This window comes from Myxocyprinus asiaticus, chromosome 26 (assembly GCF_019703515.2).
Source record: "Myxocyprinus asiaticus isolate MX2 ecotype Aquarium Trade chromosome 26, UBuf_Myxa_2, whole genome shotgun sequence".
Classification (NCBI taxonomy): Eukaryota; Metazoa; Chordata; class Actinopteri; order Cypriniformes; family Catostomidae; genus Myxocyprinus; species Myxocyprinus asiaticus.
This window is the reverse complement of record NC_059369.1, coordinates 23,160,032-23,271,695: the sequence shown is the minus strand read 5'-3', so window position 1 is coordinate 23,271,695 and position 111,664 is coordinate 23,160,032. Positions and strand designations below refer to the sequence as shown.

Below are 111,664 nucleotides of genomic sequence, written 5' to 3'. Positions count from 1 at the left end.
GCTGTACTTAGTCTCCCTCAGCAAGAGCTTGCGGCTAATGTACAGCACCGGGCGCTCCTCCCCCTCCACCACCTGTGAGAGTACAGCCCCCAGCCCTCTGTCTGAAGTGTCCTTCTGCAAGACAAAAGGGAGAGAGAAACTGAGTGAATGTAAAAGTGGCCCCCTGCAAAGCGTGGCTTTAACCTGTGTAAACGCCTGTTGACACTGCTCCGTCCACTGGATCGGGTCTGGAGCTCCCTTTTCAGTGGGCTGGTGACATCCGAATAATTAGGCACGAATCTCCTATAATAGCCTGCCAGCCAGCCCCAGGAACTGTCTCACCCCCTTTTTGGTCTTGGGCCTCTGGCAGGTCACAATCACCGCAGTCTTGTCAATTTGGGGACGCACCTGCTCGTGGCCCAAGTGGAACCCCAGATATCTCCACCCACCAATCGCGCACCTTCTTGGGGTTTGCTGTGAGTCCCGCTCAAATCAGCATTCTCAGAACCACCCTCAGATGCTGCATGTGCCGCTGCCAATCATTGCTGTAAATGATGATGTCATCTAAATAGGCAGCGGCGTAAGTTGAATGCAGTCTGAGGATTCGGTCCATGAGATGCTGAAACGTAGCAGGGGCCCCAAACAAACCGAACGGAAGTGTCACAAATTGGTGTAATCCAAACGGTGTGGAGAAGGCTGTTTTTTCACGGGAAATTGGTGTCAAGGGGATCTGCCAGTAACCCTTTGTCAAATCCAGTGTCGAATAAAATCGAGCAGTGCCCAACCAATCGAGCAACTCTTCAACACGAGGCATTGGGTACACATCAAATTTAGACACTGCATTGACTTTTCTATAATCCACACAGAACCGTACAGACCTGTTGCTCTTCGGAACTAGAACAACCAGGCTGGACCAATCGCTGTGGGATTACTCTATTACCCCCATAGTGAGCATTGCATCCAATTCTTCCCAGACAATTTTCTTTTTGTGCTCGGGCAATCGGTAGGGACGGCTACGTACCACCACCATTGGCTCGGTCTTGATGTGGTGCTGGATGAGGTTTGTACAACCCGGTAGAAGGGAAAACACGTCTGCAAATGCTTGTTGCAACTTGGCAACCTCTGCGAGTTGATACGGTGAGAGGTGGTCTCCGCAAGTGACCGGGGTGATATGATTGTGTTTTGTATTCACCTCAGGCCCGAGCTCCGCCCTCTCCGGAACTACTGTAGCCAACATCACAGGGACCGCCTCACTCCATAATTTCAGGAGGTTGAGGTGATATATTTGACGTGCGCCCCCTCTATCGGTTCGCTTTACCTCATAATCGAGATCCCTCAATCGTCGTGTGACCTCAAAGGGTCCTTGCCACTTGGCGAGTAATTTGGAGCTCGATGTGGGGAGTAAAACGAGTACCTTATCTCCCGGTGCAAATTCCCGGAGCCGAGTTCCCCTGTTATACAGTCGGATCTGTCGTTCTTGAGCTTGGATCAAATTCTCCTGTGTTAGTTGCCCCAAGGTGTGGAGATTTGCTCTAAGATCAAGAACGTATTGAATTTCATTCTTACTGTTTGATGGTCCCTCCTCCCAAGCTTCGTGTATGACATCAAGCACACCACACGGGCACCGCCCATACAGCAGCTCGAATTGGGAAAACCCAATGGAGGCTTGTGGGACCTCTCGTACTGCGAATAACAGGGGATCGAGCCATTTGTCCCAATTTCTAGCATCCTCGTGTACGAACTTACGAATCATGTTCTTAAGGATTTTATTAAATTGTTCCACCAGGCCATCTGTTTGTGGATGGTAAACGCTGTTGTGAATTGACTTAATGCCCAATAATTCGTAAAGCTTGCATAGTGCCCTGATCGGTGAGGATCTCTTTCGGAATCCCCACCCGGGAGATTATTTTGAAGAGTGCCTCCGCAACACTACGAGCTGAGATGCTGCGTAGAGGCACTGCTTCCGGATATCGCGTTGCATAGTCCACTAGGACAAATACAAAGCGATGTCCGTGTGCTGACCGCTCTAATGGCCCGACGAGGTCCATGCCAATTCTCCCAAAGGGGACCTCGATCAGCGGAAGGGGGCGCAATGGCACTTTTGGGGTGGCCGCCGGGTTCACCAGCTGACATTCACGGCAAGCCACACACCACCTGCGGACATCGCCGCCAATGCCTGGCCAATAAAAACAAGCTATTAGATAGTTCAGTGTTTTTCTTTCCCCTAGATGACCCGCCACGGGATTATAATGAGCCGCCTGGAACACCATTTCCCGACGGCTCCGTGGTATTAAGAGCTGGGTTGTATCTTCCTTTGTTTGAGCGTCCTGCGTCACTCTATACAACCGCTCGTTTATAATTGCAAAATAGGGATATGAAAGTGCGACATTCGGCCGGAGTTGTTGACTTTTGATCACTCTCACTTGGTCAAAGGCATGCTTGAGGGTTTCATCTTGCGACTGCTCCAAAGGGAAATCCCCTGAGGATGGGCGGGGCTGCAGCCTCACCCCCTCACGTCATCCTGACATAAAGCTGACGAAGATGGCCCCATCTCCGCCTTCCCTGCCAGGGCATCGCACATTTCACATCTCATCGCTTTTATGCAGGACCCATCCGCGCATATTCCCTTTAACACATTTCTGAATTCAGGCCAATTAGTCCCCAAAATCAGTGGATGGGTGAGGCGGGAACTAACCGCGGCCTCCACTCTAAGTATTGTTCCCCGAAATCTTATTACAAGGGTCACCACGGAGTAATTGTGAATATCCCCATGCACATACTTCACCCTCACCCTTTTGGTTGTGCCCAAAGCCTCACATTGAACCAAGCATTGGTGGATAGTGGTTTGATTAAAACCCGTGTCCACCAATGCTTGGTGAGTACCCCCCTTGACTCTTACCGGTATCCGGTACGCTCTGGCCCGATCGGGGGCAGCCTGCGGAGTGTTGGGGATCCGGACCACTGTCCCCAGCTCTATCACAGGGCATTGATCCCGGATGTGTCCTGGATCCCCGTAACTCCAGCAGGCCGGCCCAGGCGCCACGCCCGCACCTGTGTTGGTGGACACTTCCACCTGAGGGGGAGAGCGGCGGGGCACTGTCGATGCTGTGGGCAGTGCAAACCCCTGCACATGGGGAACTGGCTTCGGTGGCGGGACTCTTCACCTCCGTGGGGCAGGAACGGGCTCTGGGAGAGAGCAGAGTGAGAGAGAAGAGGGGAAGGGGAAGAGAATGGGGAAAACATAGGTGAAGGGGGGAGAGAGAGAGAGGGAGGGCTCTTCCGCCCTTGGGTATGCCGCCGCGGGGCAGGAACGGGCTCTGGGGAGAGAGCAGAGTGAGAGAGAAGAGGGGAGGGGGAAGAGAACGGGGAAAACATAGGGGAAGGGAAGAGAGAGAGGAAAGGCTCTTCCACCCTCGGGTATGCCGCCATATGGTCCTCCGCCAATCGGACAGCCTCCTCCAGCATGCCAGGCGGTGGCACTGGACCCATTCCTTTATTCCTCGCGGTAGCCGATGATCTGCTCCAGTACCACCTGATCGATCACTCCATCGACGTCGTGATTCCCCGCCAGCAGCCATCTCCAGCAGGCGTCTCAGAGCCATTGGGTGAAGGCAAACAGTCGGCCGGTTGACTCCAACTTCATCGATCGGAAGAGCTGGCAATGCTGCTCCAGACTGCGGCCAACCCACTGCAGGTTGGTCTTCTTCAAATCTTCATAAGCCAGGAGGTTAGCCGTCGGCAGTTCCCCAGACAGCAACGGGACGAGCCTGGCCACCCATTGATAACGCGGCCAGCCCCAGATCTCAGCGGTGCGCTCAAAGAGATCGAGGAATGCTTCTGGGTTACCTTCCGCCCCCATCTTCAAGAGCGTGGGCAGGGGCATGGGGTTGTGGTTGTCTGGGGACACATCCGGGGCTCTCTCCTGGCTGAGAAGGCTCCGAATCGCATGCCGGTCCTCTGCTTGAGCTCGAAGGATCTCGAAAAACCAGCGATCTTGATCTTTCTGGAGCTCAAGCAGGGATTGTTGGTGGGACTGGTGTAGGCCAGCGAGGGACTTGAGGATCTCTGCCAACTGGGAGGACTCCATGGGGCATACTTCCTCCAACTTCAATTCCCGGATTGCGGCACCAGTGTGGAAGGAATTTTGGGAAGATATGGAGTGCACATGTTTTCTTTAGTGCTAGCTCAAGTAAGAGCAGGGGAGTGATTACACTGATAAGTAAGCATCTACAATTCAAATGTCTCAAACAGATTAAAGATAAATTAGGAAGAGTCATTATTGTTTTAGCAGAAATTCAGGGGCAAAGTTTGATTTTGACTAATATTTACGCACAACACTGATGAACAGGGCTGTTTTATAGATCTTGAAGGGATGTTGCAAGCCGCTGGCACCCCTCATGATATAATATTGGGAGGAGACTTTAATCTATTGATGGACTCAGTCCTTGATCATAGTGAAGCAAATGTGTGTAGGCCCCCTAGAGCAACATTGATGCTTCACAGGATGTGTAAAAATCTTTTGAACTCATCTGTTAGGGACTATACATTTTTTCATTAGTCCATAAGATTTATTCTAGAATAGATTTTTTTTATCTATTTATATCTACATCTAAGTCCCTCATTTCATCTGTTGTTGATTGCTCAATTGGAAACATCTTAGTCTCATACCATGCCCTGGTGAGTTTAGAGGTGTTGCCACATACGGAGAAAAATAAATCATATAGTTGGTGCTTTAATGTATCCCTTTTGCAAAACCCTGAATTCCAACAAATGTTAAAGGTTGAAATCAATGTTTATATGAAAACCAACTGGTCCTCAGTATCCTCTGTGGGCGTGGCTTGGGAGGCACTTAAGGTGGTTCTTAGGGGTCAGATAATGCAGTATGCCTCATTCATCAAAAAATCCAAAGCACGAGAACTCATGAAGTTGGAAGGGAATATTAAAAGTGCCGAGGCAGAGCTGAAGCACTGAATGTTGTCTGATGGCCTCAGAGAATTGACCCGATTGAAATACAGATATAATACTATTTTGTCGTGGAAGGTGGAGTTTTGGCTATTCAGGGTAAGTCATACTTTGAGTCGGGGGACAAAGCAGGGAAGCTTTTGGCTAGATATATAAAGCAGAGAGAGTCTTTTTCTACCATTCCCTCAGTGAAATCTGCTGGTGGTGAAATATTTACCTTGGCCATTGATATTAATAATGCTTTTAAAGAATTCTATCTTGATCTCTACAGTTCAATGTCTTCGTCTTCTGATGAAGATATTAGAAACTTTGTGGAACCATTAGAACTCCCTAAGCTGACGACTGAGCAAAAAAATTCTCTTGATTCTGAGATAATCTTGGAGGAGCTTGGTGAGGTAATTAAGGCCTTGCCTACAGGCAAGGCTCTGGGGCCAGACGGAAATTTTTATATGTTATCCTACAGAACTTGCTCCACTTTTGTTAGAAGTTTATACTGAATCATTAAAAAATGGAAAGCTTCCGCCAACCATGACACAAGCCCGGATCAGTCTGATTCTTAAAAAGGACAAAGATCCAAGCAAGTGGAAGAGTTACTGTCCAATTTCCCTGATCCAGCTAGATGTAAAAATATTGTCAAAGATTTTGGCTAACCGATTAATTAAGGTTATGACATCTCTTATACATATAGATCAGGTGGGGTTTATTCGGGGCGCAGCTCTTCTGATAACATTAGGCGTTTCAACAATATCATGTGGTCAGTGGCGAATGATCTGACTCTGGTCACTGCCATCTCACTTGATGCCGAAAAGGCGTTTGATATGGTAGAATGGGATTATCTTTTTAAGATTTTTGAAATATATGGGTTTGGGAATTAAGTTGATAGACATCGGTAGCGGCGGCACAAACAATTGGATTAATTTCAGATTATTTTATTCTGGATAGGGGCACCCGGCAGGGTTGCCCTCTTTCCCCATTATTGTTCTGTCTTGCCCTGGAACCATTAGCAGCCACGATAAGAAAGGAAGATGATTTTCAAGGGGTGATGGCGGGAGGTATGGTGCATAAGCTTTTGCTTTACGTTGATGATATTTTATTATTCGTCTCCGACCCCACTAGATCTATGCCTTGTCTCCACAGAATTATTACTTCTTTTCTAAGTTCTCAGGATACAGAGTCAATTGGTCTAAATCCAAAGCTTTGGCTCTGACAGCGTACTGCCCAGTAACGGCTTTTCAGCCGTGTAACTTCCAGTGGCCCAAGCAGGGCATTAAGTATTTGGGCATTTTATTCCCAGCAAATTTGTGTGATTTATTTAATTAATTTTGACCCCTTAATAAAAAAGGTTTTCGAGTGATGTGGGCTTCATTACATTTATCTATGATATGGGTAGGTTAATGTTATTAAAATGAATTGTATTCCAAAATTCAACTACCTGCTACAATCTCTTCCTGTAGATGTACCCCTCCCTTATTTCAAGCAATTTGATAGCATAGCGAAGTCCTTCATTTGGAATGGTAGTCAACCCAGATTACATTTCAATAAATTACATAGGCCGTTTGACATAGGTGGGCTAGGCCTACCCAAGATTTTGTCAAGTCTACAAACATCAAGTCTACATTTAGAGATGCAAGGGTGTGTCTGATGCAATTTAAGGTTTTACATCGAGTCTATTGGACACCCTCTAGATTGTATAGGCTTGGTCTTAAAGACACACCCACCTGCTGGCGATGCCAATCAGTAGACGGGGACACAACCCATGTTTTTTGGGGATGTGTTAAGGTCCAAGAATTTTGGTTGTGTGTTCAGAGCGTTATATGTGTGACATACTGGACACTCAATTTTCATTTTGCCCCAGACTCTGTATCTTAGGCGATGGGGCGGTCATTAATATTGGGGATAGACATTTAAAAAGTTGTGTCTTAGCCAGAGTTATGATCGGCAAACGAATCATCCTCAGGGGATGGAAGTTGGCTGGGGCACCCTCATTTTGGGAGTGGTGCGGGGAGATGGGCAGGGTGGCAGCATTCGAGAAGGTGATTTATAGAAGGCTGGGAAAATGGGATTTGTTTGACAGGAAGTGGGGTGGATATTTGGCTTTTCTGGAGGGTTCTTATGGAGAGGGATTTGTAGTTTAGATGTGTATGTGCATTCTTGTTGTTTTTTTGAAAGTATGCTTTTTAAAAGTAGTTTCCTCCACCACAAGATCACCATAGGCCAAAATAATGCTTACACTCATATTAACATCTGGCTATGTAACACCAGTAATTAACAAGATATACTAACTATTATTCCCTACACTGTAAAAAATGTCTGTAATTTTAATGGTAAAAGACTGTAAAAATGCTACAAAAATAAAACATTAACGAATATTAACTGTAAAATATAGAGTAACATTTTTTTTATATATTTTAAAAGACAATAGAGTAGTTTTCACAATAAAATGTAAAAAACAATAATTGGGACGTTCCCACAATTCCCTGCATGACTCATCATACTTAATTATATTTTATGGGAATAGTTATTTTTCTTCTTATTTTAAATATCAGTTACGTACATTGGGGTGTTCCGTTTTATATTTAATGTATTTTAGTTAATGTTTACTGCATTATTTTAATTTCACATGTGTTACCCCGATGGTGTTTAGTGTTTGTGTGAGTGACACTGAGCGCTGTCTCTACATGTTTATTGGTCATTGCTCCAGGAAGAGACACAATTGGTGAACTTCATGTCATTATGTGCTCTTCTGTCATTTTTTACAGTGATTAACAATACATTATAAAGTAAAAAGCAGATTTTTACAGTTTCAGAAGGTTAATATAAAGTTTATGACTTTTTTACTGTAAATGTAACAGATTTGTTTTTTGTTTTACAGTGCCATCGTCATGTAAATTACAACAGTTTTAAACTAAAATGTACAGGTTATTCTGTAAAGTTGTTTACATTTTTACTGTATTTTTTTAATGTATTTTTTTTTTGGCAACCACTGCTGTCAGTTTTTTCCTTCGTAAAAACAGGATTTTTTTTTATTTTTACAGTGTATCAATCATTGATGCAGGAGTCTGTCACGGGTTGTGGGGTTCACATCCTTGTGATGTCCATGAGGTTCCCTTTCTGTCACAGTTGATGTGGATGTCTCCCACTAACTATATGCCAATCACTTGTCTCTATCACTATTAGCAATCACTATAGAAAAAAAAAATTAGAATCTTAATCAGATTCAGAATACACAAGTATACAAGGCCCTTACAAGGGCCTCACTGGAATGCTGAGCATCTGCAAGAGACTTGCATAACATGGAGCGAAAACAATATGTACAAAAAAGAAGAGAGAATAAATACAAGACTCTTTTAGGACTTTTTATAGCAATTTAATGTAGAGCACATAATGATGGATAGAAAAAAGACCTACAAATATGTATAGGCTATTAGTCATTAAAATTCTGAGTCAGACCTTTAGGCTTAGACAACACACACGCTATGGTTGTTTTTCAAACATTATGCAAAAATCAAAGAACGAGCACAGCACTTTAAAAGTTTTTGTAGATTAAAATGTTTATTTGTGTAATCACAGATTATGAATTTTTGTAATCATAAAAGAGAAAACCGTAAAGCAATTATAATATAAATAAATAACAAATTGTAGTAATAAATAACTTTACAAATTACCTCAAACTCCGACATTTTCCAGATACAAATGATATTCCAGCGCTGGCGGGGGGGGCAGCAGAGACGATCATGCTAATTCACGTCAACAGATGGCAGTACAGCGTCTAACATCACTGTCACATCATTGGTACTTAAAGTGCACGAAGAAGAGTAATGCTAACGCTAGATAGAGCAGTGTTTGCCAACCTTTTTCTGCCCACTTTTTACGAATAAAAAAATATCACGGCACACCACTATCCCACATAACCATCGTCAATAGTTTTCCTTTTCCAGAACTTGTCCATGTTTTCTGTCCATTTTACTAGCATGTTTACTTGTTATGTTTGAAATTCGGCTATGCAAAAAACACAAGTCACATAGGTACGCTATATGAGGTCACAAGTGTCAAGAGCGCTAATTGGGTAATGAAAAAACAACAAATTTGCTTATTTTCTAATTTGTAGATTTGTTCTTGCAAATTAGTTCTTGCAATGCCAAGCAAATTACAGGGATGCAAACTCATGAGGGGTGAAAAAAGTGAGACAATCACTGGTCCACAAACATTTTTTCCGGGGCTATTTAACAAAAAAAAAAAAAAAAAACATTATCCCCTTTTCTCCCCAATTTGGCATGCCCAATTCCCCACTACTTACTAGGTCCTCATGGTGGCACGGTTACTCACCTCAATCCGGGTGGCAGAGGACAAGTCTCAATTGCCTCCGCTTCTTAGACATTCAATCCGCATATCTTATCATGTGGCTCGCTGTGCATGTCACAGCAGAGACTCGCAGCATGTGAAGGCTCAAGCTATTCTCCACAATCCACACACAACTTACCACGCGCCACATTGAGAGCGAGAACCTCATTATAGTGACCACGAGGAGGTTACCACATGTGACTCTACCCTCCCTAGCAACCGGGCCAGTTTGGTTGTTTAGGAGACCTGGCTGGAGTCACTCAGCACACCCTGGATTCGAACTCGCGACTCCAGGGGTGGTAGTCAGTGTCTTTACTCGCTAAGCTACCCAGGCCCTGGGGATATCTTCTTTTAAAGAATAAGATAAAAGCACCAATTCCAGCGATTTTAGTGATTCAAGTATATCAAATTAACTCCACAATTGTACAGAATTAGATGCAAAAATGTTAAGTATTTTGGTGAGGCTTGCTTCTGTTTCTCAAATTTGTTCAATTTTATTAACTGATTAGTTCCGTGACTCCTTTTGGAGATATCAGTAGGTGGCGACATATGACCGTCTTGTGTGCTATGAGCGAGTCATTGAATCATTTTGAGTCGTTCGTGACCGAAATCTACCAAGAGACTTTATAGTGTTTAAGCATTAAAAGAACAAAGAAGATCTATAGTTTTCCTTCAGTTTGAGCATAAACAACAATAATAGTCTAATAATATTAATGAGTATCAGTTACGTCCTTAGCTTTTCCTTCATTAAAACTTGCATGGCTACAAATCTACTGACTTCAGTATAAGAATTATAAACACAAAGCAGATCTACGGTATCATTTTCTTACAGTATTTAAACTGCTGAGCATGACTTTTATCAGAAAAGACCACGCTAATAGCCAAATAATAATAATTTTGAGTTTCAGTAATGTTCTTTCGTCATTGTAAAGCGCATTTTACATGAGTTGAGACGCGGCGTCATCCGTGCCGCATTGCTCTCCACCACATGACAAGCGTTGCAGAAAGCGTCACGGAGGGGCGATTTTACGAGTTGCCACGCAAGAAAGTGGGAGATGTGCACAATAAACATTGAAAACATGTATTTGGAAGAGAGAGAGAAAAAACGGGCAGTTTCTTTTGTAGCAGAAAGTAATAAAAGGACTCGTTTATGTTTTCTAGGTGAATTTTAATTAGTTCAATAACTGAGGTCTCTGATATTCGGAAACGATAAGGTAATATTTAATTAAAATAAATTATGAAACATTCAGTATCTCCACAAATTTGGACAGTTTTTAAATATTTCTTGTTGCTTAGTAGCTTACTCTCAAAGACATTATTTGTGAAGCCAAAACGTGTGTGTGAAAAACACTTTGGTGTAAAGTGGCGTCACTTCATAGACTTGAATATCTGCAGCATTGACATAGTCATGAGAAAGCCCCTAAACATGTATAAATATCAGTCACTTTTGCACATTAATCGTAGCTCTTCACAGTCACAACAGTGTCTGATTATAGTTTTAAACCGGCGAATTTCGTCGAAAGGTGAGGAGTTTGTATCCCTGAAATTATTATTATTATTTTCATACATTTATTTATTTATTTTTTTTGTGGAATTTGAAAATTTTCCACGGCACACCTGACAGTCTTTCATGGCACAGTGGTTGGGAAACACTTGAGCTAGAGAACTACTGAATGCCCCTTTAACAGTGACCCTTTCATTTAAAGGAATGGCTACACCTGAAGGTTAATGTTGTTACATTTCTGACAACATTAACCTGATGTGAACTGCAGAGAACATTCTACTTTAAATTTAAATGGTTACACTTTACATTTAGGTTCTACTCGTTAAAGGTGCACTCAGTCATTTATAATGTATGTCGTCTTGGACTTACACTGACACCGTAGGGACATTGATGCACTATCATTCAAATGCAAAAGTTTTGACTTACCAATGCCATTATAGAATTTCACTCTTCACAGTCAGCCATGATTCAGTTAATCCATGAGTGAAAGTGTCCAATAACAGGGCGGTTACTGAGAATAAGCCAGTAGTATTCCGCTGGTCATGTGATCCCAACATGGCAGCCCCCATGAGAGAACCCCATGAGCTTTTAGTAGGTTACTGATTTGACTGGAGTTTTCATCTCGTGTGAGTGCACTTGTTTTTTTTTTTTTTTTTTTTTTTTTTATATGTTTCAAAATTACAATACATTTTTTAAGGAGTACAACTTTTTAATGTGGAAAAAATTACTGAGTGCGATTTAACACGAGTTAATCCATCATGTATCATGAACTAGCAATTTTTTCAAAATAATATTGTTCATGCTTATTTATGACACATTAACTAATGTTAATGTATACTTTTAACTTTTAATGTAAAAAATATTAGTGTATGTAGAAAGTAACATTAACCAAGATTATTAAATGCTATAAAGTCTTGTTCGTTGTTATTTCATGTTAACTATTGCTTTAACTAATGTTAATGAGTAGGCCTACAACCTTACTGTAAAGTGTTCTTAAGTTAATGTTTTGCCATTATTGTTTGTTTTATTCAAATGGTTAAACAAATACCTGATTAAAATGTGTACATTTAGAAGTGTATTATTTACATCAAATAATAATTCATAAATGTCTGCCTTTCAGAACAGCAATGTAATAATCAAAATCATTATCATAGCCTACTAATGCTATATTATTCACAACTGTGCATGTTTTAATATTTGGAAAGGATTGCCGTCCGTTGTTGTTTCAATAATGTTTTGATACATGCAATATTTGTAAAGAACAAACTTCTCAATTTAACAAAATATTACATTATTTTAATATGGATTGCCTCCCAGATTTCTGAGAAGACCTCATCAACAACCAAGGGCAGGGCCATAGCAAAGGGATTCTGAGCCCCTTGACTGTATATTGGTCTTGGCACCTTTCACATAAAAAAAAAAAAAAAAAAAAAAAAAAAAAAAAAACAGTTTAAAATTCATTATGTGCCCCCCTGGATCAGTGGGCCCTAGAGTCTTTACCACCTTTCACCCCATCAGCTACGGCCCTGACCAAGGGGCAACATTTGACACAATTTTTTCAATTTCTTTCTCAATGCCCTTCTCGTAAGACAATATATGAAAGGATTGAAGCAGCTATTAGTATGCACTAAGCAAGCGGACACTGGGAATACATAAGTATGGGCAATGTAAGACGCATCGTCCCATTGAATGACGTTCAATTTGACCAACACACCCCAAAATGTAATCACGTGGTTCGGCATCCAGCAGAGGAAGAATGAAAGAACCACAACTGTCACAGATTTGGTGACATGAATCTTTGGACTTGAATGGCATCTATTCAGACTTTCTCACAAATCTCAGAAGCGACAAATAGGACACGGAAAGGATCAACATGGGCAGAACAAAAGCAACCAGGATTTTGTGCAGATGATAAAAGGCCAGCCAATAGTGTTCTAAGGGAAACTCGCTTCAGTAAACAGAGCTTCTCCCCAACCATGCTGGTCACGGTGGAGAAAATAGACGTCGGAGCGTGGCGACCGTGGCAAGGACCCATTAAAGCACGTAAACCCATTTGACAGAGCATGCTGCTGGTGGACGGACCCGGTTCTTGGTGGCCGAAGCTACGGAGCAGTAAGAAGTGATGCTCATACAGTGAGGAAAAAAACAATGGCGTACATGTTCATCACAGTGGCACATGGTGTCTCCAAACGGCCAGCTCAAGTCCATAGCTGTGTCCACCGCCCAAAAGGGCAATGTCATGACGAACTGGAGGTCTGTGATAGCTAAATTAATGATGAAAAAATTAATGGTGGCACTCTGTTTGCAGTGATTCACTGATTTCACTCTCGTGATGAGGAGCACGAGCGAATTCACAACCAAACCTGTTGCGCACACGAGAACGTACACCACCGAGATCATGATCCTCAAAGCCGGGCTCCTGTCCGCGGTCACGTCAACGTCCTCCAGGTTTCCATATGTGACAAGACCGAGAAGAGGGGTTCGGTTGAACACCCCGGTGCTGTTGAGAGTGTCACCCATAGTTCAGCATCCAACACGCGCCTATTCACTGTGTCCTGCGCGCGGTCTGCTCACAGCCAATTTCTAGTTCCATTGATGACGGGTTTTGTGCGCTTATTCTGAAATGTTCAGAGGGTCAATGATTTCATACACACGCCTTGGTATAACCCGCCCATGCAATGCAAAGATTGGCTAGACTTTTGACGAGACAGCAGCGGGTCAATTGCTCTACACGCACTGATGCATTCCAAACAGTGGGCATCAGAAGGGAGAAAGAACACAGCAAGGTGGCTATTATTAATACAGGTCACCAGTGGCACCTAATCAGAGATAACAGAATGTCTCTCATTGTTATTGCAGGTTTAAATACACTGAACATTTAAAATAACTTGCATTCTACAACCAGGTCAAGCGAAAAGCCCAAAAGACAGAAAAAGATAAGGTTTAATGTATTTGTTTTATTACAGCTAAATCGCTCTCTACATAAACAAGTAACATTCATTAGGTAAATAATGTATCCCAATTCAAATAATAAATAATTCATATAATTTTTTTATACAAACTGGTATTGGTTTCCTGTACATAAAGGTTTCTCTCATAGCGTACCATACAGTAAGAGAAGAACTTAAGGCAGCAAGTTCATGCTTGCCAGTTATTGGTACAGCTATGGACTGACTGTCTAGTGGTATACTTCAAGGGAAGGTAGATGTGGTGATTCAGGGGGCACATGAAATGTATAATTTCAGTACTAAAGAATGCCAAAATGGAGATTTGTAGAGATGTGGCTGTCTGAAGTTTGTGTGCCAAGTAACTGGGTGTAAATGTAAAATATAATTAAACAAGCATGGGATCTTTAATCCAATTGATCATTTGACATTTTGTTGAACATTTGCTCTAAATCACTTGGAAACATTCAGTAAGGAAACTTAGTGGACTGTTCTGTGTACTGGCTGTAATAAGTCACTGTGATTTAAAGTATGTGCCAACTCATCAAAACCTAACATTGTGCCACAACCTCTTTAACGGAGGAAGATCAATGGTTAACCATTACTATTCAATGCCTAGGTCATTAAAAACAACTGAGCTAGAGGATATGCACACTCAGCTGGCTTTTATCCTTTAAATTGTTTAATTTCAACAAAAGCTGAAACTGACACAGCAAGTAAGATTGTGGAATTAATGCCTCAGGTGTCTCATATAGTACAAATATGAGAGAATGAGAGACAAGGACACATAATTAGATACTTGTACAATGCAAAGCAAGTGTTAAGAGCTTGTGAAATAATTAAGAAATAAATGCAAGACAGTAATGCATGATCAAACAAATAGTAAAAATATAATATATATATATAGATAAAATAAATAAATTACATTTTATACAGACAAAAACAGCACAGATGTCTAGGTTGCACTAAGGTCACCTTCCAAACACACTTTGAAAACCTGTAAAGCTAAATAAAGGGGCTCAATGATAATGGTTGTATGATGGTTCCAATTACAGTTGATTCCAATCTTAGTTGTAGCCTATTTCGGCTTTTGACAGGGAGGATACACAGACCTTGAGAAAATGACATTTCAAGGAAACATGATGTTCTCGAAATTTAAGATGGGCCATTTGAGAAGGCAGAAGACACCAGACACCAAATTGAAAAAGGATGCAACTGAGTTCGATCATCATAGTTGACGGAGTCAGAATGCAGTTGTTCCAATTATATCCTTTTAAGGAAGCTACACAACTTAGATTCAACCGGAGTAAAATCGAAATTGTTAAATCCACTGAGTGCATATTTGAATTGCCAAACGAAATGAGTGTGTAATAGTTGGAAATTAGGGACCAGCTTATAAAAATGAGGCTAACATGTATCAAATTTAGATACAGTTTCAAAATATCTGAAGGTCTGCTGACATGTGCCATTACACCTCTGTAAGGTTTCTGTGTTAATGAGGTATGCAATAGTGCTTGAAATTTTCGGCACTAATTGTGTGAACCTCACCTCATCTTCTGAGGGCTAGTACAAACAAACAACATCAAAGGACATAAGATTGTGAGAACCAGAGTTCACCTCAGGTAATAACCAATGAATCTGGGCACTGCTTTCTTTAAACCTATCTCCACTTCTGCATACTTCATGTGGTAATGGATGAGAGAGAATGTGCAAAAGGAATAAGACATGACCTCCGCTGACTCTTCAAGCATGTCGTGGCTAGACTCTATCTTGGCGTAAGGGAATGCTTCTGTACAGCATACATCCTACATAACTTAAAAGCAATAATAAATTACCTGCACAGGATAATGGCATTAAATAATATCATGTTCCCTCATCGTTCAAACAATGGCTGAGGGCAATTCTTAATGGCTGAGGGCAAAGAGTCTTATGACCAGACAGGAAAAAAATTATACAGATGACTGCCTTTCCATTATTGTGACTAAAATAATTATTTGAGGTGAAATAAAATAGCAAAAAAGTATAAAAGGTATAGAATAAGATAATCACAGAACAGAAATCAGTGAAAAACATCTTCAGTATCCATGGAGAAAATACCGACTGAAGTCACTCACTGGGTAGGCAGCGTTCTATTGTTTATATACAAAAGTAAAACTGAAAATAGATTTTTCTTCTCTGTACACAGCTCTCTTTACAAAAGTCTTTGTTCTCTTTTTTTTTTCCAGCGTTCCACCTCATTCATGTCTAAATCCTGTCAATGAGTGCACAAAGCTGCTGCTTCACCCTCCTGCTGTTTGTGATAAAGGCTAGTCTGTTTGTAGGGCGCCCCAGTTTGGTCAGTCCAGTGAAATTACATCAGGGATGGTGCCGTATATAACGGAGGCGGCGGTATCAGAGCGCGAGCGGGAGCCGTTGCTATGTGGGTGGCTGTCTCTCAGGCTGCTGGAGGACACCAGACTACTGCTGCTTCCACTGCTGCTGCCTCCGCTGCCATTGGCAGGCACTAGTGAGCTGCTTGCAGGTGTCCCCGACTGCTCCAGGAAAAGCTGTGAGGAACCATAGGGCATGAAGCGGTTTAGCAGTAGCTCATGGTCGTCTGATGCTGATGCTGATGCAGAGGCTGAGGCAGCGGCCGCAGCAGCCATGACCATGTTATAATGCTGCAGAGGGGGATGAAGAACAACTTTAGACTATTGCTGTTAAATGTTGATGTTTATTAGGAATGTTTTTACTTGAATTCTTTGAAATCTGGCTCTTGGTGCATCCATTTAATGTAACAAGACACCTAATGTGTTAAGATATAGACACTTGTTTATGCAGAATGCTGCCCTCTAGCAGTGATTTGCTGCCCACCTGGTGATTGTCCCCTTGTAAAAATGAGAAGAAATTCAGATCTGTAGAAAGAAAGGAGGAGCTGTTTTTATCACCTGCAGATCATCTCCGCTCAACAATAAAAATGTTAAATGTCATAGCCATCAGTGGGAAAGTGAGAAACACAACATGCAAAAGTGTTATAGACAGTACATGGAGAGATGATGACATAAACCATGTCATCACAATGTAAAGGGGTGCTACTACCGAACTGGTAATGATTACACAATACAAGTCAAAATAAACACATTCAATACATTGAGCAACATAGATAAATTGAGTCATGTGAAAGGGTCTTAACAGTGCAGTTTGAGCCTGATAAGTAAAAAGTAAAAATGTACAGTGTTATATAAGTGTAATGATGCTGATACCTGACAGATCACTGGGTGTGTGGTAATAGTGACGGTAGTCCTGGATGAGAGGAGGGGGGGGAGGGATGTAGTTTGTTTCCACTGCAGGCATGCTGGGAGCTTGTACCAGTGGAGATGCCTGATGATGCAGATTTAATACTCTGCAGAGAAAAACATAATTAGGAATAGTGGTCGACCGATAAATCGCAGAGGCTGATCAATCAGGCGTCTGAGCTCATAGGGTACTTCTCAAACGAAAGGCTGCAGCCTAGTGAGGCTGTGTCATTATGAATGAGATGGTCTAGTAAGTCCGCATGGCTACGTCAAAAAGGTTTCTGCCTCCGAGGTCATGGCGTGAAAATTTCGAAAATAAATTATTTGTGAACCACTACAACTGCTTTGTAAAAATGGAGGAAGCCACCAGGAGGTCGCACATCCATTTGTTTTCTGATATTTTCTTTAAAAAAAAATCTGAATTGTGCAAAGGATTGTGGGTGATTGAAGGCCACGAAGGATGCACCTGATGCATCCTCCAAAATGTGGTGAACGAAGGCTGCGAAACGAGGCTGCCTTCCAAGTGTCCTCACAATTGAGACGGCCTTCGACGGTGCTTGATGATGTGGCAGCCGTGATATCCAGCCTAAATAGGCTGCAGCCTTCTGACTGAGAAGCACTGATAATGTTAAAGTTCTTACATGTTTCATTCTCCCTCTCTCACCTCAACAGTTCCCTGTTTCTTTTAACTGTCTTGTCTAATGATAAAAAAGCCGATATCAATAAAACTTCTATCATATACCATCTGCAAATATGCTGATACCTTATTTAAACAGATGTAATTCACAAAACTCAAAACTTGAGCAAATCCAGAACTCATATATCCAGGCTGTGTAAACTGTCAGGAGACTGTTGCTTACTGGAGAGCAACTTCAAAGTAAAAGCGCTTTACATGTGCTATGAGTAAATGTCATATTCACTGTGCACTGTATGTACAATAGATAAAGGCTACAGTATGTACAATGTCTTTTTGTGAGAAAATGTGATTGCTAATGCGCACACACAATCCACTGTGTGGACTGTTATTTCCTTCTTCCTAACATATTAACAGTTTCTTTGTGCAAATAAATTACTAAAATTGGATGACTAAACAGAAATCAGAAGAAATGGATATCTACCATTTAAAACACAATCTTATTTTTTTTTTACAAAGTAAAAGTTTGTTTGAAATTGTGTAAATATAGTGCCAAAGTTTATAATTTTATGTATATGTTATTTACTATATTAAATTGTGATAACTATCTGCATTATATCGTCCTATTGGCCACCGTGCTCTCTAGATATCAGCATCAGCCATTAAAAAAAACATATCGGTCGACCACTACTTAGGAATGCTGGTGAGACATTTCAAACCACTTAAACTGCAATTAACACACAAACGCTCAAGTCATTGTATCAATCACCTAGCCGTTTCTTGTACTACTGCACACTGTATTTCATTCATTTGTTCAAATAACACTTCATTATCATGTTCAAAATAGATCTACTAGTACCAAAACAACAACAACAACAACATCATATGGAGAATATAAATCCTTACCCTTTGCTGACAGGTGGGGAGGTGGGTGATAGGGATGGACAGGCTCTTTTAGGTGGAGGCTCGTCATTGTAATCATCATCATCATCATCTGAGGAGCTGTCCAGCGTCAGGTCAATCACCTCCACCTTATTACTGCTGCTGTGGGACGAACTGTTTCTGTGGTCTGACACAACCGAACGACAAGAGTCTGAAAGACAGAAGCAGCATAATAAAAAAACAAAACAAAAAACAATACTCCAGATCTAAAGCAAGTGGACTACTTCAAGGTTCTACAACATTAAAGTTGTACCATGCAATGTCTAGACTTTTCACTAAAGGACTGTTTATGGTCTCCCTGACTCAGCTACTTAAGGCTATGCAATTATACCTTCAATACCGTTTGACGAGGCTGACACTTCCTGTACCACCTTCTTGGATCTCATAGGGGCCCAATTGCCGTCCTCTTTAAACTGGATCTCATCACAGTCCATACAACTGTTCAGAATCTCCATGAATAATCTGTCCACAAAACAAACACCTTTCAAAAAAACTCAAACCTTTGCAGGTCTTCAATATGAAAGCATGTTGGTAGTTGACATGAAAAAGTTCTGGAAAGTAAATTTTTTTATTTTTCTTTAAAGTAATATTTTTAAGCAACATTTCACTAATTCTTTTGTAATTTTTATGCATGCAGCCTTTATTACCTCATCTTGTATGAGGAACATTTGGATATGGAATATTTTTTACTAGAACTAAAAATTCTTTGTCCACCACAGAACCACTAAACTAGTAGAAAGCAAAAAGGTCATTAAAATGGTGAAAACTAAAAAAGGTGAAGAAATGGTGACCACATGAGTGAAAGGTAATAGCAGCACTGACCCATCAATAATAAGATGCTCATATGGGGCTTTCTTGTCGCAGACCGGGCACACCCATGTGGGTTTCTTCTCATTCATTTGGATATAGAGTGTAGCATCAAAGCACTGTAGATGTGAGCAGGTAAGTGCTCGGCAGGGAATCGTCAGCCGCATCTTTCCGAGCTGTGCATTTACATACATATGCACACACACTATATTAGTATACATTAGAAGCACACATATTGCTTTTTAACATGATCAGGGAAGAACACTCATGAGAGGTGAAAAAGTCATAGCAGGTGTTCCAGAAGTATATTTTCAGTAGATTTGTTTGTTGTATTTAAAGCTTTAAGTGTTTTAAAGCTTAAAGTACCTGTTTCAAGTGATTTTAATAAAACATGAAAATATTTATCAGACAATTTGGGAAAATTAGCTTAGAAAAAAAGGTGACTTTAGCCAAAAGGTGAGTAGTTTGCATCCCTGCTTGATAAACCTTACAACTGAATAATACTTGATTATACTATAGTATAGTATTCCTGAATTGCTGGTTTGTGATCTATTCTCCATCACTGAAATTAACTGAATTATAATGAACACAATACAGAAAGTCAGAATCTCATATCCAAGGCTCAGTGAAAAGCAGAATTTCATTAATATGAAAAAATTATCAATGTTATCTTTTCTAAAGAAAGGTTACAAGGTTGAACAGAAACCCTTTGCAAAGAAAAAATTTCTTTATTCAGGACTGAAGGTCCATTTCATACCGGACAGAGCAAGGACACTCGCAGGCTAGTGGTGGCAATCTCACTGTCAGGGTCGGCAGTAAGCTTTTCTTTGACTGAAGAAGAAGCACAGGACACACAACCCATCAAAGCTTTCAAACACCAATTATAATGTCATTTTCACAGGTTACCATTCACTTCACTTGAATGGCTCTAAGGCCACTTTATACGTTTTGCTTGAAAATGCATTAATTTGCTACGATTATGTCTCACATCCATGCTGGAATGGTGTTTTCTTCCACCAAAAAGACTTTGGAAAACACTATTTACAACCACATACTTTGGAAAACGATGAATTTAGAAAACTGAAAACATTGTTTTCAAACGAAAACAGATTTGTGTGGACGTTGCCTTAAACCCCCCCATGTTCAAACCCAGTGCAAAAAAAGTTGTAAAAGTTATTTACAATATTCACTGACATTCAATACCTCCACACATGGGTAAAAAGCAGCAAAATTTACAAGAATAGTTGCAGGTGCTAAATGGGAGCAAACATGTTTTAGAATAATGTTGAAGAATAAAATGCATACATTTCTCTTTTTTTAAATAAATAACTAAGGATGCAGAATCTCACACTTGTTTGGGTAATATTCAGCCTTGTAAGGGCCCAAAAAAACAATTCACCTGTTATAGCTCAGAGTAAACTTACTGAGTGCTCTAGAGTGGTCTGGGTTTCTAATGCCTTTCGACCGTAGTCTCTGTAGCAAAACAGTGGAGGACTGCTGTCGGACCAGGTAAACTGCCATAGAGTAACTCTGAATGGACAACACAGTGCTTATTAGAAACCCATTCTGAGCACCATGATGATGGTATTTCAGTTTTAGACGTCAAATCAAGAAGCCCTCTATCATTTTAAATACAGATTCAAAGGCAGAAGCATTTATTACCCTCCCAATTTCTGACGTCCATGACACAACGATGGTGTTGGGGACTGTTGTAGACAATCTAACCAAGGAGGTAATGTTGATGGGTCTGCTCGGTCGCTTTGGCTCCACTCCATTTTTAGTTGGAGGAAGGTATCCCTAAAACAACAACAAAAAAGCAACAAGTTACACAGCCATCATATGAACCAACAGAACTTTTAAATTATAAAAAGAACGGTTTGTAAACACTCTTCTACAAAAACCCATGTCAAATTACCTGTTTTCAAATTAGGTTTGTTTTAGTTGCACACTTAATAGGCGGTTGGCAGTGACAACTAGAATATTCTGCAAACTCTATCATACTTTTTAAATACAAAAAAATATAGTTATATGCTATTCTTTGCCTCTAACTACAGAATTTATCATAAATTAGAAAATAGCCTGCTGATTTGTGACTGAAAACAAAGCCAGACTCACAGGGAGGTTACAGGGTTTTCCATTCACTTTCACACAAAGGTTGGGTGGGAAATGGTCTTCCTGAGGACAACTTGTCTCTGATAAGCAAAACCTGAAGAACATGCATTGAGATTCCTTTAGGAATATGTGGGAAAGATTTCAAAGACTCTCAGAAACCAAAACAAAAGAAAGATGGAGGTATGTTATCTTCAGCACAGACAATCAGAAACTAGACACAACACATTAAAATATGTAATTGACCTGTTTTTCAGTGACATCACTTTTTCCTCGCAGCCGCCATATTTGTGACAATCAGAAGAAGGAAACAATGGCGGTGAATGGGTAACAACCGTGAATCTATATCAAGAAAAACCTGGCTTTTTATCCATGCCAAGTCTCAGAAAATGTGTATACAGGACTGAAGACAGCACAAATATTGTCAAATGTGACATTAATATATGATATAAACTATACATTTCATATGCTAGTGAGTCTGATGAGTGACCGGCGAGTACACACGCCTACTGGTACGTCATCATAAACATCTCTCATTGAGAAGTTACAAATGTTTGTGTTGTTTTCTTGTCTGATTTGGTCACAATATTACGAAACGTCAGTGATGCTCCTATCTGTATGAATGTAAGAGTTGCTTTTAACTCCTGAAGAATACACAGAAAGCAACCGAGGCATGTATATTAGTGTATATTACTAATATGTTTACATTGTAGCCTGTTGGTGCATATAAAGTCTGTGCTTTATAATCCTATGATGTGTCGTTTGACTTGCATTAGTAAATAACATATTAAACATTTACTATATATTGATATTATAGTGCTTTTTTGTTTATTTTTTGTTACATGACATACCTTTATATAGTCTGGATGTTATGAATGAAACATCATCCTATGTGCATATCCTGTTTAATTGTATCCAACCCGAATATTTTATACATATTACTGACACATGTACAGATAACTGACATGTCTGAATAAATGAGCAAAAATCCAACTATTTTTTTATCCATGCTCTCCTCCATCGTCACTGCTTGTCTTGAACGAAATGAAGTCGTGTCACTAGAAAGATATAACAAAAATGTTGTTGCTTTTGTTGCATCCCACAGCGCAGCACACTGAGGGTATTTGGAATTTTGGCCACAAACATGGTAGCGCGGTCAAAGTGACATCACATGAAACAGGTCAATATTCAACGGCATGCATATTACTTCCAAAAAAAAGATTGCTCTTTGGAAATGTTAAATAGAACATAATACATTATAACAAGATATTGTAATAACACAAAACAATAACAAATAAATGCAGCCAAAAAAAGAAAGTACACTCTTGTGATTAAGTATTTATTTAGCTTTTCTCTTCCAGACATTGTTTTGTAGATGTTCAGGTTGAATAATAATTTTATGATTATTATACCTTAGCTGTACTTGAACAGTGAAGTCACATTTGGTCCCAGAGATGTCCCTGTCGAGACAAGAGGGTGGGAGAGAGAAGGAATGTGTGATAGAGAGTGTAGGACAGAAAAGCATACCAAACATTCTGCAGGACTGCTTAGGCACGTTTGAAGCACCAAAACCCTTTGATAAGCACTAGTATAGCACTATGGCCTTCTATGTTGATTCAAGAGGAAGGTTTATAACATTACATGATCAATTGTTTGACAGTCATTTTAAATTCAGCAGCTTTTCAGTTCCGATGATGAAACTGGCTAAAGTAACTTATTTATTCCAAGATCAAAATTAGTTGGGACATTACAGTGTCAAACTATGTCATACAATATCCCTCCCCACACTTACATTGAACTGCTGATCTGTTGAACTTGCTGAGGCGTTAGTGCAAACGCAAAACACGTTTCCTGAAATCTTTGACTGTTGTCGGAGGCTGTAAAACAAAACAAGTGAGGAGACGATTGGGAAAGACAGGGAATTAGAGCACCACTAACATAACACTATAAAATCCAGCCATAAGTGATAAAACTTGAAGGACAACAGCTCTTGGAAGGAAAGGTTTCCCCAGACTGAGTTGGAGCTGGTGACAGACTGAGAAATGTAAATGCCGCTAGTGTTACACAATGGCTACATTTGTGCATTTTCATAACATATACTTGAAATAAATTAAAATTCATTAAAATGCTAAAGCTCAGAATGTCTCTCTTTTTCAAGATTTTAATCTTTGTGAGGGTACACTGTCTTCTATATTTCATGGCAGCATCCTTGACCGAGCAATGAATGAGATAATGTTTGAAATTAAACTTTACTTAGCAGCTTCATGAAAAATCCAGCAGGAAGTTAATTATCTCAAATCGATAGCAATGCAACGTCTCAGATACAGGGCTGCTGGCACTTTTCTTTGGATCAACCTGAAATGCTTGTAGTCAAGTATAAAGCCAAACTGTATAACAGAGCCAAAAATAACCCTGGCTTACATAATCCAATCCCCTCAAATGAAGCAAGGGGTTTAGGAGTGAGAGAGAGATAAGAGGGCGCTCTATCTGCACCTCTAACTCAATGACAGAGACCTTTGACTGAAATGAGAGGTGCGATTTTCTCTGACTACTTGAGTAACCATGTGGAGAGGCAAATCTATTCCACTTGAAGGGGATAGTTTAACAGTGAGAAGCTGGAAGATGATTAATCTTTACTCTTCAGGAAGGAGGCAGTGAGCCAATTCTCTGGTGCACAAAAGACTCATCAACACCTGGAAACACTGGTTGCTCGCTCAACTCACAATTCAATTCAAATTCAGCAATTATTGTTATTACAGTGCAAGATATTTCAATAAGAGGGGGCTTGAACTAGATATGTAAGGACCATTGTGTTTCCTGGAAGTCATATGCAATGAAGAGTTGCTTCAGAAGCAATTTAATTTTAGAGGGTCATAGAAACTGCATAGAAAAATGCAGTTATTACTTCGCAATTTGCACTCAAACTGAACTCTGCAAGAGTGCTTATAGAAAAAGGAAACCTGAAATAAGGTAACTTGGCTCGACATTCCAAAATTAGCTAAGCCGTGGATAAAAACTAGTCTTGATTCAAACTGCAACATGGTCCCCAGCAACACATGGAAACATTGCATAATTTTTTTAAAGACTCAAACAGCGTGTTCAGCCTAACTGGTTCCTTGATTTTGGGTTCCAACTTTTGCAGTCATGCCTCTTGAAAGGATAATGAAAGAATGAGTGACTTGCACTTAAAAAATGAAAATAATTTAAAAAATGTTCCAAAGAGAGAGGACTAAGTTATGTTATCCAAACATCTGAAAATCAAGACCAAAACCAGCGAAAAGCAAGACACCTGTTAACAAAACTAAAAAATACACTGTTAAAAAGAGAACTTTAACACAGGAAAAATGGAAACGCTATTGATTGATTGATATATATAGATATATATATATATATATATATATATATATATATATATATATACACACACACTATATTGCCAAAAGTATTCACTCATCTGCCTTTAGACGCATATGAACTTAAGTGACATCCCATTCTTAATCCATAGGGTTTAATATGATGTCGGCCCACCCTTTGCAGCTATAACAGCTTCAACTCTTCTGGGAAGGATTTCCACAAGGTTTAGGAGTGTGTTTATGGGAATTTTTGACCATTCTTCCAGAAGCGCATTTGTGAGGTCAGACACTGATGTTGGACGAGAAGGCCTGGCTCGCAGTCTTCGCTCTAATTCATCCCAAAGGTGCTCTATCGGGTTGAGGTCAGGACTCTGTGCAGGCCAGTCAAGTTCTTCCACACCAAACTCGCTCATCCATGTCTTTATGGACCTTGCTTTGTGCACTGGTGCGCAGTCATGTTGGAACAGGAAGGGGCCATCCCCAAACTGTTCCCACAAAGTTGGGAGCATGGAATTGCCCAAAATCTCTTGGTATCCTGAAGCATTCAGAGTTCCTTTCACTGGAACTAAGGGGCCAAGCCCAGCTCCTGAAAAACAACCCCACACCATAAACCCCCCTCCACCAAACTTCACAGTTGGCACAATGAAGTCAGACAAGTACCGTTCTCCTGGCAACCGCCAAACCCAGACTCGTCCATCAGATTGCCAGATGGAGAAGCGTGATTCATCACTCCAGAGAACGCGTCTCCACTGCTCTAGAGTCCAGTGGCGGCGTGCTTTACACCACTGCATCCGACGCTTTGCATTGCACTTGGTGATGTATGGCTTGGATGCAGCTGCTCGGCCATGGAAACCCATTTCATGAAGCTCTCTACGCACTGTTCTTGAGCTAATCTGAAGGCCACATGAACTTTGGAGGTCTGTTGCGATTGACTCTGCAGAAAGTTGGCGACCTCTGCGCACTATGCGCCTCAGCATCCGCTGACCCCGCTCTGTCATTTTACGTGGCCTACCACTTCGTGGCTGAGTTGCTGTCATTCCCAATCGCTTCCACTTTGTTATAATACCACTGACAGTTGACTGTGGAATATTTAGTAGCGAGGAAATTTCACGACTGGACTTGTTGCACAGGTGGCATTCTATCACAGTACCACGCTGGAATTCACTGAGCTCCTGAGAGCGGCCCATTCTTTCACAAATGTTTGTAGAAGCAGTCTGCATGCCTAGGTGCTTCATTTTATACACCTGTGGCCATGGAAGTGATTGGAACACCTGAATTCAATTATTTGGATGGGTGAGCGAATACCTTTGGCAATATAGTGTATATACACACAGTAATATATAGGGCTGGGTATTGATAAAGATTTCCTGATTCAATTCCTATTCACAAGCTCTTGATTCGATTTTGATTCGATTCATATGGATTTATTTCAGTTATAATGTCCCTTTTGTTTACATATAAAATAAATTCTCTCCCAGCTAATGCTGTTAATTATACAGGGGACCTTTTAATTAGGTACATTTGGAAAATATTAATTTGACTAATTATATTTTATTTTTCATCATTTGTCACATTTTTGCTTTTTAAAAATGAACAAATAAAAGTATTTAATCAATAAATAACATATTTCATATATTATTTTTGTTACATATTTACTGTTAAATTGCATAATTTGTACTATTTACAAGTATTTACATTGATTGGTTGAAAACGTGGTAAAACCTGCACTGTCTCTTTAACAAAAAAAAAAAAAGCATTTCTGTAAACAGCGCCTTTAAATAAGCGCATGTTAACTAGAGAGGACTCGAATGGCTTTACCTCATCTGTGCAATGCATGATTAGAATTAAATGTTTTTTTGTAGTTGTTTTTGATCAACAACTTACTGTAAAGAACAGAAAGGGTATTAAAAGAGAGAGTATTCAATGACAAATGGGTTGCGTGGATCTCGTCTTGGACACACATTACACAAAACAGCTTCACTCTCAACACACTGTGAAAGAATCTCGCTGCTGAACAATTCACAGCTAAACTACACAATTACTGATGAGTGAAATGTAAACATTTACCAGCCAGTTGCCAAATATATTCACTTTAGTTGCATAGCGCGAAATTTGGTTGCAAATGCGAGTGATTTCCTCTCATTGTAGTGGAGGGTTGCTCATTGATTGAAAGATCGATCTTGGTATTTAAGAATCGATATCAAGATTGTTATCGCGATTAATCGAAAAACAATATTTTTACCCACCCCTAGTAATAAAGTGGAAAAATACAGTTGCGTGGACTCTTTTATGATGCTTTAATGGTGCTTTTTTGGGGGCATTTTTGAGCTTGATATCTCTTCACCATTTACTCTCATTATAAGTGGCTAGGATGAATAATGACAAAATATTCATTTCTGAGTGAACTATCCCTTTAACACAGCCTCTCAGGAACACTCTGTGCTAAATGACACATCCTTTCCATTGATATGCTCTTTTATTATTAGCATGAGCAGGACGACTAAATATAGAATGGATGGCCCTTGTCCAATCTGATAAGCCATAAATCACTTGGAAGAGCACCTTTATGTTCATATTGTTGGGGGAAGGGGAAGGCTTCAAGAGAGGCCCATGTTACTCACCTAAACTTGTGGGCTTGATCAGCTCATCAAGCACATCGTAGAAGGGCAGCCTCTGGAGCTTAACGTCTGGATGTACTGGGTGAAGGGCAGAAGGCAGGTGGGGTAGGCCCAGCTCGTGTTTTGGCCCAAGCAGTGCAACAGGTAGTAGAGAGGGTGAGCCATGCCTATTGAATCCCAGCTGGGTTAGGCCAGCGGGCAGGCCTGCAGAAGCCCCTCCAGAACTGGAGTGAATGCCAGTAAGTGAGAGGTCTGTCGGGGACACCATCTTTGTGGGGAAGCGCCGACGGTAGAGCTCCTTGATCTTCATTTGCACGGCAGGGCTGCAGCCGACTTTCAACAAGTGTAGCGCTTTGGTCAAGAGTTCATGTTTTCGTCCATGCTTGTTGCGGCCTGCATATCCCAGAAGAACCTGAAGCTCTGAGACACGGAGGCTCATCACCATTTGCTGTTTTTACAAAAGACAAGAAACAGAGTATTTATGTGACTGCCAAAAGCAATATTTAAGACAGCACAGCATCTAATTATCTTATAAAGCACATTATTATGGCAACTTCTACATTTATAACCGAACACAACTGTTTACTCTCTAATTCGCACATTAGACTATGTATTGGATTTTGTGTAGTTTGTGGGTAGTCTGTATATTGTACTATTTTTATCCTGTAGGCCTTTGCATTTAGATATTGTTAATTCTGTACATTGTGTATATTAGGTTCTCCTGTCTGTATACTATTGCATTGTGTGGACCACCCACCCAAGTTTTACATTACACTCCCCGTGACGACACGTATATATGGTGGAGTGACAAAATGGTTTGATTTGATCTGGGGGGGTATTTACACCTGGTCACTTCATGCGTTTTTGCTGATTGGATAGCTATCCGATCATGAAAAACCAAGTGTAAATGCCCTCAAACACGGATTTGAGACGGATATAAATGCGATCACTTAAACCACTTCTGGAGGTGGTTTGAGATGCATTCCAAACAGAACTCGGTCAAGTGTAAATGCATCTGGCTGTTCAAGCTACATATGTAAATTTTACTATGCCCGAACAGTGCTATGTCAGCATAGGGAAAACGTGAATCAAGCTGCAACAGACTATTTACATAGGGATTGAGTCACGAAATAAATATTAACAAATTATGAAACGGATGCATGTTGTAGGAGAGACAGAACTTTTTTTCTTCATTTATTTGATGCTGACGAAAACTGAAATTAAACACTGACAATGAGCACAGCTGATTCACAAAGACAGATCTTTGACAGTCCCGAGAGCAAAAATACACAGTGTGCAAACACATACAGTTGAAGTCAGTAGTTTACATACACCTTAGCCAAATACATTTAAACTCAGTTTTTCACAATTCCTGACATTTAATCATAGAAAACTTTCCCTGTCTTAGGTCAGTTAGGATCACTACTTTATTTTAAGAATGAGAAATGTCCCAATAATAGGAGAGAGATGATTTATTTCAGCTTTTATTTCTTTCATCACATTCCTAGTGGGTCAGAAGTTTACAGTTGTTAGTATTTGGAAGCATTGCCTTTAAATTGTTTAACTTCGGTCAAATGTTTTGGGTAGCCTTCCACAAGCTTCTCACAGTAAGTTGCTAGAATTTTGGCCCATTCCTCCAGACAGAACTGGTGTAACTGAGTCAGGTTTGTAGGCCTCCTTGCTCGCACACGCTTTTTCAGTTCTGCCCACAAATTTTCTATCGGACTGAGGTCAGGGCTTTGTGATGGCCACTCCAGTACCTTGACTTTGTTGTCCTTAAATAATTTTGCCCCAACTTTGGAAGTATGCTTGGGGTCATTGTCCATTTGGAAGACCCATTTGCGACCAAGCTTTAACTTCCTGGCTGATGTCTTCAGATGTTGCTTCAATATATCCACATAATTTTCCTTCCTCATGATGCTATATATTTTGTGAAGTGCACCAGTCCTTCCTGCAGCAAAGCACCCCCACAACATGATGCTGCCACCCACATGCCTCACGGTTGGGATGGTGTTCTTCGGCTTGCAAGCCTCACCCTTTTTTCTTCAAACATAACCATGGTCATTATGGCCAAACAGTTCAATTTTTGTTTCATTAGACCAGAAGACATTTCTCCAAAAAGTAAGATCTTTGTCCCCATGTGCACTTGTAAACTGTGGTCTGGCTTTTTTATGGCGGTTCTGGTTCTTCCTTGCTGAGCAGCCTTTCAGGTTATGTCGATATAGGACTGTTTTACTATGGATATAGATACCTGTCTACCTGTTTCCTCCAGCATCTTCACAAGGTCCTTTGCTGTTGTTCTGGGATTAATGAACGTGGTACCTTTGGGCGTTTGGAAATTGCTCCTAAGGATGAATCAGACTTGTGGAGGTCCACAATTGTTTTATGAGGTCTTGGCTGATTTCTTTCTCCTCAATTTGGAATGCCCAATTCCCAATGCACTCCAAGTCCTCGTGGTGGCGTAGTGACTCGCCTCAATGCGGGTGACGGAGGACGAATCTCAGATGCCTCAGCATCTGAGACCATCAACCCATGCATCTTATCACGTGGCTTGTTGAGCGCGTTACCGCGGAGACATAGCATGCGTGGAGGTTTCACGGCATCCACTGCGGCATCCACGCACAACTCACCATGCGCCCCACCGAGAGCGAAACACATTATAGTAACCACAAGGAGGTTACCCCATGTGACTCTACCCTCCCTAGCAACCAGGCCAATTTGGTTGCTTAGAAGACCTGGCTGGAGTCACTCAGCATGCCCTGGAGAGGCCCCTCTTAGCTGATTTCTTTTGTTTTTCCCATGATGTCAAGCAAAGAGGCATTGAGTTTGAAGGTAGGCCATAAAATACATCCACAGGTACACCTCCAATTCAGTCCACCTCCTATTAGAAGCTAATTGGCTAATTGTCTAAAAGCTTGACATAATTTTCTGGAATTTTCCAAGCTGCTTAATGGCACAGTTAACTTAGGATATAGTCAATTAAAAGTGAAACAATCTGTCTGTAAACAATTGTTGGAAAAATTACTCATGTCATGCACAAAGTAGTTGTCCTAAACGACTTGCCAAAACTATACTTTGCTAGTATTAAATCTGTGGAGTGGTTAAAAAATTGTATGTAAATTTCTGACTTCAACTGTAGATATGCACGCGGTTCAAAGTAACTTGGAACCAAATAATAAATCACATCTTTTAAATTTGCTGCCTGGCATTAAAGCAGTCATGGAAGTGAACTCTGTTTTATTTGCATATTGCATGGGAATTGAAGATCAGATTTTTTTCCGTTTGGTGGAGACACATTAATGTGGCAAAATGTAAATGGAATGAGCTTATTCAATCGGATAGTAATTCGATCAGTAAAAACACATGAAGTGACCAAGTGTAACTACCACCTAGGGTTAAATTTCAAACATTGCTCTTAAAAAGCTAAATTATTAAGCCTCAGATTTAGGAAATGACTAAAGACTAAAGCGTTCATCACACGTTTTTATTGAAAAAAAAAAAAACAAGCAGATTTTGCAACCTATTTCTAGACATTATAACAACTGGCAGACAAAGATCACAGTAACATTTACTTTTTTCTTAAACGTCAGTAAACCTTAGTCAAATTATTGTAGTGTGAATGTGCTTGTCTTTTAATGTAGTTCATTTCTATGATTCACACGCCGTATACACAATATAGGCTGGCTAGGACTAAATTAGCCTCAGGCTTAGTCTTAGACAAGCATTCATTATAAGCCAGATATATTATAAGCTGAGGATTGTTAGGCAATGTTATCATGCTGGCCACAAGGCATTAGTCAGTGAAAATACAATTAGGTTATTGCCAAATAAAGATCATATCAAATTTTGGAGGGAGAAATTTATTTTCTTTAGATTGTTTGAGCTTGGAAATTTGTATTATGTTGGAGACTGCCTAATTGTGTTGTTTACAATGCAAAACTATAATTTAAGATGGCCCTCATAAACACTAAGTTTGTTTTGGACTTGAGTTTGAACGTGTGTGCGGACATTCACACCTAGATGTGGGGATCAAAGCCACTTCTCATAGTGAGCAGAATTGCAGACTTTACCTCGCCTGGGATGTCGTTCTTGGATATTCTGAGACTAAAAAGGCATATGCTGATGGTAGCCAGCATTTGGATTCTATTAAAATCTATGGGCAGGCAGAGAGGTGAACCGGGTGAGATAGTGGGGGAGGGGTAATATAAAGCCTGAGCCTGGGCCAGTGAGCTTTCATAACAAAAGCAGTGAAGCACAGCTCCAGGGAAAACAAGAGAACCGCAGCACAGAGAGGCTCATATTTCTCAAACTCTGAGGGACCAGAGTCCCTTCCTCAGTTTACTGCCAAGTGCCAACTGGAATGTTCATACAAATACAGACACAAACACTCCTTATTAATTCTCCCTCAACACAAATAAACAGATTCACTGCTGTTGCAGACAAATAATGAGATCTTCACTCACATCCCATCATAGTGAGAAATAGCCTCCAATGTAAACCAAGAGGAGACATGTGGAGGCCCAGAAATTTGGTGGTTTAAGAAGAACCCATAACCAGGCCCACACAGAATCTGTGCAGATTTCTGCAGAATTGGATCAACCACCAAGTTTTACAAACCCTTGCATATCTCTTGTGTGTTTGCTTATTATGCTAACTAATTTAATTATGCTTTCAGCTATAAATAAACAAATATTCCTTAGTAGGACAGGACTGAGTAAAAATATCGATTTTCCTATGCAACGCAATCTTAATTTTAACAATCTCAATAGTTATTCTTAAATCCCAACTAAGATCGATCTTTTACTCTTTGTACAACCCTCTACTACAATGAGAGGAAATCGCTCGCATTTGCAACTACATTTCAAGCTATACAACTAAGAATGTACAGACTATCATTTGAAAGCAGTGGCAGCATTTGTTCGACACTTGAGGGGATTTTCCACTACACGGTATAACTCGACTCGACTCTTTTTAGGGGTTTTCCACTGTGGATAGTACCTGGTACTTTTTTTAGTACCACCTCGGTCGAGGTTCCAAGCGAGCCGAACCGATACTAAATGTGACGTCAAAACCCTGCAGATCACTGACTGGTCAGAGAGAATCGTCACTACCAGCGTCACTGGATTTGCGACACAGGACATCAACCCGCTAGTTTTAAAGTTAGCAACAGCAATAGCAGTATCATTTGTTCAAGCGACTTTCAAATTGTAAAAAGAAATGGCTGTGTGCAAAACCATGCCGTGGTCAATAAACGAGGTGCAGTCTCGTTAGCGACGAACGAAACGACGCGAAACGAAAAAGTATTTCAGGAAGTGTCTCAGCTGTTGGCCGCACACGGCTACAACCAGACCTACCAACAGTGTAGGAAAAAGTTAAAAAAAAAAATAAATAAATTTAAAAGTGACTACAGAACCATCAAGGACCACAACAGCCGGAGTGGTTCAAACAGAAGAAAGTGGAAGTGGTTCGACCAAATGGACGCTATCTATGGCAATAGACCGGCGAGCAATGGGAGGGAGAGTGCCCTGGACTCGGCGTTGTTGGAGTCCACAATGGAGGATGGTACGTTTTGTTACGTTAACTATATTCTACTTGAGAGCTTCACTTTATTTAGTTGACCAGCTACTGGAAAGCTTGCTTCTAAAACAACCAGGCCAATTTAACTGTTACACTTGTGTAAAATCACCATGCAACAACTGCTTTATGCAGCATAATGAGCTAATAGCTAACAGCTAGTGGTCATGTTATTGTTTATGGTCAGTAATGTTTGTGTCACATTTAAGATGATGTCACGGCAGTAGAGGTGGCGCAACTATGACGATCAGCCTATAATCCCACCCACGTTGAGGCTGCACTAAACTGCAGTGGAAAAGCAAGCTCAGAAATGTAAAGCAAGCAGAGTCGAGTCGAACCGTAACGTGCAGTGGAAAAGTGCCATTGGTGGCACCAGCACCTCAATTGGTAGCACCGGTGGGGGGAGGGGGTCTGTGGCCCACAAAATGAAAAAGGTAATTACAGAAACTAATAATAAAAGTGATATATTTATTATATTACAAAAATAAGTGTAATCACCAAAAATATTGCATATTTTACCCCACTGAAATGCTCATTCATTTTTAAGGCATTCATTTTGTGTTGGTATGCAGATGTAAATTTACTGGTGTCAACAACAGGAAGGTTTTCTATAACATCTAAAAGAGGTAAAAAAAGTTAACACCTAATTTATTTAGGGTTAAATAATTCTGTCAGTACAACTCAATTTGGACTCCTTTCATCAGGCTCGTTAATTCAAGTTCAGTAATCTCTTAGAAATATGACGGCAAACAAAACCAGTCATATTTTCCTAAGTTTTTATTAAAAACGTATATCTTTTGAATGCATTGTCAGCTTTATAAGAAAACTGGTGTGCATAATTGATATCACGTCCTGAAGGTACCTAAGCAGTTTGGAGACAGCGTCACCTATAGTTAAAAAGATAACTAACTGTTCTGTGTGCTGAATCTGATCTTGGCATGTCTCTTTGCAATCAGTCAGCAAAGTCAACTGAGTGACACAGTGTATAGTTCAGAAGGCCATGTGTTCGATTTCCACCTAGGCAAGTCATCTGGATTGATTTCTGTTGTACTGGAGCTCTTTGTATTGTGCTTACTGAATGGCTGCAGGGCTAATCAAATTTTGACTTTCCTCTTTGTTGAAAAGTTAAATCAATATGAAACTGATCATGGTAACCATTGTGTTTGGCTGTGCTTACTGTCAGCTTGGTATGTCCCTTCGGTGGCTGTCAACCAGGTGGCAGCATGATGCAGTGGATTGTGCACAAAGATATAATATGTAAAGGTATAGGTTCGAACCCTGCTTAGGATGACTGGCAAACCAGTTTGCACTAAGAAACCAAAAATCAAAAACTTAATAACTACAGACCTGTCGCCCTGACCTCTGTGGTCATGAAATCATTTGAGAGACTGGTTTTGGCCCACCTGAAGAACATCACTGGACCCTTTCTAGATCCCCTTCAATTTGCTTATCGACAAACAGGTCTGTGGATGATGCAGTCAACATAGGATTGCATCATATCCTGCAACATCTGAACAGATCAGGGACATATGCAAGGATCCTTTTTGTGGACTTCAGTTCAGCTTTCAACACCATCCCAGGTATTCTCCGGACTAATTTACACCAACTCTCTGTTCCCACATCTATCTGTCAGTGGATTACCAGCTTTTTGACGGACAGGCAGCAGCTTGTGAGACAGGGGAAACTCACTTCTAGCACCTGTACAATCAGCACTGGTGCCCCCAGGGATGTGTGCTCTCCCCACTGCTCTTCTCCCTCTACACCAACGACTGCATTGCCAAGGACCCCTCTGTCAAGCTCCTGCAGATGACACCACTGTCATCGGCCTCATCCGAGATGATGATGAGTCTGCATACAGTAGGGAGGTTAAACAGCTGGCTGTCTGGTGCAGTCAAAACAACCTTGAGCTGAACACACTCAAAATGGTGGAGATCATTGTGGACTTTAGGAGAAACACCCCAACACTGACCCCCCTCACCATTCTAAACAGCACTGTGGCAGCAGTGGAGTCATTCAGGTTCCTGGGCACTACCATCTCACAGGACCTGAAGTGGGAGACCCACATTGACTCCATTGTGAAAAAGGCTCAGCAGAGGTTGTACTTTCCTTCGCCAGCTGAGGAAATTCAACTTGCCACAGGTGCTGCTAATACAGTTTTACTCAGCAGTCATTAAGTCTGTCCTCTGCACTTCAATAACTGTCTGGTTTGGTTCAGCTACGAAATCAGACATCAGAAGACAACAAAGGACAGTTCAGAATGCTGAGAGGATTATTGGTTGCCCCCTTCCCCCCCCTTCAAGAACTATACACTTCCAGAGTGAGGAAAAAGGCTGGAAAAATCAATCTGGACCCCACTCACTCTGCCCACTATCTTTTGGAACTGTTGCCTTCTGGCCGACGCTTCAGAGCTCTGAGCACCACAACTGTCAGGCACAGGAACAGTTTTTTCCCTCAGGCTATCCATCTCATGAACAGTTAAATTGAGCAATAGCTATGTGCAATACACAGTTTAGTCTTATATTTATCCAACACATCCAACCTCTTCTGCCATTACATTCCTCTGGAGAAAAAAAAAAAAAAACATTTGCAGTGTACATAACAGATTTGTATTTGCACTGTACATAACAGATTGTATTAGATTTGCACTACCCATGTGTATGTGTGTGTGTGTCTGTACGTATGTGTATAATTCGTTTTATTATTATTATCTATGTTATAGGTTATTATTATTATTATTATATATTAGTTTTTTATTATTATCTATGTCTTGCTGCTGTTTTTGTATTGTTGTACGCTGGAAGCTCCTATCACCAAGACAAATTCCTTGTATGTGTAAGCATACATGGCAATAAAGCTGATTCTGATTTGCAATACAATACATAGCCACTTTGTGGGACCTATGGGTCCTGTAGGCCATTTAGGTGCTTGGCCCCGTAATTGGTGCTCACAGCTATTTTACTATTTTGCATTTGCCCTTTTGAAAATGTATATATATATATATATATATATATATATATATATATATATATATATATATATATACACACACATACATACACACATACACCAATCAACCACAACATTAAAACCACCTGCCTAATATTGTGTAGGTCCACCTCGTGCCGCCAATGCAGTGCCAACCTGCATCACAGAATAGCATTCTGAGATGCTATTCTTCTCACCACAATTGAACAGAGCTGTTATCCGAGTTACCATAGACTTTGTCATCTCGAACCAGTCTGGCCATTCTCTGTTGACCTCTCTCATCAACAAGGCGTTTCTGGCCAAATTTCCGAGATCATCCGAATAAGACCTTGCGTTACACGAGGTGAGGAGTAAAGGAAGATTTTCTTGGAAAAACCACAGCATTTTCTTGTTCCCAGACTTCGCGAATTTGACAAGAGAGAAACGTGATCGATTCAAGGAATGCAAGAAACTTTTACATCAATGGAAGGTCGCTTTTGCATTGATATTTCCGGCCAAATTGAGAATAGATGCTAAGGATAGCCGTAAAACATTCACATGCCCACAGCAAGCGATGTCCTTCATAAAGTCAATGGAGTAAGTCATCTTGTGGTATTCACGTTGCAGCCGAGTGGACCGGCTCACTGAATATTCACTTGACTGTCTGAGGAATCTAAGCGCTTTTTTTTGTGCTGGTTCCGCCTAGCGGCCGGAGTTTATTTTGTAGAGTAACACATCCTCAGGACAGTTTTATGGATGAGTCTACAAGCTCTTTTTACTTATTCCTCCTATTGGCTGGAGTTTGGTTTGTGGAGTATTTCTTGCAAGACATTGGAGTGATTAAGTCATTTGTTGCACTCATGTTGCAGCTGAGTGGACCGGTTCAATGAACATCCGCTTGACTGTTTGGGGAATCTGCGGGCTCTTCTTGTGTTGGTTCTGCCTAGCGGCTGGAGTTTATTTTGTAAAGTAACACAACTTCAGGACAGTTTTATGGATGAATCTACACACTCTTTGTGTTTATTCTGCCTACTGGCTGGAATTTGTTTTATAGATTATCTTTTGCTATGTAATTCTGCCTAGAATGCAATTTGTATAGAAACACTGGACTTGAGCAATCCGATGGCAAAGTTGTCGCGGGGGTTCTCGTAGGTGTACATGGACTGTTTGAGTATGGAGGGATGGACGCCAGTTTGCGCTGTCATGTGCGGGGTTAATGCGCACATTTTTCTTTTTTCTGTTTGTTTTGTTCCGGGGGAAGTTCGGGTTTTGATTGTCGCACTAATGTTGGAATGTGGTCTGTATAATCTTATTTTTGACACACAATCTATTTTTCTTATATGTCAAAATGTCAAATGTTAATATGAGTGGATTGTCTCTCTCCACATGGAATGTGAATGGGTTGGGGCGCCCCATAAAAAGGAAGGAAGGTTATTTCTCTTCTTAAGCGCAAGAAATATGATATAGTGTTTCTCTAAGAAACGCACCTTTCTCGGCAAGAAGCTGAAACATTTGGCAATATATGGGGTCGGCATTTTTTTTTATAGTGCCGGCTCGTGTAAGAGCAGGGGAGTCATTACGCTGATTAGTAAACATCTACAATTCAAACAGATTAAAGATAAATTAGGAAGAGTCATTATTGTTTTAGCTGAAATTCAGGGATAAAGTCTTATTTTGGCTAATATTTATGCACCTATATTTTGATGGACTCAGTCCTTGATCATAGTGAAGCAAAAGTGTGCAAGCCCCCTAGAACAACATTGATGCTTCACAGGATGTGTAAAAATCTTGGTCTTACAGATATTTGGAGACTTTTGAACCCATCTGGTAGGGACTATACATTTTTTTCATCAGTCCATAAGATTAACTCTAGAATAGATTTTTTTTAATATATATATATATATATATATATATCATCTAAGTCTCTCATTTCATCTGTTCATTTCATTTTCTCAATTGGAAACATTTTAGTCTCAGATCACACCCTGGTGTGTTCTGAAGTGTTGCCTCATGAAGAAAAGAAAATCATATAGTTGCCGCTTTAATGTATCCCGTTTGCAAGATCCTGAATTCCAACAAATGCTAAAGGCTGAAATCAATGTCTATATGGAGACCAACTGGTCCTCATTATCCTCTGTGGGTGTGGTTTGGGAGGCCCTTAAGGCAGTTGTTAGGGGTGGATCATACAGTATGCCGCATTCACCAAAAAATCCAAAGCACAAGAACTCGTGGAATTGGAAGGGAATATTTTTTTTTATGATTAACATTTTTATTGATTCCTGCATCGAACACAGAAAAACAAAACATAAATACACGGAATCAACATTTAACTCCCACTACCACCCCTCCCCAACTCCACCCCGACCCTCAACAAACAACCCTATGGTCACACATGAGCATATACAAGAGAAAAAGCAAACAAAAACAAAACAAACACATAAAAATCACACACATTAACAACTACCCCTCTCTCTCCACTGTTCCATCCCGTGAACCCTCCAAGAATGACAAATATCTGCCCCATTTCCCAACAAACATATCCAAATTCCCCAGTCTTCTATATGACCCTTCTTCGAAAGCCACCATCCTCCCCATCTCCGAGCACCACTTCTGAAATGGGGGCACTCCAGCCGACTTCCAACCCCTTAAAATCACTTGTCTGGCGATCATAACACTGGTTAGGACCCAATTTTTTATATGTTTATTCCCTATATTAATGACCGTCCCATCACCTAAAATAAAGAGTCTGGGGAAAAATGAAATTTGAGTGCCCAAAACGTCACATATAAAACTCTGAATCTTCAACCAAAATTCTTGGATTTTAACACACCCCCAAAAAAATGGGTTGTGTCTCCATCTTCTGATTGGCATTGCCAGGAGCTGGGTGCGTCTTTAAGACCAAGCCTATACAATCTAAAGGGGGTCCAACAGAATATTGGAAGGGAATATTAAAAGTGCCGAGGCAGAGTTGAAGCAGCAAATGTCATCTAATGGCCTCAGAGAATTGACCCGAATGTTAATATGAATATTTTAGAGAATTGACCCGAATGTTGAAATACAGATATAATACTATTTTGTTGACAGTCATACTTTGAGTCAGGGGAGTCTTTTTCTACCATTCCCTCAGTGAAATCTGCTGGTGGTGAAATATTTACCTTGGCCACTGATATTAATAATGCTTTTAAAGAATTCTATCTTGATCTTTATAGTTCCACATCTTCGTCTAATGAAGCGGATACTAGAAACTTTGTGGAACCATTAGAATTTCCTAAACTGTTGGCTGAGCAAAAAAATTATCGATTCGGAGATAACCTTGGAGGAGCTTGGCGAGGTAATTATGGCCTTGCCTCTAGGCAAGGCTCCGGGGCCAGATGGCTGAATTTTTTTAGATCTTATGCTACAGAACTGGCTCCACTTTTGCTAGAAGTTTATACAGAATCATTAAAGAATGGAAAGCGTCCACCAACCATGACACAATTTACGTCCAATTTCCCTGAACCAGCTAGACGTTAAAATATTGTCAAAAATTTTGGCTAACCGATAACATAAAGTTATGACTTCTCTTATACATATAGATCAGGTGGGGTTTATTCGGGGCTGTAGCTCTTCTCATAACATTAGTCGTTTCATCAATATCATGTGGTCAGTGCCGAAAAGGCGTTTGATATGGTAGAATGGGATTATCCTTTTAAGATTTTGGAAATGGATGGGTTCGGGAATCCTTTTATTGGATGGACTGAGTTACTTTATAGACACCCTGTAGCAGCGGTACAAACAAATGGATTAATTTCAGATTATTTTACTCTGGATAGGGGCACTCGGCAGGGCTGCCCTCTTTCCCCTTTATTGTTCTGTCTTGCCCTGGAACCATTAGCAGCCGCGATAAGAAAGGAGGATGATTTTCCAGGGGTGATGGCGGGAGGTGTGGCACATAAGCTTTTGCTTTGCGCAGTTGATATTTTATTATTCATCTCCGACCCCTCTAGATCTATGCCTTGCCTCCACAGAATTATTAATTACTTTTCTTTCTTTTTTTTTTATTTTCTCCCCTTTTCTCCCCAATTTGGTATGCCCAATTCCCAATGTGCTTTTAAGTCCTCGTGGTGGCGTAGTGACTCACCTCAATCGGGATGGCGGAGGACGAATCTCAGTTGCCTCCACATCTGAGACCGTCAATCCGCGCATCTTATCACGTGGCTTGTTCAGCGTGTTACCGCGGAGACGTAGCACATGTGGAGGCTTCACGCTATTCTCCGCGGCATCCGCGCACAACTTAGCACACGCCCCACCTATAGCGAGAACCACATAGCAACCACGAGGAGGTTACCCCATGTGACTCTACCCTCTCTAGCAACCGGGCCAATTTGGTTCCTTAGGAGACCTGGCTGGAGTCACTCAGCACACCTGTTTTGCTTAAGATAGGAGAGGATTTTTCTTATGCTTAATTACATGGTTACATCCCGATGTGTTCCAAGAAATAATTTTTGTGAATCCCATAATATATCTCTTGGTTATAAATTATTGTTCATATAAAGAGTAGTCTATATACATTTTAAACAGTGTGTTGTCTCCATCAATATAGCTATGCTTGTTGTATACAGTTGTAAAGTCTAAACCAAAACCATCAATATGCACCCAGTAAGTAAGGTGAGATAACACAAACGGAATATAAAAAAAAAAGAAAAAGAAACAAATCCCAACCCCCCCACAACCCAACCTACACGAGAAGGCTGTATCCCTGTACCATTATGCTCCCGATATGATGACCCTCTCATTATTACCCGGTAATCTATTACCCTGTGGAAACCTCCCGATTATCAAACATATAACAGTGAACCTAAAACACCTTAACTAAAATAAGTAACGAATATTGAAAAGGTATATCTAATTCAGAGCATTTAAACAGTTGGTATTAAGACCCATTAACAGTCTAGTGGCAGATAGAGAAGAGAGAGAGAAAATGAAAAAAAAAATATTTGACAAGGTAGTACCTCTGAGATATATTCTGTCCAAAATTCCTGTACACAGTTTTTGTCATGAACATTCCCCTAGTTAGTAACAGTAAAAATTACGTGTCTCCTTTATGTAGAAATCTCTGAGACTGACAGGTCTGGTCATTTTAGTACTAATGCAGTCTCACTTTTCCTTCTGAGCAAGCACCTGTTTCTCATAAAAGACATTTGCTTCGTCCGGGGTCTTGAAGATGAGGTTCTCTCCCTTAAACATAACTTTGAGGCGTGCGGGGTACAGCAGACGAAACCGAATGCCCTCCTGATACAGAGCTCGTTTCACTGGGTTAAACGTGGCGCGTTTTTTAGCAAGGGCGGTGCTCAGATCGGGATAGACCCTCAGCGTATTCCCCTTGAACTTCACCTCATGCTGTCTGGCCCATCTCAAGGCAAGCTCCCGGTCACGATAACGGTGAAAACACAGCACAAAGGCTCACGCAGGCTTACTCGCTATAGGTTTGGGTCCAAGAGAGCGGTGCGCTCTGTCCAGCGGTGGTAGGCTTGTGAATACCTCAGCCATTGCTTCAGCCATCAGCTCTGAAACGAATACGGTGGGGTCTTTGCCATCCGCGCTCCCCTCAGGTACATTCAGTATGTGCAGATTAGATCTGTGCAATCTATTCTCCAGATCATCTAGACGTTCCAATAACAAACTGTTTTGAGCTTTAAGGGAGCTGATTTTAGATTCATCCGCAATGAGACGCTCAAAGTTTTCACCTGCTATGGTTTCTGATGATGTCAGTCGACTCTGAAAAGAGTTTACCATGTCACATACAGCATCCACCGAGGTTTGAAGTGGTTTTGCAGAATTTAATATCAGGGCAGCCATGTCCACCTTGAGAATTTCACGTTGTTTAAATAGTTCAGAAATAAGTTGCATCATAGACAGAGAATCGTCCAAGTTTCCCTCCACATCTTGATTTTCATCTTGAGAAGCAGCAGCTGCCATGCTCGCTAGTTTGCTAGCTATGCTAGCCTTTTTCGACTGCGAGGCAGCACTTTTCTGTTTAGGGTTACTCATTGTGCACAGAATAGTTGTTTAATTGAGTTTAAAATGTCTGTTAAAGTGAAATTCACTGCAAAAGGTGTATATATACAGGTGCATCTCAATAAATTAGAATGCCCTGGAAAAGTTCATTTATTTCAGTAATTCAACTCAAATTGTGAAACTCGTTTATTAAATAAATTCAATGCACACAGACTGAAGTAGTTTAAGTCTTTGGTTCTTTTAATTTGGATGATTTTGGCTCACATTTAACAAAAACCCACCAATTCACTATCTCAAAAAATTAGAATATGGTGACATGCCAATCAGCTAATCAACTCAAAACACCTGCAAAGGTTTCCTGAGCCTTCAAAATGGTCTCTCAGTTTGGTTCACTAGGCTACACAATCATGGGGAAGACTGCTGATCTGACAGTTGTCCAGAAGACAATCATTGACACTCTTCACAAGGAGGGTAAGCCACAAACATTCATTGCCAAAGAAGCTGGCTGTTCACAGAGTGCTGTATCCAAGCATGTTAACAGAAAGTTGATTGGAAGGAAAAAGTGTGGAAGAAAAAGATGCACAACCAACCGAGAGAACCACAGCCTTATGAGGATTGTCAAGCAAAATCGATTCAAGAATTTGGGTGAACTTCACAAGGAATGGACTGAGGCTGGGGTCAAGGCATCAAGAGCCACCACACACAGACGTGTCAAGGAATTTGGCTACAGTTGTCGTATTCCTCTTGTTAAGCCACTCCTGAACCACAGACAACGTCAGAGGCGTCTTACCTGGGCTAAGGAGAAGAAGAACTGGACTGTTGCCCAGTATTCCAAAGTCCTCTTTTCAGATGAGAGCAAGTTTTGTATTTCATTTGGAAACCAAGGTCCTAGAGTCTGGAGGAAGGGTGGAGAAGCTCATAGCCCAAGTTGCTTGAAGTCCAGTGTTAAGTTTCCACAGTCTGTGATGATTTGGGGTGCAATGTCATCTGCTGGTGTTGGTCCATTGTGTTTTTTGAAAACCAAAGTCACTGCACCTGTTTACCAAGAAATTTTGGAGCACGTCATGCTTCCTTCTGCTGACCAGCTTTTTAAAGATGCTGATTTCATTTTCCAGCAGGATTTGGCACCTGCCCACACTGCCAAAAGCACCAAAAGTTGGTTAAATACCATGGTGTTGGTGTGCTTGACTGGCCAGCAAACTCACCAGACCTGAACCCCATAGAGAGTCTATGGGGTATTGTCAAGAGGAAAATGAGAAACAAGAGACCAAAAAATGCAGATGAGCTGAAGGCCACTGTCAAAGAAACCTGGGCTTCCATACCACCTCAGCAGTGCCACAAACTGATCACCTCCATGCCACGCCGAATTGAGGCAGTAATTAAAGCAAAAGGAGCCCCTGCCAAGTATTGAGTACATATACAGTAAATGAACATACTTTCCAGAAGGCCAACAATTCACTAAAAATGTTTTTTTTATTGGTCTTATGATGTATTCTAATTTTTTGAGATAGTGAATTGGTGGGTTTTTGTTAAATGTGAGCCAAAATCATCACAATTAAAAGAACCAAAGACTTAAACTAATTCAGTCTGTGTGCATTGAATTTATTTAATACACGAGTTTCACAATTTGAGTTGAATTACTGAAATAAATGACCTTTTCCATGACATTCTAATTTATTGAGATGCACCTGTATATATGAAAGGAAATAATCAGGAGACCGTCTGTTCTGCTGCGTTCTCCTACATCGCCACACCGGAAGTCCACAATGAGTTTTTGATGATGTGCATATTTGGTAACACTTTTGTAACCATAATTAGTGTTTCTGTAATGCTGTGGAAATAATGCCAATCTTGGGTACTGTATGTATTATTCTTGTTCAATAAAAAATATTGCTAAAAAAATAAACTCTTATTTAGCACTATATTTACTCAATTTAAAAAAAAAAACTAAAAAATATTGTTTTTTAAATGGTAGATAGCAGTTTCTTCTGATTTCTGTTTAGTCATCAAATTTTCATAATTTATTTGTACATGAAGAAATAGTTAATATATTAGGAAGAAGGAAATAACAGCACACACAGTAGTCCAGCAACCATGGATGACATGTCCACGTTAGCAATCGCAGTTACTCAACAAATATTGAATCAAACCAATTGTACATAAGTGCATAGTAAATAAGACATACTTATAGCACACGTGAAGCGCATTTACCTTGGGCTGCATCCGAAAATGTAGGCAGCTGACTTGTTACCTTGCTGCCTAATCAGTTAATGGCTTAACTGACATCTGTTTTGAATGAATGTAACTCTTAAGGAAACTGGTTTCCGAACAGTTTGAAAAGCACCTTATTTTCATCATACCTCCGTATACAGCATTTTCCTGGCTTCGGACGCAGCCTTGAAGTTGCACTCATGCGCTCATGCAGATCCAGTGCGAGCAACAATCTCCTGACAGTTTGAATGGCCTGGATCGCCAACTTGAATTGTCACAGACGGGCCGTCATGATTTGTGAATGAGAGGAACTTTAGATCCTGATCTTTTTGATTCTGGCTGACAGAATATGCACTTCAGAGGAAGATATTAGGTGAGCTCTCGACGAGAAGAAAATGCTGGACTTTCGTGAGGTTCGTGTATGACATCTTTTTAAACTAGATATCTGCGTATTTGCAGATGGTATATAATAGAAGTTTTATTGATCTTTGCCTTTTATCATTAGAAAAGTTACAAGGAACTGTTGAGGAGAGACTGTTGGAATACGTGCTTTCAGAGGAAGATTCATGAGCACTCCACAGGACGCTGGATCTGCTGAAGTTGTGTGAGGTTGGTTTATTACATCTGTTTAAAAAAGATATGCGCATATTTGCAGACGGTTTATGATATTTGTTTTATTGATATTTGCCTTTTTATCACTAGACAAGACAGTTAAAAGTTACAGGGAACTGTTGAGGAGAGACTGTAAGAATATGTGCTTCAGAGGAAGATTTATGAGCGCTCCATAGGACGCTGGATCTGCTGAAGTTGTGTGAGGTTGTTTTATTAAATCTGTTTAAATGAGTAAAACCTGTAAAAGTTACAGGGAACTGTTGATGAGAGAGAAGCATAATGACAGAGGCGAGCCCTTTAACATTGTGAGCTCAAACGCCTCTGCAACGGGACTGATATGCCACGGATTTGATATGCGGACCGGTGTTGCACACCGGTATACTGTTGTAGTAGCACGATGGCACGTAACAACAAAACAAACCGTGACTGGTCATTTATATATCTCAGACGCTTCACATGCAAGCAGGCGATTTTCGGCACCCTCAAGAAAAATAAATAAATAAAAAATATCGACCAAACTGGAACATTTATCGGCTAATGCCGATAATTAAAAAAGTCAGAATATCGGCCGATTTATCGGCCTCAGCGACATATCGGTTGACCATTAGTATGTAATGCTGAATATAATGTATAATAATGCTAAGGGTCTTGATATTGCCACATGTAATGATTTCGCTAGTAAATTTATACTATGGGTACTGGATAAGCACACTTAGAATAGTTTAGAAAACATGTAATCAGTGAAAATACTATTTTAAAAACTATAATATTAAAATTAAATGCATGCAAACAGTAACAGTGTACAAGCATATGTACTGTAACATAATTATGTATTTTTCAGCAGGGTAGAATTATTAATATTTCTATTCTCGTGTCACTATTGCTCTGTGCTTGGCTGATTTTTTGTCCCACTCCATGCACTATGGATTATTTTACTCTTTAATGATGAGCACGTTTTGTTAAGTTTTACACGTAAAGGAACTGTTTCGCATATGACCTGAAAGTAATAATAATAATAAATCCAAACGTAACTTCATGATTCAGGTTTTGTTCAAAGTTTTGTGAGAGTATAGAATCGTGAATTCTGTAATGTAAATCAAACCAAATCCTTACGCCCTGAAAAACTATATTTTAATAAAATACAGGAAATTAAATTGAAATTTTTTATCCGCTTAACAAATTAATCATAGAAATAATCGAAGATTAATCAATTATCAAAATAATCGTTAGTTGCAGCCCTAACAAATATCAATAAAACTTGCAAATATGCAGATTTCTCATTTAAACAGATGTAATTCATAAACCTCACGAAAATCCAGCGTTTTCTTACCGTCGAGCGCTCATCTAATATCTTCCTCTGAAGTGCATATTCTGTCAGCCAGAATCAAAACTTCAGATTCAGGATCAAAAATTCCTCTGATTCTCAAATCATGATGGTCACTCCGTGATAATCCAAGCAGGTGATCCAGGCCAGTTAAGCTGTCAGGAGATTGCTGCTTGCGCTGGATCCGCACGAGCATGTGAGTGATACTTCAAAGTAAAAGTGCTTCACGTGTGCTATAAGTAAATGTTTTATTCACTATGCACTGTATGTATAATTGGTTTGTGTATTTTGAGAAAATGTGATTGCTAACATGGACATGCCATCCATGGTTGCTGTATTACTGTGTGTGCTGTTATTTCCATCTTCCTAATATAATAACAATTTCTTCATGTGCAAATAAATTACTAAAATTTGATGACTAAACAGAAATCAGAAGAAACTGCTATCTACACCATTTTTTACAAACACTAAAGTTTTGAGAAATGTAGTAAATATAGTGCTAAATAAGAGTTTACACATTTTTTATAGTAATTTTATGTTTGTTATTTACTATATTAAATTGTGTGATATATCGGCATTGTATCAGCCACCCTGCTCTCTGGATATCAAAATTGGGCATTAAAAAACCCATATCGGTCGACCACTAGATGCAAATTGCGTCATCGGCACAGCACACCCCCCCAGATTTTCTTGGCCCGTGCACGCAGTCCTCAGCTGTGCGTGTCGTTGAAATGTGTGATACTGAATGTCCATTAACCTCAAATCAGGAGATTCATCTGCACAGAGGAGCAGTGCCTAATCACAACTAAATGTGTTACCTGTAATAAAAATAAAATGCAAATAAAATGTTCCTGCACAAGCTGCTTGCAGTTTTAGGTTTTAACCACAGATGTCACTAGAGAGCAAAGTTCCGTAGTAGAGATGGGTATTTTGGTCATTTTGTCTACTTGAGTACTTGGATTAATTACTCGTTGAGTACTCGAGGGGCAATGACATGTACATAACTGTATATTAGAGGTCTGCAACCCAACCCAGGCTGTTCAGTGCAGTTGTCACAAAGATTCAACAATCTGAACAAGTTCAGGCTGCATAGAGGGTACTGTTGCAGTGTTTCATATTATTCCAGATTGTTCTGCACCAAGAGGGGACTGTTGCATTGTTTCATTTTATTCCAGATTGTTCTGCACCAAGTGAAGTTTCAGCAAATAAACAATAAGTCAATGCCTTTTTTCCCCTTCTACTCTAGTGTACTAAGGGGCTGCTGTGCCTTGTTAAAACTGTGTACATTTACTGTTTCAGTACTGTTACGAATGTTGCCTATATGCTTACATAAAATACAGCCCATTGCAACAGTACTTGCAATGTACAATGTACTTAGGGATGTACAGAATCACTAATTTCACTGATGTTTAAATGAAAATTTTGAAGACGACTAGTCGACTAGTCTAAAAAGAAACGAACCTTCATAAAACAGTCCAAAAACGTGTTTATGCGACCCATTTAAAATACTTAATCTATTCCAAATCCGACGCTAAATTCCACTGAAAAGGGGCATTTATCTGTGACATGCTCACCTTGAATTATGATCATTGTACTTTAAATATAGAACATGACACGGATTCACTGAATCAACATTAGCGAATATTTAACAGGCATATTTATTAAACAATTGAATGAACAGTGCAGGACCAATAGAGCAACCCAGCCTGTTCTAAACAGAACTCACTAAGTAAAAGTTACTTAACATATTAAAACAGTCAGTACATTGTTGATAATAATTAACAGGTAGGCTAAGCCAAATCTACAAGAGAAAAAAATATGCGCTGAAAAGTTGCACATATTTAACGACGTGTTGTCGTGCATTAGCCATTGATCAAATATGACAGCTGTTCGGTAAAGAACGTCAGCCAATAACAGTTACAAGGAAAAAAAAAAAAGTAGCTATAGGATAGAAATAAAATAGGCCTGTGATGTAGCCTACAATAAACCTAATGTATTCTAAACATGACGTGCGCACAGAATAAAATATAGTTTAACCCGTTAAGCAGTCGGCACCTCATAGAAAATAGCCTTCTTAATCAGCAGATTAAAAAAAATGGCATACTTAGCCTAAAACAGTTATTTTATAGGCTACTTAAAAGCATATATTTTTTGATGAGTAAAATTAACAAGTCGACATGGTCACCTGAGGCAGCTATCCTGTGCTTGAAGAAGCCCGCACAGCGGAAACATAACGTACAAGCACGCACAGATTTAAAGAAGACTCAAATGTGAAAACATCCATAGGGACTTTCAAACATTTGGAAAGCCGATTCCCGCACCACCGAAGTGATTTCATAACTATTCTGCCGAGTTTGCTTGTCTAGCAAGAGGACATTTTCCTGCGTACCACGAGAGGGCACACGCAGCCTGAGGTGAAATGAAACTTGGTATCTGTTCCAGATATCCTATTTTTAAAATAATATTTGTATTATTAATTCTATTTAAAATATGTAACCTTAATATGACTTAAGCGCAGCCGCTGTAAAAATATAAAGCCAAACGTAAATGTGTAAAAATGTTGATCAGTTTAATGGGGGGAAATATTAACCGACTAGTAATTCCAGTGTCGACAAGCAGCATCAGAACCGTTTAGTCGACTAGTCTTGCACATCCCTACTTGCTAGGAGAAGAAATTAGATAGTAAGAGATTTCAGGTTCTTGCTTAAAATCTGACGATATCGTTCGGGCCGGGTACGGTCGGGTTTCATTTTAAGGCCCGTGCAGACCTCTACTGTATATGTAATAACATGTCTGACAAACATCTTTGGCTGTTGAATTGCGTCTCGTTCTTCCAGTGTATCGTCTATTCATTTTTATAGGCTGTTATAAAATAATCTGTTACAAAAAGCACGAAAGATTGCATAATCAAAATACAATGCATAATATTTTGTCATTATGTGAAGGTTCGCTGCCCAACTCAATGAAAGAATGTGTACAATGCGCGTCTGTCTGTTCTTCCATCAGGTTACCGTAGTAATCTTAGTAAGCACGCACCAGTTTTTTTTAGTGACTGTCTGAACCGTCTATTTTCAAATCGTGGTTGGCTTAACAGGAGACGCCATAACCATTGCGTTTTTAATATGCGTGTTAAGTTGAAGTTCATCTTGAAGACACTGCATTCTGTTCCATTTAGCTGCGCTCTGTCTAACTGTTTAAAACACTCGCCTGCTGTATATGCGCTGCTTCCACTGCCACACGCCTGGGTGTGCATGTGTGTCTCTCCAAGTGTTTGCTCCTGTGGGGAAAGTCACAATGCTCTGTATTGTTGTTGCTGTGATGACTCATAAAGCGTTCCATTCAACTCGGAGAGTTGGAATTTCCACCTTTCAACTGGCGAAAGTGCAATGGAAGGACACTTTATGTCGGACTTCTAACTTGGAAACTCGTGCAGAAATCTACAACTCTCATTTCGTCGAGATGCAGGTGCGTGTTCTGTCATGCAAACTTGTCGGCACCCGGGGCAGGGAGGTTTATAGTCAGTAACAAACATTCACTTTTATTAAAGAATATCCATTAATGAGTCAAAGTTCTTACATTAAATGACAATAAAATGTGTTTAGCAAATGTTTTCCAGAGACAGGTGTTCAAAACACTGTTAATTACACTCTCTTTTTATTATCGTAACGATAGCATTGCAGCGTCGTATATCACTTTGGTTGCTATGAGACGTCGCTGACAATCAACGCACCACTCAAAATCACAACATAATCTCAAAAATAACAAATAAAAAATAAGCTCCCTCTTTAACATGTTTGTGTTTAGTTGTCAGGTAATTGTCAGTGAATTTTGAATTAAGTAAAAATTCACATCATGTATGATCACCACAGATCATCGTTTTCATGATCGATCATTGCTGCCCCTTCCGAGTACTCGTGCCCATCCCTATTCCGTAGTGCAGCTTTAAAGGAATAGTTCACCCAATAATAAAAATTCTCTCATTATTAACTTACCCTGATGCCATCCCAGATGTGTATGACTGTCTTTCTTCAGCAGAACACAAATTAAGATTTTTAGAAAAATGTTAACGCTCTGTAGGTCCTTATAATGTTATTAAACGAGTGCCATCAGGCTGCTGGCTATCTGAAGGTCCAAAAGGCATATTTAGGCAGCATAAAAGTAATCCACACGACTCCAGTCGATCAATTAATGTCTTCTGAAACAAACTGATCGATAAAAAACAGCTTCCTGCCAGCAGTCGAAACATCAGTGACACAAGCGCTATGGCGCGTTCACGCGAGAAGTCTGAAGCGCACGCTTTGCATACAACAGAGGAACGAAAATCACGCAAGAGTTAGTTCATTTCAAACAGCATCCCAGCGCTGGCCGGAAGCAATGATTTAAAGTTTAAAAAAAATTTGATTATCGATTTGCTTCTTACACCAACCTATTGATTTGTTTCAGAAGACATTGACTGATCGACTGGAGCCATGTGGATTACTTGTATGGTGCGTAAATGTGACATTTGGACTTTCAAATAGCCAGCAGCCTGATGGCACCCATTTACTTACATTATAAGGCTCTACAGAGCATTAACATTTTTTTTTTTTTAAATCTTAATTTGTGTTCTGTTGAAGAAAGACAGTCATACACATATGGGATGGCATCAGGGTAAGTGAATAATGAGAGAATTTAAATTTTTGGGTGAACTATTCCTTTAAGCACAAATGACATGGGCTGATTCTGGCTTGGCATACTTCCCATACTACTCCTGCCACATCTGTGTATGGCAGACATAGTAAGAGTAGTATGCCATTCCGAACCCAGCCAACATTTGTGGCATAATGTTGATTACCACCAAAGTTTAAGTTGACTTATCCCTCCTTTTCTTCAAAAAAAGCAAAAATCTGGGTAACAGTGATCACGTATACATACACTTAAAGAGGTTTATTCCAGGTTTTTTGCAGAAAGTGGCGTTCTGAAACGTCATATAAATGAAAACGAAGATTTCCTTATGCTGTTTAAGGGATTAAGAGAAAGTGGTTTAACACAACTAGGTTTCTCCCAGAGAAAGCTGCTTATGTGGCCACGTAAACACATATGCGCTGTTCTAACAGGTTTTTGAAGAGTGCGCATGTGTGTGGAACAGACCACAACAAACGCCATAGGATGAAGCCCAAGTAAACAAACAAGTAAACAAAACATTTCAAAAGTATCGCAAAAAGATGTAAACAATAGGCTATGCATGTTAACATGATTTTAGTGTGATAAAATTGCTTACTAACCTTTTCTGTGAACAGTTATATCCAATTTTACAAATTTGTTACCATGACAAAGTAACGCTGTGAACAACCATTTAAAAAAACTTTAAAGCTCAAATAATACACAAGTTTTAACAGAAGAATTAGCCTAATGTAAGCGGTTTTATAAAGTAAGCTTCACATATCTGCCATTAAAGATTAAACCCTCCAAAAATTGGCGCCATACACTTCCATTGTAAGAGCCTCACTGAAACCTTGATTTCTCGTATTTTAAATGAAAAGGAGGGACGAGTCAAATTACTTTTTTGTAGTAATCAACATTATGCCATAAATGCTGTCGACTGAGCTGAACTCGTATTGAATCTGGAATATTCCTTAAATATTAACAATAAAACTAAATTGCACTGATAGACACTATACCTGAAATCTGTTTAAATGACAGTATTAAATGTTTGTTTACAGTATTAAGATGAATCCTACAATGAAACCTGCAGATAAGTAGTAACACAACAGTATAATAATTTGATAAATTCTACTAAAGACACCTGATAAAATCTGTGAGATTCTTTGCAAACAGTAAACCAAAGGCAGTTTGCTTTTACTAGCGATCTATGTTGTGATTTTTAACAAGAGTACAAAGGTGTTGTATTTGAACATTCACATCATTCAGTAACCTGTTTTGGTCCCAAAATAAACAATGACAGAAACCATAATAAAGTATCTTCACGTCTTGTCTCACCGCAGGACAAACAGGTGTCTTTACACCTCAGATTTTTAACAGAGACATCACCCATGTAAACAGCACAGCTAAACAAATAACTCACAAAACTGTGCATATGTTTATTTCTAACACGTCCTTTTTTTAATAACTAACGGTTAATATTTTCGGTTAATACTACGATTGTCTTGTCTCATCAGATGCTCGATGGCAGACTTATAACCCGTAAGCTTATCCACAAACCGGAAACACTTTTAAACTGCCTTCACAATATTTGCTTAAATCACAGAAAAACTAAAAGAAAAGGGCTGGTTGTGTGAACTTAGTGGTCTGCATTCATAGACAGCATTTTTAAGCATCATACACTCGACTCGAAAGTTCAATACGCGGCTACGCGCCTATGACGGCAAAATACTAAGGTAGCATTTACAAAATACTTAATAAGCAGGCAACTCTTTAGAGTCTAGACTATCAGACACACCACTGATCTGTATTCATAAATGTAGACGGTTAACAGTAGTCCTAACTGTCAAAGCACCGAATCTCCAGCCTGATAGCAGCCTACGCACCACCCACATGCACACCTGCGACTGACTGCTCAGACGGTCTACGGAAATTGTTAAACCCCATTTTACACGTAAAGAGAGGAATTAAAAGTATTAATATCCCAGCTTTGCTCCAGGAGTGATAATTTCTCACGAGCAGATTGGCAGACAGCTGTGCAGGTTAGCTGGCAGCTAGCTGGCTCCATCACAACAATAACACTGTTCCTCCAACCGGGCTACAAACTGTTCATAAAACGCTTTTGAATCTAATATGGCACTTCGTCCCATCTAATGGCAATCAAGCGACTATGTCGAATGGAAAGCACCGCCAAAAAGAGCTTGAATAAAGGCTGTATTGAAAGTAATTTGAGGGCTACACTTTACCTTCAATTCCGCACTCTCCGCCATCTTGTTTCTCTGGCGCAGGCGTGATCAGGGTGTTGGCACGTGACCTGGACGCGCGCTTGTTCAAACGTTCAGTGAGTCGCTCACTAGTTCAAAAATTAGCGCGCGGAAGACACACACACACACACACACACACACACACACACACACACACACACAAAATAATTATGTGCACTACACAGCTTAGTCTATTTATATTTATCCAACATACCATACCTCTTCTGCCATTACATTCCCTTGCTTCTGTATATAACATATTTGTATTTGTATATTGTATAGCCTACGTCAATAGGCTATATATATTGTCCTATTGTGTGTTTCCATATATATTTTATTTTATATTCACTTTTATTTTTATTCTATATTTTTATTATTATCTCTGTCTTGTTGCTGTATTGTTTGTGCACTGGAAGCTTCTGGCACCATGACAAATTCCTTGTATGTGTAAGCATACTTGGCAATAAAGCTCATCCTGATTGTGATGCTGTTTATTTCATAGCATCAAAATCTACACTCAAAAAAAATAATATTAAGATTTACGCATTTCAATGTTATAACAAAATTAAAGAAAATAAAAAACTAAATAAAAAACAAAAAGTGTTTTTCCTACTAAAATATTCCACATAAATATTCAGCTGAGTGTTTTGCTTTCAGGATAAGCAGTTCACCCAAAAAGGAAAATTCTCTCATCACTTATTCATCCTCATGCCATCCCAGATGTATATGACTTTCTTTTTTTCTGCTGAACACAAGATTTTAGAAGAATATTCTCAGCTCTGTAGGTCCATACAATGCAAGTGAATGGTGGCCAGAACTTTGAAGCTCCAAAAAGCTGATAAAGGCATCATAAAAGTAATCCATATTACTCCAGAGGTCTAATCAATGTCTTCTGAAGTGATATGATAGGTGTGGTTGAGAACAGATCAATATTTAAGTCTTTATTTGTTTATTTACAATAAATCTCCACTTTTACTTTCAAATATTTATTCTTTTGTTTTTGGTGATTTGCATTCTTCGTGCAGATCACTACCTACTGGGCAGGGAGGATAATTTATAGGCTAGTAGAAAAGGATTAAAATATTTATCTGTTTCTCATCCACAACTATCATATCACTTCTGAAGACACTGATTAGACCTCTGGAGTAATATGAATTACTTTTATTCTGCATTTATGTGCTTTTTGGTGCTTCAAATTTCCGGCCACCATTCACTTGCATTGTAAGGACATGCAGAGCTGAAATATTCTTCTAAAAATCTTCATTTGTGTTCTGCAGATGAAAGAAAGTCATACACATCTGGGAAAGCATGAGGGTGAGTAAATGATGATGAGAATTTTCATTTTGGGTGAACTAACCCTAAAAGTGTTGTTTGGATAATTTGTAAACATGTATCGTTTTGTTTAGTCTGTTTTAGTCACACATGACTCATCCAGGCTTGGAGCAACGCACCTCTGAAACACTTATTGCTGCGTTGTGTTTACCCCCATTAATTTGACCATTTTTAATGTAGAAAAGAAAAAAAGAAAATGAGAAGCTCAAATGGTTCTTGCCACAAGCGGAGCATGCTTTGTAATTAATGTAATAGCACAAAATGGACTATTTTGGGTCATAATAGGCAGCAGAATGTTTCTGTTTGGATATGTGAGGTAAATAGGATTGGATTGGAAGTATATTCGGATTCGCGTATAAATTGTAATATCAATATCGTTTTGAATGCTAGGTCGAGACAGTTCCGAAAACAATTTTATACCGTGTCAAAAATTATTCCATTGAATTAACCTATACTTCTAGCGTGCTGTGATAACAGTGTCCACTAGATGGCAGACTCACATCTTTTATTGTGAATGCGTCCTTTTAATGTTACTGAGTTGTGAAAGCATTTGCAGATTCGGAAGGCTGAGTAATTAATTTATTCATTCAGTCTTTTTTCTTTCTCTTTAGATGATGAGCATATATATATAGATGTAAAAAAGTTTGGAATAATGTATAGATTTTGCTCTTATGGAAAGAAATTGGTACTTTTATTCATCAAAGTGGCATTTAACTGATCACAATGTATAGTCAGGACATTAATAACATGAAAATTACTATTAAAATGTGAACAAATGTTCAGAACTTCTTAAACTACTTAAAAGAGTTCTCATCAAAAAATCCTCCACATGCAGCAATGACAGCTTTGCAGATCATTAGCATTCTAGCTGTCAGTTTGTCCAGATACTCAGGTGACATTTCACCACACACTTCCTGTAGCACTTGCCATAGATGTGGCTGTCTTGTCGGGCACTTCTCACGCACCTTACAGTCTAGCTGATCCCACAAAATCTCAATGGGTTTAAGATCCATAACACTCTTTTCCAATTATCTGTTGTCCAATATCTGTGTTTCTTTGCCCACTCTAACCTTTTCTTTTTGTTTTTCTGTTTCAAAAGTGGCTTTTTCTTTGCAATTCTTCCCATAAGGCCTGCACCCCTGAGTCTTCACTTTACTGTTGTACATGAAACTGGTGTTGAGCGGGTAGAGTTCAATGAAGCTGTCAGCTGAGGACATGAGGTGTCTATTTCTCAAACTAGAAACTCTGATGTACTTATCCTCTTGTTTAGTTGTGCATCTGGCCTTCCACATCTCTTTCTGTCCTTGTTAGAGCCAGTTGTCCTTTGTCTTTGAAGACTGTAGTGTACACCTTTGTATGAAATCTTCCGTTTTTTAGCAATTTCAAGCATTGTATAGCCTTCATTCCTCAAAACCATGATTGACTGACGAGTTTCTAGAGAAAGCTGTTTCTTTTTTTTTTTTTTTTTTTTTTTTGCCATTTTTGACCTAATATTGAGCTTAAGACATGCCAGTCTATTGCATACTGTGGCAACTCACAAAGACAACGTTAAGCTTCATTTAACAAACCAAATAGCTTTCAGCAGTGTTTGATATAATGGCAAGTGATTTTTTAGTACCAAATGATCACTTTAGCATGATTACTCAAGGATAAGGTGTTGGAGTGATGGCTGCTGGAAATGGGGCCTGTCTAGATTTGATCAAAAATGACTTTTTTCAAATAGTGATGGTGCTGTTTTTTACATCAGTAATGTCCTGACTATACTTTGTGATAAGTTGAATGCCACTTTGGTGAATTAAAGTACCAATTTCCATCCAAAACAGCAAAATCTGTAGTGTGTGTATATATATATATATATATATATATATATATGAAGCTAATACTTATAATTATAATTATCATACTTCAGCAAATAATTTTGCTTATTTGTGTAGGAAAATCAAATGTGTATTAAATCAAACTGATGAACCATTGCAGATAGTACAATATATTTTGTAGGGGAAGACAAGTTGGTCCTGTAGACCAGTATGGCAACCTGAGTATGACAATGAAGTTTAGAAGGTGCAATCTATTGAAAGTGAGTTCACTAAAGACAGTGTTCTTCACGCTTGCAATGGCAGAAGTCAGCAATACAGCAAAACAGGTTCCCAATGAGTTAAAGGAGCAAACTGACTGAGAACGCAGAAGTAATTATAGCAATGGAAAAATCAATTTACATAACCTCTACAGGTTCTAGGATCCTGATAAACTAAAACAATGAGGTCTGAGAAACCTTTTCAAATATGTGATACATCTGACTACAAAACAGCAGTGTTTTTAAAGACAATGCATTCATTATTATCTTATTTTCAAGAGAGATGAGTTGTGGTCTTCTCTTGTGATATCAGTGAAGTACTCGTTTTGTGAAGATGATTGGCTAGAGGGTTAGCTAAGAGTTACCCCACACACTTGGGGTAAAAAGTCTCCAGGGGCTTTATAATGTTATAGTGTAGATATGGGGGCAATAGTTATAGTGCCAAATTTGTCAACTAATGCAAATACATTTTGAGACAGAAAGATGCTTTTTTGAGTAACAAATTAAGATAAAGTTTATTCAAAATAACTACTTTAGAAAAGGGTGCACCATTTCCTGTTAATTTCAATCACATTTGGCATTTCATAAAATCTCAAGTTTTCTATAAACAAATGAATGTCCATTGTGATTGGATCAGTCAATGAGCCCATTTTGAACATTTTTCAAAACAAATCTATTCACCCCACTTAATGGGGGACTTTAGCCCCTGCAACAAGGGGGTTTTTACCCCAAATACTATCCTTTCACTTATTGGACAAACTGTAAAAAAAAAAAAAAATCCTGTTGTTTAAAAAAAAAACAAAAAAAAAAAAAAACTGGCAGCTGTTTACAGAACAACCTGTAAATTTTACAGATTAAAACGGTTGTTTTTACTGTATATTTTATGGTGCAGTACTGTCGTTTATATTATTAAATGATGAACTTAATATATTAACCTTCTGACACTGTAAAAATCTGCTTTTCACTTTATAAGGTATTGTTAATTACCGTAAAAATGACAGAAGAGCACATAATGACATGAAGTTCACCAATTGTGTCTCTTCCAGGAGCAATGACTAATAAACATGTAGAGACAGTGCTCAGTGTCACTCACACAAACACTAAACACCATCAGGGTAACACATATTAAATTAAAATAATGCAGTAAACATTAACTAAACTACATTAAATATATACACCCCAATGTACATAACTGATATTAAAAATAAGAAGAAACATAACTATTCCCATAAAATATAATGAAATATGATGAGTCACGCAGGGAATTCTGGGAACACCCGATTACTGTTTTTTTTTATTTATTTTTTTATACAGTAATTTTAAAAATAATTTACTGTAAAAAGTACATGTACTCTCTTGTTAAACATAATATTATTTTTTACCGTTAATTATACAAGAAAATCATACTTTTTACATCTAAATTTATTTATTTATTTTTTCAACATTTTACCATTAAACTACATGTATTGTATTTAAAAAAAATTATGTATATTTTACGGTAACTACTCGTTAACCAATTTATGTTTTTTTACTGTAGCATTTTTACAGTCATTTACCGTTAAAATTACAGATATTTTTTACAGTGCAGTTATCGAAAAACTTTTAATGCTCACATGTGTTTCATGCTTGAGCATGAGACAAAAAGCATAAGATCAGCATAAAAATTAACTATAAAAAAAACTAAAAGTCTTTCATTCGTGATTAATTGGACCATACAATGATCAATAAATTAAGTACTACATAAGTGCCTATCTACTTTTTGAAAGCCAGGCTAAATAGGTGAATAATGTATATGCATTCTTGGCACAGGCCAGACCATCAGTCACCTCTCAATTAATAAATACACACTAAATTGTAAAACTATTAAATGATTAAAATCATGACACAAATAAATGCACTTGATTAAGAAGACCAATTAACTATTGATTATATAATAATGATAAACAATTTGTAAATGTATTCAGCTCATCAATAAAGAGGAAGTTATAATAAAACTTAAAGGTTAAGACAGTACAAGGGTGGGGGATCATAAATCCACCCCTTCAATATGGACAATAAGTAAACGAGTAGTAAACTCAGAGGAGCATATAGACGATAAAGCTTATAGTTGCATTCACTTCCTCTCAGCTGCAGAGTATGAAACTTCTTTGATATCTGTAATGATCAAAACTGTCATAAAGATACAATGTAAACATAAATACAGTCATATTCAATTAAATACTGTATGTGTGTGAATAATAAACTAAGATCCTGATATACAGGTCATGTTGTTCTTTGACAATAGTAAACAATTAAAAGTAGTTCATTTGTCTGATGTACCATGAAACAACCACAAGAACACCCTGCACTTCATTGGGCTGCACCCTCTCCAGGGGAAAATTGCAGCTGTGAATAACACAGAAGCAAATGTGGTTCATTGTTATGGAAATAGACAAAATAAAGACTGACTCTCAAACAAGATCATTTAATTCACATTTGAGTAATTAGGGCTGCCAATTTAAAGTGCTTTACATCAATAATTTACAAAGTTGCAGATGAGAATAAACAGCCAGCATGGACATGGAATAAATAAAATAATACAAAAACATAAATTATAGTAGCATCTAATTTAAACAATGTGTCCTAACATATCACTAACAAAAAGGGTATCACGGGATACATTACAAATATATGCATTGCACATAGCCACTTACCAGTGATTTCTAGCTGATGATAATATTTATAATGGAATGTAATTTTTTTTTTTTAATAATGCAATTTTCTAGAACTTTATATAAATTATACAGTACATACAGTGAGTCTAAAAACACTTCTGTGAATGAAAATGACTTTATTACAGTGTAAGAGCTAAAATATTACAGTACACACTTGCTTATTCCAGGTCTAATGGTTGACAGTGTTTTGCAGAGAAAAAAGTACATTTTATTTGACACAACAGTATTTCTAAAGAACACTCTTGACTAGAATGGGTATCCATCAAGGTGGTAAAAGAGGAGGCTTGAAGGTGCAGGTCCCAGTGCAGTGACGAGGTGTCAGCATCTTACACGAAAAATGGTGAAGCGCGTCGTGAGCTTCTGGGAAAAAAGTGGATGGATCGTTTAAAACAAAAGCTATGTGAATATTATTGTGTTGGTGTATGTGCGTGTGCGTGGGCATAAAGAGAAACGGGGAGTAAGAAAGACAGAAAATGCATTCGAGGTCAATAATTCTTGTTTATAATTAGAATAATTACTATAGCACACTGAATAACACACTATGGCTCAATTCTTGCTCTACTCACAAATTTATGGAATCAACCTTATACAAATAAAACAAAAATCTGGCTGTTAAGGCTTATCAAAAATATTTAAGGTTGCTGTTCTTAATTCAGTCACACTGCTGCACAGAAGGATTTCTCCACACTTCACAGTGAAAGGTTATAAGTCATTTAGTTCCCTTGAAACGCTAACATTTGCTTGCCATTGCCAGAATCAATTACCTTTTAACTTCTGCTGAATAGTATAACAAGTCTTTCTTTCATGGTCCAACTCACTGCACAAAGTGTCCTGAGATATGAGATAAAGCATATCTCAGGTGTTAAAGGCCAATTTTTGTGCTTCTCCTCTACACATTTTGAAACTGGATCTGTTTTGTGAATGAGCTCTTGTGGCATTCAAGTGTACGCACTTCAGAAGCTGACAAACTAAATCAATACTCTGTCTATGCCACTCTTACGCAGCAGTGAAAAATGTATCGGTATGCACCTGGACACAGTCTGGTATGGTATGCTGTATTTTTTTTTAGTAAGGACCACAGAAGTCTTAAAAGGATGTTAACAGTTCTAGAACAGATAGTAGGATGTTGAACGCTTACCTCGAACGATCTGGAGTTGCTGCACCATTTCCTCCCTGTATGAGAGCTCCCTTTTCATTTGGTCTTGAAAACTGTCTAAGAAGAAAACGTGAGGTAAATACAATATTAGAAATTAGTGTCATTAGACTTTTACAGCCATAGAGCGATTTTTATGTATATTTTACTTTGTGCATCTTAAATTAAGAAAATCTAACTTGGAAAAAACTTTTTGTTTGTCATCACTGTATATACAACATAAATGCTTACAACACACAAATTACAAACTTTTATAATAATATGTTCATGACCACATATACAACATAAATGTTTACATACAATTTAATTATACAGTGATATGCAAAAAAAATTTATACAAATAACAAATTCTGTAATTTTACTAATTTATTATAGTTCATAGTTAATAATTATTTAAATGTGACACTGTTTTATATTTTATGTATTCTTCGTAATATTAACAAACTAAAATATGTTGTTTGCATATTTGTTTTTCAGTTCCAGTGTTTTAAAATTGTGCACAGCCAACTTTACAGTCGTGACATCATGGGGTGAAATCATGGACATTGCATGAATCAAGAATCATTTGACCTTCTGTTGACTTGCTGAACATTTCCCCAAGCTTCAGTATTTTGGTTCTGTTGCTATATTTGCATTTTTTCTATATCATTCATTCTTCTATTTTATAAAGATGTTAAGTTCCTGCTGACGAAAAGGAGCTCCACAGCATATTGCTATATTGCACCAAACATCACTGTATGCATGGTGTTATTTATTCATTTTTCAGAGGTATGGGGCGGGCAGTGTTATCACACATAACACTAAATTTTGGCTAAACAGTTCTGTTTCAGCTGATCAAAATCTTTCCACAGGTCATGAATTTTAGCTAATTCCAGACTTCATGTGCATCATGTGCATTATGTTTGACTGGTGCAACTCTATTCTACTGAGCTTTAAAACTCCAAGTGATTGTTAAAATCTTTTTCGCATCTTTTGCAAAAACATAATTAATTTGTAATGCATTTATACCAATTTAGATCAATTCAAAATACAGAATATATTCAAAAAATATATTAAGACTATTTTAAGACATGACGCAATGTCACAAAATCAACATTCGGTTTGTAGGAATAAAAATAACACAGAACTACATTTCCATCAATGACATTTTAGGATGACTTACACTACATTGTAAGTTGCTTTGGTAAAAAAATAAAAAGCATCTGTTTTAATGAACTTCAATGTAAATGACTTCAGCATTATCAGAGAATTGGTTACTACGCTGATATTTTGCAAGGCACTGTATATAGTTTTACATTTTAGAATATAACTATATATTAAAAGAATATGCATAAAAAAAACCCTACCTTTTAGATTCTGGAACTCACGCTCCAACTTTTTTCTAAGCTCAACTTGTTCCACAAGTTGTTTCTGCAATTCCTCTGTTAAAATAAATAAATAGGAGGATTGTCAAATTTTTTAAAAAGTACTTTGAATTACAGAAATCTCTCACTCGCCACAATAAGCTAAATGTTTATGCCATCCTTTATTATAAAAACTGCTGTGTCATGGAAGTCATAGGTTCCATAATACAAATTCATGAATGTCTGTGTTGTAACCATTTTCTTTTCTGTTTTTGTGTATATGTGGACCTGTGGTAATGCCCACTCTTGTAGCCTATACCACTGGAAAAATATAATTGTTTTATTTTATTATGTGATTTTTTTTTTTTTACATTTATTTAGGTATATGGACTGTATTGTAGACATGAAATATAGTCCCACAATCAAGCTTGTAGATCAGTTACAACAGCACACACCCCATGGCATTTAGCAATCTTGTTATATTTTGTTAATAAATGAAACGGATGATTTTCTGTTCGTTGTGATTAACAATAATAATTGCTGCTCACAGAAAATGAAAAGAAAAGCGCTTTCCAAGTGGAGATTGTTGTATTTTTCCTGAATTAAAAAAAAAAATAAATAAATAAAAAAAAATAAAAAAAAAAGCGTAAAATAATACCTTTGGCCATATTCTTGATGTCTTTATCAATCAAGGATTTCCTGCTGCCGGCGGGTTTTCTTATTGTTTCCTCATCTGCACAAATAGCAAATACAGAATAATGAAAATCAACAGATTAATGTTGAATTTCGGGCAACAGAGAAAATGGGACCTACCATCATTGCTTTCCTTCAGGCGCTCCTCAGGGACGTTGGCTTGGTCCTGATGAATTTTGGGTTCCATCTCCTCCACTGTCGATGAAGGCTCTTCTTCATGCACGTCTTTAACTATAGGCAAATAAATAGTTAGAAATACAGCACATTAACAAGTATTTTTTTATTATTATAATTTTTTTTTTTTTTTTTAAGAAATAAATGAAATGAAAATAAGCCTACCATTCGGCTCCATCGAGTCGCGTTGGTAAGTGGTCGTTGATCCAAAATAAGAGGTGCTCATTTGATGCATGTGTTGGTCTCTTTCACGCGAATACACCTGTAAAATTAAGCAGACAATTATTTGTAATTATCTATAATTTTACTATTTATTTATAAATATCCTCTCGAGGCTTTAGTGGGTCAGTTTCAATGTGATTATTAAATTCAGTGTGGAACCTCCGCTATTAAGATTAAACAGGCTACATCTTTAAAGAATTAAGATTATGAAAAGCCTTATCTATGACCACTCACAACAAATTCGCTGAATTCATTAGTAGATAATTTATTTATTTATTTATCTTCATAACATTTTATCGTTGCAAAAATAAATAAATAAATAAATAAATAAATAAATAAATAAATAATAATTAGCCGAATCATGATTAGGTTAAAATGAAAACAAGCTTATATATATATATATAAACGAAAAAAAGAAAGAAAAAAACAATACAAAACAACAACAACAACAAAAAAAGGTAATAAATAAATAAATCGAAAATATTTACTAAGCAATTGGTTAAGGCTGTTATAATAGAACAGGTTTCATAATTAAGTTTCCATTTTCTTCAAGCGGATTTCAGATCTCTGTGTTAATGTAGAGAATATTCAAATGATTGGTATTTATATTTGAGGATATCTTTGCTATTAGTACAAAACCTGAGGAATTATGCGTGGAATTATACTCACTTCAAAACGCGTCGTGTGTTTATTGCTCTCAAACGACTTGCCGTGGCTCTCCAAGTCTGACTGCCGTTTTTCGCTTGAATTGACCGAATGTAGATCACTCATGGTGATTATTTGGCTGTTTTCTTGTTCTTGAACTTTAACCCCCTCGCTTTGCGCTACGGTCGACCCGGGGGGACTCCGCCGGTCATCCACAGACAGCTGCAGACATTCGTCATCTTCGTGTACCTTATGTGACTCCACATCCACATCCGGGTCGTCCACACTGTCTACATCAGGAGAAACTGATCTATAGCTAGAACTTTCACTCAAGAAATCTGGTGAAAGATAGCCAGATCGGGGACCAGAATATGGACCCCTGTTGCCATAGAGTTTTGCGATGCTCTCAACATCTTTAACAACTGGCCTGAATGCTGATATGTAGCTTATTTTTCTCGGAGTAGCTGGCATCCCTTCTGCTGACCTGCTCTCGTCTCCGGATTTATCCTCTTCATTCCGGGCAGACTGAGTGCTGGAGCACCGTTCGTTTTCAAGCAGACTGTCTTTGGGAGTGCTCGTGCTTCGGTCACTTTGCTCAGACAGATCTAGATCGCTATGTGTGGCGCATAACACGTCAGATGGAGGCTTAGGTTGGGCATGGTGGTATGTTGGCATGGCCAGGCTGCCTGTTGTGGGCCAAAACATCGGAAAGGAGGGATATGCACTGTCCTTAGCGCTCGGCCAGAACACACCTGACAGGTTTGTTTTGTTTGGCTCACCGATCACCACACCGTCGTCTTTCTTTTGACACAATCCAAACGCTGGAAACCCATATGGATGTGGAAAGAGTGGTGGTGGGATTTTCTGTAACATCCCAAAACTTTTGCTGGGCACTGGAATGACGGGGTAACTACGGATGCTGCTCGGCATGGTGACGGCCCCTCTGTCATCCTCACAACGGAGAGTTTTGTGGGGCACCTCAGATGGTTCCCCCTGGGGCTGACCTCCTGGTCCTTGTGTACGAAGCGGGGATGAACCATCAGACCTACCGACTGGCAGCGTCCTCTTGCGGCTGCCCCCGTTGAACATTGCTTTTACGTCTTCCCAGGCATGGGCCAAGTCCTCCGGTGAGTTTTTATCGGACAGTTTTAAGTGTCTCCTCCACGAGTTGAAGTTCGCAGCGTCGGGTTGTGTGTATTTGGAATCCGGCATGCGATGAGAGTGAAATATGAACTTATTCGGAGAGAAATACATGTTGCAGAATGAACATTTAATACATTTCGCTCTTGAGCTATTGTACCTGGTTGGGATGAAATTGCCCCGGCTGCCCCACGCGCATTCATGTGACACATCAAAAGCGAAATTTTCTGGTAATTTCGGGGGGCTGTGCGCGCCGAGGAATGACTTGCAGAGCCTCTCGGCCTCTCGCTTTGTGATCATTCCGCAGCGTCTCGAGGAAATGGGCATTGCCCCCGCGCGCCTGAGAATTTCCAACTGGACCGGAGTGCACTGCACACAGGTGATGCCCAGGGCCACACGCCGGTTGTGGATTTCGTTATAACTGTAGTTCTTCAAAAGAGTGTTGGATATTTGGGCCAGGCAAAGTCTCTCCTGGCCGTCTATCACGAGTGAAACGATCGGTATTCCGTATAAAGACGTCTCACTGACTTGGTTCGGCTTCAGTGTTGGGCCAGTGTAAGACTGCGGGTCTTGCTTAGAGTTCGGCGAACAGCTGGCGTCTCTTCCAGCCGGCAGCTGATTTGGGATAGATTCCATTCCTGGAAATCTGCGAAGAAGGTGACAAAGGACATTTTAAGGACACTATTGTAAATCCAAGACTGTCCTTCGTAACAGCATTTTTCCTGAGAACGATAAACATAATAATAATAATAATAATAATAATAATAATAATAATAATAATAATAATAATAACAAAAGGCTAATATCAAGAAGAAGAAACTAACACTCTAAAAATGCAAACTACATTATACCTGTATTTGATGCACCACTAATGGCCGCTTCTTCAGGCTTCAATTATCCAAGTTATCTGCCTAAAGATTTTTGTACACATAATGAGATCATCTTGTTAAGTCTTTTATTTATTTATTTATTTTTTGCCTCGAAATTCTGGAAGTTCCTCGTGGTGCGTATTTTGCCAATTTTTATTTAGGTAGGCTAGCTACTTACAGCCTATGTATGTTTCCAATACAAGTTCACTTTTTTTTTCCTTTAAAGACCGTTTTAAAAATGTAAACAAGTGTTGTGTCAAAACAGGGATTAAAGTGAAAAGAGCAGATGTCATGCCGAAGAGCTTTACAAACGTGTATTAACCACTATAAGACGCTATATTAATTAGAACTAGCCAATTATGGATGGACTTTACGTCTTTTATCTATTGTTGCCAAAACGAACAATAAATAAGATATTTTCATCATAACCCCTTTTCTGTTTACCATGTTTTTCAGGTAAACTTTTCAGAACTGTACCAGTAAATTGCGCATTTTACTCCAATTGACCACAATCTGCTCATATAAGTAAAAATAATATGTATATTTATAGAAAAGCTACGCATGCGTTAACTTCAAAACAAAGAGACATTTGGACAAGCGGTTTGGTTATTTAACTACGCAGTTCTTCCTCATTTCCATCTGTCTCTGAACAATTATGATCAACTGAAACAATCGTTTCTAAGAGACAAATCTCACCTTTTTATAGAAGAACGCGAAGTGCCTTTTATCTGTTGATGAAAAACGCGTAGCCTATTGGAAACCGCCTATCCGTCCTCTATCCGCGCGTTCAGGTTACCAGACGCCTTGGATTCCCGTCGATCTGGTATGAAATGTCCACGAGCGTTTGTTTGTTTGTTTTCTATCAGGTCTATTAGAGCGGGTGGACCTGCATTCTACTCGGCTCTCCCGCGACTAGTGTTGAGGTGCGCGCGGAGGGTGACCACATAGTAGTGCGGACCTCAACGACACAACCACTGAAGACATTAGACAGCGTTCCAGTGACAGCTAAACTAATGGCGAGGCACCCCCACTTAGCGCCAGCATATTTACATTAACTATTTGCCTTCGGGACCAATGGGGACGACATTGAGTCAGTGCTGTCATTGAGGCCTGGAGACGTTTAAAGTTCACCACGTGATCTTTTAACACACGCAAGTGATTGCTTGTGCTTGCATGTGTGCGGGGGCGTGCGTGGCATTTACAAAGAATTGATATGCTGTATATAGGAAGAGATTTTGAACTTGGTGAGGAAAACGGGTCTATGTGTTGGTGTAAGTTTAAATGGATCAGAACCTGTTTAAATATGCCTATTTTCTCAGTTGTCTCACAAATATTGGTGAATCTACTTATCTTTTTTGCATGATGGGCTTTTAAAAATCGTACCCCTCATCATAGATCAGAAGGCTAATTTACCACATAGGCTACTACAAAAAAGTAACCGCGTATACGCGGTTATAAGAGTCAGTTGATTAGGTCTAGGAGCATATTAAAGCTACTATTAACAAAACGTTAACAAAAGCAGAAACGATCTATTCTAGGCCAAGTCGTTCAGGGATACTGTTATGATGTTAAGTATTTGCAACCCAGTCAATGACCACCGTCACACTACAGTGAGCTCGTGCAGAGGTGTCAATGTCTGTCTATTATCTCACAGCCCATGTGGACGATATCAATTCATAGACGAGGATCAATGTGTTTGTAGGCTATTAGTTAGACATGTCTCTCCAAATACAATCAAACTGTCTAAAAATTTAGATAATTTATTTTATAACGTGGGTTAATAATTAATTTGGTTGTGTATGAGAAAATTTTAGCTATAAGAATAATAAGAAACGGCATAAATTAAAAAGCGCATAAACAAAGGTGAAAAAAGAAAATAGCTTCGAGCGTTTTCATTTAAATTCAGTGTCTGTTTTAAAATAAACTATATACTGTTATTGAAATTGCATGGCACCGGGGGACTTTTAGGCTAAGCAATGATTGTCTCCGGGGGCTATTTGGATCGGTCTGGGTTAGGGGGGTGCTGTCGACCGCATATGTTTAAGTTCCCACGGGTTAACTTTACTTTTATGAGGGATCATTCTAACCACTAAAGCGTAATTCACAACGTTATGCTCTGAAATCAGTTTAAAAGGCATGTCACCTTTAAATATTTCAGATAAAATGCTAAATCAAGATTAGGCTGTATTCTAAATGGAATCCGAAAGCCAATAACGCAAGGTTATTTTCCCCAGCTAAATAATGGCATATAAAGGATGCGTTGTCCACCAATAAAATGCATTACAAATCATAATGAACCAGATGAGCAAATCTAACAAACTTGCACTTTTTGTTTAGGCTTCTAACCTATACACGAATATAAGATTACCAGTTGCATGACGCAAAGACCTGACATTTTTTGGACAATTTTTTTTTCTATAGTTCTGGAACGTAGCTGTTAAACAGTTCGTGACAGACTCTTGAATGCCTGTGATCCGAAAACGAACGCTTTTTGCAATGCTGATAGCAGAGGGAGGACCTGGGGAGGGAGTTTGAAGTAATGCGACCCAACCCAGTGCTATTGACTTTCACAGGCAAGAGACTTTGTTTCTCGCCAACAATAATTACCAGTTTGGACTGTAATTATTCACTTCTTTTAAATTATTAAGGGACCGAGCTGAATGCCATATTGTTATCCATTATTTCTTTTACTCATGCGTCATGGTTAGATTCAGAGCAGGTATACGGGAATCCGACCCCTCACACGATATTTAATTTAGCCCTTTTGTTAATCGTTAAATTAGAGACCTCATTCTAGAACAAAGAACACTTAATAGTATCTCAGAATACCAAGGTATTTATAGGCCTTACTGATGATAGTGAAAAAAACCCTGATAAAATAAAAGCTCCATCATCATATAAAACTGCATTAAGGTAATAACAATGCAAATAAATACGTATAAAATACATATTATTATTATCATTTAAATACTTAAATAACTGAGATGTTTTAAATACTCACAGGCTGTCATTGCATTTATTTAAAGTCTCAATAGCATGACATCATTTTAAATGTCAAAAACATCTTCCAGACAGACTGACTCTGAAGTTTAAAACTGCACAAACCGATGTGGATGTATTTGCGGTAGGCTACGTTTCAAACACTAACAGAACATTATAACACAAAATCAAGAGCAAACTGCATGTTCAGGATCCTTCTGTAAGCGCGCAGAAGCTGATGTCTTCGAGGATGATTTGCGTTTTATGGGGGACAGCGGACAGGGCCCCTCAAAGTTCATCTCTTTAGTTCATTTAACTGGGTGATATTTTATTTGTATTTATTTATTTATTTTTTGCGAAAGAATATAGATTTAACAGTGAAAGAGAGCTCATTCATTATTCTCCCAGTTGTTCAACATCGTGTAAAAACTAATAATAAATAAATAAACTAATTAATCAAGAAATAATAGAGTGTTTTTCGCTGACATCCGTATGTTATCTCATCGTTAAACAAGCACGTTGAAGTCCCTCCAAAACTATCGCTAATTAAACCACAAGCAATGATTAGTCTATAATCTATTATCATAAAAATATTAGGCTAAGCATGTCTAACAGTCACACATTTGTTTTGAATTGACTGCATTTTTATTATTTTTGTCTTTTGTAACTGCAATCAATAGGCTACTCACTGATTCCACACTTTTCCAAATTTTTTATCTACTTCGTAGATTTGGCCATTTAAAGCCAAAATGGTGTGGTAAGCGCTGCCTTTATTTCATCCAATGAGCTTCAGGAACACTTAACCTATAGCTTGCTAAACTTTGAGTGAGTGTAGCCTGTACATTAATGAGCCATCGCTTAAAGGACATTTTTGAACTTCAGATGACAAGAATGTCCCAGAAAAGTTTAGGAATTCTAAATCGCACCAACAAGACTAAAGATGAATATGACGCTATATATTTAAAAGCCCATGTGACGAATTTGTGAGTTTGTTTAGCTTGAAATATCCCTCTGCACATTATAAATAGATTGCAGTACTTTAGATTTGAGGAATTAGCTCATTTTTATTTTTTTATTTTTTTTATTTTTTATATAGAAGCGATGTGGAAAAAATCAAATAAAAGAGGCCTTCACCAAAAACGCCATATTTCAAGGTTAATTACTTTGGATTGAACGTGCTGGCATACTGACAGATAAGAACAAGAACATTAGAGAAATCGTATTGAGTTGTTGTAAAGCGTCAGGGAGGTTCCAGTGACCCTTTATTCATTCCTTCTAGACATCATGTTTGGATATGTTAATAACGTTTGGGATAAAGTAGACAAAATGCAACTTTCTTTAAAATTCACAAGCCAAAACATGTAAATACGAGCATTAAAACAATTAAAAATTCGCCTCAGTAACGCGTTTGAGAGTAAACACTCTATTTCTACGAAGTGTCAGCATAAAACCATGACCCCAATAAATTTAATTTTAGGGACAAATCAATCCTCTTCTCCTTTATCGATCCCCACCAGCTCACCACACTTGGGCAGCGTTTCAACGCTTTTTTTGTTTCACTTGGAAATAGCATTTCGATTAGATCCTTTATTAAGGGCGGATTGCTCCAAAAGGATTGGTGTGGCCAGAAAATTAAACGGTGACATTTTAATTACTGGACATTGATAAAATCGTCGCGGTAATTGTGTATGAGGGATGGCACGTGGTGTCAACTCAGGTGGACTGAAGAGTGAAGGATGTGCACAATACAAACGAGAAAACACTCGACAGCTGCACTACAAATGAGCGAATGACAAGGTTGTGTATAGTGGTGAATGGCGAAGTAGTCAGCGAATCAGATCGGGTCAATAATTTGTAAAACTGAAAATGTGGTGCTCATATAGGGGTTTATTGAAGAAAACGAGTGGACCTACAGTACAACGAAAAGTGGACTAGTGTTGCTGTTCAAACGGGTTAAGAAACTAATAATGAGAGATGGCATGAACTCCATCCTGCACGTCCATGTCCCAGACCCCTGTATTATTGATATGTGTGCTCGCACAAATAGGTTTGTAAGCTGCTTTTTCTCTTTCCTCCGCTATGTCTCTAAGGGTCAGGGTAGGGTCACCTGATGATGTAGTAGGGCTGCCCATTTGTGACTGGCAGCTACGGTAATTTTACTTGTCAACTCAGAAAATTAGGTACACAACAAACAAGGCTTTTAAAACGAACTTGTCACTCTTGGTTCCCTTGACACAGGGTCACTGTGCTTAGACTCCGCTAGAAGATTTTAAATTGCAGACACAAAACAAAACAAATGAGAGTAACAGGATTTATTTAGTTCACTTGGGATTGTTAAACCTTGCCATTATTAAAGGAATATTCCAGGTTCAATACAAGTTACGCTCAAGCCGAAAAGTGAATTTCGACTCATCCCTCTTTTTCTTTAAAAAAAAAAAAAAAAGAAAGAAAAACAAAAAGTGTGGCATTTACAATGGAAGTGAATGGAGACAATTTGTGGAGGGTTTGTAGGCAGAAATGTGAAGCTTGTAATTTTATAAAACCACTTACATTAACTCTACTGTTAAAACTTGTGCATTATTTGAGCTGTAAAGTTGTTTAAATCGTTTTTGCGGGATTACAGGGTTTACCGCGGTATGTTGTCATGGCAACGAAGGTGTAAAATTGGCTATAACTTTACACAGAAAAGGTTAGCAAGTAATTTTATCACACTAAAATCATGTTAGCATGCACATTGTTTGTGTCTTGTAGCTATACTTTTGAAACAGGAAACATCTTTTCCTTTAAGAATCCAGTGCTGGTTCCTGGAATTATAGGACTCACGTCATGGTTCATTAATTCATGATTCATGAAATCAGACCAATTTTCAGAACATTAAGAAGATGAAAGTCCTATATAAACTTGAACCTCGCACCTGACAAACCAGACACATAATTGTAATGACAGTTGGCTCCTTTGCAGAGACTGTCCATTTATCTTGACTCAGCAATGGTCAACGTGATTTGAAAAATTATAAAGGAAATTCAAAAGAGCTCAAAATTTCAGCCTTTGTTATTACATGATGACAGCAAGAAAATGAGAAAGTTTTTAAGACATGAATCAGGAGGGTCATTATGTGGATCATGCTTACCTTTACAAGACTGAAGGAAAGAAAACTCATTTAAGTGTTCCTACATTAATCACAGCCTGCACATCAAACTGTGATAATCATCTGAACACTCCATTAAAATAAAACTGCCAGCCCTGGGGAAATCTCACCTTACTCTTTAATTGTTTTGAGGCTTTGATCGGCTTTTTAATCCAAGATTAATTTATGCATTTTTAAATAACTCTACATATGATTAATAAGCTTGAAAATTAAAAGGAGTCTAAAGCAATTATAACAAGTGGTTGGTCATCACCTCATTAGAAGGTGTTGGGAGATGCAGTGTATGTGTGTGTGTGTTTCTGAAAGAGTGAGAGGCACAAAGATTTACATAAGATTGTCCATACTCATACATTACAAACAGGCAGACAAGCTATGCCGCATTCTGTTTATGCGTATTGACTTGCATAATACATAACAGGACTGTATGAATTATGATATGACATATGAAAGGCACAAGCAGTGCTAAGTGGGGAAATAGGAAGGAGTGGATTGGCAGAATGAGAGTGGTAGCTAAAAGGGTCAGTATAATAATGGGGACTTTACAGATTTACATACTAATAGTTTTATTCCCATGAAAGTAAAATGCAGCTCAAAGCTCCCAGACTGCTGGCCATGGCCAATATCAGTTCCACAGCACTGGCTCTTTTATTTTGGGAATAATGTCTCTTTTTAACTGATTGTGCTGTAGAGTAGCACAGTAGCTTCCTATAAGTGTAGATTTACACCAGTTTTTCAAATGCCATACAGTCAGTCAAAGTTAAACACGAGACCAAAAATAGTCACAACTCGCTTTGGCTATGTTTATTTGTGAGTGTATGTGTGTTTGAGTGACAAACTTGAAAGAAACAGCAGCAGGCAAAGATGCCTGGGAAATCTCAGGGGTGTGGTGGCGAGAGAGAATTGAGAGTAAAAGCAGAGGTTCCTTCAACCTGCTAATGTGTAAACAAGACTTCACTCCTCTCCTAGCCTGATGCTCATCTTCCCCCTTAAAAATCTGCCTGTCAGCCTCAACAGCTCTTATACACACACACCTGCTGCAAAGCATAACACTTTGTCTTACTGGCGGAGAGCTGTGTGTTTGAAACATAAAGAACAGCAGCTATGAAAAGGGTAGTGTTGTAAAATGTGTGTAGCATGTTTTTATCTTGCCAGAGTATCACAAATCTACACATTTCAATTGCTTTTTGAATTTATATCATGTATTGAAGGGGATTATAGAGGTTATCTGCAATATGTGTATGTGTGTCTGAGTCTCTTTGCAACAGCCAAGAGCACGAGAACCCTTTTGTCACAAGCAGGGCCTCATCTGCCACTGCGGAGACCAGTTCTCAGGAGAGAAGATGGGAACAAAGGTGCTAAAAGGCAGTGTGACAGTGAGGGCATCCTGAGGAAAGGGAACCCTTTCACACACAACCACAGCTGTCAATCATTCTTCAATCACATCATGCACATACGCACACGAACGCACGCACTCACGCACGCACACACACACTAATATTATAGAAACAGAGTCCTAATTCACAGACTAAGTTCCTTATAGTAACATCTTTCATACTTTTTATATGTATCACTCTTTGGTTTTACAACAACTCCCGAACATTTTGATTTGTGTGCCACTAGTGTCCCCAAATGGAATAGCAAAAACAATGATTCTTTTTAAACAGGTTTCCTGAACACCTCCCTCATCTGCCATTGGTTGATCAAAAAGACAATCCTGTCCCAAACACAAGCCATTGGTTGAGGCAATTTTGCAGACTGATCTCACTAAAATAATGTGACTATGACAACATTTTTGACATTACGTGGTTCACGTAGCGCTAGTTCCGAGGTGAAGTGTCCACTGTGTGGCGCTAAAAGCTAGTTTTCATCCCAGAAGTGTAAGACTTTTTTTCTTCTGCAGAACACAAATGATGATTTTTTTTTAAGAATATTTCAGCTCTGTAGGTCCATACAATGGCAAGTGAATGGGTGCCAAGATTTTGATGCTCCAAAAAGCACACAAATGCATCATAAAAGTAATCCATACAACTCCAGTGCTCTAATCCACATTTTCAGAAGTGAAATAATAGGTGTGGGTGAGAAACAGATAAATATTTAAATATTTTTTTGCTTTAAATTCTTCTCCCTGCACAGTAGGGGGTGGTATGCATGAAGAATGTGAATCACTAAAAACACAAGAAGAAGAATGTTAAAGTGATCTGTTTCTCACCCACACCTTTCATATCACTTCTGAAGACTTTGATTTAACCACTGGAGTCTTATGGATTACTTCTATGCTGACTTTTGTGATTTTTGTAGCTTCAAATTTTGGCACCCATTCACTTGCATTGTATGGACCTACAGAGCTGAAATATTTTTCTAAAAATCTTTGTTTGTGTTCTGCAGAAGAAAGAAAGTCATACACATTTGGGATGTCATTAGGGTGAGTAAATTTAATGATGAGAGAATTTCATTTTTGTGTGAGCCTGGTTTAATGCTCTATCGAGTTTTAAAACAACCAACCTCCCTACCCTAAACCTTAAACCTAAACCTCACCGATAGTGTTATAAAAGAAAATGTGAGGTGAAAATAAACTGCTGAAAAAAACGTAATTTTGTGTTGCTTCGATGACACGTTTGGTTCACATGTCAACTTGTGTGCTTTGCTGGACTCATACCACAGTCCTTTGCATTACAAGTGCAATGCTATTTAAGTTGAGCTATCAAATTGATCATAGTCAAAAAATCTTGTAAATGTCATTGGTTATGTAATACAAACGTTTAAAATGTATCGCTATAGTAAAAAATGTTTTGATGTTAAAAGATAGCATTTTGTGTGGAACAGAGTGAAAAGACCTTATGACCTGATAATCTGGTGTTTTACTAGTAATTTGTGTGAAAGTGAATAAAAGTCATTGTTGTAGCACCTCTAGCGTTTATTTCACCAGAAAACTGTTGCAATATGTAAACGAGCCATGCAAAACTCATTTTGCAAAACAATAAGTATAGGAACAGAATTCTATATGAGACCAAGTTGCAATCTCACTTGACAGGATGCTCAAACAAACAGAGCAATGTTTTGATAGAGCATTAGAGCCACAGTGTTACACTTTTCAGAGAAATCAACCTATAAATCGCTTACTTATAGTTGTCTCTGCATATTAAGCTAGGGTAGGAGAAAGTATTTTAGCATCACAAAATGACACACTTTAGCTTCAAAGAGATTATCTGGAAAAGCACTTCCTGACCTCATTTTGATTGATTTTTGCAGGCCATAGATACTCATGCTGAATATTATATCAGAAAAAGAGAACCACCTCAGTATGGCAGTTCCATCACCTCAGCGTGTTAGCCAATAGTGCCAATCACGGAATGATTCTCAGCCAGTGATAATGGGAATTATAGTAATGAAATCCACGCCTGGGCCTGTGCACCGCCCAAGGCGCTGGTATGCTATAGCAGGGCATTACCATAAAGATGCGACTTGCTTGTTTAGCAGGGTCTATCAGAGTGGTAGTCCACAGAGTTAATAACTATTAGTAAAAGGACAGTGCTTAGCCAGATTCCAGCTGTGGAGGCTGCATTTCCATACAGATGGAAAGGCTCTAGAGGGGTTATATGAATGCAGAGAGGAGCAACTGTGTGGGGTGACGCCATCGGCTATCCTCACCGAGCACCCAGGCCACTACCTCATCTGCTCTTCGTCCTCCTCATCATCTTTCCCTGTAGGAGTGGCAGTGAATTAACTCCTGCTATTAGGATGGTTAAAGTTCTATACTGAAAGAGGTGAGACATAATCTTCAGACTGTCTTCATGTTGCATGTGAATTTGGGGTTGCCACATTTATTGTGCAAGAAGAGAATAAAGTATAAGGAAATGAATGAAGGCATATTTAAACATACTTGAATTAAACTGTCAAGTGTATAATTTTTTTTTTAATGTTAAAATACTTTCTCCTATACCTGCTTAACATGCAGTCTTATAAGTAACCCATTTGTGATTCCCCAGAAAAGTGTAAACACTGTGGCATCATAATTTTTGTTCTATTTGAGTATCCGGAACAGACACAGCAACACTGGCTCAAACAATGGCTTGAGTTTGGGGTGGGACTATATGTTTTTGTCCAACCAATAGTAGACAGGGTGTTCGGGAAACCTGTTTTAAACCAATCAACATATTCTCATTATAACTCGTAATAATTTTTGTGAGATGGTGATAAGATATTGCACAACTTGACTTTAAGACACTTTATTTTAAGAAAGGAAACATCTGTGAACAAATTTGGTTACTCGTTCCATCTTTATTTATGGAATACAAAAATTATTGACATGTGTAAATAACCTAGTATGCTTTCCTCGCCTCATTCCAAACCTGATCATTTCTTTCTTCTGTGGTATGTTGAAGTTATTTCATATTAAAATCATAGGTTTAGGGCTTGGGTAATGGGCTAGTCTTTACAATTAGGTTTCGGTTTGGGGTTGTATTTAGGAAAAATCATCATACCTCAAAAATCTGCTGTTCCTCTTTCTTCCTCGGTACACAACAGTGGCTTTCCTATTAAAATGATACTGTAGTTAGGTTTAGGTTTGATTAAGGGGTAAGACTTAGGAAAATTGTAATAACATCGTTTGTTGGTTCATTTATTTTTCTCTATGGGAGTAAAAGTCATATGTTTTTGTATGAGCCAACTAGTATGATTTTTTACGATTTCACCATTTCATACTATTATTAGAAACTGTTATGAGATCAGGTTGAAATTATCATAATTTTTGCAATTTGGCTGAATTGACACACTTTAGTTTAAACAAATATACACACATGTGCCTACATAATGAGACATATTCTTATATCTTGACTAATGGTCGACCGATATGGGTTTTTTAATGGCCGATGCCGATATCCAGAGAGCAGGGTGGCCGATAGGCTGATACAATGCCGATATATCACACAATTTAATATAGTAAATAACAAACATAAAATTGCTAAAATATATATTTACTCAATTTCACACAAAACTTTAATGTTTGTAAAAAAAAAGAATCAAAATTTTAAAATAACATTGTATTTTAAATGGTAGTTAGCAGTTTCTTCAGATTTCTGTTTAGTCATCAAATCTTAGTAATTTATTTGCACATGAAGAAATTGTTAATATATAGGCAGAAGGAAATAACTGTACACACAGTAGTCCAGCAACCATGGATGGCATGTCCACGTTAGCAATCGCATTTTCTCAAAAAATACAGAATCAAACCAATTGTACATAAAGTGCATAGTGAATAAGACATTTACTTAAGCACATGTGAAGCGCTTTTACCTTTAAGTTGCACCAAAGAGTATTTATCAGAGATGGGCCACTTCTATTAAAATGAATGGGAGAAATTAGAACGCCCAACTGCAGCCAGCGGTCAACGGATGTAGATAGGTCCTGCCTAACAGGTAAAAGAGCCAATCATCTTTTAGATACAGACATCGCCTGTCAATCAACTCGAGAACGCGTATTAGCTATAAAAGCTGGGAAAATTGCGTTTATTAGCGTAATCTGAGGTAAAGAAGCACCATTTATGATACCAGTATTGTCAGATTTTACTTTTGTGAAATATGTTCTTTGATTGTAATCTTGACCAACCGTTTTGGAGATTTTTGTCTTTCTCCATTCAAGTAGATTGGAGCTGCACTGTCATGACTAGAAATAGCCTCCGGAGAGCAATCCAAACATGGCCGACAGTGGACTGACTTGCTACAAAGACTTTGGTTGCACTCACGCATTCGTGCTGATCCAGTAAGCAGCAGCAATCTCCTGACAGTTTAAACAACCTGGATCGCCTGCTTGGATTGTCATGATTTGTGAATCAGAGGAAATTTTGATCCTGATCCTGAAGTTTTTGATTCTGGCTGATATAATACGCACATCAGAGGAAGGTATTAGGTGAGCGTTTGACGGGAAGAAAATGCTGGATTTTCGCGAGGTTTGTGAATTACATCTGTTTAAGCTAAATATACGCATATTTGCAGATGGTATGTAATAGAAGCATTATTTATATTTGCCTTTTATCATTAGAAAAGTGACAGGGAACTGTTGAGGAGAGACTGTTAGTATACGTGCTTCAAAGGAAGATTTATATTAGTTTGATTGATATTTTCTTTTTATCATTAGACAAGACAGTTTAAAGTTACAGTGAACTGTTGAGGACAGAGAGGGATAATGAAACAGTCGCGCACTTTAACATTATGAGCTCAAACACGTCTGCCGCGGCTCTGATATGCGGACCGTTTAAATGAGACTGTGATGCACACCGGTCTATTATTGTAGTAACACATGACACGTAACAACCAAACTAACTGTGACTGGTCATTAATATGTCTCAGACGCTTCACATGCAAGAAGGCGATTTTCTGTGCCCTCAAGAAAAAAATCGGCCAAAAGGGAAAACGTATCAGCCGATACTGATAATTAAAAAAAAGTCAGAATATCGGCCGATTTATCGGCCTCAGCGATATATCGGTCGACCACTAATCTTGACACCTTCTTACATCTTTTATATCTTACATTCTAATTGATGGGACTCTTATTGCTCCATATGTGGTGAGCCAGTACTTTATGTAATCAATACAAAATAGTTAATGGAAAGGATTTTACACACAATAATAAGTGTCTTTTTTTTTTTTTTTTTTTTTAATCAGTGACCCTGGTTAAAGGAAGAGATGATATCAGAGGGAGGAAATAGGATTAGATTTTCCTGTTAGCATTTGATTAATTATGCATGTGAGGGCCGGACTATAAATAGCTTTGGAGAGATGGGTATTGGTCCTCTAATGACCAGGCCAATGTCAGGCTTAAGGCAACCAGCTTGTGTAAATAAGGCCAGTGGTCTACAAACAGCAGCTGTTACAAACACCAACCAACAAACACATGATGACTTTCTCTTGTGTTTCACATTCCCTTAATGCCTAAAATAATTAATGCACAACTATACACATGCACACACATTTGCATTATAGCATCACAAGCTCTGCGTTAATCAAGATCAATAAACATATCTTTTTTTAATCACATTTTCTGTCTCAATTTTCAGCACAATAATTGCTCCTTCTCTCAACAGATACATTCAGTGGTGCAATATTAAGAACTTCACAAGAAACAAAGTAATAATGGCACTATTTAGACTTGTCCTTGATGAAGAGCTTGGAGTTAGTCAAAACCATTATGTTTCTTCTGGGTTATAATCACAGTCTAGATAGTGTATTGCTAGTAAAGGTTTTTGTAGAGAACAGATCACAGCCAGACAGATTCCAAAATAAAGGGTCAAGACAGGTGTAGTGAGACACATTTTGCTATTAATCTCAATGACAAAAAGTGTAGCATTTACTGGTATGCACCCTATAAATAAAAATAAGATTTTAATCATATTAATCTGGTCCATAATGTTAGCTGGTTACATAAAGGCTGCATCCCAAATCACACACTGTCAAAGTATGTACTGCATTTGATGAAGAACGTACTTCTTGGCCAGAAAAAAAGTTTGTTCTTTAGGCATGCAGGTGAGTAGTATGAATATATTCCCATGCATACTTCATACAGGAACGAGGGCATTGTCCGGTGACCCGAATATATTACATAGTAACAACAACCGCAAAAATAATTTACTCTGGTTTTGTTAAACAAGCACAATTTAACTACAAATATCTTTCTTTGTTTATTTAGCACTTGTAGTTGAAAAGATTGACACACAGTTCTCCACCATTTTTTTTAAAATTCAGCATTCTGAATTTGTTGTCTCTGCAGCTCCCGTGGCATTAGGGGATAGTATGTTATCCAGTTGATGACCACTTCTGAATCTCACTGGATATTGTAAGTCATCCAGGTATTTCTCATCTACTCTTTTAAAAATACTGAGGATTCAGACATACTATACAGTAGGGAAGTATGAATATTCAAAAACAGCCAAAGTTTGCATGTATGAAGACATTGGTCAGTATACTCAGATTGCCTTAAACAGTAATACCTTGAACTTAGTAATTAAAAGAAACGATCTGATCTTAGGTCACCGTGATAACCCAAGAGTGAGCAACACCAGTACTTTCAATTCAAAGTAAATTACAACCACGACAGAGAGGAGTTTACACTTTGGTAAGTTATGAAGCGAATGAGGCAAGAACTCACCCGTGACATCAATCTCATTCATGTTACATACCAAAACAGTCCAGGAGATGCTGTGAACATAGCAACAATCACAACAACAAAAGCAAAACACAGGGGCAATAAGTGCAAGCTATCAACCCTCACACAATCTAATTGAAGCTCAAAGAAACACCTCTTGGCTGCTTCGCCTCAGCCCCAGTAACCTGCCATAGTGCATGCAGCCATTTAAATTAACCCGTTTTTAGATGAGAGGGGGTGGGAAAGCTGTGGCTGCTCAGAGGAGCAATGTATCATTATCCAGAGTCCTGCATCGCCTCCTAACTGCAGCACCGCAGGCTAGGCAGCCTTGCATGAGCTCCATCTACTGAGCCAGGCAATCTGGCCGGCAGACATGCATGTATTCATTATAGCAGCAGCCTTTCGTGCAGCAGAGAGATGAAAGCTCTTTTGGAGGACACTAATGCTCATCGTTACTAACTAATGTTACACACATAACAGCTCATCCCACCCACAGAATGTGACTAGTAAATACATATTACTACAGCGGTTCAATTGGATTTGGAGAAAAGAGGCAGAGTGGTAATTACTGTAAAGACAATTAAGTGTAAGATACTTGTAATGTGTCTTGATAATTTTTGTTCATGTCATCACAAATAGAAAAAGGAATAGAGAAACACAGAGGGACACTGGAAGACTTAATTGCAAGAAAGTTCTCATCTCACTCAATCTTTCTGTATTGCTCTACCCACACCTCTGAATCAGGCGTGTCTTTTTTGAACTTCAGTTCAATTTCATTTATTTGTAAAGTATTTTTCACAATACATACTATTCCTAGAGCTTTTCAAAGAATAATGCCTACCTTGGGAGGATCCAGGACTCAAACTGGGGAAGTCCTCCTCCAAGGGGAGGCACATTTTTAAACAAATTGATACTGTACAAAGCATAGGCCAAATGTTGAAGGAATAGTTCACCCAAAAAGGAAAATTCTCTCATCATTTACTTACCCTAATGCCATCCCAGATGTGTTTGATTTTCTTTCGTCTGCTGACAAAAGATTTTTAGAAGAATATCTCAGCTCTGTAGGTCCTACTGGTTGGGGCTGGTCAAAAGTGGAGATTTATAGTAAAAAATGACTTAAATATTGATCTGTTTCTCACCCATACTTATCATATCGCTTCTGAAGACATGGATTTAACCACTGGAGTTATATGGATTACTTTTATGCTGCCTTTATGTGCTTTTTGGACATTCTTTAACTCATGATGTTCCAAACCCAAATGACTTACATTCTTCATTGGAACACAAAATTGAGTTGTTAGGCACATTTTTCAATCTCAGTCACCATTCACTGCCATTGTATAGAAAAAATGATCAAAGGAAAGTGAATGGTGACTGAGACAATCATTCTGCCTAACAACTCAATTTTGTGTTAGACAGGAGACAGAAAGTCATACGGTTTGGAACGACAGAAGGGTATAAATAATGACAGAATTTTCATTTTCTGAAAATGCTTGACATATAATGACATACACTACAATGACATATAATTACTTTAATGACATATAAGGATTACAATGACTTTGAGTAAAATAGGAATTCATGCAAAATGCAATATCTTTTGTTTCTTACTTACCCCTGTCTTGGTGCCAGAGTGTAAAAAAACTGAACAGGATTACTATGCAGGAAGCTGTTGAGTGGGATTTAGAGGCTTTTCATCCTCAGTGGAACTGAGAGTTTTAATTCAGTCCAGAACCATATTAGGCTGCTGGTCAGCTGAATGTAGATGCTGAAATAGGTGTTCTCTAGCCAAAGGGGGAAAGAGAGTGGTGGCAGAGCAGTGACTGATTTTGAATGATGCCTTTGCCGTCTGAGTAATGAACAGGTCAGGGAGGTCAACCCATTACAAATGCAGCTACTTAATTATTAATTACACACTTCTATAAAGCAAAGGACAACTTCGGTATGTTGTGTACACACACACACACACACGAACACACACACACTTATAATACATAGAGAATTGCATGTAAGCACAATAATGTATGAAGGAGTGAGCACAAACACTTTCTCTCTAGTCCCCTGGCTTGAGTACAGAGATATAGCACATTCAAACAGTTTAGAGTAACCATAGGTGTTCGCTTAGAGCTACATGAAATCAGAAAGATTTAACTTAATAATTACACATGGTGACAGAAAACCACACTTGGCTCACACAGTTACTGTATGCAATTAAAATATTATTCATTACCTTTTAAATACAACACTGGTGCTGAAATCCCATTAAATTTGGGATAATTGAGTGTGTTTAATTATCAGCTGTGGCATGAAGTTAGTTTAGGAGAAAGTCAGAGAGAGAGAAAAAAGCGAGCGAACGGTGACCTAGTTAATGTCAGAAACATTGTGTTTTAAAAATGACCTTGCTCTGGAAGCTGGGCCCAGAATAACTTAGAATAACTCTTCTCTCAGACACCCAGGGCATATGAGACTAATAATGTCCAAATGCTGTATCTGTCTCTCTCTAACCTCAGCCTAAGTGTCTAAGCAAAATTATGTGAATCAGACAAATAGTATTGTCTCAGGGCAGGCTAAACACATCCTTTCCTGTATGTGTTTGATTGCATTAAATGTGGCAGAGTATAAGCTTTGGATTGTGACTGTGAATTCCTTATTACAGTGGTGACTTATGCTCTGTAAATGGTGCTTTAAGTTATACACTTTAAGTAAAAGCAGCCTGATAAATATTTAAACAACTTAAAGGAATAGTTCACCCAAAAATTACAATTCTGCCATCATTTAGTCACTTAGATGCAATTCCAAAACCGTCTGACTTTCTTTCTCCCATGGAACACAAAATAAGATGTTAGGCTGAATGTTCAGTCTCAGTCACCATTCACTCTCGTCTGGGCAAAAATGCAATTAAAGTGAATGGTGACTGAACATTTTACCTCCTTTTGTGTTTCACGGAAGAAATTATAGTCATACAGGTTTCGAACAACATTGATTCTTGGGTGAACTTTCCCTTTAAAGAGTCCTCTCCAGCAATACATTTTCACTGCTGTTTGTCCTCACATTTTGTCTTGCCTGAAAGTGACTCACCAGACCCCTCCAGAAACATGCTGGGTACTGCACCCCAAGCTCCCGTCTCCTTAGGCCGGCTGTGTGCAGTTCTGCCTGGCCTACCCTGTTCAGGCTCGGAGCAGAATGGCTGGGGACAGTTGAGTCTGGTGTTACTGAAAGAGATGGAGTCGCTCTGCCTGCAATTCCACTGTGCTTCATTAGGAAACAAAATATAAGCTTTCCACTCCATTACCAATGACTTTAGGAGTGAAAGCACATAAGACGGCGACTCACCTCATCAGCAATGCATTGCAATAAACGCGCAGGCTTGAACAGGCTGCGGAGACAGGGAGAGGGAGAGAGAGGGAAAGAGGGGGGAAGAGGAGGGGCAGAAAACAGCATTAGCCTACATATGATGTCTTTACATTGGAGCAGCGAGGAAAAATCATTAATGCAATAAAATGTGCCCAGATTAATCAAACGCATCAAACTCTTATGAAAATATCACAGGGGTAGAAATGTTCTATTACATCTAATGGTGTCTAATCTAATACAAGCAGTTAAGGGCTTGGGTTTTTCTTCATTGTGAAACGCAATTTGGGAAGTTTAAAGGGAGCCACTGAAGCGTGGGCCTCACACTGCCGACAGGAACATGGGGCATGATGATATATTTTTTTCCCCCTCTCTCTCCCTCCTTTCCTTCAAACTCATAAAAGCTCACTATTAAAGATCCCTGGATGGAGTGCATTTGAAAAGCAGACAAAAACAGAGAAAAGATGAGAGGCAATATGTAATTAGCATGTCATAATCAAAACGACTCATTCGGACACATTATGATCACAGGGAGGAAATTATTGCATCGCTAGTGGCAATCTGTGGGCATGTGTTAACACCATTTCCATAATGAAAATACACAAATGTTAATAGCCTGCGCCTTGATTTGGAGGGGGAATACAGAAAAGAACGTTAATTTCACAGTGCACTTTCACTAGCCCTTAGGTTGTTGGAGAATTGCAGGGTTGAAGAAACACATATATAGGCTCAATCCATTCGCAAATGTTGTTTCTCTGATTTCTCACTTAGAAATATAACAATGTGCTTCAAAGCCTGAAAAAAAAAAAAAAAAAAAAAAAAAAACATGCCGTTCCCATGCCACACTTTTCCAGATAGTCCCCACACATAAATTCTGATTTTCAATTAAAAACCCATTTAATTTGAAGTTGACATGAAACCATAAATGGAAATTAGCATATCTGAGTGCTTCCCAGAGTGTATGCTGTATATTTTTTTCTTAAAAAATGGATTTTAGCTCCATCCATTCACTTCAGAATGGCAATGATTGACGAGAACGTAGCCTTTTTTCTCAACACAGAACAAGTTTTTTGGGGGATTTAACAACTCTTTAAATTCACAACAAACAATCATTTGCATGTCCTATGATCCTGATCAAATGGAGTATCAAGGAAATGTGAGACAGACAGAGGAAAGAGTGTAGAGGCACTAACGTATAGGGGTATATCCTCAGGGTTGAAAGAGAGAGAGAAAGTGAGACTATTATATCCAATGAGCTTTTTCTCAGTGAATAGATATTTTAAAAAAAATAAAAAATTTAGCCTTTCTAAGATTACTTCAAATGAATTGTGTCATTTTTAACAAAGTAAAATTAATAAAACCTAATATATATATATATATATATATATATATATATATATATATATATATATATATATATATATAGTTTTAATTTGATGGAATTTTGTCATGAAATTCAAATGTGTAAATCTTAAAATAATTTTTTTCAGTGTACCTTTAAGATGACTGAGAAATCTGCTATGCAAAAGCTGAGGGACCATGACAAAATTTGTAATTTGTAATTCAAAGAAAGAATGATATCAAAACCTTCCAGACATTCAGTAAACTTGTAGTTAGGTCAAGAGAAAATATTTAAACTACATAACGGTTGTAATCATACAAAAGGACTGCACACTTTCTTTGTCAGACCGGAGTCAGAGAAGACACATTTCTAACATCTGATGACATTTCTTGCACCAAAACATTAAAGGAATAGTTCACCCAAAAATGTATATTGTGCCATCATTCACTCACCCTGATGTTGTCCAAAACCCTCTTTCTTTCTTCTGAGAAACACCAAAGAAGTCTAGCAGAATATCCAAGCTGCTTTCATCCATGCAATGAAGGTGGATAGGGATCAGGGGCTGTCAAGCTCTAAAAAGGACAATAAAGCACCAAAAAATCATCATAAATGTAGTCGAAACACCCTGTACACTTTCCTATACACTATAAGTGTTCCAAAGCCATACGGTAGTTTTGTGGGAGGAACAGACTGAAATTTAAATCGTTATTCACTAAAAATCTAGCCATTCTTCCATAAATAACTTATTTTGTTTCCCAGAGAATAAATAAGGCATACGAGTTTGGAACAACATGATTTTGAATAAACTATTCCTTTAAAGGGAGGCATTAGATGATAAATTCAGTACAGATCCCATTAAAGAGTCCTTAATATGTAGACAAAGATAAATAAAAAAAATAAACTGCCAGAGCAACTTACAGAGGGCAAATGGAAGGCTGTGCTGTCTTGGAATTCACAACACCAACAACCAAACCCTTGAGTACTTTGTAGTAACCAAAGAGGTTTTAAAATGTGTGACTGAGAACCCACCTGATTAAAAGAACACAGAAAACAACTTCATTACATCCTCTTAGGCAAGTAATAAAGATTGGGAACAGGACTTTTTCCTGTGTTAATACCTAGAGACCCCCTGTCTGACACAATATTCATTCTGCTGCTGGAAAATGAATTTGGCCTGCATTGCTAAAATAACTCTAATTGCCAACCACATGCTGGAGCAATTGGAAAATTATATTAATGAGCATTTGCTAGGTGTATTATCCATTTGTCCAAGTCAATAAGAACTGTCATTAAAAGCGGCAATAAAACTCACATTTTGAGTGATTATTTATCTCACAGGGAATTCAAACTTGCATTTAGCACATTTTGCAGACTGATTACTTATCATATTACAATGCTTTTTCCATAATAAAATTCAAATGGGATATTTCTAGAATAAATGGTACAGATTAATTTGCATATTTATTATCTTTATGGGTAAGGTTCCAGAGTAGAGTTTGAAAGTAATCATAAAAGCGCATATTTCCTTCTCATCACATCATTTCTCATCAGCTATATTGGCCCATTACAACACTTTGATTCTAATAAATTAATTCTGTGCTGCATGTAAAAAGTTATCAAAAAATGAAGTTTACCAACTCTACAGTGTAAATCAGGCCAAAGTTGGAAAACAATAAGATAAGACCCATAGTTCTCTTTCAAATTATTAATTAGAAGCCACCCAAAATAGTCCAATCAACTTCAAGGCCCATGTAAGCACAGCTCTAATTGACAGACCTTGGAGTTTCTGAAAAGGTTGACTACCTGTGTTCAACAGCTGCTTTTGAGCCTTTAATTCACTTCAGAAGAGAATGAGTGGAGGGTAGAGGGAGGATGCTGGGTGCTGGGCAAGGGCATTTAGCTTTGGTCTCCATGGAGATAGGAGTAAAGGAGGACGTAAAATGAGAGGAGGGGAGAGGGAGGCCTCTGTGTCTCTCTCCACTCTTCCCCATTGTTATAAAAATGACTGTCCTGTGGTTGAAATGAAATCTGGGCGAGTTAGCTCCGTCAGGACAGAGGTTAGCACTCTGTTCATCTGTGTGGGAATTATGGGCTGGCCAACGCCTGCGGCACATGGGTTTAGCCGTGACCTCAGACACAGCCTCTCCCAGTAGCAGACAAATTTTTATCACGACCACTTTCAAAGGACCCTATCCGAAACCCAGCCTCTGGCATACACACTCACATTTATATATGCTAAGAAACACACACACACACACACACACACACACACACACACACATACACACTCACTCTCTCTCTCTCTCTCTCTCTCACACACACACACACACACACACACACACACACACACAGTATATACAGTATATGTGTTTGTGTGTGTGTATATTTATATATATATATATATATATATATATATATATATATATATATATATATATATATATACACACACACACACACACACACACACACAGTATATACAGTATATGTGTTTGTGTGTGTGTATATTTATATATATATATATATATATATATATATATATATATATATATATATATATATATATATATATATATATATATATATACACACACACACACACACACACTACCGGTCAAAAGTTTTGAAACACTTGACTGAAATGTTTCTCATGATCTTAAAAATCTTTTGATCTGAAGGCGTATGCTTAAATGTTTGATATTAGTTTTGTAGACAAAAATATAATTGTGCCAACATATTAATTTATTTCATTATAAAACTAAAATGTAATTAAAAAAAAAAAGTTTTTGAAATTGATGACTTGGACCAAATAATAAAGAAAAGCAGGGTGATACCTCAAGATGTTGGTTGAGAAAATGTCAAGAGTACATTTCTGAAAATTCTAGGCAAAGGGTGACTACTTTGAAGATGCTAAAATATAACACAGTTTTGATTTACACAGGCATAATTCCCATAGTTTCATTTATGTTATTCCATAGTTTTGATGACTTTACTATTATTCTAAAATGTGAAAAATAATTATAATAAAGAATGAGTGTTTCAAAACTTTTGACCAGTAGTGTGTGTGTGTGTGTGTGTATATATATATATATATATATATATATATATATACATACAAGTACACTGGCAGCCAAAAGTTTGGAATAATATACAGATTTTGCTGTTTTGGAAGAAAATTGGTACTTTAATTCACCAAGATGGCATTCAACTGATCACAAAGTATAGTCAGGACATTATTGATGTAAAAAACAGTACCATCACTATTTGGAAAAAAAAAGTCATTTTTGATCAAATCTAGACAGGCCCCATTTCCAGCAGCCATCACTCCAACACCTTATCCTTGAGTAATCATGCTAAATTGCTAATTTGGTACTAGAAAATCACTTACCATTATATCAAACACTGCTGAAATCTATTTGGTTCATTAAATGAAGCTTAACATTGTCTTTGTGTTTGTTTTTGAGTTGCCACAGTATGCAATAGACTGGCATGTCTTAAGCTCAATATTAAGTCAAAAATGGCAAAAAAAAGAAACAGTTTTCTCTAGAAACTCGTCAGTCAATCACTGTTTTGAGGAATGAAGGCTATACAATGCTTGAAATTGCCAAAAAACTGAAGATTTCATACAAAGGTATACACTACTGTCTTCAAAGACAAAGGACAACTGGCTCTAACAAGGACAGAAAGAAATGTGGAAGGCCAGATGTACAACTAAACAAGAGGATAAGTACATCAGAGTCTCTAGTTTGAGAAATAGATGCCTCACATGTCCTCAGCTGACAGCTTCATTGAATTCTACCTGCTCAACACCAGTTTCACGTACAACAGTAAAGAGAAGTCTCAGGGGTGCAGGCCTTATGGGAAGAATTGCAAAGCAAAATACACTTTTGAAACAGAAAAACAAAAAGAAAAGGTTAGAGTGGGCAAAGAAACACAGACATTGGACAAGAGATAATTGGAAAAGAGTGTTATGGATCTTAACCCCATTGAGCTTCGTGGGATCAGCTAGACTGTAAGGTGCGTGAGAAGTGCCCGACAAGACAGCCACATCTATGGCAAGTGCTACAGGAAGCGTGGGGTGAAATGTCACTTAAGTATTTGGACAAACTGACAGCTATAATGCCAAGGAAAGCTGTCATTGCTGCACGTAGAGGATTTTTTGATGAGAACTCTTTGAAGTAGTTTAAGAAGTTCTGATTTTTTTTTTCAAATTGTAATAGTAATTTTTCACATTATTAATGTCCTGACTATACATTGTGATCAGTTGAATGCCACTTTGGTGAATAAAAGTAGCAATTTCTTTCCATAAGAGCAAAATCTGTGCATTATTCCAAACTTTTGGCCTCCAGTGTGTGTATATGTATGTATAATATATATATATATATATATATATATATATATATATATATATATATATATATATATATATATATATACATATATATATACATATATATTCATACATACACACAGACACACACATACATACATACACACATACACATATGTAGTGCAAATCTAAAACAAATCTGTTATATGTTATGTACAGTGCAAATGTTTTTTTTTTTGTTTTTTTTTTGTTTTTTTTTTTAGAGGAATGAAATGGCAGAAGAGGTTGGATGTGTTGGATAAATATAAAAAGACTAAACTGTGTATTGCACAAAGTTATTGCTCAATGGGTCAATTTAACTGTTCATGAGATGGATAGCCTGAGGGGAAAAACTGTTCCTGTGCCTGACAGTTCTGGTACTCAGAGCTCTGAAGCGTCAGCCAGAAGACAACAGTTCAAAAAGGATTTGAGTTTAAATAATTTTATTATGCTTGTAGAAAGAGATTGCAGAGACTACAAACTGGGTCAGTTTCTTGCCTGGGTCAACAGTCAATTATGCAGTTTATCATTATGCTGTGATTGACCAATCAGAATCAAGTATTCCAGAGAGCAGCTCCAACTACTAGCAACTAACCTTCCCCTTCTCAGCTTCTTCAGATGATTTATATACAACTTATGCAAAGGTGTCACTCTTTCAAAACAGATCTTCATATTTGCACATTTTACACTACATAAAAACAATATTGGTATATGCAGATAGCATAAGCATAAGATTCTCAAAGTTGGATGATACATACTTGGATGTGACAAATACTTCCAAACACAATGAAAAAAGTGCGTGGAAAGAGGAAAGGCAAAGAAAAAGAGAGAAGAAACAATCAATCAGATGGCAATTCGCTGGCGGGTGCATATGCATCAGATCATGTCTCATGTCTTCAAGGATTTTCAGAGCGAATCGTAAAACAAAACTCCATTACCTCCTGCCAGAGCATGCAAATGAATCACACCATGGGGTGAAAGGGAATTAAAGAGTCTTCTCTAATCAATGACAAGCCAGGATGAAACCCTCCCATCCATTCCTCTGCTCTCCAGTAACAAAGAAATGCTTCCCACATCTTCCCTATGTATCCATCCTTCTGCCACAGGGCATACACAAACACACACACACTCACCCTCTAAGCCTGTTCTGGCAACACTAGTATCACCTGCCAAACTGAGTGGGACTGGTAACCCTTAACAGTAACCACACAGGTCAAATGGTCCCCCCTCTCCTGACTTCCGACCCCTCTCCAAAAACATGTTTTGGTTTTGTCACGTTACGGAATTTGCTGTACTCAGGTGTAGGCAATTGAGTACGTGTGTGAATGTGTTTGTGCACACGTGAGGCTAGTTGGTACCCACACAGATGCACAGGGCTGCTTAAATGACAGGCTGGGCCTGAGGACGTCTGTTGGTGTTTCTTGCACCAGCCTGCCTCTCTTCTTGTCGCCTCTTCTCCGGTCCTCTCCACCCGCTTCCCACTGCCAGCCTGCTACAGCCTGCAGGTGACGAGTCTGTGGCGCCATATGGAGCAAGAAAAATTAACAACGAGGAGAAAATCTCCACAGCAGCGGGAGGCCTCCATACCCTCTTGCACGCTTTCGCTTTCTGCTCTACCTCTCCTCCAAACAAAATTCAAAGATGTAGAGAGAGAGCGGGAGAGGAGGGGGTGATAAAATTAATGGGGTTCAACACTTTAACACAACACCGGCGGCAATATTTGCACAGAATGAAAAAAAGAGAGAGATTTCTTCTTACAGTTTGGTCATATTGTGGTATTATAAATCAGACCCTGGCTTAAGTATTTTACGCCCCTGTTTTATAAATGTACATTAACCCCATTTGCCCCCTCTCCCTGCAGTAGATAGTCCAGAACGCAGGCAGACCATGCTGGGGGAGATTCCATTGTCCCTGGTGTGTCCTCGTGTTTGATACCATCATGAAGGAAAGGTCCCCCATGGAGCCTCTCCCAGTCTGGGTCATTGATTACAAAGAGCCTCCTGGTTTTGTCTGACAGATGTGAATCTGTGCTATTTAATTTGGAACGTTCCCCTCAAAGGGAGACCATTAGCCCATCCAATAGGAGCACAAATAGAATTCCATTAACAACTAGTGTTTCTGTAGAGCCAAGGAAATGGGGTAAAAGCTTAACTTTACTCTCCTGGAAAGAGGAGGAGACCATTTGCATTGGGGAGAGGACCTGCATAAACTGTGTAAACACTGTAAAGTACAACGTTGAAAAAATGTTCAATGTCTAACCAACTGTGCTGGTGGACTGACACATGGCCTGTCATCTCAGGGGCATGGCTGCCACAAGTTGGTGGTGAGAGTGTCCTTGTTTGGCATTGGAGGAAGGTGGGGTTGCTTGTTAAAACATTAATAAGTGTGATACAATTTTAATTTAACAGCCCTGTGCATTTATAATTAGATCAGTGTCTGTGACTAAATGAGAAATAGAGAGAATTTGTAAGGCTTCTTACACTCAGACAACAGCTTGTTATGCTTCTGTTTGTTGTTTACATTTTTCAGTACATAAAAATGTGTCATATCATTAAATGTCTGGTTTTTATATGTGAATTATGACCATAATCATAATGGGTAGTTGATGCATAAAATGCCCAACAACATTTTAGGTTTATTGTTTAAGGGAAAGTGTAAATCTTAGGTCTTGTTACTGGTTATCATTCAAGTTTTTCACCATTTTTATAGCATTTCTGCCTTCACTAGCTCATTTTAAATAGCCATGTGGAGTGACAAATAATTTTGTAAAAGTACATAAATTCCATATGGTCTCCCTTTTAATATGAGGTCATAAAACTGCATGCATAATAATTATAAAATAATTAGCACAATGCTAGTTTAGCATGCCACTCAGCAGGGCATGTCAACTGTTAGCCAGTGAACTTAAAGGGATAGTCCATCCAAAAATGAAAATTCTCTCATCATTTACTCACCCTCATGCCATCCCAGATGTGTATGACTTTCTATCTTCTGCTGAACACAAACAAAGATTTTTAGAAGAATATTTCAGCTCTGTAGAGCCTCACAATGCAAGTGAATGGGTGCCAAAAAATTGAAGCTCCAAAATGCACATAAACACAGCATAAAAGTAATCCATAAGATTCCAGTGGTTAAATCCATATCTTCTGAAGTGATATGATAGGTGTGGGTGAGAAACAGTTCAGTATTTAAGTCCTTATTCTTTTGTTTTTGGTGAATTGCATTCTTAATGCATACTGCCCCCTACTGGGCAGGGAGGAGAATTTATAGTAAAAATGGACTTAAATATCAATCTGTCTCTCACCCAAACCTATCATATAGCTTTAGAAGATATAATTTTAACCACTGGAGTCTTATGGATTAATGATGAGAGAATTTTAATTTTTGGGTGAACTATCCCTTTAATGCTGAAATGATAATTCCAAAAATGTATGGTATATCATAATATATAGATTACAGAGCATAATCAACCCATATGTTTCTTAGCCCAATAAAAGAAAGAGTTATACATCTAAGTTAACTTCATCTGCAACTTAGCTATGAGCAGCGAGTGAATTCGGTGATAAAAAGATGAGGCTCTTACTACATGTTTGTGTAGTAGCAAAGCTTCTCTGTGTGTAGCCTTGCAATAAAGGTGTGCATAAATTAGTTTATGTAATCATACAATGTAGATTAGCATGATAATGGCAGTGTCAATAGATGCTAGGAAGCAAGGAGTGACAGCACTCTAAAACGAGACATGCCGTGGGCAGAGGACACACGTATACACACACACACACACACACACACACACACACACACACACACACACACACCACGTTCACACAAATGCACACAGACATAGCACAACTGGGAATAGCCAGTCACACAGGCCTCAGTGCAACCACTATGACTATGAGTGACAGTGTGTGAAGCCACTTCATCTGTTTTCCATGAGGCTGGCACACACTGCTTTCACTCTTCCACAGGGGAGAAGATGTTAATGTGAGCAAGTCAACAACTAGCACATATACATTCAGGGTAGGAGGTATTCTGTGGCAACAGTGTGACACTGATCTTTCTTCTTCCTTTAAAAGATAAAAAACAAATCTTTACAATAAATGATACAGAAAACATAGTTCTCTGGTACTGTTATATTTGCATGCTTAAAGGAATAGTACGACCAAAAAATTAAACTTCATTACTCATCTCATGTCGTTCAAAATCTGTATGACTTTCTTTCTCTTTCTTCAGGTGGAACACAAAATGAGAAATTTTGAAGGATGCACTGGTCACTTATTAATTTCCATGCAATTGCAATAAATGAGCCTTGAGCTTTCAAGCATCAAAAACGACACTATAAATGTATCAAAAAATGGTCCAGACAACTCTTCTGAAGCCATGCAATAGCTTTGTGTGAGGAACAGACCAAAATGTAAGTTATTCACTGAAAATATTGACTTTCCCCTCTCATGAATCTTTGAAGCATTCATGAGTGTTCTTGAGAAAAATAGCAATGCTTGATTCATGAAGGCATCGTTCTTTTGAGTTTGATCTTTTCAGTCAGTTGATTTAGTTCACAATACTGGTATGAATGACTCTTTTAAATAATTCAAATTGAGCGAACGTCACGCGAGAGTTCGGCCATTTCAAACAGCATCAGAGCCCTGGACAGAAGCACCGATTTAAAGTTAAAAACATTTTAATTATCAACTTGTTTCTTACATAAACCTATCAAATTGCTTCAGAAGACATTCATTGATCGACTGGAGTCACATGGATTACTTTAATGCTGCCTAAATGTGAATTTTGGACCGTCAAAGTGCTGGCACCCATTTACTTGCATTATAAGGATCTAACAGAGCTCTATCTTCTTCTAAAAATCTTTATTTGTGTTCTGCTGAAGAAAGACAATCATACAAATCTGGGATGGCATCGGGGTAAGTGAGTAATGAGAGAATTTTCATTTTTGCGTGAGCTATTCCTTTAAGCTTGAATGCCCCAATCCCCATTTATTGTAATTGCATGTAAGAAAATGACCAGTGCAATTTTGAAAATTTCTCCTTTTGTGTTCCACGGGTGAATGAAAGTCATATGGATTGTGAACGACATAAGGGTGAGTATATGATGACAGAATTTTCATCTTTGGGTGAAATGTTACTTTAAAGGGTTTAACTGATTTTATATAAAAGATTGCACTGTTAAGCAGTATTACAACTAACCAGTTTATACTGTGGGGCTGCATAAATTCTGGTCTGGGGAAGAATGGGGTGGTATGGACAGTTCTCTATTGGGCACCAGACTAGCTGCTGCTGGCAGTTTGGCTCAGGCTGTGCAGCTGGTTTAATACCCTAATTCCAGCCGGGATAAGCACAGGCTTTGAAGGGACCACCAGATTCATCTTCTTAAAGCACCACCACCATTAGTTAATAACCTCCTCACGCCCTCCTGCAGTGTGACTCAACAAAGTGACCAAGAAACCACAATGATCATCAGTCAGCAATAGATTTATCAAAGCTATGATGAGCACAAACCACTTCAGAGATGACATACAGTTCAAGTCCTGTTTTATTCAACAAAGTCCCAGCAGGCCATTTTAGTCCATCAAATACCCAAACAGAGCATGAAGGACAAAAGACTTACTCACCAAGAGGATACGCCACTTCTTGGGGCTTAATCTGAGGTGGGCAGAGTTCAAGACCAATGCAATTTTATAAATCTCATGGTCAAGCTTATCCACAGATGTCTACATCACAAGGAAACAAAGTGAGCACAAATGTGACCAACAGCTATACAGACTAATCAGTGGAGTAAGTGGTCACAAAATCAAGCCCCGTAATGTTTCAGTGGAATTTTTCTCAAATGGTTTCATAAATTACCAATACAATCAAGATTATGTTCCAAACTATCAATAAACAACAGAGGGAGGGATGCAAAACCATTTGCGGTAGCCACAGGAAGTCTGTACTTTAACAGATGTAGAATCAATAGTCTTAATCAGTTGAACACAGCTGCCATATTGAAGTGTGAAATTAGACCGTTATTTCAAAATGTGGCCTGTCACTAGCTTCTTGACTGCAGTGATTATCATGTACCTACATTCACACATAAGCTCTGTTCCAAAACCTAGTGAGCTGCCTCACTGTCTGCCACCTATATACAGTAGGCACCTACTTTCAAAGGCACATTCCTGTTATGAAACCTCACAAGTGGCTGATTTGGAATTCTCTACTTAGGCAACAAATCCACTCACCACACAAATAAACCTCCACACTGGAAAATTTACTCAAAATTATTTCTAATAGAGTTTGACATTAACAATCAGCCTGTCAGGCACAAAGCGGGACACTTTTCAGAATCTTTGCGCTGCTCTAATATACATTAAATTACACAGTATACAGAAATATCAGGTAAAACAGTAAAAAATAAAATAAAATAAAAAATAGTAATGAGAGTTTTGAATGAATTAAGCTGCGGTCTAAACTTGTAGCTCAATTCACTTCCATTCATACTGATCTGAGTGCAGGAGATTGGAAGCGCAAGTGCATGCAAAGAAATGTTGCATGCTGCTGCGCATGAAAGTTAAAATTTGTCGAACTCTGACCTGCAAATTCATTTGACGAAAAACTGTGGCCAATAGAAGAGTGAAACACTGACGTCTTGGCTCAATACAAAGAATTTATATTTCAAAGCTGAGTATTTTTATTGTTGTAGGAAAGTGAATATATGGTGTATTATTAAAAAATATAATTTGTGATTAATTATTTATTAAAACCAGAAGCCCTCGAATGTGACATCATATCCTGTTCGTTGCGGTATCCAAAAAAATGTTGCATGCTTAAAGCCTAGTGTGACAGCAGGTATGGCTGCCTTAGAATTCAGCTAGCAGGAGGTATCTATGGAGGCAGCATTATTTTTGAAAAAGAGCTATAGAAACGCACATGCACTTACACTAAGAATGGACAATAAGCACTCTCAAAGGCCTGGTTTGTTGAAACGGAGAACCAGAACCAGCCCCATGGAGCCCCTGACAGCCAGAGATGGGTAGATGGCTCCATTCAAACTGAGATGTGGGGGTCAGCACAACCAGTGCACACAGGAGAGAGAAGGATGAAAATTAATTAAAGATGGTGCGTGTAGTGAATGACGCGTGGCTCGGGCTGCCCTTATGCATTCGGAAAGAAGGCAGTTCTGCCTCATGTCCCTGGTGCAAACAGCCCTCTGAACACCCAAGCTATTGTTTGCCAGCCCTGCACTTGCCCAACCACCAACAGCATATCAATGAAGCTCCTCTCCTGTTTGTGCTAATGGTAATTACAACGTGGGCAGTTTTGTGAAGAGAGACAATGGGTGGGTGGCCAAGGGGGAAAGCAGGGTGATGCAGTGTGGAGTCTTAATGACTGCAGGACTGATGGGACCACAGAGGGCAGAGAAATGAATAGAGAGGAAGGGCTCCCTGTGAGCTGGAATGGAAAGCAATGCAGTCCTGCTCTAAAAAAATGTGGCATTGCATATCCCAAACCAAACAATATCCAAAACTATGCTCCCCTTGAACTGTATGTGGTTATAATTTCCAATGAAACACAATGTGACGGCACAGCAGTTCAGTATGGGAAAAAAAAAAAAAATCAACTCTGGTCTATTAAAGCAATAAGCCACAAGACAGACCATGCATTACAGTGATTTTACCATGGCTGAGAGCTTTACTCACACCCATGGTAGAATTACTGTAATACACAGACTCAAGTGGGTTATTGCTTTTATAAAAAATGGTGACAACAGTATTGTGACAGAAGACACCAACGTTATATTTTATTTTTTGATTATACAGCACAATGATGCCCACCCACTTTTTCAGCACTTTTTCACTTTTTCCCATTTATTTCTTCCATCATTAATTGGAATTTTACAAAATATTTCATAAAAGAGTTCTAAAGCCATGAACCAAAACAACCAGATCTGAGGTGAATCTTAACTTTAGAAACTTTAACTTGAGGCAAAAAAAGTATTTGAAGCTACAAGACCATGTCCTTAATATCTTTTAATAGGGAGCATGAATACCAAACCTTTGAAGCATTGTGAAAGACCTATTCGACTTAAAAACTATGGAAAATTATAAAACTATTTATTTAAAGTTGTTGATTATAAATATAGAATCACTATATTTTAATTCAATAGCAAAATATTCAGAAATGTACAAATATACAAGAAGTTTCAGAGTGTAGGATGAATGGATTGAGTCATTCACAGTATGTCATTCATTGGTGTTCTTTGTTTTCCAAAATTCTCTAATGGGTGGAGCTTTTCTTTAGTTTATTTTTTTAGGAACATGGGTAGTGTAGTTTTTCAAGAATTTCACTATTAAACATGATTTCTAAAAAATGAAGTTGAAACAACATGGACTGATAGCTTCAACAAAAGCATATACCATAAAATAACACCCTCTGAGCTCATGGTGGGTCTGTCTGAAAAGGTTTATAATTTAACCTTATTCGCCTTTGGAAAAAACAAAAAGGATTTTTACTTTTACTTTATTATCGGAATAAACGATTCTTTCGTCAAGTAATATAGTTCACTATCCTAATGGTAGGCCGTTTATGGTTGCCAAGCAGCTTAGCAGTGATGGGTAGTAGCTTCGCTATTTTAACTACATTTCTGCTTCGCTAGTTTTTAAATCAAGTAGCTTTTCAGTATTTTTGACTAGGTAACAGTGTAGCATTGAGAAAAGCTACATCACTACATCATGCCTTGTACCCGGTGTTTACTATCGCCAGTTTTGTATCAAAACTAAAGATGTCCGATCATTAAAATGTATTGGTCACACGTGATAGGAAAGCAGTCTGAATCGGTTTGCGATTCAATCTGAATGACTCAGAAAGTTTGCGCTGCTGAATCATTTGTGCTCGCTCTCACTTGCCAATAAGCTCACGGAGTATTTTATAAAACAGAAAATAAAGATAATGCTGGTTGCAGTGGATCTACAATCAATGGAAACGAAACCTGCAAATGCGCCCTATCGTTTGCCAGTGATGAAGAAAGTCTTTATTAAGTTCAACACATTTGCAGCTTGTTAACAACTTCTGTAGGTGAAGAAATTTTCCAACCAAAAGAGTATCAAAACATGTATTATCCTACATGAAAACACCATGTAATGTACCATGACATTACCATGTTTTTTGGACATGTACCATTACCTGGGAGCACCATGTCAATACAATGGTATATGAATGTGGTAATATAGCGAAGTACAATGGTATTTTTAATTACCTTGAAGCACCATGTAAATACAATAGTATATGAATATGGTAATCATATATCAATTTACCATGGTAGTAAGATGGTATTCTTTGAAGTACTTTGAAACACCATGCAAATACAGAATGGTACATAAATATGGTAATTGTGCGCGCGCACGCACACACAAGAAATTTGGCCTCTGATGATATATCCTGTAATTCTGTGTCTAGCTGCTGTATTTCTGTATTGTATAGATTAATATATAGATGAATAGTATACTGTATGTACGTAGAATTTTTATACAGGAATGTGCAAATGAAATTATGTTTAAATGGGTTTGTAGAGGTGGTAGTATAAATATGAAAAATTAAATGTAAAAATAGTGACTTTGAACACATGGTTTTGTATAAGTAGCATGTTTAAATATGAATTTGCATGTTTGTTTGTTTTTTTTTTGTTTTTTTTACGTGCACATACCGGTACATATTGCACCATACTGTATACTTGTATACTGTGTTACACTAAACTATAATATACTGTACCAAGGCTTTGATAAACATCACATGAATACGTCTTTTATGTGCTTTGTCTCTGACAGTATGCTCTGTGCATCCTCGGTTGAAAAAAATATGAAGTAGCTTAAATGTAGCAAGCTACTTTTGGCGTGTAGCTTGTAGTGTAACTTGCTACTTTCTCTGAAGTGTAGCTTTCAGCTTAACTCATTTTTCTGTTGAGTAGTTTGTAGCTTAGCTTGCTACATTTTTTGAGTAACTTGCCCAACACTGCAGCTTAGCAACTAGGCACATTAATATGCAAAGTGCAGTCACCGGTGTGTTTGCAGTCATTTTACAACAGCTTTGAGTGCAGTTTAAATAATCAGAATTTCTATTCATATTATCCATTTTACAATGGTAGACATCGACTCACAAGCAACACACACCTATGAGTCTCAATAGCTGTTACTACTACAATAAATATTTTGTGTTTACTCAGTTTGAGTTAACACAAATATCATATTCAGTGGAACAGAACAGAGGTGTCAGTGGTTCTAACCAGTCTTTATAGATGGAGAGTCAGCCCATGCATTAGGCAAGCAAAAAGGCAATTTGGTTGCACTCAAAAATGTGCAACTATTAAGTCACTGTCAGGAGCCACAGGGGATTAAATGATCCCAGCATTTCTCGATGTTAACTACTGCCGTTCCCCTGGTTCCCCACTCATAAAAACAGGCTGCATGTGCCCATGTAGCTTTTAACACAGAGAAACTGACCAACAGAACATCTAACAGCTCTTTACTGGGACTTGTTCAAGCCAAGAGGTGTGAATGGATGGATGCCTGTGGATTTGTGAAACAGACACACTTTAGTTTAGACCGACCTAATCCTTGTGCTAAAGGAGACTCCATTTACTAGAGCATTTGTTTGCAGAAAATGACAACTGGTCAAAATAACAGAAAAGATGCAGTGTTTTCAGACCTTGAATAATGCAAAGAAAACAAGTTCATATTCATTTTTAAACATCACAATACTAATGTTTTAACTTAGGAAGTGTTCAGAAATCAATATTTAGTGGAACAACCCTGATTTGCACTACCCATGTGTATGTGTGTATGTATGTGTGTGTGTGTCTGTTTGTATGTGTATAATTATTTTTTATTTTTTATTATTATCTATGTCTTGCTGCTGTTTTTGTATTGTTTTTGTATTGTTATACACTGGAAGCTCCTGTCACCAAGACAAATTCCTTGTATGTGTAAACATACTGATTCTGATTCTGATTTTCAATCACAGCTTTCATGCGTCTTGGCATGCTCTCTACCAGTCTTTCACATTGCTGTTGGGTGACTTTATGCCACTCCTGGCGCAAAAATTCAAGCAGCTCGGCTTTGTTTGTTGGCTTGTGGCCATCCATCTTCCTTTTGATCGCATTCCAGAGGTTTTCAATGGGGTTCAGTTCTGGAGATTGGGCTGGCCATGACAGGGTATTAATCCTGTGGTCCTCCATCCACACCTTAATTGACCTGAATGTGTGGCATGGAGCATTGTCCTGCTGGACCAATCCTCAGAGTTGGGGAACATTGTCAGAGCAGAAGGAAGCAAGTTTTCTTCCAGGATAACCTTGTACTTGGCTTGATTCATGTGTCCTTCACAAAGATGAATCTGCCCGATTCCAGCCTTGCTGAACGACCACCAAATTTCACAGTGGGTGCGAGACACTGTAGCTTGTAGGCCTCTCCAGGTCTCCATCTAACCATTAGATGACCAGGTGGAGGAGGTGTTGTTTAAAAATGAATATGAACTTGTTTTCTTTGCATAATCTGAGGTCTGAAAACACTGCATCTTTTTGTTATTTTGACCAGTTGTCATTTTCTGCAAATAAATGCTCTAAATGACACTATTTGTATTTGGAATTTGGGAGAAATGTTGTCAGTACTTTATAGAATAATTTTTTTTCTTCTAAATTTTACTCAAACACATACCTATAAATAGCAAATCCAGAGAAACTGATAATTTTGCAGTGGTCTCTTAATTTGTTCCAGAGCTGTATATACAACCTATGTGTTTACCTGACAATGCCACAATGTACAATATAATTTAAATAATATTTGAAGTTAAAGGGATAGTTCACCCAAAAATGAAAATTCTCTCATGATTTACTCACCCACCTGGCATCCCAGATGTGTATGACTTTCTTTCTTCTGCAGAACACAAATGAAGATTTTTAGAGAAATATCTCAGCTCTGTTGGTCCATACAATGCAAGTGAATGGGTGACAAAATTTTGAAGCTCCAAAATCCACAAAGGGAGCATAAAAGTAATCTACATGACTCCAGTGGTTAAATCCATGTGTTCAGACATGATATGACAGGTGTGGGTGAGAAACAGATAAATATTGAATTAAGTTTTTTATCATAAATTATCCTTCCTGCCAGTAGGGGGCGATGTGCACGAAAAAAATGTGAATCGCCAAAAACAGAAGAAGGAGAAAGTGAAGGAAAAAGGGCTTAAATATTTATCTGTTTCTCACCCACACCTATCAAATTGCTTCAGAAGACATAGATTTACCCACCAGCATCGTCTGGATTACTTTTATGTTGCCCTTATGTGGATTTTGGCACCCATTCACTTGTATTGTATGGACCTACAGAGCTGAGATATTTCTCTAAAAATCTTCATTTGTGTTCTGCAGAAGAAAGAAAGTCATACACATCTGGGATGCCAGGTGGGTGAGTAAATGATGAGAATAACATTTTTTGGGTGAACTAACACTTTAAGTTTAAAGTAATAATAATAATAATAATTATATATATATATATATATATTTTTTTTTTTTTTTTTTTTTTTTTTTTACTTTTACTGGGCCACACTATATTTAAATTATGATGTAGAAATACTGTTTGACCATGTGAAACACTTTAACATTATATTCCCTAGATAGTGCTATCAGACTTGGAATGTGAGTGAAGCTATAAATCAATAGCTTGATTTTCTACATGCTCTAAATCTTCAGCCTTCACTTTGATTGTGAATATGAATATAGATGTTTCTCTTTCGATTACAAAATGCCTCTCTTTTGTGTTCACTCTGTAGGAGAGGCCATCCTGTCTACCTATTGGCTGGTCTCCCACACAAACTGAGATGGGTACTGTAAAAGGACCAAAGCTGTTTAATTATTTAGATAGGACAAAACAGGTGAGAGCCAACCTTACAATATTCAGTAAGTGCACAGTCTATGGCACAAATATGCAGAGGATTTTTGTTGGGGTCTTGTTTGAATTTTCAAGCATTCAGTACACAGTATAAATGCAAAATTGATATAATGATAAAGCTTATGCTATTAAAGTGATACTTTACCTGTAAATGAAAATTCTGTCATGATTCACTCACCCTCATGTTGTTCCAAACCTGTATGACTTTCTTTTTTCCATGGAGCACAAAAAGAGATGTTAGAAAAGGAAAAGGAGATCTTTTTTTCTATACAGTGAAAGTGAATGGTGACTGAGACTAACATTCTGCCTGACATCTCATACAGGTTTGGAACAACATGAAGGTGAGTAAATGATGACATAATTTTTGGGTGAACTATCCCTTTAATCAGAACAAGGGCCATGGACAGCACCACACAAGGCAAATGAATGAGAACATGGGTACAGTCGAAGAGAAAGGCAGAAAGGTAAAAAGGTCACTGTAGGGACAAATTAGCTCTCTCTTAGCTCAATATTACTAACAGTTAAATAGTTCAGTTACAAAATGCACCTTTTGTGCTCACCTAGGACATTAGTTTAGAGGAGGACAATTACAATCCTCCCACTGAACACAGTCATTCATCACCCACTCTCCTCTGTATCTCTCTCTCCCCCAGTGGACTATGAGTCACAGGGGGCACGATGACCACCACCAGACACTACAACCCCACAGAGCTGACTCTGCTCCTATATAGAACTTTCTTATACAACTGATGCTTTCTGCATCATAGTGGAACAGCAGTTTCTCACAAACTAAATTTACTAAAAAAGAATACTTAGACAAGGCTATATTGCTGTTACAATTCACTGAAAATCTGTCCTTAGCCTATTAAAAAACGAAAATAAAAAAATACAGTGGCCACAAAAAGACCACAGGTGTAGTTCATCGCGGAGAGTAGTATGAGCTTCCACATGCTGCGAGTCTTCGCGGTGTCATGCACAGAGAGCCATGTGATAAGATGCGCGGATTGACTGTCTCGGAAGCGGAGGCAACTGAGACTTGTCCTCCGCCACCCGGATTGAGGTAAGTAACCACGCCACCATGAGGACCTACTAAGTAGTGGGAATTGGGCATTCCAAAATTGGGGAGAAAAGGGGATAAAAAAAAACAAAACACTAAACACTACTAAAACACCACTTTGGTGAAATACTTTGCTTGAAAGGTATGCTATCTTTGTTTAAAATAAATGTATATATATATATATATATATATATATTTTTTTTTTTCTTTTTCACCCAATTTGGAATGCCCAATTCCCAGTGCACTTTTAAGTCATCGTGGTTGTGTAGTGATTCGCCTCAATCTGGGTGGCGGAGGATGAATCCCAGTTGCCTCTGTGTCTGAGACCATCAACCAGTGCATCTTATCACGTGGCTTGTTGAGTGCGTTGCCATGGAGACATAGCGCGTGTGGAGGCTTCACGCCATCCACCGTGGCATCCGTGCTCAACTCACCACGTGCCCCACTGAGAACTAACCACATTATAATGAACATAAGGAGGTTACCCCATGTGACTCTACCCTCCCTAGCAACCGGGCCAATTTGGTTGCTTAGGAGACCTGGCTGGAGTCACTCAGCACGCCCTGGGATTTGAACTAGCGAACTCCAGGGGTCGTAGCCAGCGTCTTTTACCACTGAGCTACCCAGGCCCCCCCCGGTTCGATACTTTATTTAATGCAATGACATTCAGACATTTTATGCATGGTTTAAGCATCCAAATACTTTTTGGGACCACTAAATATGGCATGGTATTATACAAGTGATAAGGAGAAGGTAAGACACAGCTTAAGGGAATGAATGCGGGTGAGCAGTAGTAAATAAGGCATTAAATAAAGGCTCACCAGCAGTAAGTAAGCATCACAGTTCAGAGATGTTCAGATAAGCACTGGTCGGGTGTTATGAGGGCCAGCTCGGTCTATGAGCAAGCTGATCTATTCAGAGGGCAGCATGGGTCCATCAGTTTGTCAGCACATGGTCCTTGCTCACTGAGTGTACTCTTACACAAGCTTACAGAGTGCTTCAAGTTACATGCCGATTAAAGGTGAGGAGCTGATGATAGAAATATAATGCTTGCACATTCAGACTCTATCAGCTCAGATGTCTGATAGAGAATAAATAACGAGGGGAAGAGGGATGGAGAGAATTCACAGAAGCTTACAGAATCCATGATGATAATTCACAGTTAACATGTGTTGGGGAGTGGAAGTCAGGACATTATGTTTCACTGAAACTTGGAAAGTGTTCCTTTTAAAAGATTTTATTTATTAGTGACATATCAGTACAATCCTATATCACCCTGTATTTACTGATAGCGACTGTAATAGGTTCTCCAGATAGTCCAGACAGTTGTGGTTCATAGAATAGTTCATGCAGAAATTAAAGTTTGGTGATTTTTTAATGACCCACATGTCATTCCAAAAGTGTATGCTGCTATTTCTTCTGTACAACACAACAAGAGAATTTTTTGAAGAATCTTTATGCCATCTTTGAATCTAAATGCAGCTTCAGCAGATTTGAAGGCGCCATTTACACCTTGCACTAACATGCGTTTTCGGTGATCGGACTGCTATCCACTTGCCCACATTAAATGACAGGTGTAAATGCACCCAAGATGCATTGTGATTGGATCATGATCGGATCACTGAAACCACATTCGAAGGTGGTCAGGAATGGATTTTGACCACATTCAAGGAAGGTGTAAATGCAAAAGTGTTTTCGTTATCCGGCTACAACTACCTAAGTAGTTAATTATGTGAAGAGGTTACGCTACAGTCATCTGTTGTTAAAGCGCTGTGTTGCGGGTTCTTGCTTTTTTCTATTAATATAGCCATTGCAATGTGAAGATCAAATCAGTCACTGTTGTCTTGCAATCATGTCACCAGAACAAAGAACAGTATTCCATGAATTATTCCATTCCAATTCACTTGGAATACCTCATCTGTCTCTCTCCTCAAATCCCCATTTGCTTGTGTCTCTCTCCGGTTTTTTAATCACCCGTGACACTTGGCATGTGAAACCAGTCTTCACTCCCTCATTTCAGATGAGAAGCATATACAAAGTGCCAAGCGTGATTAAATTTGCTTTGGTGAGCTGAAATTTAGCTTTTGTGGCCAACAAAAAATTTTAAATGAAGGAAAAACCCTGTCTGTTAAAGTGATGGAAAGCATTTAAATTATCCATCAGTGTTTTTAAAATTCATCTAAGACAGAGAATTTTCAGTGACCACAGCCTCTGATGTAATACAGGTGCATCTCAATAAATTAGAATGTCGTGGAAAAGTTCATTTATGTCAGTACTTCAACTCAAATTGTGAAACTCGTGTATTAAATAAATTCAGTGCACACAGACTGAAGTAGTTTAAGTCTTTGGTTCTTTTAATTGTGATGATTTTGGCTCACATTTAACAAAAACCCACCAATTCACCATCTCAAAAAATTAGAATATGGTGACATGCCAATCAGATAATCAACTCAAAACACCTGCAAAGGTTTCCTGAGCCTTCAAAATGGTCTCTCAGTTTGGTTCACTAGGCTACACAATCATGGGGAAGACTGCTGATCTGACAGTTGTCCAGAAGACAATCATTGACACCCTTCACAAGGAGGGTAAGCCACAAACATTCAAGCTGGCTGTTCACAGAGTGCTGTATCCAAGCATGTTAACAGAAAGTTGAGTGGAAGGAAAAAGTGTGGAAGAAAAAGATGCACAACCAACTGAGAGAACTGCAGCCTTATGAGAACTGTCAAGCAAAATCAATTCAAGAATTTGGGTGAACTTCACAAGGAATGGACTGAGGCTGGGGTCAAGGCATCAAGAGCCACCACACACAGACATGTCAAGGAATTTGGCTACAGTTGTCGTATTCCTCTTGTTAAGCCGCTCCTGAACCACAGACAACGTCAGAGGCATCTTACCTGGGCTAAGGAGAAGAAGAACTGGACTGTTGCCCAGTGGTCCAAAGTCCTCTTTTCAGATGAGAGCAAGTTTTGTATTTTATTTGGAAACCAAGGTCCTAGAGTCTGGAGGAAGGGTGGAGAAGCTCATAGCCCAAGTTGCTTGAAGTCCAGTGTTAAGTTTCCACAGTCTGTGATGATTTGGGGTGCAATGTCATCTGCTGGTGTTGGTCCATTGTGTTTTTTGAAAACCAGAGTCACTGCACCCGTTTACCAAGAAATGTTGGAGCACTTCATGCTTCCTTCTGCTGACCAGCTTTTTAAAGATGCTGATTTCATTTTCCAGCAAGATTTGGCACCTGCCCACACTGCCAAAAGCACCAAAAGTTGGTTAAATGACCATGGTGTTGGTGTGCTTGACTGGCCAGCAAACTCACCAGACCTGAACCCCATAGAAAATCTATGGGGTATTGTCAAGAGGAAAATGAGAAACAAGAGACCAAAAAATGCAGATGAGCTGAAGGCCACTGTCAAAGAAACCTGGGCTTCCATACCAGCTCAGCAGTGCCACAAACTGATCACCTCCATGCCACACTGAATTGAGGCAGTAATTAAAGCAAAAGGAGCCCCTACCAAGTATTGAGTACATATACAGTAAATGAACATACTTTCCAGAAGGCCAACAATTCACTAAAAATGTTTTTTTTTATTGGTCTTATGATGTATTCTAATTTTTTGAGATAGTGAATTGGTGGGTTTTTGTTAAATGTGAGCCAAAATCATCACAATTAAAAGAACCAAAGACTTAAACTACTTCAGTCTGTGTGCATAGAATTTATTTAATACACGAGATTCACAATTTGAGTTGAATTACTGAAATAAATGAACTTTTCCACGACATTCTAATTTATTGAGATGCACCTGTATGTAAGTAGTTTTTTCCATTTTGCGCAGGTAATTTTGATCGGATCTCTATCCGATCACAGTGGAGACACATTTGACTGCAAGGTGTAAATGCAATCCAGCTAAAGAATATCCATATATTATCCGATATGAAACGCGTTAATGTAAGGTGTAAACGGAACCAAAGTTTTTCAGTGAATAACAACTTTAATTTTGGTCTATTCCTCACATAGAGCTTCCTATGGCTTCAGAATACTGGGAATACAGTGCACGAGTCATACTGACTACTCTTATAGTGCTTTTTGGAGCTTGACAGCAACTGCAATGTATGGTTAGAGCCATGTAACGATTCTTCAAAAATGTCAAATTTTGGGTTCTGTAGAAAGCCACAATCAATACCTGTTAAGCAACACTTTCATTTCTTAATTAAATGGGCAGAGAGATATTAATTTTGAAGCGTAAGGAGCCTTATGGTGTCTGACAGTTTATAGTGATTACCCTCTTCCATGTATACTAGCACAAAGTTAATTAGACTTCTGTCAGCACAAGATGTTTTTCTGAGCCAAACTGATACAGCCTTTGAGCAACTATGCTGTTAAGTGCTTTTACATTTCCATGATGGCCTACTGACAGTCTTTTGCTGTTATGTTTGTGGTGTTGATGGTGTACTACTTGCCATTTGCACATTTTTAGTATTTATTTATTTATTTTTTGTGTCAAATAGCATGTGTAACGATTTTACAATATGTCCCTAAGGAGTTATTCAAAGAAATGTAATAACTAGGAGCCAAAAGGACACAGATGCAATCTTTTTTTTATTATTTTCATTCCACTTTTCTTGCTAAATAGAGCCATCCTCTAATGAAATAAAAAAAAAAATGACCCATGCAGCTCTGCACACCTGGTAACCTTGGAGAATGAATGGACGTGAGCAATGCAGACTTGATTGACAGATTATTCTGACCCAGGCTCATCTGACCCCTGCAATGGCTCTCCACTATCCAGGTCCCCCTGTATCTTATTTACAAATCTAGTATGGCCTGTAATGAAAGCTTGGCCATGCACTATTCATGGCCCACTCTACAGGACCCTTACTGCACTCTGGACGGCTCAGAGAATGATAGGGATATCAGCTCACCATCAGGATATGATGCTATTTGTCCTCGGGTATCAAATCGGCCACCATGCTCAGGTCATTGCATGGCCCTGAATGTAGGGCAGAACTTCACTGATATGAAGTATTCACTATGAGGAGCACTCAAAAGACAATAAGCGAAAAGGAAAATCCTCAGTTTCAATTACAGCAAGGCCATTATGTAGAGTGTGTTTAAATGTTTTCCTTTTACCTTCTCACAGCTCCTCTTGGGTGCAATTACAAAGAGGAAGAAAGTGATTAAACAGCCACATCACCAACAAAGCAAGTGTCAGGCTTCAAAATATCTTTGTCTCGAGCAGGTGGTGTGCAAACAGTAGGTGTGTTTTAAAATAGAAAAAATAAAAAATGCACAATTGTTATGGCCTTGTAATGACATGGCCAGGAAAAATGCACATTTAAAGCCCCATAGACCAGTGGGTTAAATTATATTCCAAAAAGGCAACACAGGGCCATATCCCAGATGCCCTATCTCATACAAATAACTGCAAGCATGCACTGCCTTCAGAGTGCTCTGTGTTTTACATCACAGGCAGTGTTGAGCACAAGCACTGGGGTACAAAAACAAATTATAACCCAGACAAATGGCAACAGGGGTGAGCTCAGCAAGCGTCACAGAAAATACAGTACATCTGGCTCCATGTCAAGGTCTGACCTACTCAGGTATTCCACTCTCTGGAGGAACATATGAATACATAAGCAAACTCACACATACACAGAGAATGGTTGTGATCTTCCAGACTTACTAAAGTACTTAAAAGGCAAACAAACAAATAAATAACCTACTAAATAATTAAATGAATACATTTACAAAAGGTTTAAAGGAATAGTTCACCTAAAAATACAAAATCTGTCATTTTGAAAGTGAATAGTGTCAAGCTCTGTAAAGGACTAAATACACCATAAACCACGTTAAAAGTATTTATCAAATCGTTTGTCAACTCCTGTAAACAGCGCTTAAACAAGTAAAGCGACAAATCAATAACATCAAACCTTGTTGGTTCTTGTGGTTCTCATGACCAAATGTCATGACATCATGACTCAAGAACCAGTAAGGTTTGATTTTATTGATATGTCACCATGTTTGATTTGGGCACTGTTTACGGGAGTAAACTAATCAATGATTAGATCTGATTTGAGAGTTGAATAATAACTTAAATTTTGGTCTATTCATCACACAAAGTGATCGTATGGCTTGACATGTCCTGTTCACTTTGAGCACACCTGTCAACATCTTTCCTGATCACCTGGCCACACTTGACCTGATTACATGAGATCACCTGTCCACACGCATGTTTGTTATAAAACTTGGAAAATAGAGTTTTAGTCACATTGACAACTTTAACTCCGGTTTTATGATATTTTGTCCTTCATGGAACTTGACAGCCCATAGTCACTATTCACTTTCATTATATAGCGAAAGAAGTTTGAAGCTTTTTAAAATGGTTCCTTTTGTGTTCCATAAAAGAACGTAAGTCATATAGATTTAAAACGACACGAGAATGAGTAAATAATGAAAGAATTTTCCTTTTTGGTGAACTATTCCTTTAACTACCATGATTTTCATATAATATTTGTGAAATTGTATAGTGGTGCACTGCAACATTTTTTTTTTTTTTTTTTTCCATATACAGTATTTTTTAAAAATGGACAAATCACTGCTTGGAAAGCAGATATTGCAGCTTTAAATGAGACAGGGTTATCCCTCACTGCCATAAAGGGATAGGGCTGTGCTGTATGGATTTTCTGTAGAGTTCAATTGAGTGAGAAGTTGTTTGGCTTGCAGTATTGACTTTCTCTGAATGCTGGGACATGGGCTAGTCAGTTGCTTCTGCTCATCTCCAATTATACTGTCATAAAAAGACCACAGTGCAGTAGTGAGGTACTGTGACGGCTCTAAAACATTAAGAGGCAGGCAGAAATACTGGTAATCCCTCAAAGTTAATTTTTTATTAATAGAAGACCATTCTTCATTTTTAAGATTGCTCTGATATTGTTCATGGTAAGGAAGGTAATCAATAATTTAAATCAGAGTAAAGTGTTTCAGTTGACTTAAAGAGAGAGATTCAGAGAATGTGGCTAGACATGAGATATGAAGTTATTAAGGAGGGGACAGTGTAGTATTCTGATAATAGAAAAGGATGATCTGACCAGACTAAATCTGTGCACGTCAGGAAATGTGCTCATCCCTCAAGCTCAAAATCAATACTAGAAAGGCTCTCATGCATGGAAATCAGAAACATATGATAAACAAACATATTAATTTCAGTCAGTGTCCACCTTCTCATGGATAAATGTAAAAAATGTACAAACAATATACAGTAAAAACAATGCATGCAGTCAAAAACAGTTACTGCCGTGTTTGTTATTCTAGTCGTATTTTACTAGTTGTATTTTGGGTTTGTGTGCTTTGGATGGTTTGCGACACTGAGTATGCTGTGGCAATGTGATTTTGTGTACAACTGTATGAAAAGGCTAGTTATAAAACGACTGTAACTATACTGCATTAAAAAGATGTTCACCCCAAATGGAAATTCTGTCATAATTTACTCACCCTCATGTTGTTCCAAACCCATATTATTATTTTTTTCTTCCGTGAAACACAAAATATGTTAGGCAGAATGTTAGTCTATGTCGCCATTCATTTCATTGGATCTTTTTTCCATACTATGGAAGTGAATGGTCACTTTTGTGCTCCATGGAATAAATAATTTCATGTGGGGTTGGAACACGTGAGGGTGAGTAAATGATGATAGAATTTTCATTTTTGGGAGAACTATTCCTTAATTTATTTTATCTGCATATCCAAAGTCATAGTGTTAAAACAACTGAATAAATGGCCACTTCATTATATCTGCTTCTGGATAAAGGCATGAAGGTCTCTATATAGAAACTGCTATCATGCATCAAGGGAGATATGGAAATACAATGTAATTATAAGTCTTAGTGGTACAATTCACTTTTAGACAGAACCATAGCCTTTGATTTGGGAATACCAAAAAGCGATTTCATTTAGTTCATCCAGACCATATATTCAGATAGAACCACAGACTCTAATGGAAATCAAATCCCTCTTTCACAGCTAAGTGAAAAATAAGAGAGTATGACATATTACATGATCATAGACAGCCTGTAACTAACACAATACACCACCATGTCATCTAGAGTGACTATCGAGTAACAATGTATCAAATAGCCTATATCAATAAATCTCTTCCAGGTGTGAGGCAGTGGGAAGCTATTTGCTTTCCCATCGATAGTTGATTTTACCAGAGGATAATCATTTTTTCTCCCAGTGGCCTGGCCTGGTATTAAGTCGATATCTGCTGTCAGAGTTCATTTTGGGAACAGAGGCAGGACAGATCCCAGATAGGGGTGAATCATACCTCCGCCTATTCAAACCGATGAACTGGAGAGATACAGAGAGAGAATAATCACTATCTGATGCTTTATGATATGAGTGGGTTCAAAAGCAACATGATAAAATGGAAAATATGCTGTTGTCTACCAGCCTAATAGAAACATTATATTTACAGTGTAAATGTTTGCTTTGTCATTACATTCAGTATAGGGGAGACCAGGGCAAGTCCCACAAGTCACAGTTTTTTACTCCAGAGAATAGGCTATTTCTCAAGGCATGTTTTTTTTATTTTTTCTGAATAGGTGCAAACCTTGCCTAATATATATATATATATAGTCACGAATTCTTCTGACCCACCTACCAATTTCACTCAGCCCTCTCACTCTCCTGAGTACTGATCACCCACATCTGTCTCCAATCATTGCATCAATCAAACCCTCTATATAAACCTCACTCCCCTTTCATTCTTTGTCTGGTCTCAACTTTGTGTACAGACTCACTTACCTGTATCTCCAGTGTTAATGATTCCGCTCCGCTCCGCTCCTCTCCAGCGACTCTTCTATTCCAAATGTTTCCTCTCCAGTGTCCATCTCCTCAATGCAAGCTTTGTTGTTGCAAACCCTCCACCTCAAGGAAAGTCACCATCTCTATC

At 38.5% G+C, this 111,664-nt stretch overlaps 2 protein-coding genes and 1 pseudogene across 9 annotated transcripts; all 3 read right to left on the bottom strand.

The window, feature by feature from the left end:
* Window positions 1–12,200: 12,200 nt before the first annotated feature.
* On the bottom strand, window positions 12,201–14,451 carry LOC127417247 (relaxin-3 receptor 1-like; annotated as a pseudogene).
* A 151-nt stretch (window positions 14,452–14,602) lies between these two features.
* LOC127417234 (E3 SUMO-protein ligase PIAS1-like) lies at window positions 14,603–53,070 on the bottom strand. Of its 3 annotated transcripts, XM_051657098.1 has the most exons (15): window positions 53,039–53,069; window positions 34,733–34,891; window positions 27,473–27,917; window positions 23,291–23,375; window positions 22,911–22,958; window positions 21,505–21,595; window positions 21,052–21,186; window positions 20,814–20,919; window positions 20,147–20,220; window positions 19,405–19,565; window positions 18,914–19,044; window positions 18,547–18,733; window positions 16,974–17,113; window positions 16,585–16,625; window positions 14,603–16,391 (listed from the first exon to the last, which is right to left on the bottom strand). In XM_051657098.1, the coding sequence occupies exons 3-15, from the start codon at window positions 27,912–27,914 to the stop codon at window positions 16,068–16,070; spliced, it is 1,965 nt and encodes a 654-aa protein (XP_051513058.1). In that variant the 5' UTR covers window positions 27,915–27,917; window positions 34,733–34,891; window positions 53,039–53,069; the 3' UTR covers window positions 14,603–16,067. The 3 variants fall into 3 exon arrangements, with proteins under 3 accessions (XP_051513058.1, XP_051513057.1, XP_051513059.1); XM_051657097.1 differs by lacking the exon at window positions 34,733–34,891 and having other exon boundaries at window positions 53,039–53,070; XM_051657099.1 differs by lacking the exons at window positions 34,733–34,891; window positions 53,039–53,069 and adding an exon at window positions 34,391–34,409.
* Window positions 53,071–58,937: 5,867 nt separating this feature from the next.
* Window positions 58,938–66,466, bottom strand: skor1b (SKI family transcriptional corepressor 1b). Of its 6 annotated transcripts, none has more exons than XM_051657087.1 (8): window positions 66,112–66,466; window positions 63,431–65,192; window positions 62,705–62,801; window positions 62,486–62,596; window positions 62,331–62,405; window positions 61,676–61,750; window positions 60,315–60,389; window positions 58,938–59,572 (listed from the first exon to the last, which is right to left on the bottom strand). In XM_051657087.1, exons 2-8 carry the CDS (start codon window positions 65,180–65,182, stop codon window positions 59,439–59,441), a joined length of 2,319 nt encoding a protein of 772 aa, XP_051513047.1. In that variant the 5' UTR covers window positions 65,183–65,192; window positions 66,112–66,466; the 3' UTR covers window positions 58,938–59,438. The 6 variants fall into 6 exon arrangements, with proteins under 6 accessions (XP_051513047.1, XP_051513049.1, XP_051513050.1 ...); XM_051657089.1 differs by having other exon boundaries at window positions 58,938–59,536; XM_051657090.1 differs by having other exon boundaries at window positions 58,938–59,533.
* Between the last annotated feature and the right edge of the window lie 45,198 nt (window positions 66,467–111,664).

What these genes read in the sequence shown, in the direction of transcription:
- skor1b (XM_051657087.1), bottom strand. Translation starts at nt 65,182, where the DNA reads ATGGAATCTATCCCAAATCAGCTGCCGGCTGGAAGAGACGCCAGCTGT. An exon ending in TGAGTTCCAGAATCTAAAAG is followed by an intron (nt 60,390 to 61,675) that starts GTAGGGTTTTTT and finishes TTTTCTTCTTAG; the next exon opens with ACAGTTTTCAAGACCAAATG. An exon ending in GCAACTCCAGATCGTTCGAG is followed by an intron (nt 59,573 to 60,314) that starts GTAAGCGTTCAA and finishes ATATTCACATAG; the next exon opens with CTTTTGTTTTAAACGATCCA.
- LOC127417234 (XM_051657097.1), bottom strand. Translation starts at nt 53,062, where the DNA reads ATGGCGGAGAGTGCGGAATTGAAG. An exon ending in GATCAAGCCCACAAGTTTAG is followed by an intron (nt 23,376 to 27,472) that starts GTGAGTAACATG and finishes TTTGTTTTACAG; the next exon opens with CCTCCGACAACAGTCAAAGA. An exon ending in GGACGTCAGAAATTGGGAGG is followed by an intron (nt 20,920 to 21,051) that starts GTAATAAATGCT and finishes TTGTCCATTCAG; the next exon opens with AGTTACTCTATGGCAGTTTA.